We start from the raw sequence: 144179 nt of genomic DNA on the forward strand, positions 1-144179 counted from the left end.
CACTTTGTCTTTGGTGTTTCTGATATTTCTTTAGTTTTTTTAATGAGCCTGTTTAGTAGAAGGATATCGGCAGGCATTACAACTAATTTTAAATGCTAGCCTGGTGCTTTTGGCACAAAAAGGGGCTACATTTGGCAGACCTGTCTGAATGGCAGCCCTTTTATTTGATTGTGAAGAAGATGCTAGTATAGAGTGGAGCAAAAGCATGGTGGTGTCTTGTCCTTCTTCAGCACAGCTGGCTTGTACTGTAAGCTCTCTTAGTATGATGCAATTTCATCGTCAGGTTGCAACCTGAATTCTGTCAGGCACGAGGCTGGCAGCCTCTATGGCTTTCAAAGAAATGAACCAGTGCCAAGAAAGCTGATCCAGCTGGTGGAGGCCTGCCCCAATACAAATGGCTCTAACCCTAAATGAGGCAAGCAATTCATGTGATAAAGAAAGTTGAAAACAGAGCAGAGGTTGACTTTCACTTAGACGTTTCCCTTTCAGCATATTTCTAGTAATGAGACAAGGGTCTGCTAAAATCCTCAGCACAAGAACATCTTACAGGAGGGACTGACTTGTACCTTGGCTGATTACATTGAAAGACTAGGGGGCTCAGCCACCATATCTCTGAAACACGACAAATCTGTGAGGGCAGGAGAACAAGACGTTTAGCTGTCCAGAATGAAATTCTTGAAGGGTGGCAATCCGGTTTTGAAAAACAAAGAACCATGACCCTCTGCCTTTACCCTGTCCAACTGTGCAAATGACAATGATGACATCCTCTCCAAATCATATAGGTTTAGTGGGCTGCAGCTTCCTTGAGACGCGAATGAACATCTTGGTGTTCACTGATTCCAGGAAAGCACAAGGGAAGTACAACATCCTCCTCTTATTGCTATGATTGTCCATAACTCCTACTTTACCAAGCTAAATTATTAGTTTAGTATTAGAAGGAGATGGGGGTGGGATGGGCGGCTAGGGGGTTAACACGATGCAAAACACAGAGAATCCACTTCCTCCTTCAGCACAATTTGACGCTAGTGAACCTGCAAGACAACACAGGAAATACATAGCATAAGGGATTTTGCACTTCAGACTCAGAAAAACAAAAGTGTAGGTCTTCATCACAACACAGCAAAAAAAAAAACAGAGGAGACAAGTCCAGTACACTATGGCTTGTGACTTAGTGAGGATGAGCAAAATGAGCTTCACAGGGAGCTCATTGTCATTATAGGTACATCTAAAGAGCTGTGTATTCCTTTGAATGTGATCCTGCTCTTTTTAAGTTTTTTTATCTGTGATGTGTGACACTTCTGTTACTTACAGTGCTGGTCCTAGAGGGCTCTTCCAGGAATTGATATGCTGTAGGCTCTCTCCTATCATTAGTCTCAAAAGCTACCTGCTGAGCTGCAATGAAGAGGTTAATCGTGAAGCTTCCTTCTTGCTGATCTAAGCGCTGATGGCCTCAGGCCACTTGATCACCACCTAGGTGCCGTGCACTATTGTTCTACCACATAATGGCACACTTCAGGGCCCTGCCTCTTTCTCTTTCTCTGCACAGTTGCTGTGTGTTTTGAGTTAATTTAATACCACATTCCTTTGCAAAGAACACTATTCCATTGCTAATCCCCGGGATGACGGAGTGCCGCCTGTCTGGCCGTCAAGAGGAAGTGACAACAGCAAGATGTTTCAGACAATTCACAATGCCTCAGGATCTTCAGATTGCAAAACCTAGATGTTTGTAGCCTTCAATTTATTTAGGTAAACCCTACAGACTACGTACTACTTGCCCTTTACCCATCCATGAGCTGTCAGCATTGTAGCCCTACTGATCAGAGTTGTCTTTGTCAGTATATATATAAAAAAAAAGAATACTAAAGCCTTGAAATCAAATATGCTGTACTGTTGGCTCACCAAGAGAAGTTGGATTCTGACTTAATAGTTTCATTTCACAAAACATGCAAAATGTTGAGAACCCTGAAAATACTCAGCTTGTCCCATGGGCTGCCACACCATGATGCTGTGCCTCTCAGTTAGGCAAGCCTGAGTCATGCAGGCATGCACGCTGCTGGATTTTCTGGTCTGACTGGGACCTGCAGAGCACCCAAGGTAGGGCAAGGAGGCACACTAATCTTGAAGCACCCTCGCCTCAACCTCAGACATTTGAGCCTTGCAGTGCCCGTGTGCCTCTCCTCTCTGCACTTAAGAAGAATGTGAACAAGAGCATGGCAGAAATGGGTGCAGGAGGCAAAAAGGAAACAACATCTATTTTTGTAATCACTAAAGCCGCAGGGCGTCGTCTGTGACAGATTGCTGTGAGATTCTTATCTGTGGAAGCTGATGCCATTTTCATAAGAGTTTACTTCCGTTGTCATGGCGCTAGAAGCCTGAGCCCCTGTTGCAGTGGAGGGATTTCTGTCCGTGTCAGTTACAGTGACGAAAGTCACCTCCACTCAAACTCCAACACTATACCAGAGCATGAATGCCTCCGTAGGTGTTAGATCTCCAGTACAGAGGACCTGTCCTAATATAGCTAGCACTGGCTCTTTGGGCATGATGAATACATAAAGGGCTTAGACAGGGGTCTTTTAAAACAAAGCGGTTTAGACAGTGGAAATTTCAACAGTGTAAATCAGTATTGTGGGCACTTACAAAAGAGCCACTACTACAGTGAGCACTCATATGGAAGGTACTTAAATAGTGTGCTGCGTTACACACTGGGCACCGATAAAGTGAGCTCTAATATATAGCAAGCACCAAGGACGGCTTCGGACTCTGAACCTCAAGGCAGCTTGGCTAACTTCCTACCAGTGACTCACTGTGTGACCCTGAGCAAGTTACTTAATCTTGCAGTATTCCAATTTATAGAAAATCATATGTAAACAATTGTACAAGAGCGAACTTTTATAGTGCCTGAGGACATAGTTAAATACACAAAAACGTCTATATACAATACATTTTGACGGTCTGACTAATGCAGTGTACGGTAAATGAACAAAGTACACCAGTGTAACATACATTCATTGTAGTGGGCGCTTATTCTGAGACAAATATATATAGAGAGCACTCTCACATATTTTGATAGCCTTCCAATTCAGGATATGACGCTGGCATAGAGCAGCATAAATCTGAATTTCAGAGAACTGCCTCATTTTATTGGGGTTTGCTTATGAAGGGGAAATTTGAAATTCGAGTTCTTTTCCTGTCAATGTGACTCACTACCTGCTAATTGTTTAAGGAGATAAGAAAGCTGACAAAACAAGCTAAAACATTCAGCACCCCAAACTCCTCCTTTAAATACAAACGGGGGCTTTTTCTGCTTTTACATAGAGCTCTTAAAGAGTAACACCGCCATTTCCCTCCCACCCTTTAGACGTTCGCCTGACAGCTCTACCAATCTGCTCTGCTAAGGCCAGCAGGAGCCCTCTGTTTCTCTAGGTCCCAGTTACAGTGTGTCCTCTCCCAAATCTTCTAAGAGACCCTCTGTATGTTTGCCAGTCTGAAGTGTACTCAAGCACCTTCAGTGAATAAATGTTCCTCTGTCTTATTTTGCCAGGCTCCGTCAGTAACTGCGTTCCCTGTAATGCAAGAACCCTGTGGTGGGATTTAGTCCTCTCAGCTTGTCTAATGCACGACACACTGTATTTGGCCATAACTTGGAGCTGATCTTTACGCTTTCCCTGAGCTCTTACTTTATCTGGAAATCTCTTTGGGCCCCTTCTGCGTGTCTGAGGAGCCTGGAGCAGCTTTATCTTGGCAGACTGACTTTGTATAAATGAAGGCTGATGCTGCTGGTATATGTCAGAAAATTCTCCCATGTAAAACACTGGCAGAGGTATTACAATTGAAGTAATAAAATTCAGTCTGATGCAAGTGGAGACACGTGAATATGAACTTAAATATGGCACCAGAGGCCAAGTGCCACAGGCTGTATGGAAAAAGAAAAATGCAGGCTGAGGCAAAATGTACATAGGACACTGGCAGTCTTTACTTTCCAAATTAAAATACAAAACGTCTCTTAGGTGAAGATGCATTCTGAATCTCAGCTGACGTAACTTTCCTCAGGTGTGGAATGAGGGTCCCACCTTGTGTTGTCAGGTCTTAAAATTGGTAATATTGAGGAGAAGTGAGTACCATTCAGTGGGGATAACGGACGTCTTTGTGTAATTACGTGGCTAATGCACTGTCAACGCACTTCCCTGAAGCTTCACTCAGAAACTGATGTGCATGTTCGCTCAGACCAGTGCCTCCTGCTTCGTGTCTTTTCAGTTTAGTAGCTCTTGTCTATAGAACTTGATAGCTTAGGATCTGCTGGTTCAGCTGTGTGCCTGAGCGCCTGCAAGCTTTTCAGTTTACTTTCATAAAATCCTGGTTACAGTCTAGTCATCTGAAAATTTTATTACCAGGTGCCCCCCAGGGGAGTACTTAGGGTGCAGAAACCTGGGGGTCAAGTCTCCGAGCCACACTGCTGTCATTCTGTGGAATATTGATTGTTGTGTTAACAAAAAGAGGGTTGTGTGTTCCGATGGGCCCCCGAGGAAGCACAGGAAGACCTGGGATTGTCATTGACTCAACAGCAGGAGAGCTGCTTAAGTGCTTGGCGTCTGACATCAGGGTGGCAAGGCTCCAGCCATCATATGTCTTGGCTATGTTCTCCCTCAGGTAACAGCTTCTCACCTTTTCAAACGGAACATCCTCCTTGCTATACTTACCAAAGTCCCATCCACTTGAAGACCTTTCTTCTCTTTATTTCTTTTGGGGGAATTGTTGCTGATGCTTCAAGTATGAATGGTTGTTAAGTTTTAATGTGGATAAGGGGTGATAGCTTTCCACAGTCATCCTCCGTGCAACAAAACACCACTTAGAGCAGAAAAATATTGAAATTTTAAATACCTGGCAAAACAGACTTTGCCTCCAGGCAGAGTGATGATAACAATGATGGCCGGAGAGCTGAGATGTTAGGGTCTTCGCCAGTGCTTTGCTTTCTAAGTAGAACAGAATGACTATTTCCAGCAGAGCGTAACGTTCAGCAGACCCTCCAAATATTGCCACCTACATCTCCTCCTGACTTGGTACTTGAAGGAAATTCTCATTGGGAGAGAGATTAGGTGTGTCTTAAGTAAGTGTGCAAGGATATTAAAGTACAACACCCTGTACAGACACTTTTTAGCTGAGGTGGAGCTGCAGCAGATGTCAACTCAAAATGGTGACATTTTGCAAAAGAAAGTTGCCATGAGATGAACAAGCAGTTTCAGGGAACAAGAAACATAGTTTAAGCCATCTGGGTGTGGAAAACGTCCTGCCATATGTAATAAGCAAATCCCAACCTCATCACTGCCAGCCCCTTGGCAATGCGTCAGTGAAGACATGAGGCTCAGTTATCCATTAGGTGAGGCGCGCCACCACACAGGACAGGCAGTAATTCAATCTCCGGCACAAGAGTGACACGAAAACACACACTTGTTTTGCTGCATCTTTCACAAAGCTGCATTGGTTGTTTGCATTGTGTAATAAACTTGACAAACTAGCCATTGTGTGAAATGTGTGTTAGAACATTCCAGAAGTTCCTGGCATGTCTCATTACTCGAGCTAACTCCTTGCACAGGTCCAAAGTTGTACTTTGCTTATTATACAATAGAAAAAGTGTTTTTTCTTCTCAGATTGTTTTCTCTAGTGCACTTCAGTAAGTAGTAAACATAATCTGTCACGTGCTGAAGTGCTGTTAAGCTGCTTCAGTGAAAATGTTTTGATCCAGTGTGGAACTTGAAGGGCCCAAGATGGCAGATTTACGTCACTACTGGTGTGTCATGCCCCAGGCCGATGTGATCTTTGAATTGTGGTCAAGAGAAATAATAACAACCCAGCCCATCATAGCACTACTGTGTCAAAAAGGTTCATAGATAAAAAGTTTTCTGAGACAGTGTTTGACATGAAAATGATTCCTATGCTGAAAATTAACATGAGACTCCCATAACACCTCACAATCGATAATAGGGTAGAATTTCCTTCTTTAGCTCTGGACTCTCAACTGGAACTTTCCACTCAAACATTGACTAGAATCTGGAATTCCTTTCTTAATTATGCTGTAAATACAGGACTGGGAATTCTTCACAAATTCTGTACTATTCCACTACAAACAGTACAAACAGTACACTAGTACTTCCCTACCAAATATGTGCTGAACTGGGTCCTGTCTTTCAACTCTAAATACTGAACTGGGTTCCCCAAGAAAATTGTGATCTTCATAGGATGTCTCTATCAATTTTAAATTACTTCTACTGCAGCTCTGCAGTTTAAAATGAGTTTTACTTCCGGTTGAGCACTTGGTTTAGGGACTACCCTGCCAGTATAGGGAGGAGTGATGGCTCTGAGGCTAGGGATCTGTGTGGTCCGAATCCCATAAATGCCAGAAGTGACTCTACTCCGTTGGGCCCTTGAGCAAGGCCCTTAACCTGCAATTGCTCCGTCCTCTGTATGAAGTTAATCTGCATCCAGCCCTGCAAGTAGGTCCTACAACCTATAGGGAAAACTTGGGGGTTGGTGGCAGGATTGCCACTCCAGCCTCTGTAAAAAAAACTCACACTGTTCAGTGTGGGGCTGAGGTGGCACCCATTGCACAGCTGCACTCAATCCGAGTGGTTCGCTGTGTGGTGGGTGCGGCAATATGCTGTAATCAGCGTATGCTCCCAACCTCCTCCTGACAGTATGAGACAATAACACATAAACCTCCTATAATTTAGGGGTCCAAACTGTGACTTACTTTTCAAACTTTAACTTTAGAAAATAAATGTGACATTTTACTTCTCACTAGAATCTGAGGCAGCACCTAGCCATGTGGCCTAGTATTTTTTGGCTAGAAGTCACGAGGTCGCCTGTGAGAAGCGGATAAAAGGTGTCATTTTGCATCGCTTCTCATTGCATCCATAAATGGCTAACACGGTACATCACATCATCTGCTACTACTAGGTTGCAGGTAAATCCTTTAATCTAGGCAGGTTATTTCACCTGTTTTTACTTGTACTATACAAATACAGTCTGTAAAGGCATTACTGTCTCAGAACTGAATTCTCTAAGAGCCACAGAGTGAATATGATTTCATGAAGGACTGGATGGAAACAACTTGAACCAACCAGCGCAGCAGAAAGCCTCACCATTTAAATACCTGGGACACTAAGAGGCCATCAGAGAGTCAGGTAAACTTGTTTATTGTGGAATATAGGGGCACTGTCATCCCCTTGAACCCTCAGAAACCACGTCAGACACCAGGTAAAAGTCCAATAATGAATTTATTATTACAAAAGTGTGCACCAAGCACCTCCACTATTCTCAATAATAAATCAATAACAATAATAATTCCAAACACAATCCTCCAACTCCCAGCAGCTCCGTCACACTCCCACCCAACTGCGGCTCGTCTGTCTGGGATTTCCCACAGACCTTTATATTCCTCGAACCGGAAGTGCTTCTGAGCCCTCAGTCCATGTGATTATCCAGCACTTCCGGGTCAGGTAAAAACTTGTCTTTTTCTTCAGCCCGGAAGTATATCATTTCTTCCGTTCCCGTGACTTGGAACTACTTCCGGGCTATATGAAAAATATAAATCCCTGGGCCTCCCTGCAGCGACTCCTGGCGGCCCCCATGGTATCCAGCAGGGCTGTGAATTACAACTCCAATATCCATGAGGCATTGCTGGAATTCAGGGCACCTCCATGTTGCAGTGAGGGCTCCATCTGGCGGCCTGGGGGTATTGGCCAGGGTGAATGGCTGGCCATATCCCACACTATGTTTAAAGGAATCGGGAGTGGTCTCCCCTAGACCTTCTGGTATACTCAGATATGGGGATGGATATTTGAGGAGTAAACCACAAGGCAATGATTATATTTTTATATTATGTACATTAAAGAACTATCAACAACAAATCAAATTAATAATATATCGAACAATTATTATAAAAGTAAAGTTGAATAAATCGGACAGCTACATGAATAAATCTACTGCTGCATGAATAAAAGGTAAAGTACCATTTCCAGTTAATGGAAAAAAGCAAAAGTTGACAGAAATCTACGTTTTGTACCTAATACTTGTATACAAAATTTGGTTGACCTAAGTGAAGGTGTACTCAAGTTATTGTGTTTACACACACAGATAGACAGACACACAGACATAATTCCAAAAATGGCATTTTCAGACTCAGGGAGGTCTAAAACATCGAGATTCATCAAAATCTCAACATGGAATTTTTGGAGAATTCCAATACTTTCCCTATACTTCATATACGAGAAAGTCAGGGAGGTCTAAAACATCGAGATTTCATCAGAATCTCGACATCGAATCTTTGGATGATTACAATACTTTCCCTACACTTTGTATATGAGAAAGTAAAAAGAAAAGTGATTAAAGGTTGAAATGGGAAGTAATCCTGGGGTGAGGTTTAAAGGTTGACCCTGCCAGAAAACCAAAATCTAATTAATTGATGGCTGACATATTAGTAAATACTAAAATGAGGATTCTCTAGTAATGTTGTAGGCTAAACTTCTCATTGGAATAAACTAAGGCTTCTCTTTCAACTATAGACTCTGCCAATTGTCTTTTAACTTTTGACAATGCTGTGAAACTTTTCTTTAATTTCTAGACTTTCAATTGATAAAAATTCAGTTTTGAACCCAGAACTGCATGTATTTCTACTATGAAATACAAAATGAAATCTTTTACATCCCTTGAGACAGTAAAGTATAACAAGAAATTTTACTTCTTGTTACTCAGTTTGAAATTCCTGAGGTGTCCTCTTCAGATCTGACTTACTTCCTGGGATTATTCTTTCAGGTCAAGGCACTCAACCTGAGTGAAACTCAATGCAACTACAGGGGAATAACACTGCTCTCGGTGTCGGGTAAGGTCCTTGCTAGGGTCATCCTCAATAGGATCTGTGATCACCTGCTCACCTACCAGCGACCGGAGCAGTCTGGTTTTATGCCTAAAAAGCACAAACGTGAATATCGTCAGTTTCTTTGCAGCCTTTGTCGATTTTTGTAAAATGTTGGACTCAGTTGATCAAGCTTCCCTGTGGGACATCCTGAGACTTCGCTGGATCCCCTCAAAGTTACTGGATATCATGGCCGGCCAGGACACTGGTACTGTGAGTACTGTGCTGAGTGGAAGCAGGACCTCTGCGTTTTCTCCATTTGATTCTGGTGTTCGTCAGGGGTGTGTTTTTGCTTCTACTCTGTTCAATGGACTGGGTGTTGGGCAAGGTTGTGGGGCCAGCAGCTGTGGCAAACCTGTTGGAGAAAAAAGATTCACTGATCTTGACTTTGCTGACGATGCTGCTGTGATCTTTGTGGAGTCAATGGAGGCTATGATCGGGGCACTCGAGAGACTGAGCGAGGAGTCTGAGTGTCTGGGCTTGCGAGTGTCCTGGATAAAAACAAAGATCCAGGCATTTAACGACCTCTTGGGCACAGCCATCAGCAGTGTGTCTGTCTGCGGAGAGAGTGTCGTACATGTCGAGAGGTTTATTTACCTCGGGAGCAACATTCATGTCTCTGGTGACTCTTCCTATGAAGTCAGTAGACAGATTGGGAGAGCATGGGGAGGTCATAAGGTCGCTGAAAAGGGCTGTGTGGCACTCCCAATACCTATGCAAAAGGACGAAGGTCTGAGTCTTTAAGAGTCCTGGTGCTTCCTGTCTTCCTATATGGTTGCGAGACATGGACGCTATCCATTGACCTGAGACGAAGACTGGACTCCTTCAGTACCGTGTCTCTTCAGAGGATCCTTGGGTAACGTTGGTTTGACTTTGTGTTAAATGAGCAGTTACTCATGGAGTCCCGAATGAGGCACATTACCTGCATTGTGAGGAAACGTCAGTTACAGCACTACGGCCATGTAGCATGATTCCCCAAGGGTGATCTGGCTCGCAGGATCTTCATTGTTGAGGACCTGAGCGGCCGAACCAAGCCAAGGGGACACCCACGTAACACCTGGCTGTGGCAGACAGATGGTCATTTCTGGAGGGTGGGACTGCACCATGTGTCTGCCTGGGGGGTTGTCAACCAGGATCCTGAGCTGTTTCGTCATGTGGTGGGTGTGGCAACAAAAGCTGTACCAGCGCATGCTCCCCAACCTGACTTGACCTGACTTTGATACAGAAATTTCTCTGGTTGCAATTAAAGATCTCTTTATCTATTGTACCTGACACACCAATACTGCTTGCACTTTACGTTATATCATGGAAGTTTCTTAGAAAATTCCTGTGTGTGGTTGACCTGCAAGATAGCCTTGTAGAAGGACAGCTTTATTCTGGAGCTGTGATCAATTACCGTAGCATGTACGTATCTTGCATTTCGGTTTCGGCATATCAAATGCCTAACCCCCAAGGACAACACCTGCCACTGACTGTGCTCCAATGTCTGCCAGTGCTCCTTATAGCTGGATGAGTGTATAATTAAGACATACAGTATCTAATTTAGTACTTAACATTAAAAAGCAGACAATTGTAAGTGGATTACTGAGAGTCTGCCTTTCTGTTCTAGATCCTAGTTAGTCGTAGTTTTTAGAGGTTTATGGTCAAATCTTAAACTGTGACCAGCTGTCTACTCAGGAGATACAGACAGAAAGAGAAAAAAAAGAGAAAGAAGTGGGGGAGAGAAAGTCACTTTTCTGTCAAACCCCATGTGACCAGTAACTTCAAAAAACAGCCCTATTAAGAAGAGTGGGCGTTAAATAGATCTGTTAGTGAAATCAGGCAGCGCTCTGTGCTGGGGGTCAGAGAAATACTAAATGTAATCCAGTATAGATTCCTTGGAGCTTGATAACCATTAAATGTAATAAAGCCTGTAGAATTGGGTGCCTGAAGACCAGTAAAATGAATTATTTCTTTAGAACTTGAAGCCTGGGGAGTTGTAAGAGTAATCCAATCTAGAGACTTTCAGGCTTGTAAAACCAGTTAAATTTATATGGTCTTTGAAATCCGGAGCCCGAACACAATTGAAAGTTATAAGGTATGGGCTAACGGTGGTCCTAAAAAAACACATAATGCACGGTCCTTTATATTCGAGGGTCTGAAGAGCAGGAGCAGTAATCCAGCATGGATTACCTAATTTGACAAAGAGTAAATCTAAATGTTAGTCTAATGATCAGTAAAACTGATACATTCTGGTGAGGTGAGGACATGAGAACCAGTTAGATTAAACAAGTGAGTATTACTTGTATCAATGTCGCACTTCCTGAGTAGTGCTATATGAGAGATGAAAGCTTTACAACGCTGCTGATACTTTCCAAGATAGCCCCACCATTAAACTCCACCTAGGCAGCAGCGACTGCCTTCATCTGCTCCTTAGATTGTAGAAAATGTGTGGGACTTGAGCCTGAGGGGCAGGAAGTGACCTGACCCCCTGTGGGAAAGCAACCCACCCGTCTAACCACAGGTCAGCCTACTTTGTTCTGCACCTGTGAGGCTCCCTACAGACATAAATGTAACTTCACGTTTCTGTATGCATAGCTGACTGTAGGGGTTTCATAAGACTAATGGGATTTGATACAAAAGCAGACTGAATGTATCAGAGTATTTTTTCCACAACCCCAACCACTCCCCATTCTTTCAGTATCCTAACAGTGAACTAGCAAGCTAGTATCTTTCTTTCAAATAACATTTTAGCGCAGGCTTGGCTAGCAGCAGTGGTAGCTAATACCAGCAAACTGAAGTCCACAGCCCACCCACTGTGTGTAAGCTGGACACACAGACCTTGTATCCACCCTCTCCGCCCCAACACTCCACCCCCACACCACCTCCCCCCATCAGCTCTGGAATGTCAGAAATCTGGTGGCAGCTCTTACATGCATTAGGAAGTGTTTCTGCCGGCTTCTCTCCATGAGGTTTCATCACAGACCTGTTGCATACAGCAGAACATTGTGTTCTCGAGAGATGTAAGTTCTTCTATCTATCCAATGAAATATTGTTTCTTCATCACTCATTGACATGTACTTTCAGGGTCAAAACAACGTGAGAAAAGAAAGAGGTGTCAAGGATGAATTGGTTGGCCAGTATCCGCTCAGGGGATAAAGCTGCCACAAAATGTTTAGAAGAAGCTGGATCCTCCAAAAGCTGGAAAGTATAAATAAAAGATAAACATAAAAATATAAGAAATGCTTTGATGAAAACAGAACATTTAATCAATATAGTTCTTTATTTTATTTTTATCTTATGTTTTCTAAATCTCACCCAAGTGAGATTTTAAGATACCCAAGGTGCCAATCTCAAGGACTATACTTGGTAATCTTCCTAATGAATATACAGTGCTCTGACTGAAGCAATATGGACTGGTGATGCCTCATCTGGGGTACTGTGTGCAGTTTTGAACTCCAGGCTATAAAAAGGACATAGCAGCGTTAGATAAACTCCAGAGAAGAGCGACTAGGCCGATTCCAGGGCTACAGGGGATGAATTATGAGGAAAGATTAAAAGAGCTGAGCCTTTTCAGTTTAAGCGACAGAAGATTAAAGGTGACATGACTGAAGTGTTTCAAATTATGAAGGGAATTAGTACAGTGGAAAAAGACTGTCATTTTAAAATAAGTTCATCAAGAACACAGGGGCACAGTTGGAAACTTGATAAGGGTACATTTTGTACAAATATTAGGAACTTTTTCTTTACACTGAGAATCATAGACACTTAGAATAAGTTAGCAAAAGCTGTAGTAGACAGTAGGACTTTAGGAACTTTCAAAACTGGACTTGATGTTTTTTTGATGTTAAGTGGATAGGACTGGTGAATTTTGTTGGGCTGAATGGCCTGTTCTCGTCTCGATTGTTCTAATGTTCTAATATTTTTCTAACATCTGTGTAAAATTTCCCCTCAGTCAACTTCAATCCTTGGTTCTGTGTTCTTGTTGAGGAACAGATCATAACTTAACAGTGGGCATTGATATGAATTTGGGTTTTTTAACTTTTAGAACCTGCTTTAATTGTTCATTTTTCATAACATTGTTACTTTTTTTACATTATGTTGTTTTACTTCCTCCTGCCATTTTGGTTATCACTTTTGGTTGTGAGTTCTGCCATTAAATGATTCTTTGTTTGTTGGTAATGATGCTCAGTTGCCATCTTGTGACCACAGGAGACTGAGTGTTGTCATTGGACAAAAGGTATAAAACATGACGCTGCCCCCCCCTCCTCATTTATGATTCTGAATTGTTAGCATGCTTAGTTATTCAAAATCTTTCTAAGGAGTTAGGATTCTTGCAATTTTGTTTTTCTAGTTTTTTTTAGATTCTTTAGATTTTGGTATTAGGTTTTTGATCTTTTAATTTTGATCTTATTGCTGCTTTCTCTCATCTCCTGGTTTTGCTGTTTTGCAGTCTGGCATTTTATTCGGACAGAACAGACATTCCTTTCTGTCTCACGTCTTAGTTTTTTTTTTTATTTTATTGATTTTATTGTCATCATTCCATACAAATAGTCAATTTTTATAAAAACATAGGATTGAAAACAAATCAACCCCCACCCCTGAGAAAGAGAGCATGGCCAACGGAGTAAAACTTAAAACTAGTAAAAATAAATAAATTGATGAGTTTAATAGGCGGATAAAGATAAATGGAGAAGAAAAGGAAATGGGAAGAGAATCTACTTCCTCAATTTTAAATACATTTTTCATGTAATTTTTGAATCTCAGTTTGTTTAAACTATATAGATTAATCTTCTTCACTCTATCTTAAGAGCGCTTGCCACATGCAGTAGTCCTGGAGTCAGTCTATAGCTCTGCCCTGTGATTTTTCCATTGCTGCGATGTCCTTTTGTGACATAGCGTGTTATATAGCTTATGTAAGTATAACATATTTTAACATTGCACTTTACACACTGCATGTCCCATTAGCCTTGACTTGCAAGGGCCATAAGGTTTCATTTCGTCTATTGTTTATATAACATATTGTGTTCTTTCCTAATTATTTATTTCTGTCATTTAACAAATAAATACAACATAATAATGTGGAGTTTTTGTTTGCCAGTTTAATTTCTGTTTTGAGTTAATAGCATATTGCACTCTCTACTACAAAAAGTATTGAGCTGACAATACTAATCCTGACAAAGGGAAAGTATTAGCTGGGCTTCTGGCTTCTACAGCTTTCTCCTTTCATGTGCCTTATGTGGCTGGTGGTTTTTACATATGAAAGAATGTTGGAGTTCACGGTTACTCTCCTCTAGTCAAGGATCTCACAACGTGATCTGCTTCAGATATGTCCGAATATATTTTGGAGGTCATCAACAAAATGTTAAGAAAAGGCAAACCCTGCAAAATCCTTGGCTCATGGCAATTTAGTCTAAGAGGCTATCAAACAATTTTGAAGACTCTCTTATATACTTAACTCATCTCTGTTTACAAAGAGGAGAAGTTACTTGTGAAAGGTAATTAGTGCAGATGTCTTGTAGAGGTAGCAGGCTTGGGAATGATGGCTGTAGAACATTTAAATGCAGTGATCAATGTAATCAAGCGAAATTGCTTGTTTCCACATCCTGTAACTTCTTTCACTATCTCAATTGTGTTTAAAGTATTTGTTGAACTTTTGGTGGCTAATGATGCTGTAGCAATGCATTATTAATGTGATCAAAGGTATGCATTGCTTCCTATTTGTAAATGTTTTTAAAGAAATTGTAACAAAAAGAGATACAGATCAATACATACATATCAATACTTCCTTAGAAGGCTTCCGTCTTTCAACATGTGCAATAAGATGCTGCAGATGTTCTATCAGATGGTTGTGGCGAGCGCCCTCTTCTACACAGTGGTGTGCTGGGGAGGCAGCATAAAGAAGAGGGACGCCTCACGCCTGGACAAACTGGTGAGGAAGGCAGGCTGTATTGTAGGCACGGAGCTAGACAGTTTGACATCTGTGGCAGAGCGACGGGGGCTCAGCAGGCTCCTGTCAATCATGGAGAATCCACTGCATCCACTAAACAGTATCATCTCCAGACAGAGGAGCAGCTTCAGCGACAGACTGCTGTCACTGTTCTGCTCCACTGACAGACTGAGGAGATCATTCCTCCCCCACACTATGCGACCCTACAATTCCACCCAGGGGGGTAAACGTTAACATTATACAAAGTTATTGTCTGTTATACCTGCATTTTTATCACTCTTTAATTTAATATTGTTTTTTATCAGTATGCTGCTGCTGGAGTATGTGAATTTCCCCTTGGAATTAATAAAGTTATCTATCTATCTATCTATCTATCTATCTATCTATCTATCTATCTATCTATCTATCTATCTATCTATCTATCTATCTATCTATCTATCTATCTATCTATCTATCTATCTAATACATATTCTCAAGAAATGTTGTTGGTCTAAAACAGATCTGAAATCCTTGAGTATATATATATATATTGAGTATAACTCATAACTGAATGTGCAATGGTTTGGTCTCAAGCTGAACTAGCTACTCTGATTGTATGTCAGCTGAAGAGCATGTTAAAAGGCACAGGCAAAGAAAGCTTAGCCAGTGATGAAACTCTTAGAAAGTTCTGATACAAGTTTCTAATTGATATACTGTACATAATATAAATTACATATAGAGGTTAATGATCTGCTGATTCCTCAAAAGAAGAAAGACCAAATACTGAGCAGACATCAAAAATACACCATAGAATAATAGGCAAGAAAGAAGAATCAGAGGAAGTAGTCAAGCACTACAAGCAAGTGATCAACACAGGTAACCACAAACGTACATTACTAATGCAAGATTTCTAATGGTGGCAAGGTGGCAGCTGTCTCATGGCACTTGGACCCTAGTTTAATTTTAAGGATGCCCTTTATGGATTTCCATGTTTATATACGTTTCCTCTAAAGGAATGGCATCATGTTGACTGGAAAATCAAGATATTTAAGTGTTGGTGTTGTGAGTGGCATTCTTCTTTGTTGTTTTCTTGTGCAAGAGTCTTCTCAGACAAACGGTGAGTGTTCAAACCAAGAAAAAATGAGTATAGAAAATGAGTATGAGTATAGAAAATAAAGAGATTAATGAAAAAGAGCTAATTATAAAACAAAAATTATGCATATATCTCTCTGTACACAAAGGAAGGGGAGTGGCAGAAATGGACAAATAGATGGACAGCGTCATCACTGGATCAATGGACAGCTAGGACTGATTTTTCTTGGATTTTGTTGCAATAAGCATGACTGACTATTCCAATAAAAATATACAAATCACAACGTATATTCTCAATAGTACTTCACTATCCAACCAACAATATTCTCTCAAAAAAATTTGATGTTGCTTTTCTAAATTTGTATCCTATTTATATTTCATCTGACCATAATAAAAAAAAAACTTGGTAACATCCAGAAAACCTATTGTACAATATGCTCAATAGAACATCTGCCACTGGAGTCAAGTTCTGTCATCAGGCTTTTTTTAGACTGCTTTTTTCTTTAATATAAATGATTATTTTTAGCATAGTATTTTAATTTAAGGATCAGTACCCAAGGAGTTTCAATGTTCTGAGTAAATGTGACTTTGGAAATACAAAACAAACAATTAAATGGTAATCAGGAGCCTAACTCTGCACTGCCGAGGAAACAATTGTTCTTTGATGCTTTTCCTATTTTCATTATACTTTCATGATCTATTAAGAATGGCTTTGCACGGGTGCACAAGGGTTAGGGAACATAGGTATAGCAATTTGTAATAAAGATTATTACCTAAGACACCCTATAGGCACCATGAAATAATATTGACAGTTATTCTGGTTAGAAAGTATAATTTCCAGAAAGAGAAGTAATTACTTCTATCATAAAGTAAACTATTCTAATGTGTGTGTTTTTTTAAAGAAGTTTAAATATGATGCAAAAGTAACTTGAAGCTCAGGCTTTATGTGTCATATGTACCCTGTAAATTAAATACACTGTACAGTAATTCTAATTCGCATGTGTCCTCTTCTTGATAATAAAAATATCAAAAGCAACCATTAAAAGGATATAAGTATAGAAGGAAATTTCAATCATATAATGTACCATCTAGCTGCAGTGTTCAGAACTGTTGTCTCAATGCTCCAGAGTTTTTGGCTAAAATTCAAGTCCAAGTACTGTGTGTATGTGAATTTTGTATGTTTTCTCTGTGTGAGTGGGAACAAGCTTGTTTGAATATGTCTACCCCATGATAGACTGGTGTCTGTTGTACAGTTGAACTTTGTTTCTGGAGCAGGTTCTTGGGGTTCACTAGCCTGTAATGGATGGTTTGGAAAATGAACACATGAAAACTGTATCAACAAACAAAGAGTAAAGAAAGGTAATTATTATACAACAATATACAAAAATGTGCAATGTGTAGTGTAGAAAGTGTGATGTTTGATAGAGTCACTGTTAATGAGCACCAGTCATAAAATTGACATGCCCCTGCTGTTCAGGACTGCCTTCTCTTGTGAATTTTCCTGTTGTGGTACCATGACTTCACTGCAATGAAGAGGACTGATAATAATAATAATACTGATTTTATTATATCACTATTTGAAACAGATCTTTATTAATGATTATCAGTCTGATGTTTTGATTTTTTTTTTTTGTGCAGACTTCATAAACTTCTAAATGGCTTCTTATCTTATTTGATAGTGATACTATACCACACATTGATGCCAGTATTTAGAACACTTTGTACATTGCAGAGATTCAAAAACAAGATAATTTTTCTGCTTTTCATTTTTTCATGAGCACTTGTGTCTTATTCAATATAATTTTTGTGCTATGTGTACAACTTAGATCACAGGGTATCCATCTTAATAAAAGGGTGTCTGTGTGTCTATTCGGATGCTATGTTCCTGTCATTGCAATAGATGGTGCATCACAAATATTAACACTGGTTTTACCCCCATACCAAGTGGCATATAATGGAGACATTTACATTGTTTTTATCATTACCTCAGATGGAGTATTAAAAGCATTAATAGCAATGCATTTTATTACTACAAATCTTTGTGATTCACCATCTGTTGGAATGAAAAATGCAATGCACTTTATTAATACAGGCACTACAAAATGTATTCCAATAGATGGTGCACTGTAAAGAGTAATACTGAGGTCTACGTCGATGACTTAGTTTCCCACCCAACTTTGATGGTAGCACAGCTAGTATGTAACTAAACAGAATTAAAACAGTTTGTTATTTCCAAAGATGCTAACTCAATACTGACTAGGACATGGTACATGCTGCTTTAGAGAAACCAATACAAAAGAAATGAAGCATAGTGCACACTGACATAATGAGTATAGCCTTGATCAGAGTTAAAAGTATAACTGTTATTATACTATGTAGACACACTGTAACAGTAATACGTAGCTGACAGCAAGTCTAAATATTTGGAGTCAATAGTTTGTTTCATAACACATAGCAGTCTCCTTAAAAGCTTACAGCTTTGAGCTACAGACCTCACTTGAAAAGGAATCCAAGGGAAAGTAAGCTGTAGACAGCAACAAACACATAAATTAAAATACAATTGATTAAAGGGAATGGAATTTGCTGTTTAAGCTAACCTGCTTGTCAAATGACTTGTAAAGGCTCATTTTTACTATCTTCAGCTGTGATGTGAAGCTGGCGCTTACCTTCTCCTGCAAGATTCAATCCTCCCTTGTTATTTACATTAAAGCAACTGCCTGTCTTCTTCTGTGTGGCATTTAATATGAGTTATTAGTTTTAGAAGCTAATAATGATATAAATCATTTTTGCAGATAGAAGGAACATAAAAATCATTTTGAAATGGTGCATAGTCAAGTTATTAAGTGAATGAAGATTAGAATTCAAAGACAAACAGGCAGACAGTGTGATCTTGTATGGAGATCTATATGGGCAAAGGTTAAATCCCCACCTAAACAAACCACATAACTTTAGACAAAAGCAGTAAGACATGACATAACATCCTCAAACCTGCTTAATCCAATTCAGGGTCTTGGTGGGGGTGGCTAATCCAGTAGACCTGCCAAGAAAAATAACATGCACATCCTTGGGATCTGGAAATAAACAGTGGCGTAGCTAGTGGGGGGTAAGGGGGGACATCTGTCCCCGGGCGCAGCATCCAGGGGGCGCCAAATTTCCCTTCCCCATTGCATTTTGGCAAACAGGAGGGGGCGCGAAATCTTCAGTTGTCCCCAGGCGCTGAAAACCCTAGCTATGCCTCTGGAAATAAAACTGAAGTACTGGGGATAAAGCCCCACCGACGCAGAGAAAATGAGCAGGCATGACATTTACTGTCAAGACTCCGGATCTGCAAGGTAGCAGAACTATCCACTACTCTGCTACCGTGTCATTTTTAATGAATTTGTGTTTCTGTAAAACTCAACTACACAAGCAAGTATCTTATGGACATAAATACCTTTTACACTAAGTATTGAGCCACAAAAAGAAGTGGCATTATTCTTCCTTAGAAAACAAACCAGTCTTTCCAAATTGACTATCGATACTTGCAATGATGATATCTGTATTAATCCCAATACTGCCAATTCATTTGTATTCTGCTGCTGAGTAACTAACATTAATGTAAACAATACTCTAGTTACCATTACAGCATTACACATTTCACTTTGCTATTAACTGTTCAACGAACATTAGCAGATATTTAAAGGGTGATGTGGTGGTTAGCACTGATGCGTCACAACTCTAGGATCTGTTCACTGACTCTGTGGAAATTACTCATTCCCCTTTCCTCTGTGTGGGTTTGTTCTCAGGTAATCAGGTTCTCTTGTATGCCCCAAAGAAAAACAATTTAGGCTGACAAGGAAATGTATAAATGAGTCCATGATGACAATACCCTGTAATAGGTACAATAAGTGTTCTATTCAAGGGCTTCTTCCCTTGTGCCCAGTTTTGCTGGGCTCCAGATTCCTTCAATTCATAAATGGAATAAGCAAGCTCAAGCAATGTAAAGGCTGATACATGTTGAATATGATCATGTCTAAAAAAGATACAACTTTTTGTTTAACAAGAAATCAATATGAGACCTTTTCCTGACCATACTTGGAGGTGCAGGGATTTTAATCCTGTGCCAGGTCATTGTCTGCGTGGAGTTCTCATATTCTCTGAGCATGTGCCTGTTAGGTTAATTGATGATTGAAAACTGGCACTGTGTAGGTGTGTGTACGAGAGGCTGCTGTGATGGATTAGTGCCATGTTCTGGGCCCTGCCAGATGCAGCCAAGATAGGCTCCAGCCCCTTGTAACGGTGACCTGAACTAAGTAGGTTTCAGAGTGTTAGTTTATGCAATTGTCATTAATACTTTTAAAGTGAACACTGTAGTTTTTTTCCCATAAATCTGCTAAACCTAACTTGTTAAGCTCAAACAAGAATAACTTTTATTGGTGCAAGCACAAGTGCTCGAGTGACAGCATGGTTTCAAATCCAGGCCTCCAGCACTGCTTTGAGCTCCTCCACTGCATTAGTGAATTAGTCTGCTAAGCCAAACTGACATTTCTCCAGCAACTGATGATGTCTGTTATGGCAGCAGATTACTCTGTCACTGCCCATATCTCCTACAATACATACCCTCCTGGAACAACCTCAGGCCTGTATATCCGTGACAGTGACACACTCAAAGGATGTGCAGGAAACAGATGAGAGCCAGCTGTCACATGCAACACATTCAGGGCAGCCAGGGTGAACATTTGTCATGGTCTGTAAACAGAGTCTGCCAGTCTTTGAGACACTTAGCGCCAGCTTCCTGAGTCTAAAGATCCACAGATGTGCCAACAGATGTGGTATGTGGAAGAAATAAAGAGCATCGTCTTTACCCTACATTATGCTCATCAATGTGTGGCATTTCTTGATTATTAACGGACTTTTGGTCTGCTGCCTACCCATACAGGTGAAAAGGGCACAATCAGCTTAGAGTTCTGCTCCTGCACACGTAATCCTGTTGATACCATGTGATCTTTTTTTTTTTTTGATCCCCTGTTGAGTCAGATTGGATAGAATTGCAGGAGCATTTCTGCTTTGTCTATAGGCCTCTTGTGTCACTCACCTGTCATCAAGGTGGCACACCTCTCAGGGATCAGTCAGCTGGCTCCTCACGCACATCATTATACTGACAAAATGATATCAAAAAACAATATGCCCCTGTGAAAAACAAGGGAAGAAATAAACACCTTTAGAGATACAGTTGGAACTTCCTTTATCTGTAGTGTATTGATTAGAAAAACGCATGGGTATTTTAAATAACTTGCAACTAATGCAACAAAGAACTACTATGCACATACGTTACAGACCAGTCCAGGTATTCACTGTGGAATTCAGTTTCTACTGGTGGAATGGACCGTAAAGATGATGCATCACAGTTTGACCTTTTGCATCTTATCAATGCCCCTCCATACAATGGCCTCAAAACCATTCAGTGAACCGTCAGCTGTACAGGGTGGCTGGCTCTTTTCAAACTGGACAGCTGGGCAGACTTTAAAGCTAATGTTATCCAGCCTCATTTTCACTTGTGAGCAATGTTTCAGAGCATCTTTCAGATCACTTTCAGTCATGTCTCCACAATTTGGAATAGGTTGAACTAGAAATGAATTCTAAAGATACTCATGGTAACATTTCAACTCTAACTGCATGGTAACCTGTCTTGATGCAATACAAAGGACTACAATATGAATCACTGGCACCAAAAATGAATGACTGTGGTCAATGAATAAAGAAACTCAATAAAATAAATGGTAGACTGGAAACAGTTTTGGGTAGGAACAATGTGGTCCAATTTACAAAAAAAAAAAACAAATTAGATTGCTCTACTGACCTGAAATTAATTACACTGAAAGAATGTTTCTTTACTGCTATAAAATGGGGAAAAGAGAGATGTTTTTCTTCCTTTCTTAGCTTTATAACATCACATTGCAATATTTATGATATAGAACAACTGAGTGTCCAGTAAAAAGTGCCATATTTCATTTCAGCTTCCGCTATACCACTATTGCCAGCCCATCTAAAGCGCTATGAAATGGACAATGCAATAAGTAGCTGTCACTTACAGATAATGAAGCATCTGAAAGGTTAATAGAGCCCAGCTTACTTAAAGACAACATTAATTAATACATGCTAAATTCTGAAGACACAATACGCAATACTGCATCCCTGTAGGATTTGTTTTCGAACTTTAAAAAGGACAGGACACTTTTTCCTCCAGTGTTTTCGCAGAAGGATTAGGATTTTTCCAATTGAATAAAATAAAGTGATAAATGAGCAGTGAAGTAGAAGATATCAAAACAGACTTTTTCACTACATGATATTATTCCAACCAGTAAAACACTGAATATTGCTGTAAGTGGATTAGGAGCATTGGTGGTTCCAATCTTTCCAGACAGATAGGAAAAGATTTTCTCCAATGTGATCTGTGTATGGGACAGTTTAAAACCACATGCCCAGGTGAGGTAGATGCATGATAACAACGCTCACAATTAGAGTCTATGCCTGGGTAGATTTTAGATAACTGAAATCTACATAATTGCATGAAGTCTTCATAGTTGAATTAAACCATGGACAGATTGAAGAGTCATGCATCTTGTCATTGGCTGATTTTCATTCATTTTCTGAAATTCTAATTGAAATGTATCTTTCCCAATACTATCAAAAGTGATCTGGGTTGAACTTGTAGAGCTACTGCATAAAGCTTTGTTTTTGCAAGATAGTAAAGTTTCGACCACCAATACTAAGAGATTTTGACCAAGTACAGAGTTAGTGACAGCAGTAATGAAGGCATGTGACAAGACAACAACAACATTTATTTATATAGCACATTTTCATACAAAAAGTAGCTCAAAGTGCTTTACATAATGAAGAAAAGAAAAATAAAAGACAAAATAAGAAATTAAAATAAGGCAACATTAGTTAACATAGAAAAGGAGTAAGGTCCGATGGCCAGGGTGGACAGAAAAAAAAAAAAAAAAAAAACTCCAGAATGCTGGAGAAAAAAATAAAATCTGTAGGGGTTCCAGGCCACGAGACCACCCAGTCCCCTCTGGGCATTCTACCTAACATAAATGAAATAGTCCTCTTTGTAGTTAGGGTTCTCACGGAGTCACTTAATGCTGATGGTCATACAGACTTCCATCATTTTTGGAACATCATGGTGCTTTGGGTAGATGGTGGTGGAAAAGGACACCAGAAAAGGAAACAGAAGAGAGAATAGGGAAGACAAATTGGTTGCCAAAAGCAGACAGAATTTATAATCATAGTGAGACTGGAAATTTCCAGGTGAAAATGCGTATCTTGGTATTCTGTTAAAAAATAATGGAAAAACAGGAGCACTCCCCATAGTCATTGGAGCGTTTTAGGCAATCCTGTCTCTTCACCAACTCTGATAAATCACTATAATGCAAGGGCTGGAATGGCAAGTAAGATTGACTTTGCAAAAGGTTACCTCAAGTAAGTGTTTGAAGAAGAGTGCATTATCAGTCCATTCAACCATTTCCGAACCTTTCTTACTCTAGCACAGAGAAGTAAGGATCTAGAAAAGAATCACATCTAGTGAGGATAAGTTCATTGAGTGTATGCGCTTGCAATCACGTATACATTAGGGCCAGTTTAAAGTTTTTATTCAATCTGACGACATGTTTTTTGACTGTGAATGGAAACTGAAGTACCCTTACGAAATGCACATGAACATGGGAAAAACATTTACTCCAAACAGATGGCAGTGCAATTGTGAACTGAACTGGTGCTCAAGTGCCAAGAAGCTGACAAAACTACATGATTCACATCGGTTTCTCCAAAATGACCTGTGAGTGTCACAAAAAATGGAAATTGCTTGTGTGCATATTGGGTCAGTGTTAAGCTTGTACCTTTTATTCCTGTTGTTGCGTGCTGATGACCTTAATCATCATGACTTGTATGTCTACATTATTGTTTTAGTAAAACTTACCTCTTAAAAGACATGCAGGTGAGGTTAATAATCTTTTGCAGATACAGGCCAATGCAATGCTTGTGTAACTTCTTTAATACAGTATGATGTGCCAATGAAATACAACTGAAATTAATTCACTTTGTTTTTAATTGAAAGCCATCTCAGATCCAGGACTAATTTGATTATTGTAACATATACTTATACAGAGAAATTGTTTTGCCAATATGAATTTGTGAGAAGTAATCAAACTTCAGGCTCTTCACCCACGTTTTAAATCAATGCAATGGATTACTAGAAAGCAAGGTGGTTGTAACCTGAAACTGGACAGAGGTGGTGGCGCTTCTACTACATGTCACAGTCCATGTCATATGCTATCTTCAGCAAGGGTTATAACAGAAAGGGAATTCTGTACAATCCCCACAACTGGAGATGAACAGGGAGCATCTGATTGTCTCTGAAACCTCTCGGGCTTTCGTGTTGTTAATACGTTTAGTCCATTCTGATAACTACATTTGTCCTTCTCAATGCCAGCTTCCCAACAGTTGATATGACTTGAAGTACTGTTATTGAATAGTAGTATGAACTTGTGTTTATCTCCAGCGCTGCCCTAATTATTAAACGTGCTATTCCCAAACAAACAACAAACGATGTGTTATATAACGCAAGAGTAAACTTTGCCTATTTAAATGTCATAAAGACTTTCACATCAGCTGAAGTCCGACATTTCACTGACCTTTTTTGATAGTGAGACAGGAGACAAACATTGGAGCTAAGGCTCACGCGCACTTGTGTGTGTGTGTGTGAAGGTGCGTATGTGCCCGCCTGAGCGTATCTGCGCTTGTGTGCGCGCGCGCGCTCACGATAGCCCGGGGGCGGGGGGCCGGCGCTTCTGTATATGAGGAACTGTAGCACAGCCAGTTAGCAGATAGATTTGCGCAGCGTCGCGTGTGTGGCTTACAATGGATGGTAGTGGGAGATATTGGAACACTGTTTAACGAGTCGAAAAGAACCAATGGGCCATCGGCTCTATGGAGGTGAGTAGTGTGGATAAGGAGGAAGAAAAGCGACTGCTGCCATTTAAGTCCGATGGGCATGGTGGGGAAAGCAGAGTCAAGTCTCTGCCAAGCGAGCCGGTTTGCCTCTCGTGTTGCTCAATCGGTTCTCTGCTGGAGGTATATGGGCGCCTTTTTGGCCTTGCTTATTTGTGTGCGTGTGTGTGCCGGGTCGAAACGTGTGGAAAACCTTTACTCGGCAGTGTTTGTCAGCCTTCTGGTCTCTCGAAAGGGACACTGCAGTACGTGCTTGCATTCTTGTCCATACTGCTTCATCTGAGTGCGCGTTCTGTTCTGTCCGTATGCCTGCCTACTTGCCCGTCTGTGTGCATGTGGGTTTACTGTAAGTGCCAGTGTAGGAAGTTCTATTGGTTGTAGAGCGTGTTTTGACTTTTCAGGTATGAAGCTGCACTCGTGTGTTTTCTTGTTGGGACTTCACGGATTGCTGTCTGCGTGTTTGTGTACTGTATGTCTAAGCGTGCTTATACTGGATACAGCTTTCAGGGAGCTACGTGAGTGTGCGTTATAAACCTTTTCAGATAACTGTGTGCGTGTTGCACATTGTTCTTTAGTTTCCCGACTGTTACTTATTATGATGAATTGTGTATTTTTATAGTGTGTGTAAAGATTTTTAGTTTTATTTACTGCATCATTACACGCCTCTGCATTTAATGTAAGGTTAAGTTTGTATAGTATGTAAAAGTGCATTTTTTCGGTATTAAAATAAATTACTTGTAGAAGTAATTTTCTTCGTCACTAGATACGAGTCGTATTGTGCTCGTGACTTTTGCCCCCAATAGATGTGTACGTTTTGTTGTTCCGTCTGTCGATATAGAACCATGTGCAAATGTCATTTTGTTCAGGCACTTGCAGTGTTCGTGTGTGTAGAAGTGACTACAGCCTTTGTCTTCTGTTTTGAAAGCTCAGCGTGAATGAGTGTGCTTGTGCCTGCCTGTCTGCTCTGTAGATCTCTGGATCAGTTTATAAAACTTTCTCTAGGAGTGTCTATGTGACTGGTCCAAATATACAAGTGCATACTTTGTGAGATGCCCCAGTTTAACTGGTGTGTTTCTTTTAGATTATATTGTGATCTGCCAGACTTGTACACCCTGGCTTGCATGTAAGGTACCTAGCTGTCCCCTTAATGTCTTGCGTGTGTGTGTGTGAGAGTATATATAATTGTATATAATGTCTCCCCATATATGCACAAGAGTGTTGCTTGTAGTTTTCCCAGAGATGCCACTCACGTAACCACAAAAGACTACAAATTGATACTCTGTAAAGTGAGGTGTACAAGTGTGCTGTCTACGTGCATACTTGTTTTGAATTTGTGGAGCATGTGTTTACAGAGGACTGCCAACCACATCAGTGATGGTGTAAGCACCTATACCTGTACATTTGCACCATAGTGGTGTTCTATCTCTTGAAGCCTCGCCCCACCTTAGGAGGAGCAACTCATCCAAGTTCCTGGCAGAGAGCTGGCTCAAGCAAGGGGCCTGGCTGGGAAGGGTGGCGAGGGGGTAGTGAGCAACCTTTGAGTCATACCCCGCCCACCAGCTAGCAGGTGAAGAATGAGTGAGGAGGGGGCGTGTGTGTGTGTCAGGGCGAGGCAAAGGTGAGCTGCACCTGTCACACAGGTAGGGCTGGTATGGTTGCTAAGCAGCTGCCATGGGGTGAGGAGAGGTGACGTTTCTCTTTTCTTGTATTTTTTTTTTTTGGTAAGATATTCATAGTTCTGGATTTATTTGCATGCAGGTGACAGCAGTCAGTGAGTGAAGGAGTCTTACTTTGTCAGCAGACCCAGTCATTTCTTACAAGCAGCAAGGTGGGCTGCAGTCGAGTGTCACATGAATATTTTGCAGAAGTCAAATCAACATATTCTACTTTGTTCATTATAACGGAATGTAGTTGGTTTGTTTGAACACTACTGAGGAACTGTAAAATAAATTGGGGACTGCCTTCTAACCATTCATTATCTAGAGTACTTACTTACAACTGGTGTCTAGAGTATGGTGAGGGACTCTGAAACTGTCTGTTAGATGAGGTTTTCCTTGTGAACACACTTACTTGGGCCATGCATTTTTTGCAGTGATGTCCAATATTCCACTTACGGTAGTCACATACTCTCCAACACAGGCTCTGCAGTCTCTGTTTGTTTAGTTGCCACATTCTTCTTTCACAACTGGAGTGCTGCTCTGCTTTATGAGGAAGGGCACCTTAGGGGCTGAATGACATCAGGTTGAAAGTACAGACTTTTTATTTGTCTGTTGCTGATTTAGGGTCAGCCTTGTTGCTTGATTTAGTTTAATCAAAGACTTTAATTAAACAAAAAAAAATAGGGAGGGCTAATTTTAGGACATTCTCATTTGTAGTCTCTTTGTATATTCCTCTCCTAGAGTGTGAGAATGGTGGTTGTCTGCTGTATTGCACTTGCTGTGCTCCTTCAGGCAAAATTCTTCAGCAGTGGATGGTATTTGCCTTATTAGATGCTAAATGTCATTTGCAACAGGTTGGGGAAGGCGTGATTGATAGCTTACTCTTCAGTGTCAAAACTGCTTTGTATCTCCTCCCCTTCCTTGTTTGCATTTTCTTTCTAACCCTTATGGGTCTTGTCTTGAAAGCACATTTTCTGCAAATGTCTGTGTGGTGTTCACAACCCCAGCACCTTTATTTTTTTTCTCTCCTAGCCTTAACTGTTCCAGGCGTGGCTGATGTGTTAGTAAAGAATTCCTGACAAAAAGATGCCAGATTCTTTAACCATCACAAACTGATACACCACTATCATATGTTAATGGAGAAACTGTAACAATACACGTGAGAAGGAATCTGTCTTTTTTTAAACATGTTGAAGTGACCTGTGAATGTAGATGTCAAGGCTGAAAGTATTACACTTATTGATTCTGCTTTGGGCAAGATATGAAAGTGCATATGGAAAATAACTCCCAAGTTCCCTCTTTTATAGCAGCTGTGCTGCAAACTCTGTCGAAAACCATGCAGCTGGTTGTCGCTGAAATGTCCACTTAGAGACTCTGGTTTCCTTCATTAGAGGGAAGGAAGAGAAGCAGCATTAATCTCCATGTCCGCTGAAACAACCTCCACATTCTCCTGCTCGGGGAATTGCATTTTTGTATGGTTTTGCTTACGCATGTAAAACTCCTCCATCGTTCGAGGTTAATTAAAAATGTAAGAGCAGTGCCTGATAACATTCCAGGCTTTTAATCTCATTCATTCTGGGATCTTTTGGTGACTGGAATTTGCAGACAATTTTTTAGATTGTCTTATTGAATTGATGAGACCAGTTTGGGTGAAAAACAGGGGCTGAACCTTCTGAGCACCTGCAGTCACAGACTGAGGAAGAAGTGCGCCAACCTGTTCTGCTTAGCCCATGTAGTTTATGCCGTAGTCTACTCCGTCACTCAAATGCTGGTAGTCTCATGCGAATTGGAAGTACCATGCTTCAATGATTTTTTTAATCTGCAAAATACTAAGTAGGCATTCCTCAGGACCCTGTATAACAAGCACAAATGTTATATGAGGTTAATTGGCATGGTGGAGACCAGTTTACTCCAGCTATGTTCAGTGCAGGCTCTAACCTGTCCTGTGTATTACGGCTTAGTCTCCATCCTTAAAGCACTTTGAGATGGGGCCTACTATAAAGTGTTCTGCATGAAATGCATGACAGGTGAGATTTTTAGCATTTTGGGCTTTTGCATCTTAGAAGAAGACTTGATTAAATTTTAGGAAAAGTGGTAAAGGTGATTTAGAGATATCTGAGTAAAGGCAAAAATGTGCTTTCCTTTCATCCAAAAATATGTTTCATTTAAATGCTGTCTTATAGCTACATGAACAGTTTAAGGCCTCAGCTGACTGAGGTGCAGGTACCAAAATAAGCACTAAATAGACATTTGTAACTAAAACTGGCAGACTCTATGATGTGAATGGTTTAGTCATGAGTGGTATTGAGTTTTGTTATCTGAACCCAAATTTCTATTCCTGCCTCTGTTTTCCTGATGTTTCCTTTTCTCATTCCATTTTTTCCTTTGTTGTCTCCTTATTTATGCTTCACCTTTTCTGGGCTTCTGTTTTCACCAGTTTTGTTGTGTCTTGTCAGTTTGACAGTTTTTAAAATGTATTTCATATTGTGAGTCTTGTCCTAGTAGTGTCCTTTTTTTACATTGTCTTGGCAAACTTTGCCAACATAATGTACTGCAGTGACCTCTACTGGGTGAAGAGATACTCCTTGAATATATATCTTATTTTAAGTCCAAATAATAGTCATGAAAATTCGAAATCATCAAAGTGCAAAACGGTAGTGCAGCACTGCAGTCTGCCATGGAGGCCAGTGTGACGTGTGTGTGTGTTTTTTTTTCTTTCCAGTGAAGCAACTGACCTCACGCTGATAGGGGCCTTGACTTTGTGTTCTTGCTTTAACGCAATTCTTTTTGGCCCGTGTAGTTGCTATGTTTGCTGTGTGTATGTTTTTAATTTGCTTCTTTATGCGTTCAAATGAAATCGTGATAATTCTTACTGAAAACAACTAGTCATTGCTTGTAGGAAGCTGTTTCATAACGTGGGCCTCATTCATAATTCTTTCTCTTTGTCACAATGATTCCTATTGTCTGCTAAGGAAATGCCATCTAGCTTCTCAGTTTGTGTGTGTATGTGTGTGTGTGTGGAATGTCATTTCTTATCAAGACTCTGCTTGCACTCAGTAATTTAGATAATTTAAGAAATGTTTGTTTTATTTTTTTTTCTTGTTATAGAACATTAAAACACACATTATATAGAGCTGTGTGTTAGTGTCAGTCCTTTTGACTGCTGAATCTGTCTGCTGTCTGCCATATAAGGTATATGTGTTTATCTATTTAGTTTAGATTATTTTGTGTGATTCTTTTCCCCTTGCATTTTACACAGATAGGTAATGTGATGCTAAAGTCTTTGCAGCTAGTCAGCATTCTTAATACTGTTTAGTTGATTTTTTGGCAGGTTTGAAAATTCCAGCATTTCTTTTATTTTGCTTTCTTTAACCTATTTATGTGCTTTATTTTGTTTCTGAAGGAATGTCCTTAGTTATTGCGTAGCTGCCTCAGGAAAGGCTGCCAAGGTTGGATGCATTAATTGAACATCACTGCAAAATGTCCACAGCTGGAGTTGCTGCTCAGGATGTCAGAAATTCTTTGAAGAGTGGCTTTCAACAAGAAGACCACCCATACTGGGGTTCACACGGGGGATTTGAGAAGTGAGTAACCTTTCTTTTTTTTTTTTGGTGGTTTTGTGATCAAATATACATTTTGGTTAAGAGGGGTTTATTTGTACTGTCATCCTTGAAGATACAAAAGAATATTTAGGTCATATCAATTATGCTAGGCACAAGTTAACAGCAACACTGTTACTAGTAGGGCAGCATGGTGAAGCAGTGACTAGTGCTACAGCCTCATAGCTCCAGCATTCAGTGTCCATAGGGAATGTACATGTTCCCTAAGTGTGCGTGTTTTTCCTCTTGATGCTCCACTTTCCCTCCCACTTCCACACAGAAATACTGGTGATTTTAGGTGGCAATTACAAAATGACATAGCTAAGTCAACACTGTGATGGACTGATGTCCAGAACAGGGCTGTTTACTGCTTTCTGCCCAGTGTTACTGGCATGGGCTTTGAATGGCCACAAACCTGATTTGGACTAAGTTGGTTTGAGAATGTTATGTCACAATTCCCAGAAACAAATGAACTCTACCATAGTTACATTTTATATAGCTGTTTATATACATCTGAATGAACAATGGGTGCACATTTTTGAAGGATCTAGCATTAAGCATTTCTTTTGTGTTACAGCTTGTACCTGAGCCTTGACACAACATCTATGGCCTACAACCTGAAATCACACCAGCAGCACCCTGTGTCTGTGGGATTTGAGAGTGAGTATGAAGTAGCATTTTATTGTTGGCCTAATTGTAGTGCTGTTACTGGCATTCAAATATATTGAAGCTTATGCAAAGATGTCCTTGCCTTGCTTGTATACTGTAAATGCTCTCAGTAACTGCAGAAAAAGACAAATATTTTGCATGTTTGATATTAGGAAGTGAGAATTGCTCTTAGTGTTCACCCCCCAACATTTTATAATATTAATTCATAATTTAAAGTTGCATTTAGCGGTGTAAGGATATGGCACTATCAGTGTATTCTCCTAGGTAATTTTTATTAGTGGGTTGCATTAGTCATTGAATGATTGGGGTCCCCATAAAGAATACCAGCAATAAATAAGTAAAGGCTATGTCACATTAGACAACTTTTCCAGTGATTTCAGTTGTTGCCTTCATTTATACGATGGAGGCAGTTGGGGGCATAATGTGACATGCTTTGTCATTCACTCCCAACTAGTCCAAGACTCACTCCTACAAAATCAAACTGGTTTGACTCTGTGTTTACTGTAGTTGCAGGGGCAAGCTCAGTGTGTATGAAAGCTTACAACCCGCAATTGATCATCTGGAAGTACAATTTATATTGTGTAGTGACAAGGAATAAGGAACGCAGGTGTTTTGGACCTCACAAACAGAAGAGAAGCTTGTGTGTCTGATGTCTCATATTTATGTACTACAATGGAATTAAAAAAAATATAAAAGAGAGCTGAGATTGTGGCGGTAGTGCTGTACCTGTTACCCTTTTGTACAGTGCCGACCCTGTCAGAAAGCATGATATTAGCTGTCAGAACAAGAGGCAAGCACAACTGTGTTGGAGGGTTGACATTCCCAGCAAATTTCAGTCGAATAAGTTGACATGGTCTAGCGACGAGATCAGCAAATGCAAGTCTGACTTAGAAGTCACATGACCTGTGAACTTCTAAGTTTTTATTATATGTACCTTTGGCTTTGCATTATAAATTAAGTTATTATGTTATTACTCAGTGTAAGATTTATGTCTCAAAACAACTCGCAGTGAGTTTTACAGGGAAAGCAAGTCACATTTAAGGGCTGCTGTTGCTAAAATCTTGCTAGTAGGCAGTTGCTGAAGCAGTTGCTGCAAACAAATTGTGGTGTGTGACTAATTATTAAATAGTTTTTGAGTTTTTAACACTGATTCCAAATCTCTCATTGCAATGCACATGTACAACAAGGTGATGATTATTTTTTAGCAGTCATTCAATGCAAACAAAACCAGAATATGAACAAGAGTACTGCATGAATGTAACAAACAAATGCCACACAACTTTTTCATGCTATGCCCCCTCTAAAAATTCACAGCAATTTGATAAATTAATTCACTTCAAGATTGAATTCCACAATATCTTCACTTATCAAGAATTAGGAAGAAGAGGCAGGTGGGGTGTGCGTTTATGGATTACTGAGCAGGTGATCAAAATTACTGGGTGTCCTTCCCACAAATTTCAATGGTAGGGGAAACCATGACCTTCTTACACCTTGACTTACTGCATTACCAAGTACTCCTTCCTGTTACTGGGAGGAAAGAAGGGCCTGATGAGACAAACTTGTAGTTCAGTTATAATTTAAATTAAAGACTGGTCATTGAACATTGCCAGATTCTCAAAAACTTAAAGGATAAGTTTGGTATTTTTAAAGTTGAAGTTATTTCTCTACAATCATAATATGTATTTATTTGATACATAAAATTGAGTTCTAAAGTGTTTTTTATATAAATTTAAAAAAATACCCTTTCTATTCTTGCAGCTAACAATGGGACTAAATGGTACATCGGTCTATAAGTGAATGAAAAAGCCTTAAAACTTACCAAATATGTCCATTCTGAAGCAGTAAATGTTTCGATTTAAGAAAACACAGTTTCTGAGTTTATGAGCCATCCTTGTAATAATGAAAGGAAACACAAATTAATTGTTTTACCACAGATTCTTGGAACTTTTCCTCTTGAGTTAAGAATACATTTCCTGGTTGCTTGTCTGCTCACAGCTGCTGTCATGGGTGGAGTTATGACAACCCAACAAGCCCCAAACACCAAGCTATAGTCTGCTTATAATGCTATGTTTAGTTCTGCAATTCTGTTTCTGTACTGGTTATATTCTGCTATGGCTTGTAACAACAGACAGATGCACACACTAATAATGTAATAGTGATTTGGCACTGGTAAAATGGCATGAGTATGTGTGTGTTTACTCTGCAATGGACTGGTGCCTGATGCTTGCAGGCATAGGTTCCAGATGCCCTGTGACCCTGCCCTAAATAAGCAGGATAGGAGAATAATGTATTATTATTATTGTGCTGGTGCCAGAGAAAAATGTGAATAGACTAATCTTCTTTCTAGCATTTGTCCTGTGTTGACTTTTTTTCCTCCATGTTGCTTTCCACTTGTTCCTATCCAGGGCATCTTTGTGTTGTCTTTGCACATCTCATCCCTCATCTGGTGGAGCCGGTGTTTATTTAATTGCCCACATTGCCGCTTTACTGGTGAGCTTTGGTGAAAGACTATCTTTGCCACTGACTGGTAATTGCTGTGGATCAAGTGGCCATACCTTCAGTATTCTGTTTAAGTAGAATAATGGATAGAAGACTTTGAGGATGATTAAATAATATTATTGGGCGGCAATGTTAGTGCTGCTTTCTCGCAGTAAAGGAGACTGGATTCAATGTGTGCGTGAAGTTTGCATGTTCTCCCCAGATGCTCCAGTTTCCTCCCCAGTCCAAACACATGCAGGTTAGGTAGACTGACGTTATGTGCCTGTCCTTCTATCCTGTGATAGACTGGTGACCTGTTGACGGATTGTTCCTGCCTTGTATCCAATGCTTGCTGAGGTGAATCTATGCCACTGGGGCCAAGTTCCTCCATTCCATTCTGCAGAGACGAGTCTCTGTGAAGTTGAAATGTTGCTGCAGAGAAAGACTAACAGGATAAATGGTGAAGTGACGTGTACACCCGGCCTTCTTTTAAAATGGCTGCATCTCACAACAGTGTTTTGGGTTTTTTACCTTCTTACAACAACATGGATACACTGTTTTGTAATACGTATGTAATCTCTAGACACGGATCAATACTCAGTAATATTTTTGGATAGAAAGTGGATGTATTTGGTAAGCTTTAAGGTTTTATCATTTGCACATGGACCAGTGTACCCTTTATCTTCATTGTGTGCTGTAAGAGCAAATAATGTAATTTTACAATTTATAAAGTATGCTTTACTTTAGAATGCAAATTAATGTGGCAATTTAATACATAACATTATTGTAAAGAAATAACTTTGACTTGAAAAATACCAAACTTAACCTTTAAAGTACCTTATGGAAACCCATTATTTTCTCTATGGTGTAAATGGACTTACACCTTTTGAAAGCAAATTTTCTTCAACTCTTTATTTTGTATGTTTTTACTTTATATTTAAGCACTTTAACATGAATTTTGTTACATATAACTTGCTCTCCTTTACAGGGCCGTCTTCACACAAAGAACTATTTCAGGGACTCTGCTGCTTCACCAGTGGCCAGCGGTTGCCACCTAAAAAGAGCCGACCATCACAGCTCAATTTCTCTGGTGAATCTTTTGTTCACAGCATCCTGGAAAGTGATCAGGTGGTGCCCTCCTTCAGCAAACTGTCTGTGAATGGTGGGGTCTTCCACGAACGGACACCACCTCATACTCCCATTCGGGCTGGACCTGCTTGTGGACTGTTTATGGAGAAAACTGTGAAGCCACTACCCCCTTTGCCTGTCCCTGGGAATGGTGGGGACATCTCTCCGGATGCAGTGGACAGTGAAGTGGAATTCTTCACAAGCACAGACAGCAGTTCTTTGGTCACAGATTCCTGTTACAAGCCTCTGGCATTCAGATATGGAGCTCCAAGCCGCAGGAGCTTTCGAGGATGTGGACAGATCAACTATGCTTATTTTGATGGCCCTACTGGGTCTCAAATAGATGAGGACTGCACACCTCCATCAACTTCCTGCACTTTTCAAACTGAAGAAATTAAATCTGTTTCACAGACGGGCTCCACACACAGCCAACCAGAACGACCCCACCGACGGCTGAGGAGGTCTCACTCTGGCCCTGCTGGCTCTTTCAACAAGCAAACACTAAGAATAGGATGCCAGAAAACCTCCCCCCAACAGTCCGATGGAGATAAACCAGTTGTGCCACCCAGAGTACCAATCCCTCCAAGACCTCTGAAGGGAGATATTAGAAGGTGGTCAGCTGAGGTCACCTCAAACATGTATTCTGATGATGATAAGCCACCTAAAGTGCCCCCCAGGGAGCCACGATGCCAAGGGGACTCTCGTACCCCCAGCCCCAAAAGCCTCCCTTCGTACCTCAATGGGGTAATGCCACCAACCCAGAGCTTTGCACCTGATCCAAAGTATATGAGTGCAAAAGCACTGCAGCGCCAGAACAGTGAGGGTTCCCAGACTCACTATCCCTGTATCCTACCTATTATTGAGGGAGGAAAGAAGGCCAGTACCACACACTACTACCTCCTTCCAGAAAGACCTGTCTGTTTGGACAGTGATGAATGATTTGCAGCTGCGTTTTGAGGCCACACGGAGGGCAACTTATTCTATTATGTCTGCTTCCTTGGACTTAAGGTTGCAGCCCTGGCCTGCCTGGGCTGAGGCCTGTACTTGACTCCAGGACCAAACCTGCATTGGCCAGTCAGGACAAGTAGTTGCAGTGCTTGCACAGCATGTTGTTATGGGCCAGGCAAGGGGCTAGAGGTTGAGTGAGCGAAATTATTTTCCAGGCTCACAGGTGTTTTGTTGGAACCATGATGTGGACTGCCAGATGGCCTTTTTTATAGCTGTAAGGATGGTAATGCACTGGTATTTTCTCAAATAGCGATGTATGGATCCATCCTTATCAGTGTTGTGTGTCATCTATGAGTGTTTTTACTTTGAGGTTATTGAAATGAAGTAGTTGCACGAGCAGGACTCGTGTGCCACACCACTTAAGTGTTTGTATATGTGTTTCTGTATGTGTGAGAGCATTTTGGGAGAAGTGTGGATCGTATCTGCCTTATCCCTATTTAAAGTTACATGTATTGTCATTCTTGCCCTTGTCACAAGTTTTCTGAGTAGCAGTCTTCTCTTCTTCAGACTGATAACTAACATTGATGTTGAACAGGTACTTTGTTCTTTTGGAGTAGAAAAAAAAATATTTCTACTAACCAACTTCTTGGCCAGTTGTGGGGTGCAACAGTTTTGCTCCTGTTATTGAGGAGACCATTGCCTCGACATTACTGAAATTGTTGGCAATTCCAGTCTACCAGAGTTTTTGGTCTGCTAGCTGGAATTTGGGGGCAAAGGGGGCATCAGTGGAACCTACACTTGTTTCTCAGGAAAACTTGGAGGATGTATTTTTTTTTTTTGTTTTTGTTTTAGTGCTTGGTTTCTAACTTGAGGTTCAGGCTTGCATCTCTTCCTTGGAGTGAAATAATGGGGGGGGGGGGGGGGGGGGGGGGGTACAGGGAGGCTGTAATTGATGATTTGGAGTCAGACGTATTCATCCTCCACAGTTCCTTCCTTTGATAGTATGCTGCTTTCTTACAGGTGCAGTCCACTGATCACCTCCCTTAGTAGTTCCTATTTGTATCTATGTAGCCGTGGAGCAGTTGGCCCGAGATGAAGAGTCTCATATGTAAAGGAAGGTGTGTTGTAGTGCACAGCCTATTGGGTAGTTGTAGCTCAAATCTGTGAGTTAAATTAACAGTAGGACTGGTCCAGAGTGGCTTTCATGTCTTTGTGTTTATATAAAGAAGCAGCTGTTTACATTCTAAAAAACTGCTAGATGTGATTTCTGTGAATTATTTAAAACAAATCTTAACATTAAGTCTTATTTTGAAGCAAAATATAAAATGAAGGCATGTGTTTCATAAATGGCAAATCTGCTGCTGCAGAATGCACTGAAGTTGCACTGTTGTGCAATATTTCCAGTATTTGACAAATTCCCTTGTCATCCTGCAGACTGTAAATGGTATGCTTAGCTCGCTGTCTATTCTAGTAAACATAATAAAAAATTATATTTATGAAATATTTCAAGTGTCTACCTGTGTCTTATCTTTGAAGGAAAGAGATGGTCTGTAGATACACATGACCCACTGGTTCAACCAGACAGAACTTTAGATTTGTCCTCCTAATAAAAATAAGATTCAGAACTTGATATTGACCAGCATAATGGAAGATGGAACTGAACTGAGCCCCATGACCATTTGCAATGATGAATTGGCATGGTGAGATAAATATGGGTAGCTAGGGAGAAGCATTTACAAGGCCACAAGTTTGCAACCATGTTAGTCACTGAATAATCTAGTTATTCTTGGGACACAGCTACATGAGAGCATTCAGTGATGGTCTTTTTAGAGCCTGTTAATAAATATAATACATTCCAGACTGTGAAAAGAATATGAACAAAGAATGAGTGCAAAAATGCACAGAGAATTCATATTACACATAATTCAAAGCAAAGATCCTTCTATCAATATGTGTAACTCTGCGTACCACAATGTTTTATTAGAATTTTTTTTCTACTGTCAATTCTATGCTGATCTGCATCAAAGGGGACAGCATTGCCTACAGAATCTTAGAGTATCAGCAAAAATTGAAGTTTTCTCTGTTGGTTAACTATATTATTTTACTTATAAGAATTAAGTTTAACAGCTGCAAGAAACTGGTCCGCTGTGGACTGAGGTTTTCTGATTATCCATTGGAGGCAAATAAGCCTGGGTGAATAGACTGGGATTCCTCTGGCAACAGAATAGCCTTCCTGTCTATGATCGACATGGCCAGGTGTGTGAGTAATTTGCAACCCACATTCAGGATCGTGCCAAAGTTTCCCCTGGCACGTCAGATACTCTCTGGAATGCAGCCATAAAGAGGTCTCTTGCCCTTGTATGAGTAGGCTACATGAGGCAAACTATCTATAAACTTAACAGTTTTATTTGCCATTTATAAGAAGCACATTGGAATTATTTGTGCTTGTTCAGTTGGTAACCGGAACAAGAAAAATTGAAGGTAATATATATGGTTCAGTTGCACAAAATTAAATGTTCAATGCAATGTACCATTCAGAAAACAACATACAAAGTGCAGCATGCAGTGCAAAAGAAAAATATTAAACATGTCACGGTGATAATAGGAACTGAGGTTTCAGTTGGTATGACTTAAGCTATTAAAGAAGCATTATTTAGGGGTATATTGAAAAAAAAAACGTCCTGAAATTGGAGGTCTAGCTTTGCTTTGGACCTTCTGCCAGATTATGTGGTGGGAAAAGTTGCCGTTTTGGGGGTGTTTACAATCCTGTATTATGGCACAGTGTATATTGCAGCAGTATTTGGTTCAAAAATTCATTTGAAGACTTAATCTTTAAGCTTTTCATTAGATGTCACAATACTCTGAATGGGCTTTCTTCATTATTAGGCTACACTTTCAAATGAGGATGTTACCAACCAAGAGAATTACTGCAATAATAACAAATAAATATGTACCTTCTTGCTTATCAGAGATTTCCTCCTGTGCATAAAATAATATCATGGTGGGTTCCAAGGCAGATCATCTGCAAAACCGTATCCCAAACAATATGAAGCAACTTGCGATTCTCTCTTAACACTTTCAAGTCTCATGACACATTGTGTCCCTGAACATTCGCAAAAAATGCTATTGTTTGTAAGTCTGGAGTCAAATTGTTCTTAAGGAAACCTTCTCTGCCATCTTTATTATCCCTACTGCTCAGTGCATTGATGATTGAGTGTAAGGCTGAGGAAATACAATTTTTAAAATCTGCTGGATGAGGCATCATTGCACATTAGTGCAGCATCTGTATTACATAGTAATCTATCAATGGCACCGACACATTGTTGCTTCTCCTACCGAGGTATTTAAAGGCAATATGTGAGGCTAGAGATGCAGCATTATTGACTGATTTGCTAAATTCATATAATACTGGAATTGGTCTATGGAGCTTACACAATTACAATCTAGGTGCAAGTTCCCAGTGTGCAGCGTGGTGTAATGGTTAGGGAACAGGATTTTAAACAAGATTACTGGTTCAGTTCCATCCTTTGACTTTGTGTGTCTGTGGATTTTACAATGACTACAAAAGTGAGTGCCTCTGGGTGGTATTAATTCAGTTGTGGTGACTTACCATTTGTAAACAATAGCACTTAGTTTTTGAAACACCTAGCTACAAAAACTATGGACACTGACAGCTGAAATTATCTGTAAATACAAGAATTAGCTGATCTGCAAAGGGCTTGTGAACATGGGGTGGAAGAACAGGCTAGGCCTCCTGAACCTTCAGCTTGTCTTCTCTCTCTTGAACGAAGACCAGAGTCCAAGATGTCTTAGTTGGGAACCGTATGGTGCAACATGCTGAAATGGAACATTTCTCAGCCACTTATGATCCTACTGTCTGTTGGAAGGTCAAACACACTTATCAGGAGGTAATCAGTCCCTGGTTGCCCATATACAATCCCCATTAGCATTCCGGGGGAATCCTGCCAGCTTCCTACCAAAGAGTTATTCTGTCTCCTCACATCTCAGAATATGTACTTCATGGATACCATTCACCCTGACAGAGTCTACTGCTATTAGGTGGCCCTTGTCTGAGTATACTAGAATGTGAAGAAGATTTCTGTTCCAGAGCCAACTGTACCACTGGCAGTCCTCCTCAGTCCATTTCTAAAATTGCTCCATTAGAAAGCCTGCTTCAGAACAAAGCATATCAGACCTGGAATTTTTTTAAGAAATGCAATAACAATATGTGAGTATTCTGTTAATTTGTATTGTTTTTGGAGGCTAGTCCTTATTCTCATGAACATATATAGATGTGATTAATGAATCCTAAAAGCAAACATCCTTTTACGTTTTTCAGAAAAATAAAGCTCAAAAGCTGGGTATTTGTGACCTTACATTTCAGGAGCTGAAGCAAGGTGTACTTTATTGGACACAGAAAAGGACCAAGAAAAAAAACAGCAGTTACTGGACTTTCCTAGGGCCAGTTTTGGAAATTACGGATGCAGTACGTGGAACAGAGCTACTGCTGCTTGGAACTAATCTGCATAAAAGACAATCCGATCAGGAGTTCATATTTGCTGTCTGAAGCTGCTATCTCCATGATCTATAATAAACAGATCTCTTAAACCTCAAAAAAGACAGGCTGTGCCAAATTGGAAAGAGCCTGCTAGCTGCCAGACGCCCAATAAAAAAAGAAATACCAACCTGCAGGTAACAGAGCCAAATAGCAAAGTGACAGTTGTCAGGGAATGAAGTGTAGGGGAGGACATGTAAAGTCTCCCAAGGGGCACAAGTCTGCAAAAGGGATCAAAGGCACATAGCAGAGGGTTTCTTTTAGTGCCAGGCTTAAATTATACAAAAAGCAGCTTGGCACTTGAGTTGGGATGATGAGGCTAGAAAACAACAGAGCATTAAGAGATATGGAGATGAACAGCAGGCACATGTGCTATGGTGGCGTTGTTTCTTGAACACCCTTAAGTGACAACTTTGTCTACAAACCTATCTCATAAATTTTCCCATTATCTTTCTTGTCAACCACAAATGACACTGGCTTTGATTACTGGTACCATTTAAGGCAATATATGAAGCATAATTAAAATGATTGATTGAAGCCAGTTACATGCAAATGTCATTATATCTTTGCCCATGTGCTATTTCAATGGCAGGTACAGTTTTATCACCTAGAATTTGTTTAATTATTGCTTGCTGTTTATAATACAATTTACCTGATGGATGCCTTTCTTCCCTACTCTAGTACACTAGATCTTAAACTTTTTCCACGGTCTGTCACCAAGAAAAAATAATTCCTGATCTTGGAAGAGAATTAGCATAAATCATGCACACAAACACAGCAGTTCAATAAAAGGACACATGTCTGTGTGTCCGTCTGGTTGCTAGGCATCTGTTCTTCCAAAAGATGATAAATTACTAATATTTTTAGTAATAAAATACTTTGGGTTTGTCATTCCAATAGATGGTGCATCACAAACATTAACTGCTTTTATCAATCTCGTACCAAATGGCACATAACAGAGACATACAGTATGCTTTGTATGGTGCACTGTAAATGTTAACGCTGTGGTCTACATTGACTACGTAGATTTCAGCCCGTCTTAGATGGATAGCACAGCTGGTACTTGTATATAATATATTAAAAAAACAAAGTTGCAGAGAGCATACTGATCGGTTAAAAAAACCTGTGTTAATTTTACGTGCTGAGCTGGATGCACCTCTTCTTCCAAAAACAACTTGGGGGATATCGAAGTAAGCTTCAACTAACAATTTAAATCAACATCTTCCTTGTTCCTGCACATTTTATTGATTTTTCATAGTATAATACTCTTGTGCTTCATCGTTGTTCATTGCTGTTTGCCACAACTTTTGCTGCCTGTAAGTTGCAGCTACTCAGCAGTCATCATTTCAGATTTAATGTTTAGGCAAGATCAGTTATTGAGTCAAATCTCTGTTTGTCATGTATTTCCTAGTTTCCCATGTACAGTATCTTTAGCATTACATTTTAACCACTTGACTCTTCTTCTTTAAGATTACTTCCCCTTTGATCTTCTTGTCTGCACTAAAACCCATCCTCTTTTCTCACGGTTCTTTGTCCCTGTTATAACCTAGTTGATATGTTGACCTTGTTCTCCATGTGCCCCTCTCTTAACATTTCTGCATTTCTATCAGTGTTATCGATTTCCAAAAAAAACAAAACAATTCTGTCACATGATGACTGTTCAGACAAAGGTAACATAATAAGGTAACATAAACCTCAAATTTGGCAGCTTGGCACATCTATGGCAGTAGGTGTCTGGGAAAGGACATTTTGATAAATCAAAAGTTAGGGGTAACTGTACCTTAAAATCTCAAAAATAAAGGCTTTGACTGATTTGGTTGAAATCTGGTGACATTATAGAAAAAAAGAAAATTAGCCAATCTGAGTTTTTTATTTGTTGATATTTATTAATATGCTAATGTACATGCTCAGCGCTGCACTGAGAGAGTGCTTTATACAAACAAAGGATGGAACAGAAGCAATTGTTGGGCCAAACATCACCATTAAGCAATAAGGTGGACAGATAACTGAAGAAGGGATGGTGTTCTAGACAGGAAAATAAGAAAAACGTGATCACGTTTAATGTGTACAGTTAGGTATGAATTGGAAGGGAAAGGTTTGGTGAAGCTCTAGGAAGAAGCAAAGTTTAATGCTTAGCAAGCGAGGTATAAACCTCAAGTGCAGGAGCCAGGCATTGTGGCTATGAGTGTAGGTGTTGCTTCACCAGAAACAAAAAGGGATGAAGAGTGATACAGATGCAAAAGTGGTGTTCTCAGGTCCAAGACAAGCTTATACTGATACTGTGGCAGTAGGGGGGTAGAGGCTTCAGGGACATATGTCCCTGATCTACTATGCACAGCCCCTAATCTTTTTCTCAATTATATACACATGACCAATAGTGGAAGGTTTGTCCATCATATACAATATGGCCCCTGACCAATGTTACATCTATATATTAACATGTGCAAAAGCTCAAAGGGACACAAGAGGCTCTTCAGTTTTATATACATGCAAGACTGTGCATGACAATCACAGAGGGGGCTAAGACTCTGATACCTGCAAATCCTGGAAATGCCCCTGGACCAGTGGTATCAGTTTAAACTTAACGGGTCCCCCAAAAGCTAGTCCATTGTAGTGTATTTTCACATTGTTGGACTTTGAAAGGGGACCACCACCTCTTACTTCCAAAATTTCTTACATTTACATGTGTGTCTACTTACTTTGAACAAGGATGCCCTCCTCCAAAATTCTTTAAGTATACATTCAGACTTCAAAGTGACACAACATACACCTGACAAAAACATGAAAAGACATACTTGATTGAATGACAAGCAAAAAAAATCATAAACATCTAATATTGATAATAATATATGCTCAAATTTCACATTATTCATAATGATGACACTTCAATACAAAAGAATACTCTTTACTGTAAAATTGTGTTTTGCAATGACCATCGACAAAAGCCAAGTCACCAGTAAAAGCAGGCATTGATCTAATGCAGGAATGTTTTACTCATAGACAATTGCATATGGCATGTTCAAGAGTAAGCAGCTCCAGTGACCTAATAATATTATTATTACTGTTTATTATTTGACTCATGGCTTTATCCAAGGCAACTTACAACATCTGAGATACAAGTGTTTAAATTTCTTTTGTTTTTCTATTTGGAGCACAGACAGGTGAAGTGACTTGCTCATGGTCACACAATGTCCGGAATTGAGTACACAACCTCAGGTCCAAAGTCTTAAACACTACACCATACTTTCTGCCAATAATATAACCCCTTTGTAAAAAACCTACATATATTATATACATAAAAGAATTGAATTAGTTACATAGTACTTCCAATTACACCTGTTAACTGATGGCACTATAAATGAGGCCCATTGTCTTACAAGATTTCTTGGGTAAAGCAGAGTAACACAGCTAGTGTTTACATAAAGTAGACTTTCAATACCATGAAGAGTAGCACAGTATGGAAAAAAACATTGGCATGCTCTTTGTGACTTTGTATTAAGTTTAAATAAAGAATCTCTCCTTAGTTTCAAATTTAGGATCCTCTTCCTAGATAATCCCAAAAATGTTTTGAAGGTAGATCAATTACCTTCAATAATTTCTGAGTTCCTGGATTAACTGTTACACTTCATGCTAAGAAATACCCTGAAAATGACCTCTTGGTGAAGCCAGGAGGAAAAACTATTATCTTTAATGGCCCTGTTAAGTATCACACTTCATTTTCAGTTGATGACAAGTAACTGTCCAAATTAGGCAAAGCAGACATACTAACTGATTTGACTTTCATCCTTCATAAGTGCAGCTTTTACACAATTGCATTGATCTTTTCTGACATGTCAAAAACTGCTGCAATCTCTTCAGCCGCTAATTCAGTTCAGAAGCATTAGAAAATCTCCGACAGGTACGTCAGCCACATAGAATCACAAGAGTTCTGACAATGCAAACTGAAGATACACAAAACCGCTGAACTTCCAAGTGCAAATTTTTAAAAACTCTTTCTGATGCCCATCATAATTTAATATGCAGTAAAAGAGGATCATGGATTTGCCAATTATATTGTAGAACACAGTAAAATATAAGATTAAATTATTTTTGACAGCAGAGTCTTAACATCTATCTATCTATCTATCTAACAGGAACTTCAGCTATCCTTCTTTTTTCCAGAGTCAGTGCTTTTTGTTGCATTTTAAAATGCTCCCACTGAAAATGGGGCAGTCAGCTTCATACAGTATGTACGAGTACCAGTTTGTTGCGTGTGCCTTTCATTATGCTGGCTAAGTTTGTGTAAACTGACACACTGCTGGAAGAGCTGAAAATTCTTGGTAATAAACAGGTTCAGTAATTGGAATATGTGCAATGAATAGAATATAACATACTTTGATTTCTTTTATATTTGACATATACAGGTAAACTTTCTAAATTCAACTTCAGTAGATTCGCCAAACTGAAATGTGAAATATAAACACATAATTATATGGGCAAAACTGTATTTTTGACATTTTCACCACATGCCAGATATTCTGCTTCATTTGCAATGCCCAACATATCCAGCTGTTTAGAAGCCAGCTTATCACACATAATAAACACCAAACAGTTGCTGTCTGTGTAGAGATTGCGCATTCTCCCTGTGTTTCAGTGGGTTTTTATTCAGGAACCAATGCTTTTCTCTTACATCCCTATGACTTTTGTTAGATTGACTGGCAATTCTATATTGGCCACCAGTGTGTGCGTGAGTGAGCCCACAAAGGTCTAAAGCCCTGTCTAGGACAAGATCTTGCCTTGAAATGTAATAAGCAGATTTGAGAATGTTATGTTCAGGTACAGGCAAATCGAGTTCTACACCAGTTAACTGTTGATTCTCGTTTAAAAAAAGCAAAACCTGGCATGGTAAGAAACTTTAATTTTTTTCTGCTAGCATTCACAAACAAGTTAAATCATTTGCTCAAGGTCACACAGCAAGTCAGAGGTGACTACATTACACTACACCTCATCTGCAGCGCAAAGTTTTAAAATTTCAGATTAATGGAGGTTCAGAACAACAGCTTAAGAAATAACACGCAAGCTCTCCCCTCAAATGCGTTCCTCACTGTTTATCAGTGTTGAACCTCCATGTTTTAGTTTCAATGTAAACATTCTCACCCAGACAGAAGTTATTTTCTCCTCGGTTGCATTCAAAAGCTGCCACGTCCATATACTGTATTTAGTTTCACGTCTACTGGGTTCACTCATCTACTGACCTAGTTTGAGGATTACACCATTTTTAGCCAAGCTCAATTAAGATCCAATCGCACGTCCGCTTTTTGAACCCGGCTTTCTCCTTACAGTATGGCGTGAGACGAAAGCCATTCTGGCAGAACTGAGAGCAAACAGGCGAAATTAACTCTTGCTAGGCTATCAACTCAGTATTTAGCGCCATCTAGCTGCCAAATAACATAACACGCTGTTTCAATTGATGATTGAGACCCTCTTGTATTTTCCAACGATTTACAAATTCCTTACTGCTATCAGTGAAGGTTTCTTCTTTTTTTGATTTAGGAATACATCAGCTGAGGCGCTATTAATGGAATGGCTTCATTCCCAACGTAGCTACAAACTAGCTTTAAATTAACTTTTGCGAGATGATTATTTTCCTAGACACTGCTTTTATATTGATAATACCATTGCAAAATGCCATAAAGACAGAAAACAGAACCGAGCAAGGAGAAAGGGTTGAACAGCACCGTAAAAAGATAATAAAATGTGATCGGCTTTAGAAAATTAATTGTCAAGGGGTGTGGTCTGCGACAGTTGAATGAAAAGAAGGGTGTGGCCACGAGTAAAGCCACTGAACCGGCGAGACTATAGTCTGACGAGAGCGACACCAGGGCATCTGGTATGGGCGTGGCTGCATGATTTAGGCGGGATTCAATCCCAGGAGTGCTTTTAGTGACACGTGACTAAAACTTTGATTGGAGCGACTACTGTCTGTTCTTGCATTGGACATGTACGAATCACGTGGTGCAAATAAGAACGCGTGTCTGTGGCAGTGCAGGAGCAGTCAGTCATACCCCCTTTCCTCAGCAAATGAGTGACCTACTGATCTTAGCGTTCGGACACAACTGTTTGTTTCGATGTTTTTCTCATTGGAGATAAAGCGACCCTGCGGTCCCACACTTTTGAGGTTTGCCTCCTTTACAAAAACTTATTTCTGTCATTGTGTTCAACTCTCGAAGCCTTTTTAGTACCAATTTAACCTTGCCTACCAGACATTAGGCTTTGTGGGTTGACGTTAATAAGCATGTGATTTTCCTGAGCTTCTTCAAAGAATACTAAGGATCAGCCGTAATAACTATTTAATGCTTAATTTAAAAAGTTCAGTTCTAACACATTCAATACTGAGAACTGCTGATGCAATCTGTCCGTTTTATTGTATCTACATATATACATACGCACTACGTCATATGCAAATCACGTACAGCCCATATGACACACCTAAGCTGTCCTATGAAGCTGCTTTTTAAAACAGGTCTTTTGGTGATTTTGTTTTCTTCTGTCTTGCACTTTTTTCAATTTACAGAATCTCGCTTTAAAATTCTGTAATTATACATCACTTGGATTTATTTAAAACTTTTTTTTTAATTTTACAAATTTGAAAGCCTTTTTAGACAGGGACATAGTACTTTATTGATGCTCAAAGGTAAAATCACCTGCGTTAGCGGCAATAAAGAAGAAAAAAAACACATAAGAATAGCAAAACTAACAACAAAAAAATACATATATGTGAGATCAAGAACTATGCACCAAATATAATATTAGCAACAAAAATGATATAACATAAGTAATAAAGAGAAATACTAAGTTAATGTCAATGTTTATGTGTGTTTACTCTGCTGCAATAATGACAAGTGTATTTTATATAATTTCTTGTGTTATGGGATGCTCTTAAGTTCATGGAAAACAGAAAAGCTTTTGACCAAAAGTCTGCTAAACATCTGTCATTTCTCTTTAGTTGTCTTATCTGCCTTCATGAAGTAAGGTGATCTTAATAAAATGTTCTCAATTTTCTATAGTGTGTTTGACAGCAGGAATTAAAAAAAAGATATGTTATTAAAAATTTTAAATAAAGAATCATAATTCATTGGCTATACAGCTTGCATAGATGTTACATACAGTATATCTAGGTATTAATGAAAGTTGAAAAGAACATTAAATTAAAAGCTGAAACATATTGTATCAGCCAACAATATCATTAAACATATGAGATGTGAAAATTTTAACTTTCAAATACAACAAATTTAAAGTATAATTTTAAACATCATAATCCTAAAAAATATTGAAATTTAATATTCTTTAGAATAGAGTTTCATAATTTGGAAGGTGAAGGGGCCCTGGTTTTAATACATTTCATGCTTATGGAAGACATGCTTAAAACTGTTTCATTCTCAGACTCTTGTGGTGAATCTGTTCAGCACAGTGCACAGGTAGCATGCTTAAAGTCCTGTTTTTAATAATATTGGTTTATTAATTTGAAGTCATCTTTGTTCATTCCCACAGTGGTCTCAGGCCACATTTACGACAACCATGGCCTTAGAATGTTCTCTGAAGTCATGTGGCCTTTTCTTTTACGGCTCCACTATATAGCTTCCCACTTCATTCAATTGTTGCATCCTTAACTGTGGGTTTGATTTATTCCTACACCTTTAAGACTTATGTTGTTGGTTAAATGGTGGATCTGCTTTGGTCTTGTTGGAATGTGCAGATGTGTCCTGCGATGGACTGGCACATGCTATTTATGTCATAGAATCTGGCTACCTAGGAATATTAAATAGGCTAAATGTATTTGTAAAATGGAAGGATGGATAATTGTGAGTAGTGTAACTTTTGGAAAGAGCCGTATCAAATATAATTGGATTTTTTTCAAAGTGATGCTTTTAACAAATTGTGTTGTTTATCATGGCACCTGAGAGTGAAGACATGTTGCATGTTGGTCAGTCATGCAAGAAAGAATTTCATTTTACTCTGTACATGTGATACTACTACTAATTCTCTATTGTCTGACAGCTACAGTCAAAAAGAGTTCTATACTTGACATGGGTTTATTCCTCCATAAAAGTGTCTCAAGACAACATGTCATGGAGAGGATGGGTAGCATTAGTCATAATGACCGTCAATTTTGCCATTACAGTGGTACAAGGTATAAACTCAAACTTGTCCTTGATTGGCCTAATGAAATGCCAGCCTTCAAAGATGAATGTACAGAATTTCCCAGAGTTAAACGTGTATACTGTACTTATTTTAGATATTTCAAAAGAAAAGTAAAAAATGAAATCATTGCCAAAGTTTTTTTTTTGTTTTTCTGGAAATTATTGGTGTGTGGTGGGGGTGAATGCTTACCCTAAACCCTAACCCTAAACAAGATATATTAGGTTTTCAATTATTTTTTGCATAAAGTGATGACTGTGTTACATCAATTATCAGTTTTGTGAAACTGCTTGCTCCAATAAAGTAGATAGATATATAGACAAAACTTTATTTGTCTGTAGCGGAAATTTTTTTCTTTTTACAGAAGTTCAATAATAAAGGATACATATATCAATGCAAACAACAAAGCCCTCTCAAATATACACCAGAATGACTAAAATGGAAAAAAACTAAAAAGAAAGAAAGAATATACCTGACTAGGTAGTTGTAGTTACTGTGAGGCATTATGCAGGCCGAGCACACCACAGTGTAGAAAATCACATTGGTCCTCACAGAGTTGTAGAATATGTAAAGGATGCCCTAAATGTCATGCCAAGTGAAGAAATTAAAAGATGTACTTATTTTGGAGTTTTTTTTTTTCTTTTTTCTTACTAGGTGGTTGGCCACTGTGATTACAACAAGAAGCATTAGTGTAGTCGCTATTGCTCCAGTACAGTAAGAAATATAATTTTTTTTCATAGTTAACAATACACATATCTATACTTTGGAAAACCAATGACAAAATGACTGGAAAAAATATGTATCTAGCATAAAAGTTGTAAAATCAAACAATTCTAATTTTAGTTTTAAAAAAATAATAAATATTTGAGTTTCCATCAGAGTACTGCTTGTGTAAAACTAGCAACGGAGTACTAGAGGGGACAACATCTCAGGAAATAAACAAAATATGAGGCTTTAGTCTGCACTGTTCTGCTTGTACTTCCAAATCTGTTTACTGCTTCCTGTGAGTAATTTATTGAGGAGAAACTGTGAAACATCTGGAAATAAACTCTGAAATTCTTGCTGACATAGTTAAATTAAGGTCACAACATCTAGGTATTAGCTGACTTTTCTGCTCAGCATGATGTGCACCACAGAACTCTGTTGTTTTTGTTTTGTTTTAAAGAACCTTTAATGTAATTTTCTAGTATAGAGCACATTCCAATGTACAGAGCATACAATATAAGTAAGCATTTTATTTCTTGTAGTTACAGTAGACATACTGTACATTAAATGATTTGCTCAAAGTCACAAAGTGAGTTAGAGTCAAGTATTGAAGTGGCAACATTATAGTTAAAGGTTCAATGCTTTTGCGATTACATCACTCTGCCTGCTTTGTGTCATCCACCACCAGAGACAAATTTCCAGGTAAATCATAGAAAAACCTTTGTAGTTTATCAAAACTCTGTTGGAGTGTCAATAGATTATATCCAGAGTAAGCCATGTGATTTGTCAACCTTGCTGTAAGGCAGATGTCTAATCAATTGGCCCAATGTGTTTGTGTGGGCATAAGCATGTGGGTTATGTGTGCATATTGCCAGTGTAGGGTCTCATCTGAGGGATTTGCACCTTAAATATGTTACTTGTTAGACTTCAGATGTCTGCAGTGCTAAATTGAATTTTATTTATAATGATAGATATTAAAGAGTACAATAATTGCCAGGAGCTGTTCAAATAATGTAAGATGGCTTTCTATTTGCTCAGCACTAAGCATATGGTAACACTCAAGTATGTATCATACTGTCAATCTATCAGTTTTCTGTACCCAGTTAATCCAATTTTAGGTTTTACAGGGAGCCTGGGCCTGTTTTAGCAGCTTTGGATGCACAGAAGAAAGCAACACAAGAAAGGACATTGTTCCAGTTAAGGATACGCTTGCACACATACTGTTTCAGTTTAACCTTGCCATATAACCTAATGTGATTATTTTTGGGAAGTGTATATAAAAGGTTAGAAGACAGAAGGGGGGAGAGCCTACTCCATTAAGATAGTAACTTTTCCAGAATTTAAACCCAGAGATGACAGGCATTAGCACTTAACTGCTTTATTATCAGACACCTTGTAGTTGAAAAAAGTAAAGTAAAATGAACTGAAAATACTGGATCAGAATGATGAACTGCTGCAAGAAGCAATGAAAAAAGTTAGAAGTTTCTAAAGAGCAGTTGAAGAAATTAGAATAGTACAGTGCTGCCACCTGCTGGTTTAATTGTGCTTATTAGGTTATTTAAACTTGTCTGCCTTGTAAAGAAAGAAAAAAAGCAAAAAAAAAAACAAAAAAACTACAGATTCAGGGAGAAAACAGGAAGAAAAAAGGATTGTAGAAGAAACTCCATATTCATTGTTGAGGTGAGAATGAAAATAAAATTGTGTAGCTGTACAATCTATGCCGTTTTTAATTGCTGATGTGTTTCTATGTTACAAACTCTTCACTGAGTTTTATTTTTTAATTTAAAGTAGTACAGTAAATAATATATTATACCATTTATGCAATTTAAAATATCATTCTCTCGCTCTCTCTTGCTTTCTTAATCATTCCCCTTCTCCCACCATCATATACTGCAAAACCGTAGGGGTGGGGGTCAGTTATTTCAGCAAAATTGAATTTGTTTAGTTTTACAAAAAGTATCATAAAACTATGTCATTTCATGACAAGTAAAATGTGTGACATTAACCCAGGAAAAATGGTGTTTAGTATATATAAAATCTTCCCCATCTTCCCCACACCCCTAAATTTTCATTTCATCAGCAACCGTTTGGCAATGCTGACACCAGGACTACAATTTCCCAGCAGGTTTAGTTGACTCAGGGCAGGAGGCCTTGGTCAATGTGCCTTTCATAAAGTTTAAATAGAAAGATCACAGCTGCAATATTTTTCTCAACCTCTTTGGATACCAGTTTACTGCCTGGTTGGATTATATAGGTTTTCTCTATGAGTATGTCTTTTTGTCTCATCATGGGTTGTGTTTAGTTATGTTGCATTTCCATAAGATTAATTTCTCCTGTTTATTTTCATTTGGATCACTTTTTGAGAAATTCACTGGTCCAAGTACAGTATATAGTGTTGTCAAACTGTTAAGGAACAAGTTTAATTTTTTGCAGCCCCCTAAAAAACAATAAAACTCCAAGAAATGTTTTTAATGAGTTTCATGATTATTAAATCACACTTGAAATTAATTTTAATGTCAATTCCACAAATATGTACTCATCGTTACCTGCTTTACCTTGTCATGTTATGTTTTACATAACCTCTTTATACATTGTATGAATTGACTTTTCAAATTTAGGTGAATTCCATTGATATTTGTCTACGAGACAATGAAACTTACAAGTTATCCGAAAGTGTTTTGCACAACATGAAATACAAAACAATAATGTTCCATTACAGTTGTAGATACAATGAGACAGTTATATTTTGTAGCATATATATATGGAAAAGAAAAACTTACAAACCAGAATATGGTGCAATCAATTTCAAAGTAAAATTTTTACCTATTTCACTTTATCATTTTCATGTCTGATGCAAGTTTGCAAACTTGAATTGGATTAAGCAGGTTTAAAAGTGTTATATTATTATATGTGGAGTAATATCCCTCTCATTTTCATCTCACTTTTGAGAACAGATTTTTAGGAGCCTGTAATTTTAAGTTCAGGACATAAAGTTAGAAATATATGTAAAGTTATTGTCCAGTTTCTTCCACTATTTCTACTGCCCTTTACATCTGTCTTGCTTGCTTACAGAATTTTTTACGCTGCTATTCTCCAAGGTTTTAAGCAGCATGCTGTAAGTAATACTGAATATAGCACATGTTTTCTTAAAGTCATTCGCTTGTTTTTTTGCCTCCGCTAAGGTTTAAAATGGTCATGGTTCTGACTTTCATATTACTTTTTAGTGATTTTATTTTTCATTTTTCCCTTACTTGCACTACCTAGCAACAAAACTATTAGTCCTCCTGCCATCTTTCAAATGACAAAAGGTTATTTTGCCATAGCATCACATGTGCAAACAGATTTTAACTAGGAGCCATGACATTTCTATCTCCTCTCTTAGATCATCAACAAAGGATCCACTCTGTAAGCATCTCAACTACTACTAATTATTTACCATTACTAACTATTTTGCAGCTCAATTACTTTTGTTGTCTGGTTACTACGTTTTCTGTTATGTACTTACTGTATAATAGCAACCTAATGCTGTTCTATATTTACTGTTATTTGTTCATTGGCATTGCTAAGTTAAGTGATCTTCAGCTGCTACCAGTCAGTGTACTTTGTGCAATTGTCACTATATTTTAATTGTTTCTGCACTTTCTTTTGAGACTAGCAGTAAAATGTTTTTCACTATTTTGTAAGCTATCAAGACAGTAAATTAGAACAGTTATGACAAGACAGGCCATTCAGCCTAACAAGCTCACAAACCCTATTCACCTAGATTCTCCAAAAAACATGAAGTTGAGATTTGAAGGTCCCAAAGTCCTACTCTCTGTCACACTACTTGGCAATTTACTCCATGAGTCAATGGTTCTTTTTGTGAAGAAAAACTTTGGAACATTTGTGAGAAATGTACCCTTAATTTGCACTTTCAACCATGGACCTGTGTTTCACTTGCATTGCTCAGATTGATTTGCCAGTTAACATAATCTTCACGTTTATTATGTTTAAGTAAGCAAGGTTACTCAAGTGTAAGTTATATGGATATGTAAATGGAGAGGATGTGCAGACTTCATACTGTCTGGCTTGAGATTTAAACTTGGGCAATAGAGCTAATGACTGCACATGGCTATGCTCAAATACAGCACATACTTACCTAGATTTGTATTTTAAATGTATTTGTTATGGCGACACAGTGATTATCATCACTTTTGCAAAGATCCAGGATTTCTTTCCAGGCTTGGACATGAATTTGCATTCTGAGTTTCCCCCAACATACTAAAGATGTACATGTTAGTCTCAATTGTGTTTTCTAAAATGACACAATGTGAGTGAGTGTGTTTGTATGATAGAACCAAACAATAAACTGGAAACTTGTCAAGTGTTAGTTACTGCCTTTTGCCTAAGGCTGCTGGGATAGGCTTTGTGACCCACAGTCTGAAGAGGAATGTGTAGGTTAAGGAAAAAGTGAATGGATATGTTTATACTTGCAATGTACATGATTACGATAAAAATTAAGAAACGTGAAAAAGTAAAATTCACTTGGGACTACTATGAAGTTATAAAAGTGAAATTGTAGGAGTGAGTTACTGTCACAGCAAATATGTCTTTTTTTAATTCGATAACTAGGTGTGTTAGTCCATCTGATGTTAGTTTAATGACAGTTGTACTGGTTTGGCAGCTGACATAAAAAACTGCATCCTCACTAAAAATCTGATGAAAGTTGGCTACTTTTAGACCTTTGGTTAGACAACCTCTAACAACGAACTGTCATGTCTGACCTTTGCTGGGCTCCTAGACCATACTTGAAGTACCATTGAATAATGTAAATTGTAATGATTAATGTATTGAGTCATTTTGGCTTTTTGGAAAATATATACTTTGAAAAGTATATGTATTGTACTTTAACTTGGTTTACTTAGGACTAAATGATTGAAATAAAATTTATTTAATTCTCTTTGTGACATACAGCAATAGAATGCATCACTGCCTGGTATGGAAATAACTCAAAAAAGGACCATACAGGCCTGCAGAGAGTTGTGTGATCAAATGAGTACATCATGCAGATATCACTACCGTCCCTATAGAACCTATATACAAAAAGGTGTATTATCAAGGTAGCCAAGATGAAGGACTCCTCTCACCCTTTCTGCGGCTAATTCAAATGGTTAAGATTTGGCAGGTGCCACCTGCTTTGTCTCAAATCACAAACAGAAAGACTGAGAAAGAGCTTAATTTCCAGGTGATAAAAATGGTCTTCTCGTGCATTCCCCATAATTGTAAAAGGAGTTGATTTATTATTTATGTATTATTTTTATTACTTAATAATTATTAAACATTTATTATACCTCTAATGTATATGTGTTATACAATTACAATTACATGAGTATTTTTAATGCACTTTTCAACATTTAATATTTATTTTTAATCCATACTTTTTAGTTTTATTGCACAGTACAGGCTGCTTAAAAATCAAAAATATTAACAAAGCATATCAAAATATAGCCATTTTTTCAGAGAGAGATTAAACAGAAATTCTAATGTTTTACCAAGTGTCACTTCACTATAAGAAATGAGGATTCTACTATAATATGATTTGAGAGATTTCAAGAAACTTCTTTGATTAAAACTTCTCTGAGTAATATAAAGGCATTTCAAAAGTGAAGATAAGGCAAAAAGTGTCATTCTTATTGAGTCACTTTTGTAAAGCAACTAAAACCCACAATAAACCTATACAAGTCATGAATAGATAATGAGTTTTTAATTGAAAGCTCAGAGCATGGCACATCTTTCTTTTCTCCTGTTTTTATTCCTTTACCCTTCACCTGTACTATCAGTTTTCTACCATACAATACTTACAATACAGTGCTCAAATCAACTGTCATCACATAGTATAACTTTAAAAAGTGCTTAAAGTATTAACATAATTAAGATGTTTCAGCAGTGTGTGGTTTAAAGAGTACAGTTCTACAGATAGTAGTGTAATGAATACAATTCTACAGCTCTTTATTAAGAAATGTTTCCATGAAAATTAATATTAAATAACATATTAAAGGAACAATGCACAATTTAGATGAAGAACAAACAATAACATATTAAAAGACATCTTAACAGTTCACTGGAGTGCTTTGCTTACTTAGAAATGATCTGACACTAATTTAAAAAGTGGTAGTTCTACTTGTATGCATTAGAGTATAGACATACTATGCAAAACTGTTAAGTTCATGCAGTATGAAATTAAAGTGTTAACCAAGGTGGACCACTTTCTGTAAAATAAGTGCTTACTGCATAGCAGTAACAGATTTAGCTTTGCTCTGCCTTTCTTGTTTGTTGAAGATTTTTTAAAACATAAAATACTAGAAAAAAGAAAAGCACCCTGGTTTTATAGCTTTTCTACTGCAAATTGGTTTCTTTCTCATTTTTACATGATACAGTATAAAAAGGATGTTTTAATTTGTACATTTTGTAACATACATAAAAAGGTTTTTTTGGGAATACTTTTTTTTGGGAATACTCTCTTTCTTGTGTATATTTTGAATGTATTGTAATGTAAAGTATGTTGTGATTCTGATGAGAAATAAAAGAAAGTTGATTTTATTGCATGTCATTCTGTGCTCAAGAAACAGGTAGATACTTTGTGAGGAAACAAATAAAACAATGAGGTGAAGCAGCAGTATTTTCTGTGATCACAAAAGACATTTCCATCTTTGGCTTCTTCACCTGTCATCTGTAATACAAGAGAGCATGTGGTGATGTTAGATGTGGCATTTGCAGTTTTTCAAGAAACATTTTCTGACAATGTTTTAATAATGCCATAATTCACACTGATTATCTGTAAGAAGTGAAACATTGAAAAGGCATAGCAGAAGCAAAGCTAAGCTTCTTAACAGCTGTATTCATGAACATTCAAAGTGGAAGACATGCCAGCATACAAGACTCACTATAGTAATGCAGGGCATTTTATAAAGATGACTGATTATAAATATTCTTTGTAATGCTTTTTAGGTACTGTATATTACCAAACTGAATACCATATGTCAGCAGATCTGCAACCTGTCACAGACTGGTATTATACATCTTCAAGTTTAAACAACAGCTGCTCTTAAGTAAAAATCTATGGTTTCTATGAGGATGATGCTACAAAATCTGTGATGATGGTGCACTGGTATGTTGTACAACACTTTTGTTCTCTATGTTGATTCATTTTCAGATTTATGTTGGCCTCAGTTTGATTTCTGTGATATAAACTGCTTATTTAAAAGCAAAATTACTTGAGTGGTCTTTTATTCTATTTTTTTCTGTACTTCATAGTACTGTAATTAATTCTCAGGACTTTGTTGTGGTAGACCCTGTTATATTTTACTACATGTGTTGAAACAGGAAATAATTGGAAGGCCCGATGCAGGACCAGCTTTACCATTTAATCAAAATAGGCCTTAGGTGGCAAAATTTACAGGATGGCATTTACTTAATCAATAGAGATCCAGACTTACAAACACTTGGACTCAATACAAACACCCAACTCCCAATGATCCAATTATATTGCTGTATATTATTTTTGCATACTACCGGCGTTTCTTCTCCTAGTCTGGCAATCTACACAAGCCTTATACTCAGCTTTTCAGAGCTTGTCTTTATGCTGAACCATGGGCAAAGTAATGGTGTGTCCTAGCCCATGCACTATGTTACTAAATTAAACCTCAAATAAAGGATATTTCTTTTCTCGAATACATTTTATAACCACAGCTAATGTAAATATTTTAATTATCAACACATATAATAATCAAATCCATTCTGCTCTCAGAATTTCTTTCTTGCAGGTCACCTATACTTGAAACAATATAAACCTTTCTGTTTGAGCATTAAGGGGCTATGCCTACCCTATCAGATGACTTGACCTATCCATTAATGATTTTTTTGTTTGATACAATTACTGTTTAAAAATAATGTTAAAAAATTATATCTGTTGTGGCTACCATGGGGCACATCAGCTTCGCAAACACCCGACACAACAGACACAAGGCACAAGTCCAGCACAACACACATTTTATTTAGGTGTGGAAAACAAATTCCTTTCATTCCCACCACCTCAGCACCAGTTATAGTAAGCACAGCACACAGTGCCTTTTCTTTTCTATTTTTCTCTTTCTCCTTCCGCCTTCACTTCCCCTCTGGCAAGCTTCATCTTTCTCCCTCCCGACTCTGGCTCCTAGAGTGAAGTGAGACGGCTTCTTTTATGCTGCACCTGGGAGCACTTCAGGTGGCTCATCAGTATTATCTGGGAGTACTCCCAGGTGTAGTGGAATCCCAAAGAATGGCTCTGCAGCTCCCCCTGGCAGCCCCCACAGAACCCAACAGGCCTGTGCTAAACTTCAATTCCCATGGTTCCCTGCGGACATCTGATGCACCACTGCAACCCAGGTGGGCTGCCTTCTAGTGCTCCGGGGGAGGTAGGGTCCTGTGCATATCTGCTCCCCAGTTCCTTCCAGTTGGCCTCTTGGCTATATGGTTTTACCTAACTGAACAGAATACAGTATAGAGTTTTAACATGTAGTACATAATTAGAGCACAGAGTCTCTCTAACTAGACTAGTTTTGAAGTAGGCATGTCCATTGCTCTTGACTGAAGATTGTTTCTGGTGTTCCAAAAACAATTCTAAAAGCACAAGTGGTTATTTTTTCATACATTTCCATGCTTTGACCTGCATACACAGATGGGGTTCCTTATGTATTTAAAAAATTAACTTGCTCTTCCATTATAGACATTAATGACATATAACCAATATCATTGGTTTAAGTATTTTAAACATCAGCTTGCACACAGATGGCCAAGCTTGGTAAACTAAACTTTTACTATGTCCTGTTGGTAAACAAGCCATCACTTTCATCCTGAGTGACTTCAAACAAAATCTCTGAAGTGGTTTTAGTTAATTAATTTTGTTCATCAAACACACCTACAACAAAGCTGAATTGAACGTTGTTCTTAATACATCCATTATGAAAGCTTACTGTTAATGTTGCCTTAACAAACTCAATAAATGATGCTAGCTTACAAGATGTTGCTTCGCTTGCGTTTTTAGTTGCACACTGTCTGTTTAAAGTGCATGGACTAGAGGAAATTGGGGTGGGTTTTTTGAAAGAAGCCCTATGGGCAGTAGATTTCACCACTGTTTACTACATTTTAACACAATGTCCCCAGATATATATTCTCATTCGAGAATCAGGTTTGACCCTGCAAGACTAATGCTAGCTCAATCTTTGTTCCTGCTATTTCATAGTGGGTTTCTTTGGTACAGTATCTGATTGAGAGGCAGAGTACTTTCCTATTTTGTCCATAATAAAAGTTGCAAGAGTGATTTTATGCACTTCTAATATGGATACTATAACTTTGCTCACTGCTGTGTAATTATCAAAGATCCACATTAACGACTTTGCACATATACACAAACTCCCAACTAACATGCCGAGGGACCACCAGAGTCAAACAACCAGTCTTATCAAGAAATGTAATCATGGTTGCTAAAGGTATGCCTTTCAATTGAAAAAAAATATCACTGGTTGAAATCCTTGTGAAGTCTGAACTATGCTGGGGTACTTTCCCCCAGCCAAGTTTCAAGCAATCATATGATTTCTTAATATGATATACTCTGCCAACTCATTAACGTTTGACAAACTGCTAATGTCCTGTTTGGGGAATGATGACCTAAATTGCAGCATTGACTGATTAAAATTAGTTCTTGGGTCAATAAGAAGAGAGATTCACTGATCTTGACTTTGCTAACAATATTGTGATTTTTGCAGAGTCAATGGAGGCTCTGATTGGGGCTCTCGAGAGACTGAGCGAGGAGTCTGAGTGTCTGGGGTTGCGAGTGTCCTGGATAAAAACCAAGATCCTTGTCTCATGCATGAAGTTAGCAGTTGCTTTATTTAAAACTGAATAACATTATTCAATAAGGCTGGCAATATGAACCTTAAACTGTCAACCCAAAACAAGTTAAACTTCTGTACCAGCATGTGTCCCTAGTTTAATTCCTAGAAGACACCTATTTTGTTTCCTTATTCTGGGAATGAATTAACTTGTGATCCGCTATTTGTTGAAATTGGCTAAGCTGCTAATTTCCTTGTGGTTTTATATAAAAAATATACATATTTTTTCCTTCCATCCACATTTAGGAACATTCAACGTTTTCAAATAATCTGAAATGTTAGTAAACTTAAAAGGTAACAGGTATTTACTTAAAGATGCATGTAGCAGTGTAGCAGTGCTGATTAATTTGACAACCTTTAGATATTTTTTGCATGCTCCAGAAACAGAAATGGACTTGTTCAAGTTCTTTGCTGCATTTAACCTGGAAATATCAACACAGTCTGTGTGTTCATAATATAGCTTTCTTAAAAATATATTGGCAGTTTTTACTATATACGCAAGGAAGCTGACCAAAGCTTACTGTTCATAGTTGTACATTAAATAGTATAGCTGCAGTAAAATATATATATACCCACTCTGTGTGTTGTGTCAGCAAGGATCTTTTGAAGTGAATCTTCCATGTAAGGACTCACTAGATTCTGCATTGCTTCTTCTAAAATCATATCGTCCAAATCTCCCATGTATCACATCTTCACTTGTTGCCTTTGTTGACAAGTCTTAAAAAATAAATTAGAGGAACTAATTTATCTGAGACAACTTGTAGGTGAAGCAAAGTGGTATTCACATTCATATATTCAGAAATATACTTGACATTCACTTGTGAAATGAAGCTCTTTTAGTATATTATATGTTAAATAAAAAATTTTACGAAAAGAAATGTCAATGTATATTCTAAGGCAATCATCATGTATTGGATAGCTAGCATAGGTCATGATATATTTGTGAGAAAATTTCAGCCAGAAGGTGGCAAAAACCTACCTGTGTTATAAAAATTAAAACGATCTTCTTCAAGTGTAAACCATCGTCTCTGCTTATTACTAGAAAAAATGATATGGACAATAACATGAGTTCAGTTTAAGGAGAGCATGCCACATACATTTTTTTAAATCCAGGCTTTATTATATGAGTGTGTCTAACTATAAGCCTCTTCTTCACAGATGTAAACATTCACTTCAGTGATAATATCCTGAAAATCTGATCATATTTTTCGTCCAGAAGTGGTCAACTATAACTCATCCCAACTAGCATGCAAACACGTTTTAGTGTACTCTTTTTAGTATGAACTTTAGTGGTGATTATTTCATCATCAATCTGTGTTTTTTTTAACTCTATAGACTTTTGTTGTAAGTGCAAAGAACCTGTGATCAGGCTTCAGAGTTCAGTTTTAGGTATAAATTCCAGAGCACAATGATCTGCTCATTTGCTAAAGTTGTTCAGCATTTCTTTTGAATATTTTTGAGTATACGCAGTAACAATGAATAGATTTTTTTCTTACATTTTATAAAATTGTAAAAACCAAATAAACTTATTTCATTTGAAGATTCTACCTTTAAACAGAATTGTCTACAAGTAGTGGAATGCTTTTGGGCTAACACTAATCTTTAAAGGTAAGTTCGGAATTTCTGAAGTTGAAGTTGTTACTTCACTGTCATGGTACAGTATATGTTAATTTACAACAGAAAGTGTGTTCTAAAGTCAAACATTTATTGTAAATTAAACAAAATAAACCTAGCCTATTCTTGCCTTTTAAAATAGAGCTCAAGTTGGTAGGAGTTCAAACATAAAAATATATGTCCAATTTAAAGTGGCAAAGGGTTCAATTAAAAAAAAAAACATGGATGTGGTTTTGAGGCATGGTTGTCACTACAAAAGTAAACTGGAATTCATAAATTTTATCACGGAAGCCTGATACTGTTGTCTTGAGGTAAGGATACATTTCCTGTTTGCTTTTTTGCTCAGAACAACCTTTATGAATGGAGTTTTACATATTCCACAGTTGCACCTAGTCTCATTGTTATTTCAGGCTGCATATGTTTCTCCTTTTGTTGCGCCCGTTCTGTTTCATCAATAGTTATATATTCTACCATGCTGAGTGTGATGAGTGTCTGATAGTGGCAGAGCTGTCAGTATGCCATTAAATTGTCTGATCTGAGAACACATCTTCCATAAGCCCATTGTAACTATGGGATTCTAAACATGCATTCTCAAATCAGATTTTATTTCTGTTCCATCTGTACTCAAATCATACTGGATCATAAATCATATGATTTTTTTCCTTAAACTGTGCCTTATATACTGTATAGTCAAATACCACGTTGCATCTGTCTTCCTGGCTGTAGCCTCAGATGCATGTCCGCATCAAGTAAACATGATTATGTATTATTAAATTTTCATGTGGTCATATTATTGCAAGTGCTCTTCACCCACGGGTTGCCCCACCTACTCTATGCCATCCTCTCTTTCCTCCATGTGGAAACTGGTGCAGGCTGTGTGCTAATTACTCCAGTGTGTGAAGAGCATTGCAATACCATGCTCTATGTTTTTTATATGGTTTTACCTAACTGAACTCATGAATAATGAAATGTCCAGCATGGGATAATTGTGGTAAGGGCTGCTGTTCACTTATTATATTGTGTTAGTAAATTTTAGATAGCATATACAGTGAGATTCACACAGTGGCAAGTGTGGTGCATGTTGTACAAATGACAATAACTGAACTGATTGTGCAAAATTGCATTTTTTTATCAAAGCATTAGATTTTTGAGAGAGCCAAGGCAATCTGCATATTAAGTTAACAAAACCAGTCGCTAAACATTATTCACTTTCTGTGGCATGCTGTGTGCATGCATGTAAAAATAATGGGGAAATGAAAAAAGCAGATTATGCTAGAAAGCTAAACAACAATGAAACAGACTGAAGCACCACAAATCAAATGTTGAATATTACAGTGCATGCTGAATCACTGTTCGGGAGCATATAATGATAAAATTATAAATGATAAAATAACGACAACTGAGGACATTTTTTGAGTGATTTAAAGTAATTAGCAAGACTCACTGTTTCCTCTCAGTAGACTTTTACTCAAGTCCATAATATGATGAGGTACTGTTGTGTTTAGATTTGCAGCAATATTACATCAACATTTAATAATCTTTAATAATTATTATAACTTTACTGAACACCTATGCTGGTACTGTCCCAATATACAGCAATATTTATGTATTCAAAATTGCCCTGCACCCCTGTTGAAGATGCTTTTCGTGATCCAGGAATGAAATAAGTGGAGCTTCAACACCTTTCAGGATTGTCTACGATCTTTTTCATTACATGTAATGAAAGACTGCGAGTGACTGTATGTGTGCCATTTTTTGGTGTAGAAGTCTACAGAACAAAGATAGCAATTCACATCTGGGCATCAGCATTCAATAATTTTAATAAAAGCACTTGGAGGTGATTATTTGAGGTAAAATGTATACAATATATGCTAGAGGGAACCATGCTCCTGGGGCGAAAAGGCTGCTGTGAAGGGGGACAGAGCAGTGATGTGAAGTGTACAGCTAGTCTCATTTTAAAATGGCTGAATCTTTTTTTTTTCTTTCTAAAATGATGTGAATACGCTGTTTTACAATATTTGTGCAATCTCAGGACACAGATTAATATTTGATAATACTGTTGGCTTGAAAAAATATATATTCAGTCAGTCATGCTTGGACCCTGGCCTATTGAAACCCATTTTAAACCACAAGAACAGCCTTGATATGTTTGCAATTTGTAAAAAAAAAAGCATCACTTTAGAACACCACTTCATTTTGCAAATAATAAATACAGTATTTACCATGACTATGAACAAATAACTTAGACTTGGACAATGCCAAACATATGTTTTAAGTGTCTATCTACCTGTCATTTTCCTCTTTTAATCTTTTAAAAATAAATATAGCAAGCTAAGATGAATTCTCTAGGTAGATCTACTCACTGTGAAACTGTAGAGTTGTGTGACATACTGTAAGTAAATGATTAGAATGGTCAGGAATCTGGACCAACTTATCTACACTTCTTCTTCTTCTTCTTCTTGTTGTCCACATATAGCATAGCAATTTATTTTGTAAGAAGGATTAAAAACATTTTCATTCTAGCCCATAGTTGTTTTATTTTTGTGTTAAATACTAATCTGAGTTCAGAGACTTATGTTTTTGTTCAATATTACTTGTCTGTTTGGGGAGGATAAAGGATTTAACCATTGCTGTCTTAAGGATGTAAACTTAAGAAGCAAGGCTTTTTGCACCTCTTCATTACCGGCTGAGCGCTTGTATAATATGGATCACAACTGCTGCAGAATGGGTCTCTTCCATAGTGTGCCTTGCACAGTATCAATGAATGCAGTGCAGATTCTTATGATTATTTACAACAAACCTGTTTCACATATGTTAACAAAGTAAAGACAAACATTGTGTTACAATGAGAAATACAACAGCATATGCAGTATTAACTTCTAGAAAACATTTACAGTGTCTTCTACAATCCTATGTATTTTTATTCCTGTGCTTGCCTTCCTATAATACAGAATGAATCTGTTTGCCTCTGAATTGCATTGTATGTGAAATAATGTTTTAGTCTGCCAAAAAATCCTGCCTGCAGATATAATTCTCTGACCTGGGCTGACTTTCAATTGCACATTTGAAAAACTGTGCTAGTCTTTTTTATTTTTTAAAGATATTTGTTAGTCTTTTTTTTTACAAGATATATATTATTTTTATTCAGTAATGCAATTCATTCTAAAATTGCAATACATTTTAGCTCCTGTTTCAAAAGAAAGCAATGGTTTCTGTCAGATTTTGTTTTTAGGAGTGATTCAAATTTCAGTGATCTTTGTGGGCAACTACACACAGTACAGTATGTCACAATTATCTTAGTTGATGTAAATCTTAGCTAGAGGGTTTCTAGTAGCAGAATTGCTTCCTGAGAACAAAAAACAAACATCCAATAGCCATATCTGAAAAGACATTGTATATGTGAAAGAGTTTAAGCGTGAGTAGGCAATGTGGATAGGTAATGATTATATGAACAAATATGGTCACATTTAAGATTGTAAGCCTACTACTGGGCAGTAAAACTTACATTTGTAGGGAGTGATACAACCCCATTTTTAAAGAATCCCAGAAGCAGTTTCTGTAAGGTCTCTGGTGAAAATTAATATTCTGCCTAGCAGGGATGAACTAGTCAGAACAGGCAAAAATGAATATAAATAAATATTTCAGTTTTGCTGTATAATGTCACATAGATTAAACTGTAGATCCCATTTTTAGTGAAATGATGAAATGCTAAACTCACCTCACTTGTAATGTTTTTAACTGTAAGTTCTTCTTGCACACTATGATAGACAAGATGATGATAATAAGAAGAAGCAAGGCGGCCCCAGTAACTCCAAAAACAACAGCATAAAAGCCAGTACTTCTTTCCAGGATTTCACAGTGAGCGCCACTGTAAAACTGAAACGTTTTAGCAAAACACCTAGGGGAAAAAAAGGTTTACATTACGTGCTTGAAATGACATTTAAACAAACAAATATTTTTGGCATAGGTATATTTCATAGTTCAAGCTGTGTGAGGTGTAAAATATTTGAATTTCAATCTATTTCATACTTCTTGTTTGTTGTTGAGTAATGCATTTAAAATGGAAATCCTGAAAGCAATGCAAGTCAATGCATGCAAGTAAAGAAAAAGTAGTCTGCACAATTATAATTTAAATTTAGTTGCAGAACATATAGAAAATAATATTCTTGTGTTGCTTTAAGTATGTATTACCTGTGTGGTTGACATATGAAATGACAGTGGAAGTTAGTGGAAATACTATATGAGACTGCATGGCTAAAACCATGCCGGGACCCCTTCAGATTATTGTGTTCAGGTGTTTGAGCACACCTCTTGTTAAGAGGTGCATAAAATCAAGCACATAGTCATTCAATCTCTATTGACAAACATTAGCCGTAGAATGCATCATACTGAAAAGCTCAGTGACTTTAAAGGTGACATTGTTATTGGATACCACCTTTGCTAGGTCTGCCCCAGTCAACTGTAAGTGCTAGGATTGTGATGGGGAAGCATCTAGGAGCAACAGCAGCTCAGACATGAAGTGGTAGACTGAAAACTCACAGAGTAGGGCCTCCAAGTGCTGAAGCACAAACACAGCATCATCAACACAAGACCTGTGGCATCAGGAGCTTCATGAAATAGATATCAATGGCTGAGCAGCACTACACAAGCCTAAGACTACTATGAACAAGGTTAGGTTAGGCTAGATTACCATAAAGCATGCTACCATTGAATACTGGAGCAGTGGAAATGTATTCTCTGGATTGATTCACTATTTGACAGTTTAATGGATGAATCTAGGTTGAGTAAATGCCAGGCAAATGCCACATTCCAGACTGCATAGTGCCTAATGTGAAGTCTGGTGGAGGGTGGAGGGGTAATGGTCTGGAACTGTTTTTTGAGAGTTTGGGCTAATCCCCTCAGTTCCATTGAAGGGTACTATCAATGATACTACATACAATTATACTGTAGTCAATAGTTTAGGAAGACCCTTTTCTAGCATTACTTTGTACAAAGCCAGGTCCATAAAGTCATTATTTGATGAGTTTGGTGTGGATGAAGTGATGAACTTGAGGGGTCTGTATAGAGCCTTGACCTCAATCATACTTAATATCATTGGTAGTAATTGGAATGAGCCAGGTCTTCTCACCCAACATCAGTACCTGGACCTCACAAATGTTCTTTTGACTGAATGGGCACAAATTCCCACAAACACTCTAAAATCTTGTGGAAAGCCTTCCAAGAAGAATGGAGGCTGTTATTGCTGCAAAGGGGGATGGACAGCAACTTCATATTATTGCCCATGGTTTTGGCATGAAATGCCCAACAAGCTCATATTGATATGACAGTCAGGTGTCCATAAACTTTGATTCATATAGTGTATTATAATTTCAGGAAAGCACAAAATTTGGACAAACTTGATTAAGGTGTTTTTATGCTTTCTAATTATGTAAAATATCCTTTTAAGCCAGCACTGCATAAATAAGAATTTTCTGTTTCCAGTTACAGTGATTAACTATTGCACTGTAATCATATTCTTAGCCATATTTGCTACATGATCCCATAATCAGTAACAAGAAAAAGATGGAACTTTCAATCAACCTAATAAATAGGAGCCAATTCCTGTTGCTGATCTGGATTGCTGAGTTAGCTAGAGCCCAGAGGGAAAAGTGTCATCAAACTCCTATAAACTGTATCATTCACAAAGCCACTTGGAGTGGCATGGAAGCACACTGTTAATGAGCTGCTGCTTCATTGACTCATCATCCTGGGTTTGAATTCCGCACCTGGACATTGTCTGTGTGGAGGTTGCATGTTCTGCCCACATCTGTGTTGGGTTTTCCTTCAAATACTCCTGTTTACTTCTCACATCTCCAAAGATATTAGGTTAATTTAATCTGATACCAGTCCATTGCATGGTCAACACATGCGCACATTTTTACCTTAGTAATAACTTAACATTGAATCATAGCTATAATTTATATAAGAATATCTACTCCCTGTTACTTAGATCCAGTCTCATCAAAACTAATGAAATGCCTAATCACTCTGCTGACTGCACCAATTCTTAACATTATAGATAGATGTCTATTAATTGCCACAGTCCTTAATATGCTAAAAGTGTCTATTGTTAGACCTTTAAAAAAAAAAGATGTAGACTCAAACATGCTTAATAATTTTGGATAAAGTATTTTAATAGATTTGCAGCTTCTGTCTCTACTTAGTGATTAAAACCTAATTCAGTCTAGCCTCCACACTGTTTATAGCAGAAAAACAGGATTACATGTCTTGTCAGTGAAGTTTTAATATTTTATGTTGAAGGTAGTTTTCATTAGCTTTTGATTAGCTATTGACCAACCTGTACAGTTACACAAGCTACAAAGTTATGTTTGGCTCTTAAGCACTGATTGTCTATGGTATAAGTGATATTAATCAAAGCAATTTCTGTATGTGCAAAATGTTAAGATAGAATGCCATCATTATGTTCTCAAGGTAGGTATGTGTCCCTTGAGGTTGAGACCAATACTGTCTTCACTTCACACATTACCACTTAAGGATGTAGTGAAAAACATAGTATTTGTTTTCACTCATACTTAGATATACAACAATATATTTTCTTCAGACTAAGTGTTATTAATCCTACTGTGTCCTTAATTCTGTCAATGAGGTAAAAGATCGGATATAGCCTTTCTTTAAATATGTAATGATCTAAACTTGTGTTTACCGGGTACTGTATATGACTTAATATAAACTGTACAATGAGTTCACAAAGGCAAAAAGTTTCCTGTATTGCATGGATTGGTATGATAAAGAAAACAAATCATCAGCCTAGAAAGATGGTATATAAAATAATGATTAAATTAGTTATTTCCACATGAAAATATAAAATGAAAGTTAGAAAGTTTATCAATAGGTATGAAAATATAGCAGTCAGATTGTCTTCTTTTTTTTTTTTTTTTGAAGATCAATTGGGATATACTGTTGATTGATTATGTTTCTACATTGTGTTTTTATGTTATTTATTGATTTGGTTTATTTTAATTTCTAGTATTTTTCAGTGAACAACAGAAAGATTTTATTCAATTGTCCTTAGCGTGAACCTGTATAAATGATTTTTCAGCTTCTTCTTCTTCTTCTTCTTCTTTCGGCTGTTTCCATTAGGGGTTGCCACAGTGGATCATCTTGTTCCATAAATAAATCATTTTTAAACAATAGTACTTAATTTCATATACACTGTTTTAGCTTTCAGACCACGTATTTATGTTAAGTAGAAGGAAACATAACATGCACACACCTAGTAATGTACTACAGTGGTAATTAATTCAACATGGGATGTGGAATGAAACTGGAGTACCTGGATAACCCTAAAGCATATAGAGGGAAAATATGCAAACTTCACAGATAGGGTGATCAGTGATTGAATTCACATCCCTGTATCTATTACACATAAGTGCTAACAACTGTGCCACCCCAATTTTGAGAACAACTAATTGGCACATTTTGATGATCACATTCCTTTTTTATTTTCAAGACTAAATTATCAGAAATTTTAAGTTATAAAAATGACGTTAAAAAATATTTAAATAAATGACAGTAAAATAGATGATAAAGTCTGGCATTTGCTTTGGAACAAAACAAAAACATACAGAAAGGGCAAATATCTGGTATGAAAAAATACAGTAGAAATGCTAATGAATTCTTACCTGCATACTGGTCCAGTCTGTCTGTTTTCACACTGTCCATGACCGGAACAAGAATAACCTCGGGCACAGCTTCCTACACACCTCACTGTTCCATTTGTTGTGTTAGCATGTATAACTTCCTTTGTGTAACCTAAAAAGCTAATGCTGCACATCAAATAGGGCTTTAGCTCTGAGACATCTAGAAAAAAATATGTATCAGTCATCAGAGTTAGAAGAATGTCCAAGGATTCATTCTGCAAGTCTGGGAAACTTTGGCTTACACATTCACAGTGATTTTGTGTTTATATATTCTTTTTTGGAAAAACAGCTGTACTGTAGTTCTCCTTCTAGCTGCAGGAATTAAAAATGTAAAAAAAATATTTTTCGCTGTTGAACAAAGAATAATTTGATATACATTTATATAAAAATTAAATTTGCAATGTATTCAGGTATTGGTAAGTTGCACTTTCTACATCAGTACTGTATTTTAATTTTCTTCAAATGAAACAAAACAATAATTGATCAAATAATTTAAATGTTACCCTACATACTGCATACATATCCCTATATGTCAATATTAAAGATAAAAAGGCAATATGAAATATAAATGTAATGCTACAATAACTAAAGAGTAAAATATGCATTAAAATTAAGAAAATTTTAGTTGCACACAATCCATGCTGTGTGTATGAGGCAGATTCTCATACTGGTTCTGCTCAGTTCCAGTTAGTCACTGACAATGGTTAGTAAGATGTTTTTGAAAGATTTTTCTAAACAAATAATAATTCTGTTAATCGTGTTGATCACTTCTGCTTTGCAATTAAAAGTTTCTTACCACAAAAAGAATGTTTATATTTTGAAGTAAGAAAATTTGCTCACTGCGGTGGGTTGGCGCCCTGCCAGGATTTGTTTCTTGCCTTACGCTCTGTGTTGGCTGGGATTGGCTCCAGCAGACCCCCGTGACCCTGTAGTTAGGATATAGTGGGTTGGATAATGGATGGGCGGCACGGTGGCGCAGTGGGTAGCGCTGCTGCCTCGCAGTTAGAAGACCTGGGTTCGCTTCCCGGGTCTCCCTACGTGGAGTTTTCATGTTCTCCCCATGTCTGCGTGGGTTTCCTCCCACAGTCCAAAGACATGCAGGTTAGGTGCATTGGCGATTCTGAATTGTCCCTAGTGTGTATTTGGTGTGTGTGTGTGTGTGCCCTGCGGTGGGCTGGCACCCTGCCTGGGGTTTGTTTCCTGCCTTGCTCCCTGTGTTGGCTGGGATTGGCTCCAGCAGACCCCCGTGACCCTGTAGTTAGGATATAGTGTGTTGGATGGATGGAAAATTTGCTCAATTAATCATTTTTATGTATTTTTTAAATTTAAAAATATTTATTGTGCAGTATATTGGATTACATTTAATGTTTAGCTTAAAATGTTTTATTAGAATAAAAGAGCAAAGCATATTCCATATTTTACATTATTTGTAAAGGCAAAATAGCCTTGTCCTACAATGTTTTGCTTTAAATAAACCTGAATTTGTTGTCATATTAGCATTATATATATCATGTATCAGTTAGGCCTTGTAAATTTCTCTTTATGCTCTTCCCACTTTTAACTTTTTCTCAAACAAGAGTAAAGAACCTTGTGTACTGCCCATGGCCTTCCTTATGGCAACCATTAAAAATTACTGTTCCTACCACCTACTGCATATTACCGCCTTGCAATACAGGTTCAGTGACTTCAATTATTTTTAAAATTAGAAAATAAGAAAAAGCATGTTTAAAAACCTGCATGTTTAATACAGTTTAGTGGAAACAAAACAGAAACCAAGCTTCCAGGGCTATTTAATAAAGGACAAAAATCTTTTTTCTCCTACTTATAAATTGTGAAATTTAGGAATATCTTTAGCCTGCAAGATATAGAAAACCAAGTTAATTGATTTGTATTATTAAATTAACCACTATAGGCAAGATTGCATTGGTTTGGACATGTGCAGAGGAGAGATGCTGGGTATATTGGGAGAAGGATGCTAAGGATAGAGTTGCCAGGGAAGAGAAAAAGAGGAAGGCCTAAGCGAAGGTTTATGGATGTGGGGAGAGAGGACATGCAGGTGATGGGTGTAACAGAGCGAGATGCAGAGGACAGGAAGATATGGAAGAAGATGATCCGTTGTGGCAACCCCTAATAGGAGCAGCCGAAATAAGAAAAAGAAGTGCTTTGCCAGTCTTTTAAAACAGAATGATTGCTTCTTTGCAGTTATGAACATAGCAGCAAGGATTTTACTAGAGCTAAAATGTGCTATTAGTTTATGTTAACATTTAGAGATTCTCTAAACATTTTCCTTTTTTTAGGAACATATTACTAATGTGTTTTACACATTTTTTTTGGTACCTCCACTTTGAGTTTCTAGATTTTATAGAAAATAATGAATTTCATGTGACCTGAAATTCAAAATATGATATACTGTACTACCTGTCCTCTGAGTAATACATGTAGACCTCAGTGCTTTCATCATTAATTTTTGCAGTGCACCATCTATTGGAATGCATTTTGTAATGAATGTAGTAATAAAATTAAATGTATTTTACATTCCAATAGATGGTACATCACAAATATTATCACTGCTTTTACTAATCCAATACCAAATGGCACATAACAGAGACATAGCAACTGGACAGACAAACAGATACACAGACATACAAACACAGCCATTTGTCCTTTTATTAAGGTGGATAAGATGATCACTAGGAGGGGACAGTATGGCCAAAAATCCATATCAAGGTCCAGTTTTGGTACATACTTTTCAGTTAGAAACGTATTTTTTTAAAAATGTAATACATGTGTTAATGATTAATTCTATGTACACACCTATATTTAATCAAAATGTTTTTAACACCTAACTCAAATAAATTTGATTGCAAGTATCCACCTGTCTGAATTGAACCAAAGAACGTGAAGTTCCTCTCACACTGACTCATTTGGCAACTGCTAAGTAGACACATAATAAGGCATAACTTTTTCCAGTTCTCCCTTGTCTCTTTCTTGATACAACTAAATATGGAAGGTCTACCTTTCCCTGAAGCTGTCCCTTTTCCATCACTAGCTTATGGTGTGCATAACTTTGCCATTGTGGATATCAGTACATGCCCTCCAATCCCCACCCCAACCCCCACATTCTCAGACTTGTGTCTGGTCCGTACCCTAACTCATGTCTGGTGCAATCACAACATTTAAAATTGTAAATGTGTGTAGCTGCAGTTTATTCCAGAGAGTACAATGCAATCAGCCACTTTAAATGTGTAAAATAGTTGCTTCATTACAAATGATAGAGATGAGAGCAGGATGTACAATTTTTTTTCCAAACCTTTATGCTTCAAAAATAAAAGTTGCTAAACGAAATAGTAAATATTTGTCTGCATAGACAAAAAACTGAAATATGCCCCTTTGCTTAACTGGTCTACAAAAAATATTTTTTGTTTGCTACTGGGAACTTCAGACCAGCTCTCTTTTAAGTTTTTACACTGATTTCATATATCAGAATTAAGCTAGCACGTCAGATTTTTGAGATACACATCATTGACGTGACCCAGGTTCGCTTCCCAGGTCCTCCCTGCATGGAGTTTGCATGTTCTCCCCGTGTCTGCGTGGGTTTCCTCCGGGTGCTCTAGTTTCCTCCCACAATCCAAAGACATGCAGGTGGATTGGTGATTCTAAATTGGCCCTAGTGTGTGCTTGGTGTGTGGGGGTGTGTGTGTGTCCTGCGGTGGGTTGGCGCCCTGCCCGGGATTGGTTCCTGCCTTGCGCACTGTGTTGGCTGGGATTGGCTCTAGCAGACCGCCGTGACCCTGTGTTTGGATTCAGCGGGTTGGAAAATGGATGGATGGATGGACATCATTGACATTTTAACACTTTTGAATATCAATATAATATATCAACAACGATATCTGGAGTTTGGACTATGTCCCACCAAAATTGTTTTGATGTGTTTATTCTGAAAACAAACCAGAAGATGATACCAGAGACACATTAAAGCATATTTATGTCAATATACCTCTGTGCTCAAAATTGTCTGAGGCAATTGCTTTTGCGCTTGTACTGCACATCTGTTTCTCTTTGCATGAACCAACAGTAGTGAATTTCCCATCGGGATTAATAAAGTATCTATCTATCTATCTATCTATCTAGTCACCCATCATGCTTGGAGTAAATTTTCCCCAATATCAATTTTCCATCACCTTTATATCTTGATGAAATTTTTCCCCATGCTCATCTCTGACATCGCTTAGATTTGGTGGAAAAAAGTCGAGATGAGAATGTTAAAAATGCATCTTCAGTGACATTCTGGCTCCTGTAAGCTAATATACTTTCAGCATATTCTCCACAAGCTCAGCATAATTCTCTGCTCTGTGACTGTCAAGATAAGTCAGGACAACCTGCACAAATGCTGATTCAGTTGGCTTCAGTTTCCTTTTGAACTCATCATCAAGCATCAGTTCACGTATTTCAGGGCCAACAAAAACACCTTCCTTAATTTTGGTTTCACTTTTCTCGAGACCAAACTTATTTTTTAAATGCTGAAATGAATTGCCTTTACTGTCCAGTCACCCTAGTTGTCCAAGACCTCGAACATCATAACTAAAAAACGGGACGTGCTGGACAAAAACGGTTTTCAGATTTGAAGTCAGCAAGTGAAATTTGTTAAAATACAGGTGAAAGAATCCCAGTAGCAAAATGATTGTTGACCAGTGAATCAGATCTCTGTGCTTTGGAATCACTTAAGCTTTTAAGAGAGACTGGATTCATCATATTTTTCATTCCAAATACTGTAAGAAGACCAGAGGGGTGGAAATCTTAATTCATAAAGCAATTCAATTCATGGGCACAGATACAGCATCAGACCATGAAGGACGGTATTTTAACGATGGTGGAAAATCTGTATGAACCTAAACTGAGTCTGGTTAATTTATATGCAGTGAATACTGATGATAAAAAATTCCTGGCAAAGGCTTTTGTATTAATTCTCAATATGACTTTTCACAAGCTGATAGTGGTTGGAGAATTTAACTATATGATGAAGGAATATTTACTCCCAGTGCTGGAGGGCCACAGGGACAGCAGGTTCAACTAGTCCAACTACTGTAGAAGACAGTCTTTGCTGATAATGAGGCTTGGTATTTAAATATATTGAATATTAATGTTTTCATTCATCGAAGACAAATTATTTACTTTGTAACATTTTGTTTTCTAAGAACATTATCCATATGTTTTTTTGGATAAGAACATATTTTCACTTCACAATATTCCTCCTTTCTCTCTCATTTATTTCAAAACACTTTAGTAACACAGACTCTTTATGATACACATTCACAGTTGTAAATTGAATCACGTTAGCTGGAGAGCTGATGGTTTATTCATTATTTGCATTTCGTTATTAACTGATGGCTGATTAAGAAAACAGGAAACATTTAAAACGTAAATGCAGCAGCTTAAAAATTAAAATAGGTAATTATGGGTTCTGAGTCATAATAAATGAGTTAACTAAGATTAAGTCCAAAAATATTGCCTTATCAGCAAATAAAGGGATTCTAATTAAGAAACTGGTTGAGATCAAAATCTGCAGCCACTGTGGCCCTCCACGACCATGAGTGAATATCACTGTCATACAATGTAATTAAAATGTGTCTTTGTGAATGAAAGCAATAAATAGTATTATGGTTAAATACCAAGGCTCATTATCAGTAAGGATAGTTTTCTAATTAGGAAACTGCTTGGAATGAAAACCTACAGCCACTGAGTGATATTCTTGATATAATGAATACTGAGATAGATTATCCTTCACCATCTGCATACACAATCTCTAGAACTATGGTGGTTATTTCACAGTTTGTCAAAAATCACAATTTCTACAATCCATGTAGAAATTAGTACTCACTTACTAGACAATAAATAGGTTTAGGCCACCCATGAAGCTTAAAATAATGATGATAAAAGCATCCACAAACTGCTTAGCTGAATAGAGCAACTTTAATGGCACAAAATTTACACTCTTTGAAAACTATGCACAATGACAAGAAGAGTGGTATAGCGCCCGGAAGGGTGAACATCAGCAATGAAGACTATTGCAATATCCATCCAAGGATGCCTTGAAAGGGAATAGGCTGTAAGCATCCTAAATTACAACCTTACAAGAGACATAGTCTGCAACAGACATCACTGGACTTGACAAAATCTGCAAGATCTTTTGCCATAGCCACCAAAAATACCATTTCAGAACTTCAAGACATTTAGCAATACCTGGATGCCCAGTAAAAGGGGAGGAAGGACCTCATTCCAGGACTTCCCAACAGCCTGATCCAGGATGAGCTGTTTACTATCCAGAACATCAGAGGAGTTTCCTTCAAGAACTAAGGAAAGCCCACAGTAACAGTATGCAAAAGTTTATTCAAAAGAATGACATTCTCCAGTTCTGAGATTACATCATCTCATCAGCTTTCAAACTGTATTCCTCAGGCTGAGAAAAAAGGAATACAAGCACCTCTGATGGGAATTCAGACGTTTAGTGTTTTCCAAATATATACGATTCTTACAACTGGTGTAAAAAGTGGATGAGCTGCACCTTCTAACTGGTAATGCCTCTCTTCCAGTGCCAATTCAATGGCTAACTCTTGGGCCCCAACACCATAATTCTGCTTGGAAGAAGATGACTCTTAAGCAAAATAAGCGTGGGGATGTACTCTATCCATATCACTGAAGTGACAGGAAAGTACTGCCCCAATACTAGATGTGTCAGCTTTGGTCTGGAAATAAAGTAATGAAGTAAATCAACAACAGACTGAGGGTTAGGAGTCCACATAAACTTTTTCCTCCTGTACTATGTATATATTAGCTCAGGGGTCTCCAACACGTTGCTCGCGAACTTCCTGTAGCTCACAACCCCGTTCCAAGCAGCTCTCCAAAGGGTAAATGAATCCTACATAAATTTGAAAACTTGATTAGTTAAATTAGGGGTGGGCGACTTTCCAAAAAATCATACCACGATCCACAATCTGAATTGCAATCTGTCTTTTCAGTGTGGCATACACTTAAGAGAATATCCAGACTCAGACTTATCAAGACCTAAGTAACACTTTATTTTAAATATCAAACAAAGTTCAGTTCAATTGTTCTCTCATTCGCTAGCTAAGCGGAGTTAAGGAACATGCCCCGAAGCTGGTGAGTGAGTGAGGAGAGCCCATCCACCCCTCGGCCCGCTTCGTGGTTCTCGGATTTGCGCAAATAAATCGGTACCGCAAGCGAACTATGATACATAGCGAAATGAGAGAAGTCGCAAAATCAACCGGAATGTTCAAGCAAATTATAGAAAAAAAAAAACCTAAATCCGTTAAGTAGTTCTCTTGTGAAAAGTGGACAGACCTACATATAGACAGAGAAACATTGGATTTTATATATTATATATTCGTAAACCTTCAAAATAATGTGCATTTAAAGTCATAAACAGCATTCTCAGCGTTTCTGGAGCTTAGTAGAGTCAGATAACTATAAGAATCTTCACCAAGCAGCTCTGAAAATGTCTGCTTTGTTTGGGTCTACATACCTCTGCCTTTTCTGACATGAATGTCATGAAATCAAAGTTCAGAACAAGACTGAGAGATGAACATTTAAATGACTCCATGAGAGTGAACCTAAGTGGCTCCACTCCACCATACACCTCTCTTGTTGACTCCATGCAGTGCCAGTCATCTGACTAACTGAAAAACACATCACACATGCAACTGGACATGTGAATAAAGTGAAACAGTAATGTGTAACAAAATGACAAATGAATAAGGAATATCTGTGTATTTGTAATTGCATTGTTTTGTTTTGACAGCATTCATGTTTAAATTTAATAGTGTGAGATACACTAGAAAATGCATACAGACATACAAAATGCACTTGCAGGTGAACTAAATATTTTTTGTAATGTTTTAATGTAAAATGTGAGTTGTGGACACCGACATTTTGTAAATGTTCAGACATAACAAGCATATTCAGTTTGTTTGTGTTGAAATAAACTATGAGAATAAACCTCAGAAAACATGAGTAGCTCTCAGCCATTTTCATTTTGTAAAAGTAGCTCTCAGGGGAAAAAAGGTTGGAGACCCCTGTACTATCTGGATTCAATCCGTGGTATATCTAAATGCAAAGTGTCTTCTTATTGATGTTAATTCACTCACACTCACATAAGAGTATCATTTCTTGACAGGCACATTCCAGTGCTTTTGTTGTGCGTACTAATAAAACTCATTGTTTTTGTTAATTTCAGCCAATGATGTGTACAATTGATGTTATAACCTAATAAAGGGAATTTTAAATACAAAAAAAATGTTGGGAAATAAAAAAGGCTTACAGAGAAAGTACTAATCTGGTTGAATCCCACTGAATGACCCACAGAGGGAAAAAGCTGATTTTTTTTTTTTATCTATTTAGATTTTCCTTTATTAAGTTATAGTCTGTTCCCTCCACCATACAGCATTTAGTACTGGTTCTCAACAGCAATGCTAATGGGAAATTAAATGTATTTTATTACTACATGCATTACAAAATACATTCCAAATGTTACAAACGTTAACTGAGCATGCCCAACTAAGTGTAACTGCTGGACAGAGAGCAATTGACTTATGTTATCTATCTATCTATCTATCTATCTATCTATCTATCTATCTATCTATCTATCTATCTATCTATCTATTACATTTTTCTTTGAAAAGAAGTTGCACTCAGTATAACAGTAGCTATTTTTATTTGGAATTCAAAACAACCACGTATTAAAAGACTACAGAGACATAAAGAAGAATGTGGCATGGCTCTATATGAAACTGTCTCTTCTATTATTAAACTGTAATACACTGAGATTATACTCAAAATTCTCTCTGTATGCCTTGCTATGTGGTCCAGTCAATTGCTATTAATTTACCATAAACCCCACGGTCCATTATTCACTTAGGATATGGTGTCAACTGTAGAACATACTTCTCCGGTATGCTCCTACTAGCTGCACCCATATACGAGGGACATTTAAAAAGTTTTATTTTTTTGTTGGAAACGGTGAAAGCGGGAGGAGTAGTAATTAGGCATTAAAAACTTGGTACAACGTTGGGAAAATTGCATCGCAAACGAAGGTGACTATGTAGAAAAGTGATGTCATTTGTTTTTGAAATTCTTAATAAATACAGTTAAAAAAAAGTGCAGAAACTTTTTGAACATCCCTTGTATTTAAAAGCCATATATTCCAGCCTTCTTTAACCTGCACAATATTCAGTTTATGGAAGCCAGTAGGTATCCATAACTTTACAGATCTCGTATAAATGATTTCCCTGCAGTACATTATTTTCCTGTAGATAGGCTAAACATTTCATAAAAAATAATATGCATACTTTTCCTCACCTTCTATTAATTTCTTTTCTTGAAACAAGATTACATAGACATTATGAACACAGAGATTTCTAGATTTTATCAACACATTTCAGAGAATTTACCTACGATGATAGGAAAAGGATCTTTCATTTAGAATTTAGGATAAACAGTGGAACTTAGCTATTCATAAAATGCATTTCTAGTCACTTTGTGCAAAGCATGCTGTAATACTGATTAAAATTGTGCATTATGCGCACATTAAGTCATTTGAATCTAACTGAAATGTATGTAGGGGAAGATCCAATTTGTGAATGATGTTTCCCGCCTTGGCAAGTTTGTTTTTTAAATGTTGCATACACTTCCTACTTTGGTTCAACATTTTTTCATATTTCTCAGATAGGCACAGATCTGAAATCACTCATAACCCCTTACAATAACTACCACTACTACTACTACTACTAATACTATTAATGATTTATTTGTAGTAACAGTAGATAGGATAGTATTATTTAAGGAAAAATCAATTGTGGTATTCTATACTGCATTGGTTGCACAAAAACGTACCTTGAATAACTGGCAGAATTATGATCCATCTTTAATAACTCAATGGCATTATGTTAAACTAGGAAAAAGTAAATTCCCTCTTGGAAGAACTTCTCAAGAATTTGTTTAGACTTTGAAAAGAATGTATTAATTTTATCATAAAATGTTTGCCGGGTCTTTACTTGACCTTTTCTTCTATTTTAATAAAATGGCATGAGGAACCACAATGGGTTGTCCTATCTGATGTTGGTAGGGATATTGAGATTTTATTTTTTGTTTTGCTTGATGGATTTCTTTTTCTAAAACAGTAACTATGCTGCTGTTATGTTTCCATGGATGTGTATTTGACTAAACTTTTGTTATTACATGTATTTTGTTCTTTTAAATAAAAATTAGAAACGCTTTTATAGGTGAAATAAATTGGCCAAACAAGATAAAATTGCCTTCCCTTTGTCCACGTCCTTTGTATACATAACCTTTGTGTTTGATTTGCATGATGCTTTTTGTTTTATGCAATGCTATTATGTGCTTTATTTTAAATAGATTAAATTAGATAAACTTTATTAATTCCATGGAGAAAGTCCAATGCATATAGCAGCAGAAATATAAAAATAAGAATACAGACTCACAGGACAGTTAATACAGCCAATCAATCAATCAATAACAAAATAAATAAATGTAAATAGACTTAACATGTACTGTATATCAGACAGAAGCATTGAATTGCCTGTTAGGGGTGAGCAGAAAAGACCTCCAGAGACGCTTCTTAGCACACCGTGATGGAATAAACCTGTTATGAACGTGTTCCCCAAGAATACTTTATAAAAAGAAACACATTATGTGAAAAATGAACATGACTGTCATGAGGGGGTGGTGGTTTTAAATTAAGTGTTCATCTGTCTGGAGGGATATTTAATGTTTCTTTCCTCATTGGGGACCTGCATGATTTCCAAGTAAACATCAGAAACATACAGTACATCATGAATGACTGCAGCATACTTACCTTTAATAGGTTCACTGTAGTTCAAGTAGTCCAGTGTTGTACTGGCATTTAATGCTTTCGTAATGAGACTGGATAGATTAGAGTGTAAAGTCTTGTTTAGTTGACCTGTAACCACATTGTTTAGGAAGTCAATGTCACTTTGGTTATTGTGGTACTCATATTTTACAATACTTTCTGCACGGATGCTGCCTTTCCTAAAAACAAGGAAACAGTAAAAGATTAGAAGGCTTGCTCTGTTTTGTCCATTTCTGTTGTTATGAGAGATAATTTTATAAGAGGTGATCTAAAGATATTAGCTTGAATAACAAATTAAAGCAGTCATCATAGAGTTTTAAGATATATATGAAATAACACAATAATGGCCAACAAGTGAAAAAAGTGCTTTATCAGCTTGGAGACCAATACTCACATGAATTGAATTATTTCTACACCCTGGAAGTTGGCCTCTGCAACTGGCTTGCAAATGTCCGTGAGCTAAATGAAGATTGTTTTAGAGAACAAAGAAATATTAGCAGGTCATGATACAATTACCTACATATTTCAAATATGCTGAATGGTTTAACTATGTTTTAAATAAGTAGCAAGTACATAATTAAGCACAAGTGTGAGCTCCTTAATGTTTAAATGCAGTTATGAAGGAGGAATTCTTATTATTTCAGTAAATTAAAATAATTTAACATTTCTAGTCATAGAATATATAGAAATTGCTGTGCAAAAGTCCAATACATTAAGGGTTTCTAGTTTAGGCATATCACAATCTGTACTGTTGTGTACTTTAATTGAGAATTTTGTCTGCTTTTAATATTGATACATTAGCTTTAAATAAACTAAGCTAACACATAGACTTATCTTGCTCAACTGGAAGAATCTCAACCCACCACCTTTAGGTCAGCGGGTAACTGATGTCCTACACTATCTGAAATTGGACAAAAATCAAACTCTCACTCAGAGGACTTGTTCAAAATGTTTTTAAAATATGGCAGGATTAAATCAAAACTATTTTAGAATAATCTCCTATGTCTGGGAAAAGGATACTTTTCCTTCCTTGCTGCTTCAAAGATTTGCTTTGCTTTGGCTGGCTCTCCTCTCTTTCTTTTTGTGGGTGGGGGTTGAATTTTGGTTTTGATAAATTTGATTTGATTGTATTTATTGTTATTTGCTTTTAATTAAAATTAATAAAAAAGAAACTAATCTTATAATTTTACATAATTTTAGTTCACATTAATCTGAGTTACCAGAAAGTTATGATTCTAATAATTGTCTCAGTGGCCTTACTTTTGGTGCTTTATAGGTCAGCTCCTAAGTCTGACATGTGTCCTGGGCTCCGTCTGTGTGGAGTTTACATTTGCTCAGCCTGTCTACTTTATTCTTTCTCTAGGTACTCCACTTTTCCTCCAACATCCTAAAGACGCACAGGTGTTATTAGCTGGTGACCCTTAGTTTGACCTGTGTGAGTGACATTGGGTGCATGCATATGTGTACCATGTGACAGAACTGTGCTCTGTCCAAAGTTCTGCCCTCTTTGCATACTCTGCTGCCTGTATAATCTCAGACACCATAAGATTAAACTGGATTAAGCAGGTTTAACAACAGATAGATGGATGGTGATTAAACCAGGTCAAATAACATACATAATATTAAATGAATAAATATTAGATTTTATGCTTTACACAGTATTTCAGTATACAGTACTATTGTTGCTTCCTGTCCTTAGAGGTTGTGGCCTGTCAATCACGATGCAATGGAAAAAAAGGTCATCCATGGGTATGTTTCCTCATCTAGCTATGCGGATTCCAAAAGCTTTCAGACATTTTTGAAAAATTTTCTTTGTTTTGTTTCTATGGTTGTTGAGTCTTTGCTCCCCTTCTGACTTCAATTTTGTCTCACTATCCTTGCCATAGGTTACTAATAGTTGTTCGCCTGGTTCTGACCCTCACTATGGTTTTTTGACTACATCCTTAACTTTCAGTTGTCCCCTGAAGTCTTGCGATTGCTGGGCATAATAATGATATAGCAATGGCTGGCTTTATGTGTAATAGAAAAATCGTTAATTTAGCCTACTGAGTAAAAGAAACTTTCCTATGGCCCAAGAAGCTACAGTCATTGATCTTCTGTGCAGGCATGGTGATGTTACTATACAGCTTAGGGTAACAATAATAATGTCTGAAATCTTTAATACTAACCTTTTTTGAGCTCTACATACATATTAAAACAATGAAAAATGTCTGTCTGTCCCTTTTCTAAACCAGCCTCTCCAGAGCAGGGTCGCAGGGAAACTGGAGCCTATCCCAGTATGCACCAGGAGCAAGGCAGGAACACACCCTGGACAGAGCATTGACAAATCACAAGGTGAGCACACACACACACACACCACGTCTGATTTAGCATCTCCAGCCCATTTAACCTGCATTTTTTTGAACAGTGTGAGGAAACAGGAGCACCTGGAAGAATCCCACACAGACATGGGGAGAACATGCAAACTCTGTTTGGGATGCCCAAGGTACTTGAACCACCCCATCTCCTTGTTGTGAGGTGACAGTGTTACCACAGTGATTGCATCATCCAGTTATTATATGGAATTTTATTGGTGCAATATGTAGTACTGATGTCTAAGGAATTCAATGTCCTGGGTTTGATTTGTGTGCCTTGGCATTGTATCTGTGGAATTCATATGTTTTTGCCACATCTGCAAAGGACTAAACAACAGTCAGAGACCTCAGGTTTATGAATACAACAGAATCCGAGGCATCAGGGCAATGGAAAAACATTTAGAAAAACTATTTGAAAAAAATCTACATCCTGAAGGGGTCTAACTGTAACTTTTTCTAATAAAGGTAACAATCTAACCATTCAAAATTATGAAACGGTTGATTGTGGAAGTGCTTGGCAAATACAGAATTGCAAAATACTGTACTGCAGCTTTGCACAGCATGTCTGGTGTAACACAATGCCAAAATCAGTGCAGGTAACTGTTTTTGATCGTTGAATGTCAGTTTTGCCTTTTATTAAATTAATAAAAAATGCACTAAATTTGAATAGTGATGTTCAAATTGAAAGCCCTAGTGGACACTGTGCATAGTGCAGGATGTTATCTCTTTAAACCTGTTAATTTCTGTACAATGCTTACAATATTCAATTCATTCCACGTGCAGCTTGTAAACATCATAGCTGTTTGTAATAAGTTAAAGTAAACCACGATTCAGTATTAGAACTTTATTGTGTGGCAATGGCTTTTGGGGTAAAGTTTAGAATTGTGGTTTGCTGTACTTTTTTTTTCAGTATTAATTGTTTTTAATTTTGTAAGTTTATTTCAGTTCTTATTTGAAATTTTTAGTTTCTCACTTCATATGTGGTAAACTGTTGTTTCCATACACTAGGCCTGTATAAATCTGTGTATTACTTTTGATCTAAACCCTCAAACATTATAACGGTACTTTATTACTTCTCAAAGCTTTGCAACCAAATCTGATTGAGGCTACCGATTTTACAGGATGTGCTAGAGGGTAAAATTATATTTATATCCTAAATTCACATTATTCCTGTTAATTATTGGTTTCAATTGAAAAGAATACAGTTTCCTGTAAAATTGTATTTTGCACGTACCAGCAAGAAAAGCCAAGGTCTGTCACTAGGAAAATCAGACATGTTTTACTCATAGGCAGTATGTAGTTTGTTCAAGAGTAATGAGGTCTAGTTAATAATTAATATTAGTTCCTGGAAAAAAAATAAACTACAACTATCATATACAGAAAACTGTTCAGTTAGCTACATAGTACTTCTGATTAACCAGCGGCACTAAAACTGAGGACCATTTTCTCAGGGAATTTGTCAAGTTAAGACGGTTAACACAGCTATTTATATAATAATATATTAAAAATTATTATTAAGTCTTTCTGAAAATTCTACATGGTTTTAGTGGCAAAGTGTAGACGTACTTAGTACAAGTTTATATCAAAGTATATTTCTTATACTGTAAATGTGGTTATTTCTTCATATATTTAATAAATTAATTACATCTAATAGATGGCATGGTGATGCAAGGTTTAGTTCTGCTGTCATACGTAACGTAAGCTTGTTGGGTTCAAATCCCACGTATGAAACTGCATTTTTTCCCAATTTGTTTATTTATTTTTTTTTTTTTTTTACCCAGGTACTCCAGTTTCCTACCATGTCCCACAATCATGCAAGTTGGATGTTTCATTGGTGATTTTAACTTGACCTAATGTGACAGGACAGTAGATGGGTGGTTAAAGAAGGGTTGCCTGTGATTGATTGACCTTTTGTCAGGGGTTCATTACTGCTTTGACAAATGTTATCAAAACAGGTGGAGGTTAAATACAAGCCTATGTAATAATGTGTTGTAGAAAATGAACAAATGAATATTCTTCTGTTAAATAAAATATCCATTAAGTTCCATACCCATCACAAAACATATAATACTTAACTTTATTGCTAAATAAAATTGTTTATCTTGTAATAATGAATTCTAAAATAATTACATAACTACAAATTCCCAAGAAAATTTGATTGAGGCCATTTTTGAAAGTAAAAGAATAACCAATCATAATTAAGTTAAAACTCATCATCATGCAATATTTTTAATGCAAAAATTATTGTGCTAATTTCAGTCCTGAAACAGGATTTATATTTTTATAATGTGACCCACACTACTCCTGTCTTTTAAATGCCTTATTCAATACCTCTTGCAACAATCTGGAGAAAACTGAACATCAGTTCAATGAATATTTATGGAAGTCAGTTTTCAAACAATATGACAAAGCACAGTTTTGCTTTTATTGCGATTACAACAATATCATCATAATGAAAAAGAACTATTCATTTGCAGTTTAAGAACTGTATTCAGAATAAAACATTTACATTCTTCCTCAACTTTACAAACCACCTAAATTATATGTATTTGATTCAATTTTTTCAACATTATACCTCCCACAGAATCTCACTTTTTACTAACAAAAATTGATTAAAGAGATGACTGAAAAATATGTAACAAACAAGGACATGTAAGTTGTCTTTTGTAGTAAAGCACAAAAAAACTCTTGAGGACCCTTTCATTTCAATTACCTGCTTTATTATAATATTGCTGTAATACTGGTACAAAGATGATGTAGAATTTTTTAATGAATCATTGAATGTCTTGTTTATTATGATTATAATATTTATATTCAATGTTGGCAGACTCTGATTAACTAGAAAAAAAAACAAAAAAACAGATGTTACTTTACAACTGCAGGAATATGCTGACAAACTGTAAACCACTTACATTTTTGTGTTCCTTTATATATTGAAACCACTCTAAAATGTATTGCTTTGTTAAAGTTTAGCAAAAAAATACCGAAAAAAGAAAATAACTTTTTTTTTGCCAAAATCACATAGAACAACTGAGTAAATGCACATACCTCCAGGAGTAACATCAGTATAGTTGTCTCCGAACAAACATTTAGCCCCAACAGTAAAATTTTGGCAGTGGCACTGACAGGTCCGTGAAGAAGAATTAAACACACTTGAAAATCCATTACAATCGTTGTCTGTACATATTTCTGATGAATTGGAATGAGGTGAGGTTTTAGTTTCTGCTGTTGATAAATTACTCTCTGTAGTCCTGGTCAAAACATTTTCTGTGGAATGTGTCGTCCCCGTAGTTTCTGACATTTCCTTTGTAGTTTGTGCTGTTTTGAGCTTTGGGTTTGCAGTAGATCTTGAAATGAATGGTGACATGCTGCTGACTGTGTTGGAGGTAACCTCAGAAGTTTGTTCAGTGGAGACGGTAGATGATTCTGTTGTTGAAGGGCCTGATGTCTCATTCTTTGTAACAGTGTGAATTGATGACATTTGCGTGTTGAATGTAGAATATGTGTTTTCTAAAGTGGAAAGAGTTTCACGGGACAATTCAGTATTTGGTGAAGTTGATGGTTCATTCTTAGTAGAAGAAGGTTCCATTTCTGTTACTGCGTTTGTTGTTTGAGCATGAGATGTTGATGCATGTATTGGTTTTTCTGTCTTGTACGTTGTTATATCAGATATTGTGGAAGGCGATAGGCTAGGTAAATTGGAACTAGACAAAGTTTTAGTTTCTGCTGTTGATAAATTACTTTCTGTCGTCCCTGTGAAAACGTTTTCTGTGGAATGTGGCGTCTCCGTAGTTTCTGACATTTCCTTTGTAGTTTGTGCTGTTTTGTGCTTTGGGTTTGCAGTAGATCTTGAAATGAATGGTGACATGCTGCTGACTGTGTTGGAGGTAACCTCAGAAGTTTGTTCACTGGAGACGGTAGATGATTCTGTTGTTGAAGGGCCTGATGTCTCATGCTTTGTAACAGTGTGAATTGATGACATTTGCGTGTTGAATGTAGAATATGTGTTTTCTAAAGTGGAAAGAGTTTCACGGGACAATTCAGTATTTGGTGAAGTTGATGGTTCATTCTTAGTAGAAGAAGGTTCCATTTCTGTTACTGCGTTTGTTGTTTGAGTATGAGATGTTGATGCATGTATTGGTTTTTCTGTCTTATACGTTGTTATATCAGATATTGTGGAAGGAGATAGGCTAGGTAAATTGGAACTAGACAAAGTTTTAATTTCTGCTGTTGATAAATTACTTCCTGTAGTCCCTGTGAAAACATTTTCTGTGGAATGTGGCGTCTCCGTAGTTTGTGACGTTTCCTCTGTAGTTTGTGCTGTTTTGTGCTTTTGGTTTGCAGTAGATCTTGAAAGGGAAGGTGACATGCTGCTGACTGTGTTAAAGGTAGCCTCAGAAGTTTGTTCAGTGGAGACGGTAGATGATTCTGTTGTCGAAGGGCCTGATGTCTCATGCTTTGTAACAGTGTGAATTGATGACATTTGCGAGTTGAATGTAGAATATGTGTTTTCTATAGTGGAAATAGTTTCACTGGACAATTCAGTATTTGGTGAAGTTGATGGTTCATTCTTAGTAGATGAAGGTTCCATTTCTGTTACAGCGTTTGTTGTCTGAGCATGAGATGTTGATCCATATATTGGTATTTCTGTATTGTACGTTGTTATTTCAGATATTGTGGAAGGAGATAGGCTGGGTAAATTGGAACTATACAAAGTTTTAGTTCCTGCTGTTGATAAATTACTTTCTGTAGTCCCTGGGAAAACATTTTCTGTAGAATGTGGCGTCCCCGTAGTTTCTGACGTTTCCTCTGTAGTTTGTGCTGTTTTGTGCTTTGGGTTTACAGTAGATCTTGAAACGAATGGTGACATATTGCTGACTGTGTTGGAGGTAACCTCAGAAGTTTGTTCACTGGAGACGGTAGATGATTCTGTTGTTGAAGGGCCTGATGTCTCATGCTTTGTAACAGTGTGAATTGATGACATTTGCGTGTTGAATGTAGAATATGTGTTTTCTAAAGTGGAAAGAGTTTCACGGGACAATTCAGTATTTGGTGAAGTTGATGGTTCATTCTTAGTAGAAGAAGGTTCCATTTCTGTTACTGCGTTTGTTGTTTGAGCATGAGATGTTGATGCATGTATTGGTTTTTCTGTCTTGTACGTTGTTATATCAGATATTGTGGAAGGAGATAGGCTAGGTAAATTGGAACTAGACAAAGTTTTAGTTTCTGCTGTTGATAAATTACTTTCTGTCGTCCCTGTGAAAACATTTTCTGTGGAATGTGGCGTCTCCGTAGTTTCTGACATTTCCTTTGTAGTTTGTGCTGTTTTGTGCTTTGGGTTTGCAGTAGATCTTGAAATGAATGGTGACATGCTGCTGACTGTGTTGGAGGTAACCACAGAAGTTTGTTCACTGGAGACGGTAGATGATTCTGTTGTTGAAGGGCCTGATGTCTCATGCTTTGTAACAGTGTGAATTGATGACAATTGCGTGTTGAATGTAGAATATGTGTTTTCTAAAGTGGAAAGAGTTTCACGGGACAATTCAGTATTTGGTGAAGTTGATGGTTCATTCTTAGTAGAAGAAGGTTCCATTTCTGTTACTGCGTTTGTTGTTTGAGTATGAGATGTTGATGCATGTATTGGTTTTTCTGTCTTGTACGTGGTTATATCAGATATTGTGGAAGGAGATAGGCTAGGTAAATTGGAACTAGACAAAGTTTTAGTTTCTGCTGTTGATAAATTACTTCCTGTAGTCCCTGTGAAAACATTTTCTGTGGAATGTGGCATCTCCGTAGTTTCTGACGTTTCCTCTGTAGTTTGTGCTGTTTTGTGCTTTTGGTTTGCAGTAGATCTTGAAAGGGAAGGTGACAGGCTGCTGACTGTGTTGGAGGTAACCTCAGAAGTTTGTTCAGTGGAGACGGTAGATGATTCTGTTGTTGAAGGGCCTGATGTCTCATGCTTTATAACAGTGTGAATTGATGACATTTGCGTGTTGAATGTAGAATATGTGTTTTCTATAGTGGAAAGAGTTTCACGGGACGATTCAGTATTTGGTGAAGTTGATGGTTCATTCTTAGTAGAAGAAAGTTCCACATCTGTTACTGCGTTTGTTGTTTGAGCATGAGATGTTGATGCATGTATTGGTTTTTCTGTCTTGTACGTTGTTATATCAGATATTGTGGAAGGAGATAGGCTAGGTAAATTGGAACTAGACAAAGTTTTAGTTTCTGCTGTTGATAAATTACTTTCTGTCGTCCCTGTGAAAACATTTTCTGTGGAATGTGGCATCTCCGTAGTTTCTGACATTTCCTTTGTAGTTTGTGCTGTTTTGTGCTTTGGGTTTGCAGTAGATCTTGAAATGAATGGTGACATGCTGCTGACTGTGTTGGAGGTAGCCTCAGAAGTTTTTTCAGTGGAGACGGTAGATGATTCTGTTGTCGAAGGGCCTGATGTCTCATGCTTTGTAACAGTGTGAATTGATGACATTTGCGAGTTGAATGTAGAATATGTGTTTTCTATAGTGGAAATAGTTTCACTGGACAATTCAGTATTTGGTGAAGTTGATGGTTCATTCTTAGTAGATGAAGGTTCCATTTCTGTTACAGCGTTTGTTGTCTGAGCATGAGATGTTGATCCATATATTGGTATTTCTGTATTGTACGTTGTTATTTCAGATATTGTGGAAGGAGATAGGCTGGGTAAATTGGAACTATACAAAGTTTTAGTTCCTGCTATTGATAAATTACTTTCTGTAGTCCCTGGGAAAAGATTTTCTGTAGAATGTGGCGTCCCCGTAGTTTCTGACGTTTCCTCTGTAGTTTGTGCTGTTTTGTGCTTTGGGTTTACAGTAGATCTTGAAATGAATGGTGACATATTGCTCACTGTGTTTGAGGTAACCTCAGAAGTTTGTTCACTGGAGACGGTAGATGATTCTGTTGTTGAAGGGCCTGATGTCTCATGCTTTGTAACAGTGTGAATTGATGACATTTGCGTGTTGAATGTAGAATATGTGTTTTCTAAAGTGGAAAGAGTTTCACGGGACAATTCAGTATTTGGTGAAGTTGATGGTTCATTCTTAGTAGAAGAAGGTTCCATTTCTGTTACTGCGTTTGTTGTTTGAGCATGAGATGTTGATGCATGTATTGGTTTTTCTGTCTTGTACGTTGTTATATCAGATATTGTGGAAGGAGATAGGCTAGGTAAATTGGAACTAGACAAAGTTTTAGTTTCTACTGTTGATAAATTACTTTCTGTCGTCCCTGTGAAAACATTTTCTGTGGAATGTGGCGTCTCCGTAGTTTCTGACATTTCCTTTGTAGTTTGTGCTGTTTTGTGCTTTGGGTTTGCAGTAGATCTTGAAATGAATGGTGACATGCTGCTGACTGTGTGGGAGGTAACCTCAGAAGTTTGTTCACTGGAGACGGTAGATGATTCTGTTGTTGAAGGGCCTGATGTCTCATGCTTTGTAACAGTGTGAATTGATGACATTTGCGTGTTGAATGTAGAATATGTGTTTTCTAAAGTGGAAAGAGTTTCACGGGACAATTCAGTATTTGGTGAAGTTGATGGTTCATTCTTACTAGAAGAAGGTTCCATTTCTGTTACTGCGTTTGTTGTTTGAGTATGAGATGTTGATGCATGTATTGGTTTTTCTGTCTTGTACGTTGTTATATCAGATATTGTGGAAGGAGATAGGCTAGGTAAATTGGAACTAGACAAAGTTTTAGTTTCTGCTGTTGATAAATTACTTTCTGTCGTCCCTGTGAAAACATTTTCTGTGGAATGTGGCATCTCCGTAGTTTCTGACATTTCCTTTGTAGTTTGTGCTGTCTTGTGCTTTGGGTTTGCAGTAGATCTTGAAATGAATGGTGACATGCTGCTGACTGTGTTGGAGGTAACCTCAGAAGTTTGTTCACTGGAGACGGTAGATGATTCTGTTGTTGAAGGGCCTGATGTCTCATGCTTTGTAACAGTGTGAATTGATGACATTTGCGTGTTGAATGTAGAATATGTGTTTTCTAAAGTGGAAAGAATTTCACGGGACAATTCAGTATTTGGTGAAGTTGATGGTTCATTCTTAGTAGAAGAAGGTTCCATTTCTGTTACTGCGTTTGTTGTTTGAGTATGAGATGTTGATGCATGTATTGGTTTTTCTGTCTTATACGTTGTTATATCAGATATTGTGGAAGGAGATAGGCTAGGTAAATTGGAACTAGACAAAGTTTTAGTTTCTGCTGTTGATAAATTACTTCCTGTAGTCCCTGTGAAAACATTTTCTGTGGAATGTGGCGTCTCCGTAGTTTCTGACGTTTCCTCTGTAGTTTGTGCTGTTTTGTGCTTTTGGTTTGCAGTAGATCTTGAAAGGGAAGGTGACATACTGCTGACTGTGTTGGAGGTAGCCTCAGAAGTTTGTTCAGTGGAGACGGTAGATGATTCTGTTGTCGAAGGGCCTGATGTCTCATGCTTTGTAACAGTGTGAATTGATGACATTTGCGAGTTGAATGTAGAATATGTGTTTTCTATAGTGGAAATAGTTTCACTGGACAATTCAGTATTTGGTGAAGTTGATGGTTCATTCTTAGTAGATGAAGGTTCCATTTCTGTTACAGCGTTTGTTGTCTGAGAATGAGATGTTGATCCATATATTGGTATTTCTGTATTGTACGTTGTTATTTCAGATATTTTGGAAGGAGATAGGCTGGGTAAATTGGAACTATACAAAGTTTTAGTTCCTGCTGTTGATAAATTACTTTCTGTAGTCCCTGGGAAAAGATTTTCTGTAGAATGTGGCGTCCCCGTAGTTTCTGATGTTTCCTCTGTAGTTTGTGCTGTTTTGTGCTTTGGGTTTACAGTAGATCTTGAAACGAATGGTGACATATTGCTGACTGTGTTGGAGGTAACCTCAGAAGTTTGTTCACTGGAGACGGTAGATGATTCTGTTGTTGAAGGGCCTGATGTCTCATGCTTTGTAACAGTGTGAATTGATGACATTTGCGTGTTGAATGTAGAATATGTGTTTTCTAAAGTGGAAAGAGTTTCACGGGACAATTCAGTATTTGGTGAAGTTGATGGTTCATTCTTAGTAGAAGAAGGTTCCATTTCTGTTACTGCGTTTGTTGTTTGAGTATGAGATGTTGATGCATGTATTGGTTTTTCTGTCTTGTACGTGGTTATATCAGATATTGTGGAAGGAGATAGGCTAGGTAAATTGGAACTAGACAAAGTTTTAGTTTCTGCTGTTGATAAATTACTTTCTGTAGTCCCTGTGAAAACATTTTCTGTAGAATGTGGCATCTCCGTAGTTTCTGACGTTTCCTCTGTAGTTTGTGCTGTTTTGTGCTTTTGGTTTGCAGTAGATCTTGAAAGGGAAGGTGACAGGCTGCTGACTGTGTTGGAGGTAACCTCAGAAGTTTGTTCAGTGGAGACGGTAGATGATTCTGTTGTTGAAGGGCCTGATGTCTCATGCTTTATAACAGTGTGAATTGATGACATTTGCGTGTTGAATGTAGAATATGTGTTTTCTATAGTGGAAAGAGTTTCACGGGACGATTCAGTATTTGGTGAAGTTGATGGTTCATTCTTAGTAGAAGAAAGTTCCACATCTGTTACTGCGTTTGTTGTTTGAGCATGAGATGTTGATGCATGTATTGGTTTTTCTGTCTTGTACGTTGTTATATCAGATATTGTGGAAGGAGATAGGCTAGGTAAATTGGAACTAGACAAAGTTTTAGTTTCTGCTGTTGATAAATTACTTTCTGTCGTCCCTGTGAAAACATTTTCTGTGGAATGTGGTATCTCCGTAGTTTCTGACATTTCCTTTGTAGTTTGTGCTGTTTTGTGCTTTGGGTTTGCAGTAGATCTTGAAATGAATGGTGACATGCTGCTGACTGTGTTGGAGGTAACCTCAGAAGTTTGTTCACTGGAGACGGTAGATGATTCTGTTGTTGAAGGGCCTGATGTCTCATGCTTTGTAACAGTGTGAATTGATGACATTTGCGTGTTGAATGTAGAATATGTGTTTTCTAAAGTGGAAAGAGTTTCACGGGACAATTCAGTATTTGGTGAAGTTGATGGTTCATTCTTAGTAGAAGAAGGTTCCATTTCTGTTACTGCATTTGTTGTTTGAGTATGAGATGTTGATGCATGTATTGGTTTTTCTGTCTTATACGTTGTTATATCAGATATTGTGGAAGGAGATAGGCTAGGTAAAGTGGAACTAGACAAAGTTTTAGTTTCTGCTGTTGATAAATTACTTCCTGTAGTCCCTGTGAAAACATTTTCTGTGGAATGTGGCGTCTCCGTAGTTTCTGACGTTTCCTCTGTAGTTTGTGCTGTTTTGTGCTTTTGGTTTGCAGTAGATCTTGAAAGGGAAGGTGACATGCTGCTGACTGTGTTGGAGGTAGCCTCAGAAGTTTGTTCAGTGGAGACGGTAGATGATTCTGTTGTCGAAGGGCCTGATGTCTCATGCTTTGTAACAGTGTGAATTGATGACATTTGCGAGTTGAATGTAGAATATGTGTTTTCTATAGTGGAAATAGTTTCACTGGACAATTCAGTATTTGGTGAAGTTGATGGTTCATTCTTAGTAGATGAAGGTTCCATTTCTGTTACAGCGTTTGTTGTCTGAGCATGAGATGTTGATCCATATATTGGTATTTCTGTATTGTACGTTGTTATTTCAGATATTGTGGAAGGAGATAGGCTGGGTAAATTGGAACTAGACAAAGTTTTAGTTTCTGCTGTTGATAAATTACTTTCTGTCGTCCCTGTGAAAACATTTTCTGTGGAATGTGGCGTCTCCGTAGTTTCTGACATTTCCTTTGTAGTTTGTGCTGTTTTGTGCTTTGGGTTTGCAGTAGATCTTGAAATGAATGGTGACATGCTGCTGACTGTGTTGGAGGTAACCTCAGAAGTTTGTTCACTGGAGACGGTAGATGATTCTGTTGTTGAAGGGCCTGATGTCTCATGCTTTGTAACAGTGTGAATTGATGACATTTGCGTGTTGAATGTAGAATATGTGTTTTCTAAAGTGGAAAGAGTTTCACGGGACAATTCAGTATTTGGTGAAGTTGATGGTTCATTCTTACTAGAAGAAGGTTCCATTTCTGTTACTGCGTTTGTTGTTTGAGTATGAGATGTTGATGCATGTATTGGTTTTTCTGTCTTGTACGTTGTTATATCAGATATTGTGGAAGGAGATAGGCTAGGTAAATTGGAACTAGACAAAGTTTTAGTTTCTGCTGTTGATAAATTACTTTCTGTCGTCCCTGTGAAAACATTTTCTGTGGAATGTGGCATCTCCGTAGTTTCTGACATTTCCTTTGTAGTTTGTGCTGTCTTGTGCTTTGGGTTTGCAGTAGATCTTGAAATGAATGGTGACATGCTGCTGACTGTGTTGGAGGTAACCTCAGAAGTTTGTTCACTGGAGACGGTAGATGATTCTGTTGTTGAAGGGCCTGATGTCTCATGCTTTGTAACAGTGTGAATTGATGACATTTGCGTGTTGAATGTAGAATATGTGTTTTCTAAAGTGGAAAGAATTTCACGGGACAATTCAGTATTTGGTGAAGTTGATGGTTCATTCTTAGTAGATGAAGGTTCCATTTCTGTTACAGCGTTTGTTGTCTGAGCATGAGATGTTGATCCATATATTGGTATTTCTGTATTGTACGTTGTTATTTCAGATATTTTGGAAGGAGATAGGCTGGGTAAATTGGAACTATACAAAGTTTTAGTTCCTGCTGTTGATAAATTACTTTCTGTAGTCCCTGGGAAAAGATTTTCTGTAGAATGTGGCGTCCCCGTAGTTTCTGACGTTTCCTCTGTAGTTTGTGCTGTTTTGTGCTTTGGGTTTACAGTAGATCTTGAAACGAATGGTGACATATTGCTGACTGTGTTGGAGGTAACCTCAGAAGTTTGTTCACTGGAGACGGTAGATGATTCTGTTGTTGAAGGGCCTGATGTCTCATGCTTTGTAACAGTGTGAATTGATGACATTTGCGTGTTGAATGTAGAATATGTGTTTTCTAAAGTGGAAAGAGTTTCACGGGACAATTCAGTATTTGGTGAAGTTGATGGTTCATTCTTAGTAGAAGAAGGTTCCATTTCTGTTACTGCGTTTGTTGTTTGAGTATGAGATGTTGATGCATGTATTGGTTTTTCTGTCTTGTACGTTGTTATATCAGATATTGTGGAAGGAGATAGGCTAGGTAAATTGGAACTAGACAAAGTTTTAGTTTCTGCTGTTGATAAATTACTTTCTGTCGTCCCTGTGAAAACATTTTCTGTGGAATGTGGCATCTCCGTAGTTTCTGACATTTCCTTTGTAGTTTGTGCTGTTTTGTGCTTTGGGTTTGCAGTAGATCTTGAAATGAATGGTGACATGCTGCTGACTGTGTTGGAGGTAACCTCAGAAGTTTGTTCACTGGAGACGGTAGATGATTCTGTTGTTGAAGGGCCTGATGTCTCATGCTTTGTAACAGTGTGAATTGATGACATTTGCGTGTTGAATGTAGAATATGTGTTTTCTAAAGTGGAAAGAGTTTCACGGGACAATTCAGTATTTGGTGAAGTTGATGGTTCATTCTTAGTAGAAGAAGGTTCCATTTCTGTTACTGCATTTGTTGTTTGAGTATGAGATGTTGATGCATGTATTGGTTTTTCTGTCTTATACGTTGTTATATCAGATATTGTGGAAGGAGATAGGCTAGGTAAATTGGAACTAGACAAAGTTTTAGTTTCTGCTGTTGATAAATTACTTCCTGTAGTCCCTGTGAAAACATTTTCTGTGGAATGTGGCGTCTCCGTAGTTTCTGACGTTTCCTCTGTAGTTTGTGCTGTTTTGTGCTTTTGGTTTGCAGTAGATCTTGAAAGGGAAGGTGACATGCTGCTGACTGTGTTGGAGGTAGCCTCAGAAGTTTGTTCAGTGGAGACGGTAGATGATTCTGTTGTCGAAGGGCCTGATGTCTCATGCTTTGTAACAGTGTGAATTGATGACATTTGCGAGTTGAATGTAGAATATGTGTTTTCTATAGTGGAAATAGTTTCACTGGACAATTCAGTATTTGGTGAAGTTGATGGTTCATTCTTAGTAGATGAAGGTTCCATTTCTGTTACAGCGTTTGTTGTCTGAGCATGAGATGTTAATCCATATATTGGTATTTCTGTATTGTACGTTGTTATTTCAGATATTTTGGAAGGAGATAGGCTGGGTAAATTGGAACTATACAAAGTTTTAGTTCCTGCTGTTGATAAATTACTTTCTGTAGTCCCTGGGAAAAGATTTTCTGTAGAATGTGGCGTCCCCGTAGTTTCTGACGTTTCCTCTGTAGTTTGTGCTGTTTTGTGCTTTGGGTTTACAGTAGATCTTGAAACGAATGGTGACATATTGCTGACTGTGTTGGAGGTAACCTCAGAAGTTTGTTCACTGGAGACGGTAGATGATTCTGTTGTTGAAGGGCCTGATGTCTCATGCTTTGTAACAGTGTGAATTGATGACATTTGCGTGTTGAATGTAGAATATGTGTTTTCTAAAGTGGAAAGAGTTTCACGGGACAATTCAGTATTTGGTGAAGTTGATGGTTCATTCTTAGTAGAAGAAGGTTCCATTTCTGTTACTGCGTTTGTTGTTTGAGTATGAGATGTTGATGCATGTATTGGTTTTTCTGTCTTGTACGTGGTTATATCAGATATTGTGGAAGGAGATAGGCTAGGTAAATTGGAACTAGACAAAGTTTTAGTTTCTGCTGTTGATAAATTACTTCCTGTAGTCCCTGTGAAAACATTTTCTGTGGAATGTGGCATCTCCGTAGTTTCTGACGTTTCCTCTGTAGTTTGTGCTGTTTTGTGCTTTTGGTTTGCAGTAGATCTTGAAAGGGAAGGTGACAGGCTGCTGACTGTGTTGGAGGTAACCTCAGAAGTTTGTTCAGTGGAGACGGTAGATGATTCTGTTGTTGAAGGGCCTGATGTCTCATGCTTTATAACAGTGTGAATTGATGACATTTGCGTGTTGAATGTAGAATATGTGTTTTCTATAGTGGAAAGAGTTTCACGGGACGATTCAGTATTTGGTGAAGTTGATGGTTCATTCTTAGTAGAAGAAAGTTCCACATCTGTTACTGCGTTTGTTGTTTGAGCATGAGATGTTGATGCATGTATTGGTTTTTCTGTCTTGTACGTTGTTATATCAGATATTGTGGAAGGAGATAGGCTAGGTAAATTGGAACTAGACAAAGTTTTAGTTTCTGCTGTTGATAAATTACTTTCTGTCGTCCCTGTGAAAACATTTTCTGTGGAATGTGGCATCTCCGTAGTTTCTGACATTTCCTTTGTAGTTTGTGCTGTTTTGTGCTTTGGGTTTGCAGTAGATCTTGAAATGAATGGTGACATGCTGCTGACTGTGTTGGAGGTAACCTCAGAAGTTTGTTCACTGGATACGGTAGATGATTCTGTTGTTGAAGGGCCTGATGTCTCATGCTTTGTAACAGTGTGAATTGATGACATTTGCGTGTTGAATGTAGAATATGTGTTTTCTAAAGTGGAAAGAGTTTCACGGGACAATTCAGTATTTGGTGAAGTTGATGGTTCATTCTTAGTAGAAGAAGGTTCCATTTCTGTTACTGCATTTGTTGTTTGAGTATGAGATGTTGATGCATGTATTGGTTTTTCTGTCTTATACGTTGTTATATCAGATATTGTGGAAGGAGATAGGCTAGGTAAATTGGAACTAGACAAAGTTTTAGTTTCTGCTGTTGATAAATTACTTCCTGTAGTCCCTGTGAAAACATTTTCTGTGGAATGTGGCGTCTCCGTAGTTTCTGACGTTTCCTCTGTAGTTTGTGCTGTTTTGTGCTTTTGGTTTGCAGTAGATCTTGAAAGGGAAGGTGACATGCTGCTGACTGTGTTGGAGGTAGCCTCAGAAGTTTGTTCAGTGGAGACGGTAGATGATTCTGTTGTCGAAGGACCTGATGTCTCATGCTTTGTAACAGTGTGAATTGATGACATTTGCGAGTTGAATGTAGAATATGTGTTTTCTATAGTGGAAATAGTTTCACTGGACAATTCAGTATTTGGTGAAGTTGATGGTTCATTCTTAGTAGATGAAGGTTCCATTTCTGTTACAGCGTTTGTTGTCTGAGCATGAGATGTTGATCCATATATTGGTATTTCTGTATTGTACGTTGTTATTTCAGATATTGTGGAAGGAGATAGGCTGGGTAAATTGGAACTATACAAAGTTTTAGTTCCTGCTGTTGATAAATTACTTTCTGTAGTCCCTGGGAAAAGATTTTGTGTAGAATGTGGCGTCCCCGTAGTTTGTGACGTTTCCTCTGTAGTTTGTGCTGTTTTGTGCTTTGGGTTTACAGTAGATCTTGAAATGAATGGTGACATATTGCTCACTGTGTTGGAGGTAACCTCAGAAGTTTGTTCACTGGAGACGGTAGATGATTCTGTTGTTGAAGGGCCTGATGTCTCATGCTTTGTAACAGTGTGAATTGATGACATTTGCATGTTGAATGTAGAATATGTGTTTTCTAAAGTGGAAAGAGTTTCACGGGACAATTCAGTATTTGGTGAAGTTGATGGTTCATTCTTAGTAGAAGAAGGTTCCATTTCTGTTACTGCGTTTGTTGTTTGAGCATGAGATGTTGATGCATGTATTGGTTTTTCTGTCTTGTACGTTGTTATATCAGATATTGTGGAAGGAGATAGGCTAGGTAAATTGGAACTAGACAAAGTTTTAGTTTCTGCTGTTGATAAATTACTTGCTGTCGTCCCTGTGAAAACATTTTCTGTGGAATGTGGCGTCTCCGTAGTTTCTGACATTTCCTTTGTAGTTTGTGCTGTTTTGTGCTTTGGGTTTGCAGTAGATCTTGAAATGAATGGTGACATGCTGCTGACTGTGTTGGAGGTAACCTCAGAAGTTTGTTCACTGGAGACGGTAGATGATTCTGTTGTTGAAGGGCCTGATGTCTCATGCTTTGTAACAGTGTGAATTGATGACATTTGCGTGTTGAATGTAGAATATGTGTTTTCTAAAGTGGAAAGAGTTTCACGGGACAATTCAGTATTTGGTGAAGTTGATAGTTCATTCTTACTAGAAGAAGGTTCCATTTCTGTTACTGCGTTTGTTGTTTGAGCATGAGATGTTGATGCATGTATTGGTTTTTCTGTCTTGTACGTTGTTATATCAGATATTGTGGAAGGAGATAGGCTAGGTAAATTGGAACTAGACAAAGTTTTAGTTTCTGCTGTTGATAAATTACTTGCTGTCGTCCCTGTGAAAACATTTTCTGTGGAATGTGGCGTCTCCGTAGTTTCTGACATTTCCTTTGTAGTTTGTGCTGTTTTGTGCTTTGGGTTTGCAGTAGATCTTGAAATGAATGGTGACATGCTGCTGACTGTGTTGGAGGTAACCTCAGAAGTTTGTTCACTGGAGACGGTAGATGATTCTGTTGTTGAAGGGCCTGATGTCTCATGCTTTGTAACAGTGTGAATTGATGACATTTGCGAGTTGAATGTGGAATATGTGTTTTCTATAGTGGAAAGAGTTTCACGGGACAATTTAGTATTTGGTGAAGTTGATGGTTCATTCTTAGTAGAAGAAGGTTCCATTTCTGTTACTGCGTTTGTTGTCTGAGCATGAGATGTTGATGCATATATTGGTTTTTCTGTATTGTACGTTGTTATTTCAGATATTGTGGAAGGAGATAGGCTAGGTAAATTGGAACTAGACAAAGTTTTAGTTTCTGCTGTGGATAAATTACTCTCTGTAGTCCCTGTGAAAACATTTTCTGTGGAATGTGGCGTCCCCGTAGTTTCTGACGTTTCCTCTGTAGTTTGTGCTGTTTTGTGCTTTGGGTTTGCAGTAGATCTTGAAATGAATGGTGACATGCTGCTGACTGTGTTGGAGGTAACCTGAGAAGTTTGTCCAGTGGAGATGGTAGATGATTCTGTTGTAGAAGGGCCTGATGTCTCATGCTTTGTAACAGTGTGAATTGATGACATTTGCGTGTTGAATGTAGAATATGTGTTTTCTATAGTGGAAAGAGTTTCACTGGACAATTCAGTATTTGGTGAAGTTGATGGTTCATTCTTAGTAGAAGAAGGTTCCATTTCTGTTACTGCGTTTGTTGTCTGAGCGTGAGATGTTGATGCATGTATTGGTTTTTCTGTATTGTACGTTGTTATTTCAGATATTGTGGAAGGAGATAGGTTAGGTAAATTGGAACTAGACAAAGTTTTAGTTTCTGCTGTTGATAAATTACTTTCTGTAGTCCCTGTGAAAACATTTTCTGTGGAATGTGGCGTCTCCGTAGTTTCTGACGTTTCCTCTGTAGTTTGTGCTGTTTTGTGCTTTGGGTTTGCAGTAGATCTTGAAATGAATGGTGACATGCTGCTGACTGTGTTGGAGGTAACCTCAGAAGTTTGTTCAGTGGAGACGGTAGATGATTCTGTTGTTGAAGGGCCTGATGTCTCATGCTTTGTAACAGTGTGAGTTGATGACATTTGCGTGTTGAATGTAGAATATGTGTTTTCTACAGTGGAAAGAGTTTCACGGGACAATTCAGTATTTGGTGAAGTTGATGGTTCATTCTTAGTAGAAGAAGGTTCCATTTCTGTTACTGCGTTTGTTGTATGAGCATGAGATGTTGATGCATATATTGGTTTTTCTGTATTGTATGTTGTTATTTCAGATATTGTGGAAGGAGATAGGCTAGGTAAATTGGAACTAGACAAAGTTTTAGTTTCTGCTGTTGATAAATTACTTTCTGTAGTCCCTGTGAAAACATTTTCTGTGGAATGTGGTGTCTCCGTAGTTTCTGATGTTTCCTCTGTAGTTTGTGCTGTTTTGTGCTTTGGGTTTGCAGTAGATCTTGAAATGAATGGTGACATATTGCTGACTGTGTTGGAGGTAACTTCAGAAGTTTGTTCAGTGGAGACGGTAGATGATTCTGTTGTTGAAGGGCCTGATGTCTCATGCTTTGTAACAGTGTGAATTGATGACATTTGCGTGTTGAATGTAGAATATGTGTTTTCTATAGTGGACAGAGTTTCACGGGACAATTCAGTATTTGGTGAAGTTGATGGTTCATTCTTAGTAGAAGAAGGTTCCATTTCTGTTACTGCGTTTGTTGTCTGAGCATGAGATGTTGATGCATATATTGGTTTTTCTGTATTGTACGTTGTTATTTCAGATATTGTGGAAGGAGATAGGCTAGGTAAATTGGAACTAGAAAAAGTTTTAGTTTCTGCTGTTGATAATTTACTTTGTGTAGTCCCTGTGAAAACATTTTCTGTGGAATGTGGCGTCTCCGGAGTTTCTGACGTTTCCTCTGTAGTTTGTGCTGTTTTGTGCTTTGGGTTTGCAGTAGATCTTGAAAGGGCAGGTGACATGCTGCTGACTGTGTTGGAGGTAACCTCAGAAGTTTGTTCAGTGGAGACTGTAGATGATTCTGTTGTTGAAGGGCCTGATGTCTCATGCTTTGTAACAGTGTGAATTGATGACATTTGCGAGTTGAATGTGGAATATGTGTTTTCTATAGTGGAAAGAGTTTCACGGGACAATTCAGTATTTGGTGAAGTTGATGGCTCATTCTTAGTAGAAGAAGGTTCCATTTCTGTTACTGCGTTTGTTGTCTGAGCATGAGATGTTGATGCATATATTGGTTTTTCTGTATTGTACGTTGTTATTTTAGATATTCTGGAAGGAGATAGGCTAGGTAAATTGGAAGTAGACAAAGTTTTACTTTCTGCTGTTGATAAATTACTTTCTGTAGTCCCTGTGAAAACATTTTCTGTGGAATGTGGTGTCTTCGTAGTTTCTGATGTTTCCTCTGTAGTTTGTGCTGTTTTGTGCTTTGGGTTTGCAGTAGATCTTGAAATGATTGGTGACATATTGCTGACTGTGTTGGAGGTAACTTCAGAAGTTTGTTCAGTGGAGACGGTAGATGATTCTGTTGTTGAAAGGCCTGATGTCTCATGCTTTGTAACAGTGTGAGTTGATGACATTTGCGTGTTGAATGTAGAATATGTGTTTTCTACAGTGGAAAGAGTTTCACGGGACAATTCAGTATTTGGTGAAGTTGATGGTTCATTCTTAGTAGAAGAAGGTTCCATTTCTGTTACTGCGTTTGTTGTCTGAGCATGAGATGTTGATGCATATATTGGTTTTTCTGTATTGTACGTTGTTATTTTAGATATTGTGGAAGGAGATAGGCTAGGTAAATTGGAAGTAGACAAAGTTTTACTTTCTGCTGTTGATAAATTACTTTCTGTAGTCCCTGTGAAAACATTTTCTGTGGAATGTGGTGTCTTCGTAGTTTCTGATGTTTCCTCTGTAGTTTGTGCTGTTTTGTGCTTTGGGTTTGCAGTAGATCTTGAAATGATTGGTGACATATTGCTGACTGTGTTGGAGGTAACTTCAGAAGTTTGTTCAGTGGAGACTGTAGATGATTCTGTTGTTGAAGGGCCTGATGTCTCATGCTTTGTAACAGTGTGAATTGATGACATTTGCGAGTTGAATGTGGAATATGTGTTTTCTATAGTGGAAAGAGTTTCACGGGACAATTTAGTATTTGGTGAAGTTGATGGTTCATTCTTAGTAGAAGAAGGTTCCATTTCTGTTACTGCGTTTGTTGTCTGAGCATGAGATGTTGACGCATATATTGGTTTTTCTGTATTGTACGTTGTTATTTCAGATATTGTGGAAGGAGATAGGCTAGGTAAATTGGAACTAGACAAAGTTTTAGTTTCTGCTGTGGATAAATTACTCTCTGTAGTCCCTGTGAAAACATTTTCTGTGGAATGTGGCGTCCCCGTAGTTTCTGACATTTCCTCTGTAGTTTGTGCTGTTTTGTGCTTTGGGTTTGCAGTAGATCTTGAAATGAATGGTGACATGCTGCTGACTGTGTTGGAGGTAACCTGAGAAGTTTGTCCAGTGGAGATGGTAGATGATTCTGTTGTAGAAGGGCCTGATGTCTCATGCTTTGTAACAGTGTGAATTGATGACATTTGCGTGTTGAATGTAGAATATGTGTTTTCTATAGTGGAAAGAGTTTCACTGGACAATTCAGTATTTGGTGAAGTTGACGGTTCATTCTTAGTAGAAGAAGGTTCCATTTCTGTTACTGCGTTTGTTGTCTGAGCATGAGATGTTGATGCATGTATTGGTTTTTCTGTATTGTACGTTGTTATTTCAGATATTGTGGAAGGAGATAGGTTAGGTAAATTGGAACTAGACAAAGTTTTAGTTTCTGCTGTTGATAAATTACTTTCTGTAGTCCCTGTGAAAACATTTTCTGTGGAATGTGGCGTCTCCGTAGTTTCTGACGTTTCCTCTGTAGTTTGTGCTGTTTTGTGCTTTGGGTTTGCAGTAGATCTTGAAATGAATGGTGACATGCTGCTGACTGTGTTGGAGGTAACCTCAGAAGTTTGTTCAGTGGAGACGGTAGATGATTCTGTTGTTGAAGGGCCTGATGTCTCATGCTTTGTAACAGTGTGAATTGATGACATTTGCGTGTTGAATGTAGAATATGTGTTTTCTATAGTGGACAGAGTTTCACGGGACAATTCAGTATTTGGTGAAGTTGATGGTTCATTCTTAGTAGAAGAAGGTTCCATTTCTGTTACTGCGTTTGTTGTCTGAGCATGAGATGTTGATGCATATATTGGTTTTTCTGTATTGTACGTTGTTATTTCAGATATTGTGGAAGGAGATAGGCTAGGTAAATTGGAACTAGAAAAAGTTTTAGTTTCTGCTGTTGATAATTTACTTTGTGTAGTCCCTGTGAAAACATTTTCTGTGGAATGTGGCGTCTCCGGAGTTTCTGACGTTTCCTCTGTAGTTTGTGCTGTTTTGTGCTTTGGGTTTGCAGTAGATCTTGAAAGGGCAGGTGACATGCTGCTGACTGTGTTGGAGGTAACCTCAGAAGTTTGTTCAGTGGAGACTGTAGATGATTCTGTTGTTGAAGGGCCTGATGTCTCATGCTTTGTAACAGTGTGAATTGATGACATTTGCGAGTTGAATGTGGAATATGTGTTTTCTATAGTGGAAAGAGTTTCACTGGACAATTCAGTATTTGGTGAAGTTGATGGTTCATTCTTAGTAGAAGAAGGTTCCATTTCTGTTACTGCGTTTGTTGTCTGAGCGTGAGATGTTGATGCATGTATTGGTTTTTCTGTATTGTACGTTGTTATTTCAGATATTGTGGAAGGAGATAGGTTAGGTAAATTGGAACTAGACAAAGTTTTAGTTTCTGCTGTTGATAAATTACTTTCTGTAGTCCCTGTGAAAACATTTTCTGTGGAATGTGGCGTCCCCGTAGTTTCTGACGTTTCCTCTGTAGTTTGTGCTGTTTTGTGCTTTGGGTTTGCAGTAGATCTTGAAATGAATGGTGACATGCTGCTGACTGTGTTGGAGGTAACCTGAGAAGTTTGTCCAGTGGAGATGGTAGGTGATTCTGTTGTAGAAGGGCCTGATGTCTCATGCTTTGTAACAGTGTGAATTGATGACATTTGCGTGTTGAATGTAGAATATGTGTTTTCTATAGTGGAAAGAGTTTCACTGGACAATTCAGTATTTGGTGAAGTTGATGGTTCATTCTTAGTAGAAGAAGGTTCCATTTCTGTTACTGCGTTTGTTGTCTGAGCGTGAGATGTTGATGCATGTATTGGTTTTTCTGTATTGTACGTTGTTATTTCAGATATTGTGGAAGGAGATAGGTTAGGTAAATTGGAACTAGACAAAGTTTTAGTTTCTGCTGTTGATAAATTACTTTCTGTAGTCCCTGTGAAAACATTTTCTGTGGAATGTGGCGTCTCCGTAGTTTCTGACGTTTCCTCTGTAGTTTGTGCTGTTTTGTGCTTTGGGTTTGCAGTAGATCTTGAAATGAATGGTGACATGCTGCTGACTGTGTTGGAGGTAACCTCAGAAGTTTGTTCAGTGGAGACGGTAGATGATTCTGTTGTTGAAGGGCCTGATGTCTCATGCTTTGTAACAGTGTGAGTTGATGACATTTGCGTGTTGAATGTAGAATATGTGTTTTCTACAGTGGAAAGAGTTTCACGGGACAATTCAGTATTTGGTGAAGTTGATGGTTCATTCTTAGTAGAAGAAGGTTCCATTTCTGTTACTGCGTTTGTTGTCTGAGCATGAGATGTTGATGCATATATTGGTTTTTCTGTATTGTATGTTGTTATTTCAGATATTGTGGAAGGAGATAGGCTAGGTAAATTGGAACTAGACAAAGTTTTAGTTTCTGCTGTTGATAAATTACTTTCTGTAGTCCCTGTGAAAACATTTTCTGTGGAATGTGGTGTCTCCGTAGTTTCTGATGTTTCCTCTGTAGTTTGTGCTGTTTTGTGCTTTGGGTTTGCAGTAGATCTTGAAATGAATGGTGACATATTGCTGACTGTGTTGGAGGTAACTTCAGAAGTTTGTTCAGTGGAGACGGTAGATGATTCTGTTGTTGAAGGGCCTGATGTCTCATGCTTTGTAACAGTGTGAATTGATGACATTTGCGTGTTGAATGTAGAATATGTGTTTTCTATAGTGGAAAGAGTTTCACGGGACAATTCAGTATTTGGTGAAGTTGATGGTTCATTCTTAGTAGAAGAAGGTTCCATTTCTGTTACTGCGTTTGTTGTCTGAGCATGAGATGTTGATGCATATATTGGTTTTTCTGTATTGTACGTTGTTATTTCAGATATTGTGGAAGGAGATAGGCTAGGTAAATTGGAACTAGAAAAAGTTTTAGTTTCTGCTGTTGATAATTTACTTTGTGTAGTCCCTGTGAAAACATTTTCTGTGGAATGTGGCGTCTCCGGAGTTTCTGACGTTTCCTCTGTAGTTTGTGCTGTTTTGTGCTTTGGGTTTGCAGTAGATCTTGAAAGGGCAGGTGACATGCTGCTGACTGTGTTGGAGGTAACCTCAGAAGTTTGTTCAGTGGAGACTGTAGATGATTCTGTTGTTGAAGGGCCTGATGTCTCATGCTTTGTAACAGTGTGAATTGATGACATTTGCGAGTTGAATGTGGAATATGTGTTTTCTATAGTGGAAAGAGTTTCACGGGACAATTCAGTATTTGGTGAAGTTGATGGCTCATTCTTAGTAGAAGAAGGTTCCATTTCTGTTACTGCGTTTGTTGTCTGAGCATGAGATGTTGATGCATATATTGGTTTTTCTGTATTGTACGTTGTTATTTTAGATATTGTGGAAGGAGATAGGCTAGGTAAATTGGAAGTAGACAAAGTTTTACTTTCTGCTGTTGATAAATTACTTTCTGTAGTCCCTGTGAAAACATTTTCTGTGGAATGTGGTGTCTTCGTAGTTTCTGATGTTTCCTCTGTAGTTTGTGCTGTTTTGTGCTTTGGGTTTGCAGTAGATCTTGAAATGATTGGTGACATATTGCTGACTGTGTTGGAGGAAACTTCAGAAGTTTGTTCAGTGGAGACGGTAGATGATTCTGTTGTTGAAAGGCCTGATGTCTCATGCTTTGTAACAGTGTGAGTTGATGACATTTGCGTGTTGAATGTAGAATATGTGTTTTCTATAGTGGAAAGAGTTTCACTGGACAATTCAGTATTTGGTGAAGTTGATGGTTCATTCTTAGTAGAAGAAGGTTCCATTTCTGTTACTGCGTTTGTTGTCTGAGCGTGAGATGTTGATGCATGTATCGGTTTTTCTGTATTGTACGTTGTTATTTCAGATATTGTGGAAGGAGATAGGTTAGGTAAATTGGAACTAGACAAAGTTTTAGTTTCTGCTGTTGATAAATTACTTTCTGTAGTCCCTGTGAAAACATTTTCTGTGGAATGTGGCGTCTCCGTAGTTTCTGACGTTTCCTCTGTAGTTTGTGCTGTTTTGTGCTTTGGGTTTGCAGTAGATCTTGAAATGAATGGTGACATGCTGCTGACTGTGTTGGAGGTAACCTCAGAAGTTTGTTCAGTGGAGACGGTAGATGATTCTGTTGTTGAAGGGCCTGATGTCTCATGCTTTGTAACAGTGTGAGTTGATGACATTTGCGTGTTGAATGTAGAATATGTGTTTTCTACAGTGGAAAGAGTTTCACGGGACAATTCAGTATTTGGTGAAGTTGATGGTTTATTCTTAGTAGAAGAAGGTTCCATTTCTGTTACTGCGTTTGTTGTCTGAGCATGAGATGTTGATGCATATATTGGTTTTTCTGTATTGTATGTTGTTATTTCAGATATTGTGGAAGGAGATAGGCTAGGTAAATTGGAACTAGACAAAGTTTTAGTTTCTGCTGTTGATAAATTACTCTCTGTAGTCCCTGTGAAAACATTTTCTGTGGAATGTGGTGTCTCCGTAGTTTCTGATGTTTCCTCTGTAGTTTGTGCTGTTTTGTGCTTTGGGTTTGCAGTAGATCTTGAAATGAATGGTGACATATTGCTGACTGTGTTGGAGGTAACTTCAGAAGTTTGTTCAGTGGAGACGGTAGATGATTCTGTTGTTGAAGGGCCTGATGTCTCATGCTTTGTAACAGTGTGAATTGATGACATTTGCGTGTTGAATGTAGAATATGTGTTTTCTATAGTGGACAGAGTTTCACGGGACAATTCAGTATTTGGTGAAGTTGATGGTTCATTCTTAGTAGAAGAAGGTTCCATTTCTGTTACTGCGTTTGTTGTCTGAGCATGAGATGTTGATGCATATATTGGTTTTTCTGTATTGTACGTTGTTATTTCAGATATTGTGGAAGGAGATAGGCTAGGTAAATTGGAACTAGAAAAAGTTTTAGTTTCTGCTGTTGATAATTTACTTTGTGTAGTCCCTGTGAAAACATTTTCTGTGGAATGTGGCGTCTCCGGAGTTTCTGACGTTTCCTCTGTAGTTTGTGCTGTTTTGTGCTTTGGGTTTGCAGTAGATCTTGAAAGGGCAGGTGACATGCTGTTGACTGTGTTGGAGGTAACCTCAGAAGTTTGTTCAGTGGAGACTGTAGATGATTCTGTTGTTGAAGGGCCTGATGTCTCATGCTTTGTAACAATGTGAATTGATGACATTTGCGAGTTGAATGTGGAATATGTGTTTTCTATAGTGGAAAGAGTTTCACGGGACAATTCAGTATTTGGTGAAGTTGATGGCTCATTCTTAGTAGAAGAAGGTTCCATTTCTGTTACTGCGTTTGTTGTCTGAGCATGAGATGTTGATGCATATATTGGTTTTTCTGTATTGTACGTTGTTATTTTAGATATTGTGGAAGGAGATAGGCTAGGTAAATTGGAAGTAGACAAAGTTTTACTTTCTGCTGTTGATAAATTACTTTCTGTAGTCCCTGTGAAAACATTTTCTGTGGAATGTGGTGTCTTCGTAGTTTCTGATGTTTCCTCTGTAGTTTGTGCTGTTTTGTTCTTTGGGTTTGCAGTAGATCTTGAAATGATTGGTGACATATTGCTGACTGTGTTGGAGGTAACTTCAGAAGTTTGTTCAGTGGAGACGGTAGATGATTCTGTTGTTGAAGGGCCTGATGTCTCATGCTTTGTAACAGTGTGAATTGATGACATTTGCGAGTTGAATGTGGAATATGTGTTTTCTATAGTGGAAAGAGTTTCACGGGACAATTTAGTATTTGGTGAAGTTGATGGTTCATTCTTAGTAGAAGGAGGTTCCATTTCTGTTACTGCGTTTGTTGTCTGAGCATGAGATGTTGACGCATATATTGGTTTTTCTGTATTGTACGTTGTTATTTCAGATATTGTGGAAAGAGATAGGCTAGGTAAATTGGAACTAGACAAAGTTTTAGTTTCTGCTGTGGATAAATTACTCTCTGTAGTCCTTGTGAAAACATTTTCTGTGGAATGTGGCGTCTCCGTAGTTTCTGACGTTTCCTCTGTAGTTTGTGCTGTTTTGTGCTTTGGGTTTGCAGTAGATCTTGAAATGAATGGTGACATGCTGCTGACTGTGTTGGAGGTAACCTCAGAAGTTTGTTCAGTGGAGACGGTAGATGATTCTGTTGTTGAAGGGCCTGATGTCTCATGCTTTGTAACAGTGTGAGTTGATGACATTTGCGTGTTGAATGTAGAATATGTGTTTTCTACAGTGGGAAGAGTTTCACGGGACAATTCAGTATTTGGTGAAGTTGATGGTTCATTCTTAGTAGAAGAAGGTTCCATTTCTGTTACTGCGTTTGTTGTCTGAGCATGAGATGTTGATGCATATATTGGTTTTTCTGTATTGTACGTTGTTATTTCAGATATTGTGGAAGGAGATAGGCTAGGTAAATTGGAACTAGACAAAGTTTTAGTTTCTGCTGTTGATAAATTACTTTCTGTCGTCCCTGTGAAAACATTTTCTGTGGAATGTGGCGTCTCCGGAGTTTCTGACGTTTCCTCTGTAGTTTGTGCTGTTTTGTGCTTTGGGTTTGCAGTAGATCTTGAAATGAATGGTGACATGCTGCTGACTGTGTTGGAGGTAACCTCAGAAGTTTGTTCAGTGGAGACGGTAGATGATTCTGTTGTCGAAGGGCCTGATGTCTCATGCTTTGTAACAGTGTGAATTGATGACATTTGCGAGTTGAATGTGGAATATGTGTTTTCTATAGTGGAAAGAGTTTCACGGGACAATTCAGTATTTGGTGAAGTTGATGGTTCATTCTTAGTAGAAGAAGGTTCCATTTCTGTTACTGCGTTTGTTGTCTGAGCGTGAGATGATGATGCATGTATTGGTTTTTCTGTATTGTACGTTGTTATTTCAGATATTGTGGAAGGAGATAGGTTAGGTAAATTGGAACTAGACAAAGTTTTAGTTTCTGCTGTTGATAAATTACTTTCTGTAGTCCCTGTGAAAACATTTTCTGTGGAATGTGGTGTCTCCGTAGTTTCTGACGTTTCCTCTGTAGGTTGTGCTGTTTTGTGCTTTGGGTTTGCAGTAGAACTTGAAATGAATGGTGACATGCTGCTGACTGTGTTGGAGGTAACCTCAGAAGTTTGTTCAGTGGAGACGGTAGATGATTCTGTTGTTGAACGGCCTGATGTCTCATGCTTTGTAACAGTGTGAGTTGATGACATTTGCGTGTTGAATGTAGAATATGTGTTTTCTATAGTGGAAAGAGTTTCACGGGACAATTCAGTATTTGGTGAAGTTGATGGTTCATTCTTAGTAGAAGAAGGTTCCATTTCTGTTACTGCGTTTGTTGTTTGAGCATGAGATGTTGATGCATATATTGGTTTTTCTGTATTGTACGTTGTTATTTCAGATATTGTGGAAGGAGATAGGCTAGGTAAATTGGAACTAGACAAAGTTTTAGTTTCTGCTGTGTATAAATTACTCTCTGTATTCCCTGTGAAAATATTTTCTGTGGAATGTGGTGTCCTCGTAGTTTCTGACGTTTCCTCTGTAGTTTGTGCTGTTTTGTGCTTTGGGTTTGCAGTAGATCTTGAAAGGGCAGGCGACATGCTGCTGACTGTGTTGGAGGTAACTTCAGAAGTTTGTTCAGTGGAGACGGTAGATGATTCTGTTGTTGAAGGGCCTGATGTCTCATGCTTTGTAACAGTGTGAATTGATGACATTTGCGTGTTGAATGTAGAATATGTGTTTTCTATAGTGGAAAGAGTTTCACTGGACAATTCAGTATTTGGTGAAGTTGATGGTTCATTCTTAGTAGAAGAAGGTTCCATTTCTGTTACTGCGTTTGTTGTCTGAGCGTGAGATGTTGATGCATGTATTGGGTTTTCTGTATTGTACGTTGTTATTTCAGATATTGTGGAAGGAGAAAGGTTAGGTAAATTGGAGCTAGACAAAGTTTTAGTTTCTGCTGTTGATAAATTACTTTCTGTAGTCCCTGTGAAAACATTTTCTGTGGAATGTGGCGTCTCCGTAGTTTCTGACGTTTCCTCTGTAGTTTGTGCTGTTTTGTTCTTTGGGTTTGCAGTAGATCTTGAAATGAATGGTGACATGCTGCTGACTGTGTTGGAGGTAGCCTCAGAAGTTTGTTCAGTGGAGACGGTAGATGATTCTGTTGTCGAAGGGCCTGATGTCTCATGCTTTGTAACAGTGTGAATTGATGACATTTCCGTGTTGAATGTAGAATATGTGTTTTCTATAGTGGAAAGAGTTTCACGGGACAATTCAGTATTTGGTGAAGTTGATGGTTCATTCTTAGTAGAAGAAGTTTCCATTTCTGTTACTGCGTTTGTTGTCTGAGCATGAGATGTTGATGCATATATTGGTTTTTCTGTATTGTACGTTGTTATTTCAGATATTGTGGAAGGAGATAGGCTAGGTAAATTGGTACTAGACAAAGTTTTAGTTTTTGCTGTTGATAAATTACTTTCTGTAGTCCCTGTGAAAACATTTTCTGTGGAATGTGGCATCTCTGTAGTTTCTGACGTTTCCTCTGTAGTTTGTGCTGTTTTGTTCTTTGGGTTTGCAGTAGATCTTGAAAGGGAAGGTGACATGCTGCTGACTGTGTTGGAGGTAGCCTCAGAAGTTTGTTCAGTGGAGACGGTAGATGATTCTGTTGTTGAAGGGCCTGATGTCTCTTGCTTTGTAACAGTGTTAATTGATGACATTCGTGTGTTGAATGTAGAATATGTGTTTTCTATAGTGGAAAGAGATTCACGGGTGGATTCAGTATTCGGTGAAGTTGATGGTTTATTCTTGGTAGATGAAGGTTCCATTTTTGTTACCGTGTTTGTTGTCTTAGCTTGAGATGTTGATGAATGTATTGGTTCTTCTGTATTGTACATTGTTATTTCAGTTATTGTGGAAGAAGATTGGCTTGGTAAATTGTAAGTAGACAAAGATTTAGTTTCTTTTGTTGATATATTACTTTCTGTTGTCCCTGTGAAATGTTTGTGTGTGGATTGTACTGTTCCCATGGTTTGTGAAGTTTTCTCTATAGTTTGTGTGGTTTTGTGCTTTGGTTTTCGAGTTGATCTTAAAATTAATGTTGACCTGCTTCTATCCATGTTGGATGTTGCCTTAGAAGTTTGTTCTTGTGAAGGCATGTGTGAATCTTTTGTTGTCTTAATTTGTGTTCCACCCTTTGAGGACGGGAGTGTACCATGTTTGTTTTCATAAGTGGATGTACTTTGTTGGGTCGATGCAGTACTTCCTGGTGTTGATTTATGACTCTGTATTAATGAAGCCACTATTTCTGTTACATTCTTTGTTGTTTGCCTCTGATTTGTTGATGAATGTATTGTATATTCTGTAGTATGATTGGTCAGTTTAGATGGTGTGGATGAGTATAATTTTGATGAATGGGGATTCATTGATGTACGAGTGTTTGTTGTTGAATCTTTCTTTGTCTGCTTTTGAGAATTTTGTGTGAAGTGTTCTGTCCCAATTATTTCTGAATTTTCATCGCTAATTTTTTTGATGTGATTTTTGTTTGGAGTTTTTATTGAAGTTAATGTTGGCAGTTTTATGATTTTGGTGGAGTTAGGTTCTTGAGATTTTTCTGAGAACTTTGTTGACCATGACTTTAAGTTTGTAGTTGTTTTTGTTTCTTCATTTTTTTTATTTAGTTTTATAGTAGAGGTTGTAGTGACTTCTGTTTGAACATGTATGTTTTTATCTGAAAGAAACTGATCCCGTGTTGAATTTCCTTGTATTGATTTTGTAGTTGTTCTCCAAATGTTTTTGGCTCTGCTGGTTTCCGTTTGTGATTGGTGACCTTCTGATAGTTTTCTTTCATTTGTTGTTGAAAATAATGGAAGTATTGAAGAATTTAACAGAATTGTTCTTTCCATTTTTGTAAAGTTTTGGTTTGGAGTTACTGTGATATTGTCACTGGAGAGAATTTTTCCATTTTGTGAACTTGTTTCTTCTCTTCTCACTGAGATGAATGAATATTAAAAATTAATTAGTACTTATTAGAAAGTTAATGTACACTGTTCAATATTTTAACATATTGATTATGTTTTTATCTGTAATGTTTTTGTCTTTTGTAGCATTTTTAATTACTGTACTTTTCTTTTAGTTTGGGGCAGCATTACTTTTGAAATGGTTTGTGCTAGAATGTAAGTATGCATTCAGATCTGGTCACTATATACATTAATTTTTTCTCTGGAAACTACAGTTTTTTTCCCTCTTCCTGAATACATGTCTGTTATATTGCCTGACTCTTGAAAGAATATAAGCAAGTTAGTGTCATGTGCAATAACTTATGTCTTATCTGAAGATGAACTATGCTCTGCATGCATAGCTCCTGGGATAAACTTTGGCTCCCTGTGACCTTATAGTAAAATTAACCCTTTAATTTTGTTGAGTTAGCCTTCATTCAGAGCCCAATTTTTTGTATATTTAAAAGTTGTACTCATAATTTGGAAATAATGTTATTCATTCAAATATTTTTCCTTCTATTGACCTAATTAAATTAAAGTAGTTATAAAATGTTTGAAAATGTTTATCATACACAATATATATATATCTATATATATATATATATATATATATATATATATATATATATCTATATATATATATGGGAGTGCAGTGGAGTGTGTACGCCTGATGAGCCCAGAATGAGGGCGATACACGTGTCGCGTACTCTTTGCATTTATTTGACAGTAAACTATTTCAACCATTCTATGATCTGCTCCTCACAAACTGAGGGCACCGTGGCGGATGTTAGCAGATTGCTGGCCAACCACAAGCGTTACCTGGTAGGTAACCACCCATACAATCAGATTGTGACACAGACTACGAATGCCGTGAATATATATATATATATATATATATATATATATATATATATATATATATATATATATATATATATATAAGTCTCAAACATCAAATCAAAGTTTTGTAAATAATTGTCAAAGTGATTATTGTTAGATGTTGTTTTGAAAAGTCTTTTCCATATTGCTCCTAGTATAATATTCTTTGTATTATTATTGATTTACAAAACTATTCATACCTTTAAAGGATAAATTCAGTATTTTTCAAGCTGAAGTAATTTCTTCACAATTATAGTGTAAATCATTTTCACAATGTGTCCCTTGTATTTATAACTCCATTATAAAATGGAAGAGTGGGCTAGTTATTTTTTTTTAATCCATAAAATATGCTTCACTTTAGAATGCAGTTTCATATTGCAAATTAATATATACTATGACTGTGAAGTAATAAATAATAATAAAGGATGTAAACGTATCCTTTAATTTATATTTTACTCAAATGCAGAGAATTTGTTCCAACAAGAAATACATAAAATATCTGTTAAATCAGTAGCAGTAAGGACCAAACTACATTAAACATGTGAATTAGTAGGGATATTGCAAAAGAGAGTTTACAGCTTAAAACTATGGTAGCAATGTTGGTCTCGTCCATTGCGAGAGATGGACGTCTGAAGCAGAGCTCCGTTAGCAGCGGTGTTATTTTTTAATATTATTTCTTTATTATCCTGAGATATCCTGTATTTATCCAACCCGAGGGTTCTACTGCAGTATATGCAAGCATATATAAACATGGTCGGTAAGAAAGGGGCTCAGAAAGAAATGGAAAAAAAAACTTAAGCTACATCCAAACCCAGAGCAGCAAGTCCAAGTTCAAACTCAAGGTACGGCCTTTCAGAGACTGACCTGGAACAGATGGGCGAAAGCCCTGACTCCTCAGGACCACGGTCCGCTGTATTGTCTCCAGTTGAGAGCGAAATGTGGTGCGAATGTGCGAGTGACGCAGGTTACAATAGCTCGCCGATTGGAGAAGATCATTTGAAACTGGAAAAGGCCTTGTAGTCCGCGCTTTCACCTACTCCGCGCGAGCCGGGAACACACGAGCCGGGAACATCGGCTGTATTAGAGCCCACCGCTTCACCTACAGTGTTCAAAAGCAGAAATGATCTGTCCGAACTGAAGGGGATGATCGCTGCGCTAAAGCAAGAGATAAAGAATGATATAAAGAAATGCGAGAAGGCAAGTGAGAAGCTGCTACGGTGGGAGCTGCAAGAGCTGCGGCAGGATAACAAAAACTCGGAGAAACGCGTATATATCCGCTTTGAGACGGCCTTTAATGCTATGCTGGATAAAATTGAGGAACACATTCAGGAAAGTGTGTCTAAACTGAGCACACTTGCCAATCAGCTGGAATATGTTAAGCAGGCATTCACAACTCGAATTGAAATAGTCGAAAATCTAGCATCCACCGCTGATGGAAAAGCAACAGCTGCCAGTTCCGAATGCAAAAAACTCGGAGACAGACTTGCTGCTCTGGAAGATGGAAACAGAAGGAATAATATTAGAATCGAAGGTCTGCCAGAGACTAGTGAAAATCCAAACCCAGTGAAATTCGCAGCTGAACTATTTTCTAAAATAATTGGAGAGGACTTTAAATCAGATACCGAGATAGCAGCAGCTTATCGCATACGCGGATCAAATACCTTTAGACCTAGGTCTTTTATTATCCGCTTTGAGAGATTATTATGTAAGCTAGATATGATGGCACTCAGACGCAAGCAAGAGATTATATTTGAAAATAACCACATTCGTATTTTCCCTGGTTTCTCTCCCGCAACAGCTGCTAAACATGTAGCCTTCTACAACATTAAACAGCAGTTACGGCAAGCCAATATTAAATACAGCCTCTAGTACCCTGCCAAACTGAAAGTGGATGTTCAAGGTGAATACCATGTCTTTTCAAGAAAGGATGAAGCAGAAAAGGAATTAAAAAAGCTGATCCCGACACTATTCTGAAACACAATAGTGAGTCGCATCCTGTCATGGCATGGCAAGGAGATATCACCTGCTATCTGATCCACTTGTAATGATACGGGTATTATAATCATACATCCTTTTCATTACTCTGAGGCTTTCTGTTTATGTTTTAATTACAGTTATGGACGTGTGTGTGGAAGAAATTAACCCTTTTTTTTTTCTTACTACCCTAAAGGAGACTGTTTAACATCATACCCTTGGTTAATTGTTATTATTGCATTAAGACTTACTATGCTTATCCTGGACCACTTTCTAACACCATCCCCTGGGTTTATTATCTTATTACTTTAAGATTGCTGAACGTTATATTATACATTTTATGCTTATAGTTGCTAATGATTATATATAATCATAGTTTGTTAATGATTATATTTTAGGCATATAGTATTTAGACTATATTGGCAATAGATATCTCTACTTTTTAATCCTAAAACACTGCTGCGTGGGGGCTTGTTTTGCTTTGAACGTGTTCTATCTCTAGGTATGTCAGAGGACCGAGACTTTGTGAAGTGGGATCCAGCCTCATGTGGGGGATAAGTGGGGGAGAGAAAGAGAGCAGGCTATATCTAATCTATCCTTTTAATCCTTATAATTATAACTACCAACGTAACAACAGGCTGCATGGCAATAACTCTTGGGGATACAGGAAATTAAGGTTAAAGCTGTCTCACTTCCAGTTAAGACTATAAAATGACATCAAAAACTCAGAATCAATATCTCCATGATGGGACAGTCAACTTTGTGAGCTGGAATGTTAAAGGCCTGAATCACGAATTAAAGAGAAAGAAAGTACTCTCTCACCTAACAGGTTTATACGCTAAAATAGTATTTTTACAGGAGACCCATTTACTAAGCAAGGATCAGTTCCGTCTGCAAAAGGACTGGACTGGCCAAATGTTCCATTCTAGCTTTACAAAGAAAACTAGAGGGGTGGGAATTCTCATACATAGAACAGTCCCATTTGTAGTATCAGATGTAGTATCTGATCCGGAAGGGAGATATGTGATAGTCATGGGCAACTTATTTAACTGTAAAATGATTTTGATAAATGTTTATGCACCTAATGTGGATGATAAGGAATTCATGCAAAACGTATTTGCATCCATCCCCAATGTGAACACTCATAAAATTATAATAGCCAGGGACTTTAATTGTGTTTTAAATCCACTCTTAGATAGGACTCCTGTCACTGGGGGGATGACATCTAACACTGCAAAGATAATTACACAGTTTGTAACTGACCACAATTTATCAGACCCCTGGAGGTTTCTAAACCAAAACTGAAGAAAATATTCTTTCTACTCACCAGTACATCATTGCTACTCAAGAATAGATTATTTCTTTATAGATAATAATTTCTTGCCTACGATTAAATCTTGCAAGTACAATGCTATTGTTATTTCCGACCATGCACCTCTGATCTTGGAGCTAAAGTCACTATGCCCCACACACTCACCTCGTAGATGGCGTCTTAACCCACTTCTATTAGCAGACGAGAACTGTACAGAATTTATATCCAAACAAATCAGTTTCTTCCTAGAGACAAACACATCCTCAGAGGTCTCTGCAGGAATACTCTGGGAAACTCTAAAGGCCTTCTTAAGAGGACAGATTATTTCGTATCTTTCCCACAGGAATAAATTAGAAACCAAGAAAGTATCAGAACTAAAAAGCGAAATTACTAGAATAGATGAAGAACATGCCAGGCTTCCAAGCGAGGCTCTACATAGGAAAAGGCAGGCTCTGCATTCAGAACTCAACCTCTTGACAACTAAAGAAACTGAACAACTAATTTATAAATCCAGACATCATTACTATGAACATGGAGAGAAAGCTAATAAGCTTTTAGCTCAACAAATCCACAAGCAAGAAGTTCACAATGCAATCCCAGTAATCACCAACACAAACGGAGACGAAATCATTGACCATAAAAATATAATGCACACATTTAGAGACTACTATAAATCCTTATATTCTACTGAATTCAAAGAAGACAACACACAATCTAATGCATTTCTGGATACATTACAATTACCACAAATAGATACTTTTAGTGCGGAGGAACTGGATAAACCTCTGGCGCTATCAGAATTACTAGATGCTATAAAGTCACTTCAAGGTGGGAAAGCAGCAGGCCCTGATGGCTACCCTGCAGAATTTTATAAGAAATTCTCTGCTCAGCTAGCTCCCCTCCTATTAGCAACATTTACAGAAGCTAGAGACAATCAAATTCTACCTCAAACTTTTCGCCAAGCATTAACCACCGTCTTCCCTAAACAAAATAAGGACTTATTACAATGTGCATCATACAGACCAATTTCACTTCTGAATAATGATGTTAAGATACTCTCAAAAATCATAGCTAGAAGGATGGAGAAAGTGCTGCCTTCGGTAATATCACAAGATCAAACTGGATTTATCAAGGGTTGACACTTATCCTCAAATCTTCCACGCCTGTTTAATGTAATATATTCACCAACAAAGTCAAACACCGCAGAAATATTATTATCATTGGATGCAGAAAAAGCATTTGACGTGATTGAATGGAAATACCTTTTCACTACATTAGAGAAATTTGGGTTTGGCCCGAACATTTGTGCATGGATCAAACTACTGTATACCAATCCAGAAGCTTCAGTTTGTATTAACAACATTTGTTTAGACTACTTTAAATTAGAACGTGGTACCAGACAAGGATGCCCCTTGTCACCGCTGCTATTTGCAATCGCCATTGAACCACTTGCGGTTCACTGTCGAAATGCTGATCAGATAAATGGGATTATCAGAGAAGGACTGGAACAGAAAATTTCTCTATATGCAGATGATATGGTACTGTATATATCAGACCCACAAAATTCTGTGCCTGCAATCTTAACAGTACTTACAGAATTTCAAAAGATCTCTGGTCTCAGAATTAATTTGAATAAAAGTGTACTCTTTCCAGTGAATTCTCAAGCACACAATATTAGATGGGACACCTTCCCTTTTATCATTGCAGATCAGTTTAAATACCTAGGGGTAAACATCACAAATAAACACAAAGCTCTTTATCAACAAAATTTCGCTGTCTATATGGAAAAAATTAAGCAAGACTTGCATAGATGGTCAACCCTTTATCTCACTCTAGCTGGAAGAATTAGCATTGTTAAGATGAATATTCTTCCTAAGCTTCTTATTTTATTTCAAAACATTCCAATATACAGTGCATCCGGAAAGTATTCACAGCGCATCACTTTTTCCACATTTTGTTATGTTACAGCCTTATTCCAAAATGGATTAAATTAATTTTTTTCCTCAGAATTCTACACACAACACCCCATAATGACAACGTGAAAAAAGTTTACTTGAGGTTTTTGCAAATTTATTAAAAATAAAAAAAACTGAGAAATCACATGTACATAAGTATTCACAGCCTTTGCTCAATACTTTGTCGATGCACCTTTGGCAGCAATTACAGCCTCAAGTCTTTTTGAATATGATGCCACAAGCTTGGCACACCTATCCTTGGCCAGTTTCGCCCATTCCTCTTTGCAGCACCTCTCAAGCTCCATCAGGTTGGATGGGAAGCGTCGGTGCACAGCCATTTTAAGATCTTTCCAGAGATGTTCAATCGGATTCAAGTCTGGGCTCTGGCTGGGCCACTCAAGGGCATTCGCAGAGTTGTCCTGAAGCCACTCCTTATATATTGGCTGTGTGCTTAGGGTCGTTGTCCTGCTGAAAGATGAACCATCGCCCCAGTCTGAGGTCAAGAGCGCTCTGGAGCAGGTTTTCATCCAGGATGTCTCTGTACATTGCTGCAGTCATCTTTCCCTTTATCCTGACTAGTCTCCCAGTCTCTGCTGCTGAAAAACATCCCCACAGCATGATGCTGCCACCACCATGCTTCACTGTAGGGATGGTATTGGCCTGGTGATGAGCAGTGCCTGGTTTCCTCTAAACGTGACACCTGGCATTCACACCAAAGAGTTCAATCTTTGTCTCATCAGACCAGAGAATTTTGTTTCTCATGGTCTGAGAGTTCTTCAGGTGCCTTTTGGCAAACTCCAGGCAGGCTGCCATGTGCCTTTTACTAAGGAATGGCTTCCGACTGGCCACTCTACCATACAGGGCTGATTGGTGGATTGCTGCAGAGATGGTTGTCCTTCTGGAAGTTTCTCCTCTCTCCACAGAGGACCCCTGGAGCTCTGACAGAGTGGCCATCGGGTTCTTGGTCACCTCCCTGACTAAGGCCCTTCTCCCCCGATCGCTCAGTTTAGATGGTCGGCCAGCTCTAGAAAGAGTCCTGGTGGTTTCGAACTTCTTCCACTTACGGATGATGGAGGCCACTGTGCTCATTGGGACATTCAAAGCAGCAGAAACTTTTCTGTAACCTTCCCCAGATTTGTGCCTCGAGACAATCCTGTCTCGGAGATCTACAGACAATTCCTTTGACTTCATGCTTGGTTTGTGCTCTGACATGAACTATCAACTGTGGGACCTTATATAGACAAATCATGTCCAATCAACTGAATTTACCACAGGTGGACTCCAATTAAGCTGCAGAAACATCTCAAGGATGATCAGGGGAAACAGGATGCACCTGAGCTCAATTTTGAGCTTCATGGCAAAGGCTGTGAATACTTATGTACATTTGCTTTCTCAATTTTTTTATTATTAATTAATTTGCAAAAATCTCAAGTAAACTTTTTTCACGTTGTCATTATGGGGTGTTGTGTGTAGAATTCTAAGAAAAAAAATGAATTTAATCCATTTTGGAATAAGGCTGTAACATAACAAAATGTGGAAAAAGTGATGCGCTATGAATACTCTCCAGATGCACTGTACATCAATAAGTCATTTTTTAAGCAATTAGATTCAACAATAACCTAATTTATTTGGAACTCAAAACATCCATGTATCAAAAGAGAGACCCTACAAAGACCTAAGGCAGAAGGTGGCATGGCTCTACCTAACTTTCAGTTTTATTACTGGGCAGCAAACATATTAGCTATAAAAACCTGGACACAAATAGATGAACATACACAGGCCTGGTCTGCAATAGAAGTAAAATCCTGCAGTACTTCTTTATATTCCCTGCTTTGTGCCCCAATAAATGCAAGGTATCGGCAATATACTAATAACCCAATTGTGCTTCACTCACTCAGAATATGGAACCAATGTAGAAAGCATTTTAAGATGGAGAAGCTTTTATCTGTGTCACCTCTGCAAGAGAACCACCTCTTTCAACCCTCGAAAACATATGTAGTTTTTAATATCTGGAAAAGATTTGGGATTAAATTGCTCAGAGATCTTTATATAGACAACATCTTTGCATCCTACAAACAATTACATTCCAGATTTAACTTTCCACCTACACATTTCTTTCACTATCTTCAAATTAGGAACTTTGTTAAACAGAACCTGCCCGATTTTCCTCATCTTGCACCCTCATCCACGCTGGAAAAAATATTGTTCAATTTCAAGGACTTAGACATCATCTCTGCAATATATAAAATTATTTTACAGTCCCCCCCTTTCAAAGATCCAAGAGGACAATGGGAAAAAGATCTCTTAATCAATATACAGTATCAGAAAAGGAGTGGAAAACAGCAATGCAGAGACTTCACTCGAGCTCCATATGCTCAAAACATATAATTATTCAACTCAAAATTATATCTCAAGCACATCTGTCTCGCCTAAAGCTGTCCAACATGTTTCCAGGGCAAGATCCAACTTGTGAACGCTGCAATCAAGTCCCAGCCTCACTGGGTCACTTGTTTTGGGCCTGCACCAATTTAACATCATTTTGGACCAAAATTTTTAAGCGTATTTCAGACAGCCTTGGTGTCACAATCCCTCCTAACTCATTAACAGCTGTGTTTGGTGTTCTTCCAGATGGGTTCAAAGTGGAGAAGGACAAACAAACTGTGATTGCATTCACTACACTTTTGGCACGCAGACTTATTTTGGTAAACTGGAAGAATCCTAACGCTCCTCTTTTATGTCAGTGGGTAGCCGATGTTTTATACTATTTGAAATTGGAAAAAATCAAATATACAGTTAGAGATTCTGTACAGATTTTTTTTAAAACCTGGCAGGATATAATCAATAAAATTTTAGAATAAGCCCTTAAAGCACAGAGGAAGCAATTATCTCCGCATCTCTTTTTCCTCTCCATGCATCTCTACGGGTCTATTAAACTCATCAATTTAGGTATGTCTGCAAGCCTTAAGTTTTACTCTATTGGCCATGCTGTCTCTCTCAGGGGCGGGGGTCGACTTGTTTTTTTTTTTCTTCAATCCAATTATTTGTAAAAATTGATTGATTTGTATGAATGATTACAATAAAATTAATTAAAAAAATACTATGGTAGCAATAAACATTTTCCTAAATTTCCTATAAACATACAACTCAAACTGCTGGGGCCTCATGTATAAACGGTGCGTATGCACAGAAATGTTGTGTACGAACGTTTCCACGCTCAAATTGCGATGTATTAAACCTAAACTTGGCGTAAAGCCACGCACATTTCCACGGTACCTCATACCATGGCGTACGCAATTTCTCTGCTCGGTTTTGCAGACTGGTGGCACCCAGCGTCAAAGCAGTGCTACTGTTCCTGTGTGGTCACCCTTTCTTTCTTAGACCCACATTCCTGATGTGGCTTTATAAATACACTGAAACTAACTGCATATTGTTTATTAGTATAATGCATCTGATTGTAATTAACCTACAGCAATATAATGGTCCAGGGAATAGCCATAGTATTCCAAATACCTTAACTGCTTTAGCGTTGTAACTCTCACTGCATCTTCTTCTTCTTTCAGCTGCTCCCGTTAAGGGTTGCCACAGCAGATCATCTTTTTCCATATTACTCTCACTGCACCACTTGGAGCATTTATATCACTGTATCTGAGTGGGGAATCACAGCAGCAGCTGATCGGAAAGAGAATTATCGGTACACAGCATGAAGCAGACACTGCCTGAGCCATGGCAAAATGCTTCAGAGACTTCCCTGTACGGACTTCGCGGTTTAGAAAAAGTTTCATTACAAGAACTATAAACGCACACAATCAGTCCATCAAGTGCTCCTTGTAGAACTGTTTGTACTTATAAGTACAATCACCTCACTGTAAACTTGCACTACAGTTATATACCACTTTATAAAGCGCGTATTTACATGATGACTATATCATTTTTAAGATGAAATGCAGCAAAATATGTTGATTATATTATACAGATAAAACTTTAACTTCATTTAAATAATCTGTATTGTTAATAATTAAACATGTGAGGACATGGTGCTGCAGCACTAGCTAGTTCAGGGATTGTTCCTGCATTGCGTTGTATTCTTGCTGGTGCTGACGCGACACTGGAAGGATAGACGGATAGAATAATTAAACACGTACTATGAAGATATTTCAATGTTCCTTAAGTTTTGAAGAATCTGCATTTTAAGTTTACAAATGGCTTCACGTCTATTACATAGCTGATTGTGTGGCGATTGGGTTTTTGGAGAAAGAAAAGTAAGGACTGGAATTGGAGGGTTAGTACGTTTGAAAGAGACAGTACTGCTGTGATAAATTATTTCATTGTAGGTCGCGCATGGCTCAGCAAGCCTCTTGCGTGAGACATGAACAAGCACTGCGCCACCGTGTTCCCATGTTTAATAACATGCTTTCATTCCTATCATCATGAAAAAGATATCACATATACATCTCAGTATTTTAATTATTCAGAGAGCTGTAATATCATGAATGTAATGGTTTATGTGTCCTGTCGGAGAAAGAGAAAGCCCGTTTAAGAAGCAGGTAGTGATTCACACACATAGAGCACATAGAAGATCAAATACAGAACAAAGCATTTAATGTGCTACTTTAGTTACAATGGGATTTGAGAAACTAGAAAATTAAACGATTTTAAGATGAATTCTATGATGTTCTACTTTAATGGCAAAATAAACTATGTGATTAAAGTGGAAATTTCGAGATTAAAGTTGACATTTCATGCTTTTTTCCCACTGTATGCCTATTTTTTTGTCTGTACCCTAATAAGCTTTCATATGACACTCAGACGGTGGGCTATGACTCGCCTTTTCACGGCGACTTTGATATGTGATTTGTTTTTTATTTTCGGCACTGTGCGACTTTGTGAACTTGAGCCTTCGAGTTTCTCTGACACTCTGTCACTCGATCAACTTCCTTTTGTTGATTATACCACTGTTTAAACCAACAAATAGTACGTTTTTCCTTTGCCTCCACTTGGTATTCGCTGAAATTCTTAAATTTTCCCCCGTGCTTTTCCCATTGTCTTTTCACAGAAGGCTATTTATATTGATTTGCATATTCAAAGAGGCGTAATTCTGGGAGGAGTTGGGGCGGGACAGAAGGCGCGTGCACGTGCGTTACATTCCACGCTGATCGGGATTTATGTAGCGGAAGAATGTGGAAGTTTGCGTACGTACAGATTCCTGCATCTGGATTTTTCTGTGCGTACGCACATTCCCGCTTTTGTGTTTATGCCATGTTATAGTGTGAGTTCTACGCACGGCGTTATACATGAGGCCCCAGGTCTTTTCTAAATGCAGATCAAGAGTTATACACAATTGACTAGCTAGTTAGACAATGAGACCATTTAAACATCAAATAACTCCCTGCTTATAAAACTAGTTGAATCAAAAATTTGCAGACACATGGGTTTGCCTGGACTGAACTTGAAACTACTTCTATAGAGTATCCATATATACAACAAGAACATTACAGTAATCCCTCCTCCATCGCGGGGGTTGCGTTCCAGAGCCCCCCCCCGAAATAAGAAAATCCGCGAAGTAGAAACCATATGTTTATCTGGTTATTTTTATATTGTCATGCTTGGGTCACAGATTTGCGCAGAAACACAGGAGGTTGTAGAGAGACAGGAACATTATTCAAACACTGCAAACAAACATTTGTCTCTTTTTCAAAAGTTTAAACTGTGCTCCATGACAAGACAGAGATGACAGTTCCGTCTCACAATTAAAAGAATGCAAACATATCTTCCTCTTCAAAGGAGCAAACAAATCAATAGGGCTGTTTGGATTTTAAGTATGCGAAACACCCCCTCCGTCAGGAGCAGTGAGAGAGAGAGATAAAAAAATCAATACGTGCCCTTCGTGCTTTTAAGTATGCGAAGCACCGTGCAGCATGTCACTTCACGAAGCAGCTGCACAGAAGGTAGCCAACGTGAAGATAATCTTTCAGCATTTTTAGACGAGCGTCCGTATCGTCTAGGTGTGCGAACAGCCCCCCTGCTCAATCCCCCTACGTCAGGATCAGAAAAAGTCAGCGCAAGAGAGAGAGAGAAAAGTAAGTTGGGTAGCTTCTCAGCCATCTGCCAATAGCGTCCCTTGTATGAAATCAACTGGGCAAACCAACTGAGGAAGCATGTACCAGAAATTAAAAGACCCATTGTCCGCAGAAATCCGCGAACCAGCAAAAAATCTGCGATATTTATTTAAATATGCTTACATATAAAATCCGCGATAGAGTGAAGCCGCGAAAGGCGAAGCGCGATATAGCGAGGGATCACTGTATAACAATTTTAATAAGAACAGGTCCCTCACGATAATCATAAACCATTAACACCATAAAACCTTTTAATTCCTCCAAAATAACTTCTATCAGATTTTGAAGGACCCTAAAGTCCTATTGTCTATAACACTATGTGTTAAGATTTTCAATGTGTCTCTGATTCTCACAGTAACTAAAAATTGTTGAACATTTGAACACCATTTACTCTTAACAAGTTTCTGAATGTGTCCCCTGTGTTCTTGTTGAAGAACTAATTTTAAACTAACAGCTCTGATTCACCATATTAATTCCCCTAATTTCCATAATTAATGCATTTAAAAGAATACTCCACCCACAAATTGTATATATTTTTAATGTTCCTTACCTCATGTGATTTGTAATAATACAAAATAAAAAAAAATCTCACATTACCTACCTCTCCCCTAATTTACTGGTAAAGAGTTCTGACTTCAGTTCAAAAGCTTAATCCCATCTGAATGCTTTTGCTGTTTGTGCACTACTTTCATTTTCTGGAAGTATTTATTTAGCAACATTTTAGCAAAAATGCATTCAGTTTGCATATTGTAAGCATACAACTGAATGACTTGACATGTAGATTGGGTGGCATGAATAATGTAAGATTTATTCATGGATATTTTGATATTGTTTGTTGTTGTCCAGCATTGGTCACCATAGAGTCCCATTCTATCGGAAACATCTGTTACCCACTTTCTGTATAAAACAAATGAGGTTAAAAATTTTCTCGGCCATCACTACAAAACACATGGAGTAAGTAACATATAAAAAATATTATTTTTAGATGGAGTAAGTAACCCTTCAAGCTTGCTAGGTTATAGTGAATTTCCCCGTGGGATTAATAAAGTATCTATCTATCTATCTATCTATCTATCTATCTATCTATCTATCTATCTATCTATCTATCTATCTATCTATCTATCTATCTATCTATCTATCTATCTATCTATCTATCTATCTATCTATCTATCTATCTATCTATCTATCTATCTATCTATCTACTTAGTTGATCAGCTTGATCACTTTTTTATATTATGAGATAATGTTTGCTAGCTTAAGGTACTTAAGAATTTCCCCATTGCACAGTGATTTTGGAAAAATATGTGTCAAGGGTTTATATATTTTCACCAATTATATATATTCACTAATATTCACTAATTCTCCTAACTCCAGGATAGATGCTACCTGGTTCCAGGTTAGATTTCAGTCTTTTTTTCCAAGCAGCACTTCTCTCTGTACAATTTCCAAATCACTTAGCTCCTCCGTGATAGTCTGTGTTATTGATTGGAGGTTATATGCTTCTTAACCTATGTAATCTTCCTCGAAATGCTATGTATTCACACTTAAAATTCCTGAGACACTTCCCCTTTACCTTTCACTGTTTTTTTACTAATAAAATAGTGAAAGAATTTCTTAGGGTCAGTGTTAACTGTTGCTCTCATCTGCCTTACAGTTAGCAATGGAATTATTTGTCTTGTACAGCAGTTTTTTTTTTCTTCTATGTAGCTTCTTTTTTAGCTCCTTATTTATCCATAGCTGGGTTTTCTTTAATTTCTTATTGCTTCTAAATTTTGAGACAGACTTGCCCTGCAATATATCTACATAATATACAATATATATTATATATAAACAATTGTATACCTGCTCCGCTGTCCACTTTTAAAGCTCAACTGTCACAACAGTTTTGGAATCTGGGGCTAGCTTGCCAGGAGTGTGGTCTGTTCAAGGAGTTTATACCTATGAAGTAGGCAGGTGTGGTTTTTTTGGAAGATTGCACCCATTTTTGAACTTGATGTGTGACAGAAATAATAACCCCACTCTCCCATATCAAAAAGAAATCACTTTGTGTTTGCCTTATTAATAAAATCTGGATCACTGAACTGCTCAACTATTGCAGTCATTAAATTCCTGCTGCCCCCTTAAGCTAAAACTCTCACATCTAGATCACTGCTGGGTGTTTGTAATATTGTTGGATCAGTACTAAAATTTTGACTTCAGCATCAACACCATCATTTGGACCTCCATACTGATACCAATACTGTGCCGAAGCAAATAACAGATAACTCTCCAACCCCCCCATCTCACAGCAGCTTCCCTGATCTGCCGCAGTTATTCACCTTTCTGCCTTGCTGCATTCCAAAAATCAATAAAAGGAGAAATGGTTGTGTGTTCTCCCCTTTAGAATAAGGTAGCATTTTCATATTAATATATACATTCAAAGAGCATTGTCCCGTGGTGAACCAAGCTGAATATTATACATATATTTCATAGAGCAATTGGGGTGGCAGTTGCACTCACAGTAATTAGCAACTGTGAACAAGGTGCTTGAAGGCTACCATTTATTTCTGATGCCGAATTTAAGGAAATGCTGGTACCATTGCTTTTTTTGTTATTATATATTGAGTTTAAGACATGATAGCTAGCAATGTGAACAAGTATACATTTACTTATTAGTTAAATAAAAAGAAAAATGCAAGACAGATATTTGAAAAATCATATTTAGAATGTTATATATTAGGGATGGAGCAGTCATAAAGTCACAATTGAACAATCACAGCACCCCAAACGAATCCATGGCCATAACCCCAAGATGTTCACTCACCAGGGACACCAAAACCAACAATCATCCATAACATGCGGATCAGAATAGAAGCAACTTAAACCTTGATTTTATTATTAACAGCCTTCCACTTTTTAATGCTTTTTTTCCAATGCCTCATTATTATTAAAGCTGATGCCTTCAAAAACATCAAATTGTAAAATAAAAACTTTAAATGCACAAAAGATACATTATTTGGATCTTTCCATCGACACTCTTTTATTGCTTTGATAATGCTACTGTAATTAACCAATGAAATTCACCACAGAGTAAGAAAAAATGAAATGATCTGATCACAGTCATACTGTAGGGTGCTATTAAATGACTAATTGAGATGCCCAATGGTAAGAGAGCAGATTTTCAATCAATTAATTTTATTACGTGTAGCAGTTGAGGTTCCGATCCACCTCTTGAACCCTCAGGTACCACTCCAAACACCAGGTAAAAGTCCAAGACTTCTTTATTTTCTTATTATACAGTGCACCAAGCACCCTCCACTCCACACTACTCATATAAATACAACAATTCTCTATAAACACAATAATCACTCCTCCTCTCCCAGACACTTCGCCACCCTACCTCCCAGCTCAACTCAGTGTCTGGGCTTTCCCAGAGTCTTTTTATACTCCCTGACCCGGAGGTGTTCCTGCCCAATAGTCCACAAGTCCTTATTACTTCCGGGTCAGGGTAGAAGTCCTTTTCTTCAACCTGGAAGTACGTCATCTCTCCTGTTCACGTGACCAGGACGTACTTCCAGGTTATAGGGCACATACGAGTCTATGAGCCTCCCTACAGCGACTCCCGGTGGTCCCCAAGGTATCCAGCAGGGCTGTGCATAAAAACTACATAGTCCATGAGGCCCTGCTGGAATTCGGGGCCCATCCATGCTGTCGGGAGAGCTCCTCCTGGTGGCCTGGGGGTGAGGACCGGAATATGAAGCCGGCCATCCACCACATACATGAAAAAGATTCATAAGTTAAAAAAATGGAGAGTATCGGTGGAATATCAGGAGAAGCATTTCTTATGTAGAAGTATATCAGCAGCATATAATAAGATTTTATGGTCTGTGCTGGCTACTGTTATTAGTGTGAAAACAGAACTCAACTATAGCGATGAGTTCTAAACAAAAGACTGAAAAGCATTGGTGAAAGCAAGGTGCCCCTGCCTAACACCATGCTGCAAGTTAAAAGATGAAGTTTTTCTAAAGATCTTCTGTCTTATCCTGAAAAGCCTAGAGTTTCTTATTCAGAGCACAGATTTCTTCATTATGGCATTTGATGTTCTGTTTAATTAAATTAAGCTCCACTGTAATTTTAACTTGCTATTTCTTCCATATACCGTAGTTAAGTCCACTTTGATGTCCGTATAGGTTCAACTTCTCACTCTGCTCAAGAACATTCTGTTTCTGCACAAACTGCCCCATCAGAGAGTGGAAGCTCCAGCTTGCCTCCGTAGTTGACTGTTTTCGTAATTCTTAATTCTGAGACGCTCTTCTGCTTCCTTACTTTTAAGCCTGGCAGTGTTATCTACACTGTACTTAAAAATATATTATTTCTTATGAATGAATGCTTACCCCTAACTGTTCTACTAGTACTAATGGTCCCCATTAGGAGCACAATGTTCTGATCTGCCTAGTAACCATTTTCAGAACTTAATTCCTTTTCACTTATAGAGGAGTGATTACTTTTTACTCTTCGCCACTACAGTAGTATAGCGGTTATTTACTCACTGTATTGCCACTTTTAAAGCTGCTTGTGCTGCATCCCACTGACATTGCTCCCTGCCCTGTATGCACTGCAAAGTTTGAACACAAGAGCCCTTTCAGCTACCCTCAGACATTCATGTACCTTTGATCCTGTGCAGGTGAAGAACACCAAACAAAAATAAATTCCAACAAGAACAAAATGCAGTAAAAAATCCTGCACAGCTCCTTAGTGGCATCCAAAAACAAATGTTTTAGGAGCAAACATTATATTTTTTGTGTTCAAAATGTATTATTATCAGTCCAATAAGCACAAAAACACATTTCCTAATCATTGGAATAAAACAGATTGTAACCATAGAAAGCAACAACAACCCCCCCACCACCACCCCAAACTTGCCCTGTAAAAACAGTCCCATATAGTATTGAAAAATTTAGGGTTAAGGTTAGTGACCTGGCGTGGCCCCTTCACCAGCCAAGTCCAAACCAAGTACTCAGCAGATTGCTACATCTTTATATTGGAGCCAGATGATCCACTGATCCATGCCACCGAAAGTTCAAGTTCCCTAGAACCCCTAAGTTAGATTAAGCAAAATAGTACAGTAATCCCTCGCTATATCGCGGTTCGCCTTTCGCGGCTTCACTCTATAGCGGATTTTATATGTAAGCATATTTAAATATATATCGCGGATTTTTTGCTGGTTCGCGGATTTCTGCGGACAATGGGTCTTTTAATTTCTGGTACATGCTTCCTCAGTTGGTTTGCCCAGTTGATTTCATACAAGGGACGCTATTGGCAGATGGCTGAGAAGCTACCCAACTTACTTTTCTCTCTCTCTCTCTTGCGCTGACTTTCTCTGATCCTGACGTAGGGGGTGTGAGCAGGGGGGCTGTTCGCACACCTAGAGGATACGGACGCTCGTCTAAAAATGCTGAAAAATTATCTTCACGTTGCTACCTTCTGTGCAGCTGCTTCGTGAAGCGACATGCTGCAGGGTGATTCGCATTCTTAAAAGCTCGAAGGGCACGTATTGATTTTTGATTGTTTGTTTTTCTCTGTCTCTGTCTCTCTCTCTTTCTTTGCTCCTGACGGAGGGGGTGTGAGCTGCCGCCTTCAACAGCTTTGTGCCGCGGTGCTTCACATACTTAAAAGCCAAACAGCCCCATTGATTTGTTTGCTTTCCTCTCTCTTTCTGACAGTCTCTGCTCCTGATGCGCACTCCTTTGAAGAGGAAGATATGTTTGCATTCTTTTAATTGTGAGACGGAACTGTCATCTCTGTCTTGTCATGGAGCACAGTTTAAACTTTTGAAAAAGAGACAAATGTTTGTTTGCAGTGTTTGAATAACGTTCCTGTCTCTCTACAACCTCCTGTGTTTCTGTGCAAATCTGTGACCCAAGCATGACAATATAAAAATAACCATATAAACATATGGTTTCTACTTTGTGGATTTTCACCTTTCGCGGGAGGGTCTGGAACGCAACCCCCGCGATGGAGGAGGGATTACTGTATTTCCAGAATTTTATAGAGAGTGAGTCAGCAAATTCCTAGTGAGCAGCTAAGATTAATTTAGCAGACATGGTACCAGACAGAATACCCTTCACTGGATAGAGGTTAAGGTTAGAGAACAGTGGTTTAGGAGAAGAAATTTGAGGAAAATGGATGAATATTAAGAGAGAAGATATAAAATAGGCAATTGGAAACATTTGTTCAAAACACAGAAACTAGAGAGCTGTACCTAAACATATGGAGAAATATGCCAGGGACATATAAAGGACACAGGTGACAGATGGGATCAACAGCCAACCGTAAAGCATAAAGCTTATGAGGGGTGAGGTACAGGTGATGTACAAATTTAAATTACGTATGCTGATAATTGTGGTTTTGGAAGATGCCAAGATATTTCTAAGGACAGCTTTCCAAAAGATTGGAGGGAGAAAACAGGAGGTCATGCTGTCAGACTAAAAATAAGGGTGAAGGTCTAGTGATGCCTTATGTAGACTTGCATATAGGGATGATACAATTTTAAAGTTTGGAAGTACTAAGCAGGAGCATTTATAAAGTGGGTGGTAATAAATTGCAGGAAATATAGGGACCCTGTTTGCCTTAGGGACTGATCTGATTTAGAGATAGAAAAAGAAAAAAGGAGGAGGAACAGAAAACCTGGACCTAAGTAACTGGAACATTCCAAGTCAAGGTCATTATAAGTAGTTGCCAAGCATCCTAATACCTTGACCAGCTCATGGCTAAAAAGAGATGGGCCTGCCACCAAAACAAAGGGCAAGATTCTGGAAGGTGGAAGTATGTCTGCACCAAATTGGAGTTGTGTCAAGATGCTCCGCCACTTTTGACCCAAGTCTGCAAAGCAAACATGTCTAAGGAACTTAAAGTAGGGAGGTGGGACTTTAGTTTTAGGGCAGTAAAGAGAAGAACAGACAGAGAGAGAGAGAGATCTAGGGGACACCAGTTTGGATTCAATAGGGAACCAGGATGATAGATTTATGGGAAGATTTAACCAGCTCCATATTAGTTGGAGGGTAAACACCCAGTAATAGGTGTAATCTAGGTCTGGCAGAGACACTCCACCATCAGATTTATCATGAATCAAAGTGGACTGCTTAATGGAAGGTATCTTACCATTCCATAGAGAAGCACACAAAAGAAATATAACTTCTAACCAATATTTTATGTTGGGGAGATGATGGAAGCGTTGCACTAAGAAAGTTAAAGCGATGTATTATATTCATTTTAATAATTGCCAACATGGAAAAAATGATAGTGGAAGAAAGGACCATGTGGAAAGGGATTCTTTAACACACTTAAAAATGTTATGGTAATTAGATGCCCCCGTGACCCTGTGTTCGGATTCAGCGGGTTGGATAATGGATGGATGGATAATTAGATGCTGTAATTTTCTGCATAGGAGGAGAAAATTTGATGCCCAAATATTTCAATGAGTTAGCCGAAGGGATCTACAATGGAAAAGCTGACTTGTGGCATAGATAATTCAGAGAAGAGCAGACATTGCGTAGTTAATTTTATAACCAGACTGGGTTTCAAATTAATTAAATAAACAGAGGATGTGAGACAGATTAGAGGTGAATCTTAAATTCAACCTTTTGCATCAGTAAAGAAAGAGTTTAACTCAAAGTGGGTGCTTGAAATCAGTAACTCACACTCCTGACTCACCACACAAGGGCAAGCTATCTCCAAAGATGAGAGCGAAATTCAAGATCAGTGAATTTTGGCTATGCAGTCTAGCCAAATTATAGGCATATTCAATTGTGAGATTGCAAATAAACTATTTTACAGCCATCCACACATATCTGGGGCAATGAACAAAGAGCCAAAGTTAACAATAATAAAATCTATAAGCTTTGAGGTAAGTGTATCCCAGTATTTTCTATTGCACAGCAAAGACATCTTGAACATCCAAACAGATTTAACAAAAATTACCTGAGAGACTGGCTATTTCAAGTGACGCATTAACATAAAGGGGGCAAGTGAATTGGAAATAAAAATTTAATCTAATCTTGAATAAGTAAAAATGGTTTCCAGAAATTAGAAAGTTTTAGCTTAGTTTAACAACTGAAAAGAATACATCAAGTTCAATCAGAAGCACAGTTTCACAGCTAGTGCGTTGACTATGGTTGATAAAGAGGCAAGGTCATTTTGTTTAGCAAAGGATTCATAGTAGCATTTACATCCATGCCCACAATTAAATCAAAACCTTCAGATTCAGGATCCCACCAGTTATATGCTTAAATAATATAGGCTCATACAGTGTCGTGAATAAGAGCTATCTTCCTACCACCCAAGTCAGTTGGCATGTAGCAAAATCTGCTGGCATCATCTGAGGCTGCTATAAGTATTTTTAGCTGCATGTTGCACTGGAAGAGAATCACTGTGCCATGATTGTAGTACTAGTCGATGTGGTGGCTGCTATCAAATATGATTTGTTGAAAAATCTGAGCACTTCCTTGGCTAATATTCCTATTTAAACGCTACATTCACTTTCTTTTGCCATATGTAATCAAGAACTCTTAAGACTTTTAGATCTCAAAACAAGACCTTAGATGTTCCAAGAAATACTAGCCATGATCACAGTAAAGAAGAAATACTCAGAGATACAACAGAAGTACATAAGAAGCACTAGAGCTAGACATGGGGCATTTGATACTGGGGCTTAAAAGCTTTTATCATTTTAATAAAGCACACTGTTTTGAAGCAATGTATTGAAGCTTGTATTGGCACTTTATAAACATGTGACGGACAACATCCAAAACTTCAAATGCCATTGAAGCACCGGGAACGGTCCAAATGTTTCAAAGCATTGCACTGCTTCACATGCAATGTAAGGGCAAGAGCTGCTTGGGTTGCTATGATTTCTTTAACCCACCAGATGTCACTGTTTTTGAAGCTTTGGATCTTTTCCTGGCACATTGAGGAAGAAACTTCAGAAGCTTGCCAAAAGAGAACCTACTCTGCTGGGCCCTTGAGCAAGGCCCTTAACCTACAATTGCTCCAGGGCGCTGTACAATGGCTGACCCTGTGCACTGACCCCAAGGGGTATGCGAAAACTAACAAATTCCTAATACAAGAAATTATATAAGACGAAATAATGAACAAAAAAAAAGCTTCACGGGGCTTAGTCTGTCCATCACTAGCTTGAGTGTCCCTGCTTCTCCACTGGAAAGATAAGCACCAACAAGCAATCACAGGAGTCCCTTCCAAAACCAACCCATTAACCATGCATCATCAGAAAAAACACCCCCACCATGTGTGCAGACAACCACTAAAACAATACCGAACAAGTTAATGATAAACCCACACAGGCACGGATCCCACCCACTTGAATATCCCAGCTCTGCAACACCTTACTCCGGGCAGTGGATCCATCAGTCAAGGCAGTGCCAGGAATGGGCCAATCCACAATTCTTCCTGTTGTGGGGTACAAAATCTGTACATTTTGGTTCACATTTCCATTATATTTTGTTCAAGACAAGACAACAGATGAACTACATTCAGGACAAATCAAAGGATGTCTTCTTCCCAGTTATATCTCGCTTTTAAAACAGCTGTTCCAACAAAGAAGGAAAGACATGGCTCAGTTAGTTTATAACCTGAGAAAGGATGGACATCTAATTATTTTACAGCCTGGGAAAGGAAAACATAGCGACACCTATGAGAACATAAAAATGTTTTATTGTTTGGGAAAACGGACATTGAATTCATTCATCATATTGACAGCCAGCCAATCAGAAAATCTAACAATCACATCTTGCAAAACCCCCCGGTAGAATTTTAGAATAAATATGCCTCGTCTGACGAGCGATTTAGTAAGGAAGTGAGGAAGGAGGGAGGAAGAAGAAGGGACGAAGACGTCAGAAGAGAACAGAGTGATGTCAGCGTAAAGCCGTTTTCATCTGGTCATCAAAAAGCATCATGAACAACTACGAGTGCTAGATCACAAGTCGCCTGAGACATTCATCCTTGTCATCTTTAACTTTTTCGTAAGCTTTGTCTAAACACAATATATATATGCAGACTTTTCTATCAGTCCTATTTTCTATTATTCTTTGTTCCACCGGTATTATTACAGTATTGAATTAAATACCATGCTGCTTTTAACTTTCTATGCTTTGTCTTAATGTCTATAGAGTGCTTGAAGTAATAAGGTAGATTTCTTTGAGCACCTGGTGCGGCCGGAGGTTTGCCATTACCTCTGTCCTGCGAGGTTTATTAAGGCTGAGGGTGAGCGCTCCACCCAAAAGTAGGGAACAGGACGTAAAGTAAGGCATTCTTGGCTGATAAATGGCCTATAGTCAAAAATGGAAGTGTTAATCATTTATTTTCATCAATCAACAAAATGCAGTGAATGAACAAAAGAGAAATCTAAATCAAATCAATATTTGGTGTGACCACCCTTTGCCTTCAAAACAGCATCAATTCTTCTAGGTACACTTGCACACAGTTTTTGAAGGAACTCGGCTGGTAGGTTGTTCCAAACATCTTGGAGAACTAACCACAGATCTTCTGTGGATGTAGGCTTCCTGACATCATTCTGTCTCTTCATGTAATCCCAGACACACTCGATGATGTTGAGTTTAGGGCTCTGTGGGGGCCATACCATCACTTCCAGGACTTCTTGTTCTTCTTTACGCTGAAGATAGTTCTTAATGACTTTGGCTGTATGTATGGGGTCGTTGTCCTGCTGCAGAATAAATTTGGGGCCAATCATACGCCTCCCTGATGGTATTGCATAATGGATAAGTATCTGCCTGTATTTCTCAGCATTGAGAACACCATTAATCCTGACCAAATCTCCAACTCCATTTGCAGAAATGCAGCCCCAAACATTCAAGGAATCTCCACCATGCTTCACTGTTGCCTGCAGACACTCATTATTGTACTGCTGTCCAGCTCTTCGACGAACAAACTACCTTCTGCTACAGCCAAATATTTCAAATTTTGACTCATCAGTCTAGAGCACCTGCTGCCATTTTTCTGCACCCCAGTTCCTATGTTTTCATGCATACTTGAGTCGCTTGGCCTTGTTTCCACGTTGGAGGTATGGCTTTTTGGCTGCAACTGTTCCATGAAGACCACTTCTGGCCAGACTTTTCCGGACAGTAGATGGGTGTACCTGGGTCCCACTGGTTTCAGCCAGTTCTGAGCTGATGGCACTGCTGGACATCTTCCAATTTCGAAGGGTAATAATCTTGATGTGTCTTTCATCTGCTGCACTAAGTTTCCTTGGCGACCACTGCGTCTACGATCCTCAATGTTGCCCGTTTCTTTGTGCTTCTTCAAAAGAGCTTGAACAGCACATCTTGAAACCCCAGTCTGCTTTGAAATCTTTGTCTGGGAGAGACCTTGCTGATGCAATATAACTGCCTTGTGTCTTGTTGCTGTGCAAAATCTTGCCATGACATGAAACTGTCTTCCACAACCTCACCTTGGTAGCAGAGTTTGGCTGTTCCTCACCCAGTTTTAAGCCTCCTACACAGCTGTTTCTGTTTCAGTTAATGACTGTGTTTCAACCTACGTGTGACATTGATGATCCTTAGCACCTGTTTGGTATAATTGGTTGATCATACACCTGACTATAGTCCTACAGAATCCCTGACTTTGTGCAAGTGTACCTATAAGAATTGATGCTGGTTTGAAGGCAAAAGGTAGTAACACCAAATATTGATTTGATTTAGATTTTTCTTTTGTTCGCTCACTTTGCATTTTGTACATTCATAACAATAAATAATCATTATTTATATTTCTGAAAGCATTCTTTGTTTACAGCATTTTTTCACACCTGCCTAAAACTTTTGCACAGCACTGTATGTCTCGTAAAGTCCTAGGAGAGTGACAAGTTGTGTTATTCATAAGGCACTTGTGTAGTTTAAAGTGCTAGAGATTAACCAGCTGTGTGTTTGTCATTTGTAGGGCACTGTTGAGGTTCTGCATGTATATCTATGTATGTGTGTGTTAATCTTAAAGTGCAACAGTAGACCAACCCGGTGATGAACTTGACGAGTACACTTACCCTTGAAGAAAACAGGTAAAGGGTAAGTAGAGGGAAATACTACAATAATACACCTCCACTTCAAGGAAACAGAATGTAATGTGACATCCCCCCACTTTTCCCCTGTATGATAAATATTGTCATAAAGAAAGTCAATAGTAATGAGGTCTGTGTACACACGTTTAAAAAAAAAAAAAAGTTTTTCTCTTAAAGCTTGGCAGAAAAAATGTAATTTACAAGATGAACGAAAAAAGAACCAAATAGCACCAATTAAAAGGAAAATTGCCTGTAACTTGAAAGTCATTGATAGCCTCTGAAGTGCGCTTTGGCTTGTCAAAGATGATGTGTCTCAAGGCATGAGAGATCTTGAACTGAGCTGGCTAGAGCAGGAAATGTTGCAAGCCAAGTCCCTGCGCATGTTTCATGACTGGAGCCATAGCCTTTGTGGCTTGAGCTGTTGAAGGACAGAAGTCAGGAAAAGGTAAATTTGCTGGCCTTCATAGGGCAGGTTGGGTATCTTCCTTGACTCCTTCAGAATAACCTGCCAGTTAATGTTGAGGAATTTTAATATTAATAAATTTTGATTAGTTGTGTTGTGTAAATTTTGTTGCATTTCACCACAATAGGATAATAATTACAGAGGGCTAGAAACAAAGATGATCATAACTTATTTAGAAATATAATGGCATATCCTCTTTAGTCATTTTCTTTGATTCCCATGATGTGAATATTGCTTCTGTGGTTTCTGCCCTCCAATTCAATGTGCTTAGAACTTAATGCTGACACCCAACTGTCCAGAAAAGTGATCTGCTTATCATGGCAATGGGTTGTTTCCAGCAGCATTTCAAACTTCGAAAAAATATTTTTTTTGGAAGATTTGCAGTAGAGATCTGAGCATGATGGAGTGCTGCTTTACCGCAAACTGCTTCACATTATTAAAGAGAGTCTCCACATTGGAATTATCAGCATGCTCACATTCTATATGCTGAGACTTCTTCACAGGACTGGGGACTTTGGAATAACGCCTTCTTGATCCAGAAGGCATGTAATGATTCTAGAAAATTAAGTAAAATGTTTTCATATAAAAATTGTGTAATTCTGGGGGGATGAAAGTCATAAAATTGGGGAAAGTTGGGGAACCAAGTTAACTCATGCCCATCTGCCACCAAGGGTCACATAGTCTCCGGAAACATTATATTTTAGTTAGCTTCCACACAGAAGTAATATGCAGCTTTCAGCAATAGGCAGTACTTTGTACACTTCAACCAACAAAGGATGTCATGAGTATGTCAGCAATTTATATGTTGGCTGTTCTCCTGTCTTTCACAGAACTTCATTGAAGAGGTATGATATGGAGATGGACTTTAAACATTCATTTGTGGATATGCTTTCATATTGATAATAGGTTATTTTACTGGTATTCTTATAAGTGATAAAGTATGTGCTAGAGAAAACTGCTTCTCTGCTTTGCCTTGAACTCTTCCTAATAAACCACCTGGGGTCTAGCGATAAGAGATGGGAGGAAGGATTTTAACTATGGCTGCAGTCAACCCTAGTTCATCCTGATAAGTGACCACAAGTGGAGCTTCAGAATGCAGCTGCCATCTCAGCGAGTGGTGAGTAAGTGTGACTTAATAGAGCAAGAGTCAAAGGTTTGGTATACTCTGGTCTACATGGAAGGTCCTAGTGTGACGATTAGTTAATAAGTTAATAAGTTAATTAGCAGTACAAGCAGGGCACTCTGGAAAATGTTACATTTGTTTTTGTTGCACCATCATGGAAATACATTTTCAAATTCACTGTCTCTCTCACTCTACATTCTCCCCATTGAACATCATCAAGGGTAAGAATACTAGGAGCACAAGATTTCCAACAATACCCCCCCCCCCCCCCCCCCCCCCATTTGTTAGCTGTTGCTGAGGAGAACAGGAATGATACTGAGACTATGAGACATTTTATTCTTGTTTAGTACAGGAGTGAAGCATAAGAACATTTGGCATTGAAAGGGTGCTTTGGTATAAGGAAATTTTGGTGGCATACCTGTGTAACTTGACTACCACTGTCAGTGGGTGCTATGCTCTGTAATTGTTCAAAAACCCTCAAGCCCCTAATAGTAATGACTTAGGAGTAGAGGTAATCCAGTGAAGGGTGATAGATAATGTGTGCAAGGTTGTTACTATCAGATCTGAGAAAACTGATCATCAACACCAAAATGCAAACCGAAAGTGTAGTGTCAAAAGAGAATTGTAGGGCTCAATTACAGTCAGAAATACAGCATGTATCAAATACAGTACAAGTACAGAACGATTTGCATGTACTGTACGACTCGCTAAGTTTTTTATCAGATCTTGGAAATTGAATTAAGTCCCATGATGATCTTTTATACAATCACACAATGTGAAGTCTTCAATCGTACACTCCCAAATGGATCATGGGAAATTCTTGAGGCAGTGAAGCATGCTAAACTTTCAAAATTGGTGACAGCCATTGATAAAGCAGAACAACATCAAAAATAACAGTACAAATTATAAACTGTTAAATAGAGCAGTAACTTAAAAAATAATAGCAGAATTACATTCCTTGGGTTAAAAAACAAAAATGAAATGAGTCCCACATAATAATTTCTGCAGGGTAGAGTTTCTTTGAAAAGAAAATAGATGTGTAATGTCATTGGAATATTACAGTGAAAAAACTGCCCCTACATCAATACTTAGATACATTCATTTCCAAAATAAATTGGTAGGATGGGTCAAGATGCCTCAATATGGAAGCACTAGTAAATCATCATTTTCTAACCCGCTTAGACCTGAACAGTGTCGGGGGGTCTATTGGAGTACCATCTTAACTAGCATAGGGTGCAAGGCAGGTACAAACCCTGGACAGGGCACCAACACTAGTAAATATGATCTTTAATTTCTCAAGGCATCCTGTGCCTTTTGATCCCAACAGAACTTCTTCAGTTTTATGGTTAAAGAAGTTATTGCTGCTACTACAAAGCTAAAATTCTTCTGAACTGCCTATAATAATTAGTGAAGCCCACCAAATGCTGTATTTACTTAACACTCTCTGATGTTTTCCAGTTCAAAATACCTGTGACCTCAGATTGGTCTATTGCTAATCCTTTTTGTCTGATCTCATAGCTCAAAAATAACCGTCAGTATGAAAGTCACATTTCACAAGAATCACAAAGAATCTCTAAAATGTTGTAGTACTTGCTTAATGCGTGATATATTCTAGTCAGGTTAAAAGCACCCTGCAAATTGAGCCTAGTATAAACAGACCCGTAACTTGATTTAGAAGAGATGAGAGGAAGAGGATAATTATTTTTCATTGTTGTTTGATGTAGTTCTCTATAATCTACACATGGTTGTAGACCTCTATCTGATTTCTCTACAAAGAAATAAACAGCTGCTACAGGACTATTAGGCAGACCAATAACACCATTTTGCAAATGTTCTTTAATATATTCTTCTAAAGCCATCATCTCAGGATGAGTAAGAAAGTGTATCTTCCCTTTAGGAAGAGGAGCATTAGGTAATACATCAATTGGGCAGTCACTTCCCTATGATTTCTGTGACAAGCTGTTGTTAAATACATCTATGAACTTGTATTAATTCAGGACAATATTAATATTAAAAAACAGATTGAGAGGTGAACATTCATATTCCAGTAGTTCTAAATACTTGCATGATTCCATGCTACTATGTCTTTCTTTTTCCACTCATACTTTTGTAATCAAGATAACCCTAAAATCAGTTGTGGGATTTGTGGTTGAATTACAAAGAAGGAAACGGATTCACGATGGAATAGTCCAATTTGTAAATGAACAGTAGGTGCAATCTATATATATATAATTCACTAAGCTGCCGACAAGTAGACACCCATGGAAAGCACGCAAGACGGCCACGCCCACCAACTCTAAGACCATTGGATACGACGACAACTTGCAGAGCCACGCCCACCAACTCGGACACGACGACACAGAAAAAACGGCGTCATTTATGTTTGTCTGTGGTAGAGTCCACATGCACCTCTGAGCCACGTTGACTTTTCATTATTCTTTTCGGTTACGACGCATGACCGCGTCCACCATCACAAACTGTTTTACATGCCATGGTCTTAGAGTTGGTGGGCAGGTCTCTGTGAGTTGCTCTTGCGAGCGGGTGCATGACCTGGCGGTGTGTATGCTTCGAGAACGAGGGTGGACGCGGCAGGACCATCTAAGAAGAAGCATGTTTATCGCGGATGTGAATCGCTGTATGCAGCGTGTATAACATAGGATACGCACGATAAATAAACCACTCTTAGCCCGCCCAACACTAAGACGATGGGATACGCCGACAACTCACAGAGCCACGCCCACCAACTCTAAGACCATGGGACGAGAACGCCTGCTCACCCGCCCGCCTGCCTGTTACCAGCGTGTAAAACCATCACAGCTTTTAACTCGCACACTGCAACAACTCACCAAATGTGTGAAACCATCGCAGCGATTAACTCACAAACTGCAACAACTCACCACACAAGAACGCTCTGTCTCTCGAGGCATTCACACTGCCGGAAGACAACCATGGGATACGCAGAAAATAGCCATGTCAGTCAACTCACAAAGCCCAGCCCACCAACTCGCGCCCACCAACTCGAGCACGCGTCTACACATGCTCTCAAGGCATTCACAGTGCCTGCTCATGTGCCCAGACTGAACAACTCACCAACTCGCTTTCGTCTCTGCTACAGTACACATGCACCACTGAGCCACGTTGACTTTTCATTATTCTTTTCAGTTTCGGCTGCATTTCCATATATAATCCACCAAGTCGTCCGACCGTGGGATACAAACGACAGAGTACCTCCCAACAACTCGAACCGATAAGAGAGACACACCCACCAACTCTAAGAGCACTGACTCTAATACGCCTGCCCGCCTGACTGTTACCAGCGTTCACTGCAATGTACTGGAGTGTAAAACCATCACAACTATCAGACGCTGTCTATATCTAAGACGATATATAGATACTCATTATTCTCCTGCACGCGTCCACCCACGCTCTCAAGGCATTCACAGTGCCTGCTCATGTGCCCGGACGCAACAACTCACCACACACAAATCTTGCTTAATTTGACTCAACACGGGAAACCTCACCCTGCCTGGACACGGAGAGGATTGACAGATTGATAGCTCTTTCTCGATTCTGTGCGTGGTGTTGCATGGCCGTACTTAGTTGGTGGAGCGATTAGTCTGGTTAATTCCGAAAACGAATGAGACTCCCTACTGCTTAATAGTTATGCGATCGCCAAGTGGTAGGCGTCCAACTTCTTAGAGGGACAAGTGGCTTTCAGCCACGTGAGATTGAGCATTAACAGGTATGTGATGCCCATGGATGTCCGGTACTGCACGCGCGCTACACTGAATGGATCAACGTGTGTCTACCTGGCGCCGACAGGCGTGGGTAAGCCGTTGAACCCCATTCTTAATGGGCACCGGGGCTTGCAATTGTTCCCCACGAATGAGGAATACGCTTGCTCTGATTATGTCTCTGCCCTGTGTACGCATACCCCTCCCCCCCCCCACCCTCTACTACCATGGTCGGGTGACTTGGTGGATTATATATAGAAAAGCAGCCCAAACCGCAAAGAACAATTAAAGGACAATGTGGCTCAGAGGTGCACAGACGACAGCGACTCAGGTGAGGAGTTGGGGGCGGGCACATGAGCAGGCAGTGCGTACTGAACGATGATTGTATGTTGGTTTGTAGCGTGCATTGTTGCAATATTACTTTTCTTGGTGGTTTATTACATTACGGATTTTGCAAATGTTCAATTTTGCCCCTCTGCTTAAAAAACATTAAAAAAGCGGCGTGATTATGCACTATATGCTATGCCGCGGGTTGGTATGCAGTGTGTAAAACAGTTTGTTTGTCGCGGATACTTTGCCTTTTACACAAAGACAATTTCCTGTTAGATTGGCCTTTGCGATGACAATTAATAAGGCACAGGGCAAAACTTTCAAAACGATATCCATGTATCTGCCAAAACAAGTTTTCAGTCACGGACAATAATTGTATGTTGCTCTCTCCAGAGTTCTATCTTTTCATTCACTTACTGTTGTATCATCAAACCCACCCCTTTTAGACAACTATGTCTTTCCGGAAGTGTTCAGCCATCAATAAATAATTATGCGGCGTATACCTGCAGGAACACTTGCAGCGAGCGAGAGAGAGCGAGCGACACACACACATACAGGTGCGCGCAAGAGAGAGGGCTGGACGCATAATAATACTTCATTACATTGATATAGCACTGTTCTCAGTATTCAAAGCGCTATCCACACAGGGAGGAACCAGGAACCGAACCCACAATCTTCCACAGTCTCCTTACTGTAAAGCAGCAGCAGCACTACCACTGCACCACAAGGCAGTTAAAGAATGCACCGGGCTCGATTTTGTTTTCACTTCTGTTTACAGCGATCGGGTCGTGGATAGCATTGTTGCAATGTTACTTTTCTTGGTGGCTTATTACATTACGGATGTTTCACATGTTCATTTTTTTCCCTGTGCTTTCTCAACTGTGACTCCGGAACATCTCAGTATGCAAGCTATATTAAGCGTCAACAACGAAGACTCGCTACACCTTAATCTATAAGTACTGACACTTATTCCTACTGACGAAGTAACTTTCACCAGCGTGGCCTTCTTCGTCACAGACGATACCGCTTTCAGTCACGGACAGTTGTATGTTGCTCTCTGCAGAGGTCATTCTTTTCATTCACTCACAGTCGTATCCTCAAACCTATGCCATTTGGACAACTGTGTCGTTCAGGAAGTGTTCACCCATCAGTACATAATTATGCGGCGTATGCTACGCCGCGGGTTGGCTAGTATATTATAAAAGGCTATTACCAATGAGCTTACCATTGACACACGAAACTTGTGGCTTTAATTTCTGACTGCCAATTCTCAATTTCATAATACTAAGGAATGTACTCTGAGTTTTATTTCTACTTGCTTCTCTTAATGAACATTTGTTAGGCAGTTTAACACCATTTTTTCCTTTCTTTTCAACCTTGTTTGAAAATCTATTTTTTGCCATGGTTATTATTTCATCAAATAGATTTAAATAAATATCTGAATTGGCCATTGATATTTTTTTCCTTTGTGCCTGTTGCTCTGTTGCTATTAAATCAATATCAGAAAAGATATGTTTTATCTTGATGTCCCACATATTCTGTACTGGTTAGCAGCTAGTCAGTATAATTTTTTATTCAAGAGATAACTATAATCATGAAAACAAAGCAAGGAAGATAAAAAAAATGATTGTCAAAACCAAAATGCAAAACTGAGAGAATAGTAGTCAAAAGAGAGATGTAGGCGTCAATAACAATGTCAGAAAGAAAATCACACAGATCATAAAGTTTTTATGCAATTGAATAATGTCTCGTGGCATTCTGTTATACCATCATGCAATAGGACATCTTATATCGCGCACTCCCAAAAGGATCATGGTACATTGTAATGGCAAATGAGCTCACTAACCTCTCAAAAATGACTACCTCCAAAAACAAAAACAAACAAAAAAAGAAGTCAGAGCTAGGCTTGATTACAACCAACAACCCTCAGTGCAGACCATCAGGGTCACGTGGCCAGCACAAAGACGCAATAAGCACATGAAGCCACAATCAAAGGAAATTCCTGAAGAGACAAGAAACAAATTGTTGAAATATATTAGTCTGAAAATTTTTTTTTTAAATTTTATTGATTTTTATTGTAATCATTCCATACAAATAGATAATTTTTACAAAAAATAGGATTGAAAACAAATCAACCCCCACCCCTGAGGAACAGAGCATAGCCAACGGAGTAAAACTTAAAGCTAGTAAAAATAAATAAATTGATGAGTTTAATAGGTGGATAAAGATAAATGGAAAAGAAAAAGAAATGGGAAAAGAATCTACTTCCTCAGTGCTTTTAAGAGCTTATTCTAAAATATTACTGATTAGATCCTGCCAGGTTGAGTGAGAATTAGATTTTTTCCAATTTCAAATAATATAAAATATCAGTTACCCACTAACTTAAAAGAGGAGAGTTAGGATTCTTCCAGTTTAGCAAAATAAGTCTGCGTGCCAATAGTGTAATAAAGGCAATCACAGTTTGTTTGTCCTTCTCCACTTTAAGCCCATCTGGAAGAAAACCAAACACAGCTGTTAGTGGATTAGGAGGGATTGTGACACCAAGGCTGTCTGAAAGGCACTTAAAAATCTTTCTCCAGAATGATGTAAATTTGGTGCAGGCCCAAAACATGTGACCCAGTGAGGCTGGAACTTGATTACAGCCTTCAGAGGTTGGATCTTGCCCTGGAAACATTTTGGACAGTTTTAAGTGAGACAGATGTGCTCGATATGTAATTTTGAGTTGAATAATTGTATGCTTTGCGCATATGTAGCTCAAGTGAATTTGCTACCTTCCACTGCTTTTCTGATATGTTGAGTGAGATCCTTTTCCCATTGTCCATCTTGGATCTTTGAAAGGGAGGGACTGTAAAATTATTTTATATACTAGCCAACCCACGGCGTAGCATACGCCGCATAATCAGGCCACTTTTTAAATGATTTTTAAGCACAGGGAAAAAATTAACATTTGAAAAATCCGTAATTTAATAAACCACCAAGAGAAGTAACATTGTAACAATGCACGGTACGAAATGGTACGGTACAATGTCCGTGACTGAAAACTGGAGGACCGCCGTCGCGCCTTCTCCTCCCAGAGCGAGGGACGGGGGTGGACGGCACTCGGGCGCGGAGGGCGGAATGGGAGGAG

At 38.1% G+C, this 144179-nt stretch overlaps 2 protein-coding genes and 2 long non-coding RNA genes across 21 annotated transcripts; 3 read left to right on the forward strand and 1 right to left on the reverse strand.

Moving 5' to 3' along the window:
• The first annotated feature begins 24734 nt into the window (after positions 1–24734).
• On the forward strand, positions 24735–36882 carry errfi1a (ERBB receptor feedback inhibitor 1a). 2 transcript variants are annotated; one of them, XM_028807402.2, is made up of 4 exons: positions 24735–24884; positions 29961–30141; positions 30734–30816; positions 34292–36882. In XM_028807402.2, exons 2-4 carry the CDS (start codon positions 30038–30040, stop codon positions 35368–35370), a joined length of 1266 nt encoding a protein of 421 aa, XP_028663235.1. In that variant the 5' UTR covers positions 24735–24884; positions 29961–30037; the 3' UTR covers positions 35371–36882. The 2 variants fall into 2 exon arrangements, with proteins under 2 accessions (XP_028663235.1, XP_028663236.1); XM_028807403.2 differs by lacking the exon at positions 24735–24884 and adding an exon at positions 24895–25022.
• An 8872-nt stretch (positions 36883–45754) lies between these two features.
• Positions 45755–83998, forward strand: LOC127529059 (uncharacterized). 2 transcript variants are annotated; one of them, XR_007935729.1, is made up of 4 exons: positions 45755–46091; positions 55805–55964; positions 81177–81276; positions 81350–81425. It is a non-coding gene; the product is annotated as an uncharacterized LOC127529059 (long non-coding RNA). The 2 variants fall into 2 exon arrangements; XR_007935728.1 differs by lacking the exon at positions 81350–81425 and adding an exon at positions 83078–83998 and having other exon boundaries at positions 45812–46091.
• Positions 54201–84663, reverse strand: LOC114656732 (mucin-3B). 2 transcript variants are annotated; one of them, XM_051931434.1, is made up of 9 exons: positions 84345–84663; positions 84010–84134; positions 79337–79401; positions 78928–79121; positions 68022–68199; positions 64058–64237; positions 59705–59763; positions 59302–59442; positions 54201–55526 (listed from the first exon to the last, which is right to left on the reverse strand). In XM_051931434.1, exons 1-8 carry the CDS (start codon positions 84661–84663, stop codon positions 59315–59317), a joined length of 1248 nt encoding a protein of 415 aa, XP_051787394.1. In that variant the 3' UTR covers positions 54201–55526; positions 59302–59314. The 2 variants fall into 2 exon arrangements, with proteins under 2 accessions (XP_051787394.1, XP_051787395.1); XM_051931435.1 differs by having other exon boundaries at positions 59298–59442.
• LOC127529058 (uncharacterized) lies at positions 84579–110173 on the forward strand. 15 transcript variants are annotated; one of them, XR_007935727.1, is made up of 9 exons: positions 84579–84682; positions 85685–85991; positions 87495–87662; positions 91671–92003; positions 93507–93674; positions 94176–94397; positions 97905–98015; positions 108036–108155; positions 110160–110173. It is a non-coding gene; the product is annotated as an uncharacterized LOC127529058 (long non-coding RNA). The 15 variants fall into 15 exon arrangements; XR_007935716.1 differs by lacking the exons at positions 108036–108155; positions 110160–110173 and adding exons at positions 98517–98684; positions 109707–109797; XR_007935715.1 differs by lacking the exons at positions 108036–108155; positions 110160–110173 and adding exons at positions 101523–101690; positions 109707–109797.
• Positions 110174–144179: the final 34006 nt, after the last annotated feature.

This window comes from Erpetoichthys calabaricus, chromosome 8 (genome assembly GCF_900747795.2).
Source record: "Erpetoichthys calabaricus chromosome 8, fErpCal1.3, whole genome shotgun sequence".
Classification (NCBI taxonomy): domain Eukaryota; kingdom Metazoa; phylum Chordata; class Cladistia; order Polypteriformes; family Polypteridae; genus Erpetoichthys; species Erpetoichthys calabaricus.

Bases quoted from the DNA above. Each gene is read 5' to 3' on its own strand.
- errfi1a (XM_028807402.2), top strand. From the start codon at position 30,038: ATGTCCACAGCTGGAGTTGCTGCTCAGGATGTCAGAAATTCTTTGAAG. The intron at 30,142-30,733 runs GTGAGTAACCTT...TTTGTGTTACAG, and splicing joins TCACACGGGGGATTTGAGAA to CTTGTACCTGAGCCTTGACA. The intron at 30,817-34,291 runs GTGAGTATGAAG...TCTCCTTTACAG, and splicing joins TGTGTCTGTGGGATTTGAGA to GGCCGTCTTCACACAAAGAA.
- LOC114656732 (XM_051931434.1), bottom strand. From the start codon at position 84,663: ATGTCACCATTCATTTCAAGATCTACTGCAAACCCAAAGCTCAAAACA. The intron at 79,122-79,336 runs GTGAGTATTGGT...CCTTGTTTTTAG, and splicing joins GTAGAAATAATTCAATTCAT to GAAAGGCAGCATCCGTGCAG. The intron at 59,443-59,704 runs GTAGGTTTTTGC...TTATTTTTTAAG, and splicing joins TTTTAATTTTTATAACACAG to ACTTGTCAACAAAGGCAACA.